The 101,583-nt window shown below is 50.3% G+C and overlaps 2 protein-coding genes and 1 long non-coding RNA gene across 3 annotated transcripts; all 3 read right to left on the minus strand.

Moving 5' to 3' along the window:
- Positions 1-35,849: 35,849 nt before the first annotated feature.
- LOC109313421 lies at positions 35,850-38,034 on the minus strand. The gene is made up of 2 exons (XR_002102044.1): positions 37,408-38,034; positions 35,850-37,286 (listed from the first exon to the last, which is right to left on the minus strand). It is a non-coding gene; the product is annotated as an uncharacterized LOC109313421 (long non-coding RNA).
- Positions 38,035-38,575: 541 nt separating this feature from the next.
- On the minus strand, positions 38,576-62,232 carry CAPN15 (calpain 15). Its single transcript, XM_019539970.1, has 11 exons — positions 58,087-62,232; positions 52,883-53,091; positions 51,351-51,534; positions 48,057-48,280; positions 46,188-46,313; positions 45,007-45,159; positions 43,703-43,864; positions 42,136-42,350; positions 41,121-41,287; positions 39,592-39,770; positions 38,576-39,282 (listed from the first exon to the last, which is right to left on the minus strand). The coding sequence occupies exons 1-11, from the start codon at positions 59,557-59,559 to the stop codon at positions 39,105-39,107; spliced, it is 3,270 nt and encodes a 1,089-aa protein (XP_019395515.1). The 5' UTR covers positions 59,560-62,232; the 3' UTR covers positions 38,576-39,104.
- A 38,657-nt stretch (positions 62,233-100,889) lies between these two features.
- Positions 100,890-101,492, minus strand: LOC109313536 (T-box transcription factor TBX1-like; the record flags this gene model as incomplete). The annotated part of the gene is made up of 2 exons (XM_019540156.1): positions 100,890-101,010; positions 101,313-101,492. Coding segments are annotated over 2 exons (252 nt in total), but the record flags the coding sequence as incomplete, so codon positions are not given.
- Between the last annotated feature and the right edge of the window lie 91 nt (positions 101,493-101,583).

The raw sequence follows: 101,583 nt of genomic DNA on the forward strand, positions 1-101,583 counted from the left end.
CCACAAAAAAAACCCAACTGGGACTCATTTCCTATTTCTGCCACAGACTCCCTGGGTCATGGTGTTGTCAAAGGTGCTCAGCTGCTCTGGATTTCAGTTGGAACTGGAGGTGCTCCGAACCTCCAAAAAATAAGCCTCAGGACCTCATCTGTAAAATGGGCTCCTTAAAGGGTGTGGTGCTAAGGTCAAAGAATGCACCAAAGTGCTGAGGAAACAGAAGCAGGAAAATGTATATGGGAGATTATGATTTTGTCCACAAGCTAGCTAAAGCAGTGATTGGTTTGAGGGAACCCTTACAAAGCCTGGATTTTGGTCTGTTCCAATTATCATATGACTACAATGGTGGAGTTCTGGGAATGCCTTTGCTTATGCTACTGGGGAGTCTAACCCAGAGGTCCTGCACTGGTTTTGGAGGTTTAAAGCAGCTGGGTCATAAGGTCCAGTTTCTGTGAAGGGATGACTGGAAAGCCAGTGAAAGAACTCATACTTCAGCATATTCCAAACACAGGAAGTTTAAAGTGGGCCCAGTGAGGGGGACACTAACAGTACAGCCTGGTGAGTATATGTCCTCAGGCTACTTCTATATCCAGACGCACTGTGCCTTCCACAGGCCAGTGAACCATGGCATAAGACTATAACTGCTCACGGGATGGTGCTCTCTATTGTGTCTCTTCAGGAAGACTTCAGAAAGAGCAAGCCATGCCCCTCTATCCTACATATCATTTCCTGAATTGAGCTGTTTGGGGCTTTTTGTTGGACTTGGGTTTGTTCTGATCAGAATGAAGAGTTCTTGAACATAACGCACGTCTCCTTCCTCCTCTGCATCCCTAAGAAGTCCTGGGTTAGTCTGACTGGAGGAACCCAGACACTGTCCAGGGACCAGCTCTTTCAGGAGCTTGTCTACAGTCCTTTATTTTCAGTCATCCTCAGTCAGATCAAACTCAGCTCACAGTTTCTCAGAATTGTTTCCTACCTACTTCCCATTTCTCTTCACATTAAAGATGGCATGCCAAACATTTAGAGTGAAATGTGAGGCTTCATGTCCCTTTCAGAATTGTTGTTAGCAACAGCTTTTATAACTCTGGATATTTTTGTCCTCAGTGGGCTTGTGTACATGTGCATTTATACCCACTTAAATTTACTGCGCAGTAAGTGGGAATAGGCCGGCGTCTACACATGCAGGCATTCAAGTGCATTAACACTGTGTGAACTGACTTGGGACTAAACTTAGTCCCAAATCAGTCCACACACACAGTGTTACTGCACATTAAGGCTTTTACATGTGCATTACTACACAGTAACTAACTGGGCAAAAATTTGATACCTGCATGATGCAGGTATCAAATTTATGTTCAAGTTGACATAAGTTCCCATATTTACTGGACAGTACAGGTGTACACATGTAGACATGCACCCATACTGTAATACTACACAGTAAATGTGCATATATAGATGTGCCCAGTGTTGTCCAATCCTTTTCTGAATCCATCTTGAATCATTGGCCGTCCCATCAGCAACAGAGAACTGAGTGTTTCTGGAAAGTCACTAAGCACTGAAGGTACCTTTTGTCTACTTCTTGAGGGCTGTCTTAGGAGAAGACATTCCAGTTGGGCTCAGACCAGCAGCTCACACTCTTACCTTCCCATTGATTTACCACCAGAGACCATTCCCTGTGTCCTCAGGAGTTGTCTTCAGGTGCCCTTGTCATTTCCAGGGAGAGTTCTCTCCTTTGGAGAAGTCATCAGTGCAGTCCAGCCTGACTCATTGTGAGAAGGGACAAGAATCCATACATTAACTTCACCCTATGGGTAATGGATTTTTACTGTAAAACCTTAAGTTGCAAGCTGTGGAAAAAAGAAAGCTACAACATTAGTGTTGATGCCCATCTATAATAGACCCTGAGCATGGCCAAGGCCCTAACTAGATGTTGAAGTGAAGCTGCCAGAAGGAAGTCTTGGTCTGACTTGGTCTTCATTTGTTTGCTAAATGAAGGTATTAGAAATTCATGATGGTGAAAAAGGCCAGATTGGCAGCTGTGATACATGCAGTTCTTTGTTTATCTGCAGAACATAGACAGTAACTCCTGGATTGCTCAGAACAAGTCTCCACTTATCCCTGCTCTGCTAAAGGGTCTCAGCTAGGAAATAGCTGATGTGTGTTGTGTTTCAGCCCCAATGGCCTGTTGGGTTCTAATCTCCATGCTGAAGTCACTATCATAAATACCAGTTGGGTTAATGCATTGATATTGTTTTTTTGTCTGTTAACAGTTGCACTGAAGAGCCACCAGCTCATTTTGAGTTACTGCCATCAATCCAAAATGGAAGACAGACTCCATCTCCCATGTGCTGGCCCAAGAGTATTCAAATGCCCTGTTGTACTACATGTTTTTGAAAAGTCCACAAGGATATTCAACTGTAAGTGAAATGGAGAGGCTGCATGCATCTCAGGAAGCCCAAGGCAGAAAGTCTCCACTGCAAACATCCTTCATTTCCTTTGGCCACTCAGCTCCAAGTCATGTCTTTCTCCTCATGCCAAAGCATTTCCAGTTGCAGGAGTCTCCTTACAGCAGGGGCGGGCAAAGTCCAGCCTCTGGGCTGGATTGGGCCCCTGGCAGATTCCATTTTCCAGGAGCCCCAGCCCATATTGCTGCAGCTGATTTTCATGGAGACCCCAGCAGTGGCAGTGCCATGACAGCATGGGGCCAGAGTTTCCATGGCTGCATCTGCCATTTTGCCCATCCCTACTTTAGAGCCACCCAATGTGAGGTATTCCCACCAATACTAGCCACAGTGCTCCTGTGATGAAGGGTTATCCGCTCCATCCTGACCTTTGCTTGGAGAGAAGGGTCTGACCTGACCTGACTTGAACCTCAGCTGCTGCTCAATGGGACAAACCTGGATTTCTGTCTTGGAGTGGTGGATTCTTTAAGCGCCCCTTGGAGCAGTGCAAACCTGCATTGGATTTCTATGGGCTGCCCAGAATGGCCAGTAAGGAATCCCCAGGATAAGGCTACAGATTCTGGGTTTGTTCTTTCCTGCCCCTGCTAGCTCATCTGTCAGTGTCTGAGGAGCAGAGGCTGAGCAGCAGGCAAAGAAAGAGGCAGTCAGACTGCCTGACAAAGCAAACCAGCATGGTGGGTAGCAGTAATTATCATGCAGCACACAGCTGAAGGAGACCATATGGTAAGGCAAAGGAAACTAACTTGTATTTTTCTGCTCCCCCAGGCTCAGCCTTTATGGAGCTTGTCACAGTTGATTTTCACTGCTTGACTGGCATGGTCACACTCGCCTCAGTTTCACTTTGTTCTTGGAATCACACAGTTCTGCAGAGAAGGTGGTGCAGAACCAGAGGGTTGTGTTCTGTACCTGTTACACCTGTAAGAAGGTGGCCCCCCACACACAGCTCCATTAAATCTCTGTCCTTTATCCTGCCCCATCATAAGCACGCTGCCATTATATTCCCCTGTATACCATACTTTACCACATCCACTATGCAGTAGGGGCCAAGTTTTTTTGCAGGCATGTCATTCACAACTTAGAACTGACCAAAAGAGCTAACCCTTTCCTCTCCAGTAGAAAAGATTCCCTGATAGACTTGGAGACTTTAACCTAAATCCCCTTACTGGACAAGGAAGTTGGGGAAGTTTTGACCAAATTTGTCCGTATAAATTGTTTGATGGCTTTGTTCTGGTTGTTTTCTTTAATCCAGTGGTTTTCAAAGTGGGGTATGCATACCCCTGGTAGTACACAGTGGTTTGCCAAGGGGAAGTACCTAAATTTTAATAACAGTGGTGAAGTATCTAACTGGGCAACATGCAGTGAATAATAGTATTGTCACATGTTGACTGAAGGATTGACACTCTTCCTAAGGAATGAACATGCAGAGATATGTAGATTTGTAGGATACAAGGAACAATATTTTTCCAATAGAGAGTCATGTGGCCAACAAAGATTGAAAATCACTGCTTTAATCAGTACACTTCAGAACTTTTTCATATATTTGCCATAGGTCTAAACAGGCTATATTCAAAACTTTGGCCCTCACTGGTGTACAGTCACTGGGTCATAGCAACATCGGTTGACTCTCTGGTCTGGAAGTATCCATAAAAATTAACAGAATTAACACCCTGTATCCAATTCCTAATGCTCCCCTACATTCCTCATCCTATTATAGTATTCAAAACTCCTGCTTTCTTTTATTCCTTTGCTGGTGCTTACAATAGGAAGTCATATTGGAGACTTTATGAACTGGTATTCTGAGTGACTTGTGATGTCACAGATGCTCTGAAAGTGAGGATTATTCTTGCTGGGTGCACTACATGTGCAAATAATTCAGGAGCAGTTTACTCTTGAATAAACTGCTCAAGAGTAAACTCTCCTAGGCACATGTCTACATGTGCAGGGATGCTGGAGCAGATTTGCTGCTCCTGGCAGCAGACTGCTCCTGCTCCCTGTGGCCCTACAAAGTGCCCCTGCAGCAGCCAGGGGGAGGTCTAGGCTATCCCTAGGTGCTAGCCCAGGGGCTAGGAAACAGCTGTCTCTTGGCAGGGGCTGGGATATTGCTACCTGCCCTTGGGAACTGCCTGCTGCCAGGGTGGGCTCTACTACCAGAGTCTGGGTGGGGACAATGCCCCCCTGCCCTGGCAGCAGGGAGCTCCCAGTCCCTGCTCTGCAGTCATAGGGCCTGAGCTGGGAAATCCTTCTTTCCCAGTGCCAGCTTCATGGTCATGGGGCCAGCACTGGGAGATCCTCCTAGATAAGGATCTCCCAGCCTGGACCCCATGACTGTGAGACTTAGGCTGGGAGAGAAGAATCTCCCAGCACTGGTCCCACAACCATGGAGCTGGGACTGGGAAAGAAAGATCTCCCAGCCCAAGCCCCATGACTGTGGGTCTTGAACTGGGAGATAAGAATCTTCCAGCCCCATGACTGTGGAGCAGGAGCTGGGAGCTCTCTGTTGCCAGGGCAGGGGGACGTTGTCCCTGTGGTGGGCCACTAGAGGGTGCTTCTGTGCTGAGCCACTCGCCTGACTGTGCCAGACCAAAAACCATGCTTCAGGTGTCTCTCCTGGGATGCCTATGTCTGGCCAACCCCCTTCCTGAAGCACACCTGCAAGCCTAGGGCAACCTCTGCCACTACCCGGACCCTGGTCTTTGTTAGGGCTCTGTGCAGCCTGGGATACACAGACCCTTTTTACCTTGGGATGCTTAGCCCACCATGGTATTTTGGGATGCTTCTTTTAGCCTGAAGCATTCACAAGTAGCCTCCCGAATAGGAGGAAAGTAAAAAGTCACGCCCACCTTACCCAGCCAAGTGAAGGGGGCTTTAAAGGTTAGTTTCACCCTCATATGCATTTATAACAAGACATGCTATAATAGATAGCTTTACTGATCAAAGAGGGAGAGAGTGAGGAAGGAATACAAAACAACAGAAAATTAAAAGAAAACCTACTTGAGCAAAACAGAATGGGCTTGTTGGCCCCTTTTGATATGTGTCTAGTTCACTTAATCCAAAATTACTGGCTAAATTTCAGGTAAGTTACTCACATGTTCATCCAGAGACCAGTGGAGCTCTGGAGGCTTACTGCTAGTTTCAGGGCCCCAAAGATGACTTCTCCCTCCAAAATGGAGTGACCCTTTATATAACTTTTGTGACCTCATCATCACTAAGTCCCAACCAGAAACAGGCACTATTGGATGAGACCAATTCTTTTAAAAGTCATCAGCATCCTGAGGTAGAGAGACCAAGATCACAAAACTGGTCCAGCAGGTCCCTTGGTGGAAAACCCTGGACAAAGGAATTTATACAGCCCAGTTCACTAGGTGATTAGGCTCAGTTGCCTAAGCAACAAGGCAGTGTGAAGAGGCAACATAGGAGTTGGGCTGTCCCCTTACAGAAGTGAGGCAGACTGAGAATGAATTCGTCACAGTCCCCACCCAGGCTGCAGTGGTGGAGCCTGCCCTGGAAGCAGGCAGCTACTGTGGGCAGGGAGCAATCTCTTGCCTCCTGCAGATGCTGTTTGGAGCAAATCTTCCTCCTTTGGATCAAATTTGCTCCAATATCCCACCCCCATCAGACACTGGCAGAGCAAATTTGCTCCTGGTCAGGTATCTGCATGTATGCTACTATGCAGTAAGTAATCTTGAGTAAACTTGCTACTTGCATTTGCAGGTAGCAAATTTACTTATAATTAGAGCCAGTTATTACACAGTAAGTGCCTGCATGTGTCAACACAGACACTTAATATGTAGTAGTTAGCTCTGCTGTGCAGTAAAGCATTTTGTGTAGACATGCCCATTGAGAGGGAAGATTAATTGTACTCGAACTGTTGTCGTCTCTTTGACACCCTTGAACTCAAGTCCTTGAATGAACAGAATCTCTTTGGTTAAAGAACTGTTAAAATGCAAGGCCATGAGAAAGGAGGGACATAAAAAGTATTAATAAGCTGGAAAATAAGCCTTATGATGTGAGGTTTAAGACACTAAACTTGTTCTGTTTATCGAAGAGAACACCAAGAGGTGACTTGAACACTGGGAATAGGTGTTTGCATGCAGAATAGCTATATGATATTGTCGGGGAGAGCGGGAGCTTTTCAGTCTTACTGAAATGGCATAACAAGATCTATAGGTTAAAAGATGAAACTAGACCCAATCAACTTGGAAATAAGGCATTATTTCCAAACTGTTGAGCTAATTAAATATTGGAAAGCTCTCCAGGGGAGATGGTGGATTTAGCATTGCTCGGGGTCATTTAAACAAAGTGAGTGAGATATCTTTGAGAAAGATGTTTTCATCCAGCTTCTGGAAGAAACTCTATGGCTTGGGTGCACAAGGGTGCCAGGATAGAGAGTTGCAGTAGTTCTATCTGGCCTTGCATTCTGTAAAGCTGAGCTCCCTGCTCACCCCCTTTCTTTGTGGATTGTGGGGACAACAAGGTTGCCTGCAGTGCTTTTGACATGCTCTTAATACGTGCATTAAGACAGTGACTATAATAAATCTCATGATTCAGAGCAGTGTTAGCAGTGTCTGCAGGATCAGGAAGGATTTTTCCTCCCAGTGTATAATTAGCAGGACATATTCTCTTTTGGTTACAGAGATTGGCTACAGTTGGTGAAAAGACACTGGACCGTGCTCAGAAGAGGTAGAGGGGCTTCCTGTTCTAAATGCCTGACTATCAAATGTGTTTCCCCAGATCTGAGGGTAGACAATAATTTCCTCCTAATCAGATTCATGAGGACTTGCAGGTTTTTTGCCTTCTTCAGGGTTAGCACCTACGTGAGTCATCTCCATGGATCTCATGTCATCAATTCAGCCACCACTGCTGGGGCTTTGGGTACTACTGGCACATAATAGTTTAGTCTCATGTGTACTAAAATGCTCTGCTTAACTAAAGTTTGAGGCTTTATAAAGGAAATTTGGGAAAATTAATGGCCTCCACTATACAGGAGGTCAGACTAGATATAATGGTTCATTGTCTCCATAAGGTTTATAACCCTATGAACAGGTCAGTTTACCAGGCCATTCAGCTATAGGCTGAGAGCACTCTTTATGCAAGAGATATTCCAATGCAACTGAGCAGGTTAGACAGGACATTCCTGGAATTTTTGGATAGGCATCAAGCAGGGAGCTCCATTTTGCTCTAAGACACAGGAACTCTCTATGCATAAGGAAAGGTAATAATGACCGAAACTGTTTCCAGGTCACCTGTCAGGTTGTCATTATAGGGCATGTAAGGTTAGCATGTACCTGTTTGCACCTGCCATTCAGGTGTATATATATGTGTGCGTGTGTGTGTGTGCACTTGTGCGGCAACACACAAAGATGGGGAAGGCATAGGGCACACCATTCTGTGAGCAGATCCTGCTATAGATAGAAGTACACAGGGAAAGCTGACGTGTCATTACGCATGGGTGTATGTGTCTAAGCCAGGTGTAGCAGGCACTGCTCTGAGAGTACTCCCAGAGACAGCAACTATGCAAGCAGAGCCTGGCTGTGTGTGTTGGGGTGGGGAGGAGGGAAGGGGAGAAGATTTGCACGCATTACCTGACAGCAGGAATGTACCATGAGTATAGTGTCATAAGTGTCCACAGTGTGTGTGGGATCATCATTTCCCGGCCCCCCAGCATGGATGGGTATCACGTGAATCCCACTTTGTCATGGATACTGTTTCAGCAAGAAACACCTAAACAAGTAGGCCACAGCAGTCCTGACTTGCATCAACCTTTTTGTTACTCAAAGCAGAGCCATCCTCTGGCTAACAGCTCTTCTATGAACTACAGCTCACCTGGTCTCTTTGTGCCTTCCCAAGAGGGAGCACAGGAAAAACTGCAGCCCTAAATAAGAGAGAATCATCTGCCAAAGAAAAAACTGAAGACTTCTGCCCCCAATCATTCAGTGAAGCCCCTGAAGTAGTTCCAACTTGTTCAATCTTCTTTTGCCTTTTTAGAGGTCTTAGCTAAGCCTATGGGAAGTGTTTGTGTATGTTCCTCTGATCCTCAGTCTGTTTTATGTTATGGTCTGGCAATTGGATCTTAGGCAAACAGAACAGTCACAGTGAGTATGTGTTGGACACTATTTTTGAACACTAGGAAGCACCGTCAAAAGTCTGTAAGTTTGAAGACTGAATCCCACAAAATTGAGTTTCACTGCCCATTGGCTTCAGTTACATTTCAGTCCTGCTCAGAGACTAAGTTCACAGTGGTTTGGAGAGTGAAGAACAGTGGCAGACATTTACAGTCTGGGCAGTGGCAAGTTGGAGAAAAGCCTACCCAAGGGCATCCCACCTGCCACAGAGGTTCACGGTGCCTATAGCAAGCTTATCCAACATGTGGCCCGTGGGCCGCCATGCAGCCTGCCAAGTCGTTTTCTGAGGCCTGCAGTGCTGCAATGGGAAACGAAAGTAAACACTGTTTACTTTCGTTCCCACCCCTTGTCCCTTCCCCAGCCCCTCAGCAGCTTCCTAATGGCTGCTGAAGGGCTGGGGAAGGGACAAGGTTCCCACACGCACCGCCCCAGCTTGATGTTGCCGACACTGCGTGTGGGAAGAGGAGTAGCCGTGTGCCACTTGGGACATGAGCCCAGCCAGAGCGGCAGGGACTCAGCTGCACTTTCCTCCTACCTGCGCTGGTCAGTCCTGAGCGGCACACGACTCCGCCGCCGCTTCTGCTGGCTTGTGCTGACCCAGGTGGGTCTGTCCCATCCATAGCAGCATGCGGCTGAAGCCAGCTTCCCACGCGCTGCTGGGGACAGGAGGAGCCTGGCCGGGTCAGCACCAGCCAGCAGATGCAGTGGTGGAGCCGTGTGCTGCTCGGGACTGACCAGCCCAGTTAGGGGGAAAGTGCAGCTGAGCCCCTGCCGCTTCGGCTGGGCTCATACTGAGGTTCATTTAATGTTTGTAAAATGCTTGGAGAGCCCCACATGGATGCACTGCATAGAAATGCAAAATATATTTTGACTTATTTGGTTGGCACGTTGGGCTGAGATTTTCAAAGCTGAGTCAAAAGGCCAACTTCCATTAAAATGAATGGGATTTAGAGGGCTCCAATCTTTTATGACAACTTTGTAACATGCCTATCTAACCCTTTTTGCAAATCTCAGCCATAGTTTGGAAGCTCAGCCAAAGAACATAAGAGCTTCTGAACATAAGAGCATAAAAAGTGCCATGCTTGGTCTAACTCAGTATCCTGTCCTGGACAGTGGCAGAGGTGGATGCTATAGAGGGAGAGTTTTGAACTGGTTAGACCCATTTCATTGTCACTTCCTACAACTTCATTGGTGTCAAAGGTCATGTGACATCACTTCCTGACGTGATACCACTTGCTGTGAGGTCTTTGAATATGGCTTGCCGGCCCACTGGGTGATAAAAAGTTCATGATCCGGCCCCACATTCAAAAAGGTTGGACACCCCTGGCCTATAAGCTAGGCATCTTATCCTGCCCATGACTAGGAGCTGACGTGCACTGGGTGGTGTCCTCACGGTCTCCCAGCAATTTCATATACCCAGGTGAAGCACAATGCTAGACAGCTGCATGGCTCAGGTGCAGTGTGTGCTCACTGGGCACATGCATTATGACATTTCCAGGTTCAGTGTCACAGCCCAAGTGCTCATGGCAGAGGATGGCTCAGTGACTGTCTCAGGATAAGGTGGGTTTACAGCCAGCTGTTGAATATCCTCCTCATTCTGAGGGGGTGTGTGTGTAACAGAATCCCATTTGGTCCCCTTTACAAAGGGAAGGATGCTTTAAGAGAAGTAAGATAGGTCTCACCATTGCAGTAAAGGGAAGACGTGCTCTGGTAGTAGAGGAGAGCAGAGCTCTTGTAAGAGATGGCCAGACCAAGGAAGCTGATGCAGTTGATAACTATGCGGGGAGGCCAGAACAACAGTGAGAAGGATCAGAGATGGACTGCAGGACAAGACTAAAGTGCATCCTTGGGTGGGGCCCAGTCTGGGCTAATCACAGCACAGTGATGTCTTCTGTACATATACTGCAGTAGCTTTGGCAAGGGCTGATGCAGGCTTGGGCTGAGGTATTGGTAGAGGTGGGGACAGCACATGGACAGCATGACATGGGATGCAGGGACATGGGCAGGCCCATCTGGAGCTGTAGAAGTGCTAGCACAGGTTCTGCAGGTTAGGCTGACTGAAGTGCATTAGCAGAGCTGGGCAGAGCCCAGGATTTGGCTTGCAGGTAGTTGAGTATCCTGACAAGAAATCTATGGGAACTGTGGATTGGACTATGGAGAACTTAGGTCCTCAGTGTGCCCCTTTGGCAGTGGGATGCTCTCCCCTTCCAAAGGACCTTGGACCAGGGGTTTCTCCAGCCTCCAACAGCTTGGTGCTGTGAAGGCTAGTGATGTGAACCACTGAGGGATGAGGAGGAAATTATCAGGTATGAGATGGCTTTGTAGTCTTTTAGCAAAGCCATCCCAAGGTCCGGAGGCTGGAAGCTGGAGCCAGGTAAATTCAGGCTATAGCCAGGGTGCAGTGGCTTAAGTGTGAAAATCCTGAACCAGCAGAAGAGCTTTCCTAGGGAAGGATGGATTTGCCATCGGTTGGAGTCTTGGGAAATGCTTGTAAACCCTGGGGTCCAACTCAGACCCCAGCAGTGGGCTCAGGGCAGGGCAGTTTGCAGGCTAGTGGAATGCAGACACTCAGACTAGTGATCAGACCTTTTCCCCTCTGCTGCCATCAAAAATGCTGTGAGCAGCGAAGTGCCTCCACAGTGTCTAGTTCAAGGCTCAATGACCAACATCCAGCATATTTTCTATTCTCCTCTGCCCTTTTCTCCCTGGATGCTGTTAGAGCAGATGCTGTCCCCCACCCCCAGGGTGACAACATAGGGGCAGAAGGAGTGATAGCATTGTGCTGCCATTAGAGACCATTGAATGCCTCCCCACAGGGCAGGCTCCCTCCGCAGGTCCCACCCCTAATGGTACCCTCTACAGGGCATGCCTCTTGCACATATGGCAAGGCTGCCTCAAGACTACTTCACCTTGATAAATTCCTGTCTCTGCTCCTGCCATGCTATGTTTGAGCTTTGGTTCCTGCACAGTCTCATGAATTGGAATATGCATCCTCTATCCACATTGGCACCCTCAGTTGGACCTGCCTGGGTGACACAGGTCATTTTTTTCATGCCCCTTTTGGGGCTCAGTGCCTCTGCAGAAGCTTCAACAGGCTTTGGAGAGGCTCAGTATGAAACGAAGCCATTACCATCCAATGCAAAGTGTTATAGGAGCTGCTTTCTTCATGCAGGGCCAACATATAATCAAACGGACCTCCCAGAGTGCGTTGTCTCTGGCACAGTGATCACTGGGTCAGTTCTCTGCTTATGGGAGAAGCTTTCCAGATTTGAGCCTTCCGATGGCAGGGCATCATGGAAAGTTCAAGTTGGCCCAAGCCTCACCACATGGAATCATTGCTTGCGAATGAAGCTGCTTGGAGGGAAGAGAGGTCAGTGACACCATACAGCAGTTGAAGCCTTGTGTTAAATTCAGGGATGTTGTGCTGACACCTCTGAGTTTATTTCTTATGCCTACTGTGATCCTGTCATGAAATGTCAGGTGGGGGATTGTTCTTCACTGTGACAAGGAGGCTGTCCTACCACTGCTAGTTTGAAGGCCCATTCCTTAGGAGGCAGTCTCTGCCTGAATTTGTGATGTTTTCTCATGGCTTTCCTTGTCCCTCCCCTTTCTGTTGGGGAAAGAACAGGCCCCTTCCATGGCAGTGGTAAGGAAAGCAGAAAGGACTACAAGCTAACACTACATGTCTTAAACTGTTGTATGTTAACCAATGGCATATGGGTAGGCATCTATCTGAATTCATATACTTCAGGATAAAGGCTTCTTCTGTGCTATGTTATGCTGTGAACAGGATCCCCATGCTGTTGAGAGACTTAGCTGAACTTTGTGTGATCTGTAGTTTGTCAAAATATCTTAAAATAAAAATAAATCATTAAAATAAATAAATAAAAAAAAATATCTTTGTCAAAATATCTTAAAACTTGCCTACCTAAGGGGATTGTATTCACCATGGATGATGTTCATGTCCTGTAAACTTGCACTCCTATGTTTCAGACTGTCAGAAAAATGTCAGCCAGAGATAATCTGGTATTCTGGAAGCCTTGTACTTCTGCTTTTAAGATAAGTGAGCAGCTGGGTGTTGGCTAAATTGTGCAAAATGATGTTATAAACGAGTGAGGTACCAACAGGAATGTATAAAATGATAAGCTAAGCTATCTCCATTTCAGTTGCCGCCACTTAACAACAAACAAATGCTGCTGGTAGTTTATAATTCTCTCACTTATTATGGTCTTTACAGCCCTAATTTATCTATGATGTAAGCTTAGTCAGTTTGATCTCTCAAGTTCTTTTTAAGGGAGCAAATAGTTAACCAGACTGAGCTGCTCTGCTGTGGGATGGGTTGTTTGCTGGAGGACTGGAATGGGGATTGTTGCTTGAGTTATCTCATCATTGGTGCAATGGATCCAACTGGTGCAATGGATCCAACAGGACCAAGTGAGAGCAGACTTCATCTCTGGCAAACCAGTCAGGAGGCAGTTATCACTCAATGCACTGTTCTTCTTTGGGGATCACTGCAGGAGTGCAAAGCCTATGCTGGCAGGGTACTTGCTCTTCAGTAGGAGGAAGGGCTTGCATTTCAGGGGTGCTGCTTCTATTTCTCAGAGAAAGGCCAGCCTTGAAGGGCAGTTGCTCACCAAGGGCTCTCTCCCAAATGGCAATCCCCACCCCTCTTTCTGCCCAAATAAATGTAAAGTGCTCCACCTAGGGATGAGCAACCTTGGCATGAACAACCTTGGCTTGGCAGTGCCAAACTGACTAGCACCACAAATGAAAGGGACCTGGGCGTAATAATTGACCATAGTATGAATATGAGCCAGCAGTACGACACTGTTGCAGGCAGAGCAAATAATACTCTGGCATGCATCAACCAATGCATCTCCAGCAAAACCAAGAAAGTGATTCTTCTCCTCTACTCAGCATTGGTGAGACCCCAACTGGAGTACTGCATCCAGTTCTGGGCACTGCACTTTAACAAGGACATGGTAAAAATTGAGAGAGTCCAGAGAGGGGCCACCCATATAATCAGACTTGCACAGCAAGCCATAGGAGGAAAGGCTGAGGGACCTGGTCTTCAGCCTGAAAAAGAGAAGGTTGAGAAGGGACTTGGTAGCAGCTTACCGCTATATCAGGGGAGTACATCAAGGGCTCGGTGAACAACTGTTCCCTTGGGAAAAACCAGGACTAATGGCCACAAACTCCTGGAAGACTGTTTCAGGCTCAACATTAGGAAAAACTTCTTCCACAGTCAGGGTGTCCAGACTGTGGAATATGCTCCCTCCAGAGGTGATGCAATTGCCTACCCTGGAAATCTTGAAGAGGAAACTGGACAGTCACCTTCCTGGGGTCGCCTGACCCCAGCTGTCTTTCCTGCCTGATGCAAGGGGCTGGACCTGATGATCTTCCAAGGTCCCTCCCAGCTTCCTGTAATCTATGAATCTATGAAAGAGATTCTGAGTCATGTGGGAGAGCCTGGGTTGCTGCTGAGACACATTCCTGTGTCACTGAGTCAGATGGTCTAATATGCCTCTTGTGCTTGGGCACAGGCTGGGTAGGAGGAAGATCACATTGGCTGAGAACATGGCAAGACAGGTATGAGCTACTGTGACTGTGCAGGGTTTAGCTAGCTAGCTCAGTGAGGTTTATAAATGGTGGAGGAATGGCTCACTGGCAGCACTGGTCTGGGCTCTGGGGGGTCAGAAGGCCCAAGTTGAATTCCCAGGTCTGCCACTGTCCTGCCATGTGACCTTAAACAAATTATGGTCCCTCAATGTGCCTCAATTTCCCCATGAAACCAGCAATGCTTACCTCCCTCTGTAAGATGCACAGGTGAGAGGCCATATTAAACTATAGTACCTCTGCCATCTACATTGTGAAGACCTAGGGCTTCCACACCTCATCCGGTGAGGTATCAGCCCTTGGCACAGTGACTTTGACTGCTTCTGCAATGTACTGTGCTACAGTTGCCGGCCCCTATACAACTGTCAGATGGGACTGTTTTTCCCCTGTGCTGCCCTCGGGCATCGCCAGGAAGCTATAGCTGGTGGACACTGCTAGCCCTAGGGAATAGTTTATATGAGGACTCCAAAAAATGCCTGGTTTCCCTCATCAATTCTTGATGCCATTCAAGGGTCTAACACTGGATTTGAAAGCTCGACAAGCCTGGGCATTCATCAGCATCACTCTCAAAGTTAGGAGAGTTAGACCTGAGGATCTAGCTCTTTGTGTTCTAGCAACCTCAGAGATGGTCTTTCTCCCCAGCCACCACTGCAAAAGCTGAGCTCAGCTGATGTGTTATTGCATGTGCAGCCCTGAAACTTGACCATGGGGGGCAGAGGAAGGGGTTGTGGGTTTTTTTCAATGGATGCCCATCAATGCTGAAATCTGCTTTCTCCCACTTGGTCTGACAGAGCCAAAATCTGTTGACCTCCAGGGCATGATGCATTGCCCATCTGCTCCATCAGGCTTTTGCCCTGGGGACAGATTGTGGGATATGGTTCTGAACATAGTTTAACTGTAGGGCTGAGTCCATCATCTCTGGTTTGATGCTGGTCAGCACATTGTAGATTGTTTTGAAAGGCTGTAGCTGTGTGACCTGGGGCAGGTGTGATGGTGCACTCTTCACTATCAGCTAATTAACTGATTAATAAAATAAGCAAACAAAGGGAGTCATAGACTGATCCCAGCTAGTGGTAATTATGGCTTCTCCATCACTGTAACCTATAACCATAGTAAGGAAAATACAATCAAACAGCACTTAGAGGCAGTCACTAACTAATGCCCCAAAAGCTCCCTCTGAGGTCCTCTGCTGTTGTTACTCCCATGGTATAGATAGGAAAACTGAGGCAGGGTCAAGTAGTGATGTTTGGACTAGAGTTAGGAGTTGCTTAATCTGTGGGGAAGGCACTGGCCCCCAAACTAGCAGTGGCTGCCTAGGTTTTATAGCTCATGCGCAAGGCCTTTTTATTCCAACGTGCAACAGAGGGAACCAAGGCAATGACAGTCACTAAAGCTTGTACCTCCATGCATCACCCTTACCCTGGAGCAGCTTGAGCTTGTGAGAGCTCTGCATATTCCCACATTTCTGGGAAAACCAGACTTTTGTGAATGAGGTGGGAATCAGTGAAGAGCCAAGCAATGCTATCTAATCAGGAGAGAAAGAGACAGGTGTGAGGTATTGGGCCATCCTCCCTTCATATTCTGCCAGCTGAGGCCACCAGCAGATGCAGGTGAGTCTCCTGGTGACTGTGACCGTAGGGACCCTTCCGAGGCCCACCCCCTCACACCAGTGCTGGCTTCCCTCCGACCAGCAGAGCTGATCCTTATTCTTCTTGCTTCTCTGAGACTGCAATGCATTGTCCCCACAGAGCGCTGCAGCCTGAGGCTTGGGGAAGAGCCTGCCGAGATCCGGGCCAGCCAGCGGGCATTTACAATGTGGCACACTTGGGACAAGTGCTTGGCCCTTTGAGGAAACTCTAGACCCAGTATGGGCTCTGAGAGGCTGTTCCCACTGCCAGCTTCTCCAGAGCAGATGGGGAAAGAGCAGGCCCCCCACACCCCACAGAGGGTGAGAAGGGCGCACACCTGACAGCCCTTCAGAGGCCGTGTTTCACTCCACAGGGCCAATTTGATGCTCTCCTCCTCTCAGTGGATGTACCCATAGTACTAGTCATCTGTGCCCAGAGCACCCACCCAGGTGAATGCAGTCCTGGTTCTTCTCCTCAGCTGAGTGACTTAGCAGAGGGGGGAGCCTTCAGTCTGGTGAGAGCCCCCAGGCCTTTTACAGGGGAGCCTGGGTCTGGATCTCTGATGCCTAAATGAGGTGGAACCTGGGAACGTCCACCCTGTCACCACACATCTCCTCCAACCTCTGGCTTTGACATAGTGCTTAAAGCTGCTAACCAGCACTTGTATTAAAATGATTAATCCAGCTTTTAAAGGCACCTTGAAAAAGCCATCCAGGAATTTATAGGAGGAACGGAGGGATGAGGGGCGAGCAGGGGAGGGAATGCTCCTTTTCAACTGGAAGAGGGAAGTTCTTTGCCTCAGAAGTGTAATTCATTCAGCTGTGGTCCTCTAATTGTCACAGCTGTGTACCGCCAAGCCCTCTGCCTCCCCTCCCCTCCCCCGGCCCCTCCAGTGCTGTTCACCTGCGGGTCCTTTACTAGTAAGCCCCGATTACTGACCTGCTATTTGCCTGTCAAGAGTTTGCTACACAGACAAAACACCCCCTGTCAAATTAGTGAGTCAGAAGACGTAAGAGAGACCACCGCTGCTAATTTGTACATTAACTGGTTCTGACAGAAATATTTCACAAGTGAAAAAACAGAAAATGTGCCTCAAGAAAATGTTCAGCTTCCGTATCGGCAAACTTCTGCTTAACTGTTTAGTGCAGGAATAAAGGGGAACCTCATAAATGCCAAGCAGAGCAAGCCAAATTCACCAGCCCTGTTACCTCTGCCGCTGTTCACGTCTCCCATGACAGAAAATGGGCCACAAGTGCCCACTGGCTCTTCTCAGGGACAATCACACCGGTGAGCCCAGGCTGTACGCTGTGCACTTTCAGAAGCCAGGACTACGGGTAAAGTCAGTTCAAGGTTAAAACTTCCCGGCCTTGGTGGGCTGACTGGGGCTTGGGGAACTCAGCTGAGGGCCCAAGAAGGTAGGGGCCTGATCCCAACTCATAGCTGGCAAGAAGCTCAGCATCAGCCGGGGGCAAGCCCAGCTTTGCCAATGCAAGAGCACCATTGCAAGGATGGGCTGCTGAAGAGAGACTTGGAACAAAGGGCTGATTTGCTCAATGCTGAGGGGAGTATTTCCAAGGACTCTGCACCCACAAATGGGGCCAGCTGTTTTGATGTGCTCTGTCTGCAGCAGCTCCGCATGAGATGCTTATAGCCAGACTTTCCAACTCACCCAGCATCCATCATGCTCTTTGGCAAATCTGGCCCCAAGGCCCCAATTCTACTGTGTTTATATGTGCATAGCTGACTGTAGCTCTGTTGGGGTCAATGGGCCTGCTCCATGCTGGAAGTTATGCATGTGTATAAGGGTTTTCAGGTTTGTATGTCTGGCCAAAAACAAACACTGGCAGCTCCAAACCCTTGAGAGATGTATAAATGCCAGGTCAAAGGTCTTCCTCAGCCCAGCACCATAGTGTGGTTAGGACTTACCAGTTTCCATAGCCAGTGACACACAAGGGAGTGATGTGGCCACTGGCCAGCATCATGTCTGGCACCTTTGACTTCTCAGCCCAAATGACAAGTGCCTGTTTATAGATGGGTTCTCCAGTCCTTAGTATGACTCCAGAGCAGGGCTCAGACTCACATTTCTGGAGTTATAGTTAGGCTCTGTACCCCGCTGCTTCCATACCCAGTGGATGCCAGGCAGGGAGAGGAATTGTGTGGGAGTGTCCATGGGGACTAGTCAAGGAGCAATGGGATGAACCTGAGCAAGGAGGACCTCTGCGCCCCAGTAGATTCCCCTGGGTAGTGGGGAAATGATGGGACACAGTAGTCAACACCATGCTTTGCTGTTCCCACTAACTGTTTCATTTCTTGTGACCACAAGCAACATCAGAAGGTTTTGTTGCCCATGAGCCGGGGTGGGCCCTGCTGCCCCAGAAGGATCCAAAGCTTTCCTGTGGGTGGGCACTCCGACTATGGGGTTTTGGGCAAATCACAGTCTGTCAGCTTCCTGCTGGTAAAACAGGGATATTCTTGTTGCACCTGTTAGGGACAGTGTGCAGACAGCAATCCCCTGTTGCCTGGCAAATGCCCACATGTTCCACTGTGGGCAGCGTAAATAGATGGAAAGGAAAGGGTGGTGCTAGCTGCTCAGGATCAAAGTCAGTGATACTTAGCCAGAATGCTATGGCACCTTGGCATGCTTTGAGATCCTTTCAAAGGTGCTGCAGGGTCCCACATAATGTTACCCCTGTTAAATGTGCGAATATGATTCACAAGATAAATCAAGAGATTTCAAATAAGAATTCACAATGTTAAAGCTGGTGTGACCTGCTGTGGTCTTTCCGAGTTCTTTGTAACAGAAGCATTGCTGTGTTATCTTTCTGTAGTCAAAAACTGAGTGAAAGCTAAGATCTGGCATTGTTCAAGGGGTACCTCAAGTCTATCAGAGGGTATCTCGTGCCTGACAAGATGTGCATTTGAATGTATCGTGGAGTGCCTTGAGTCTAAAAAGGTTGAGAGCCACTGACCTAGGTCTCATAATACAGGCATTAGTTCATGATGAGGAGCTAAGAGGTGAACAGAGAGGTAACAAGGTTGAGGAATGACAAACAACAAGTGTGAGGAACTTCTGCAGGGAGGACAGTGACAAAGCTGCCACCCACTACCATAACAGCAGGTGAAATTTGGTGTAGCAAGGCACTGGAAGTAGTAATTACAACTAGTTATACAGACTGACAAGGTGGGGGGTGTTAGTTCTGTAGAAACCTGTATTCAATCCATGCAGGAGGTCAGAAAACTGAACAATATGTCAGGCTGTATGAAGAGAGAAAAATATTGTGAGTAGAAGCTTATGGTAGGAGTCAGCAGCCCACCCCTTACACAGACCTGGAGTGGTCATTTTTTCTATGTCCATGAACTAATGGGTTACAGTGCAGGGGGGTTACTGGCTGCAACCAAGAGTCAACAGACTTCAAAGAGGAAATGGGCATGAGCCCTAGGAGAGGGGAGGTCAAGGAAGCTCATAGCTAGGCCAGCACAAATGTCTGTAATCATGAATCACACACCCGCTCTGCTCTGCCCTTAGGACAACAGACACAATGGACACCTCCTCTGCACTATCAGAGGGGCACGTGAGAAAGGACAGCAGCCCAATGCCCCCACAGGCAGTAATAGGAATATAGGAATTTGATTGGGACTCATGAGATTTCGGTTCTAGTACTGGATCTGCCACTGGCCTGATCAGTGATCTTTGGCAAGTCACTTTGCTTCCCCATGGTTTGATTTCTCCACCTGCTGCTGCTGCCTTCCTTTGTAAAGTGCTTTGAGATCAAGGGCAAGCAGCCCTGCCTCCTGCACAGGTTAGTAGGGGCAGGAGCAAGGCCAGCCTCCTTAGCACTTTGTAACATTGATCTGTGGCTAGGAAAAGTCTAAATGCATCTATCACTTGCTTTGCTTGCTATTTACCCTGCAGTGTCTGAACTCAGTTCTGGGAGCTTCTGTGGGACAGATGAAAGCAATGGAAAAGCAATCTCCCCACAATACCTGTCAGCAGTTACCTGCTTAGGGCATGGGGTGGGGGTATAGGGTTGGGGACCACAGCTAGAGCTGGATCAGGGGGCATCATTTCATGACTAGCTCCATTCAAGAAGCAGCAAAGTCATCTCCTGACTGGGAGCCTGTCCTTTGCTTTGCATAGTGCTATATCTCTGGGACTCATGCCCAACCCTCAAGAGACGTGCCTGTTGGGAGCTCCTGCAGGAAGTGTGAATATAGAAAAGCTATAAGGACAACCCAGTAGTGTCACACATCAGAAGCCATGGCTCCCAGGATCCCTTGAGGCTCTGTTACTTCTAGTCCCACAGAAAGCAGCAGCAATAAATGGCCAGTGCCTCCTTGCTGGCACGTGCACACACCCAAAGGCAGGAAGGCTGAGATCAAACCGATGGAAGCCATCGCCGCTCCCATCCTGTTGGGCCATGTTCACAGGGGTGGGGAGTTTCAGTATGTGCAAGAACCGGGAAAAACAGCTTCAGCAAACACACAGAGATAAATGGTAGGGGGAGGATAAGGTGGAAAATCCCTTAGGATTCCCCATTATCCTCAAGAGCAGGCCTAGAACCGAGAGCCCTCTGCTCGGAGCAGGCCCCCAGAGATGTGCTGCCTCTGTTCCAAGTGCAGCCGGGAGAGGGCAGCAGTGGATAGTTCCTTTAAATATTTGACCCTGTCATTCTCTGCTTGTAGCAGCCACTGGCTGAGCTGGGAGATGATGGGAGCTCGCTGGGGTAGCTGCCCTGCTCTTCTCTGGCAGGGCCCTGGAGCCTGGGCATACAAGGTACCTGCTCGCAGTAGCTGGAGACCAGGCTTCCCACTCTCTCCAGTGGAGCCCTGGCTCCCTAGGCCTCTACCTAGGCAACACCACTGACTCTTTTATAATGCAGAAGGGGCTTGCAGGGCAGTCAAACTGGCTGGTAGGGCCCTAAGCAAGAAGCTGAGGTGAGCAGCCCCATCTAAGAAGCCATGCTGACAGCAATGCTGTACAATCTGGTAGCAGAGGAGGACTGCAACCAGGACCCAATGAGTACTGAGCAAACATTTGGTGATTTTCCCTCTGCCCAGTGACAGTGATAGCATGTAGGGTGCAGGGCAGGCACTCTGGGGTATGGCTGGTGGCCTGGAGGCATGTTGCTGGGTGGAATCACTGGGTCAATGTGAGCTACTGCTCCTTGGCACTAATGGGTTAATTAGCCTGCAGCATTTCAGTGCTGGCCCTGATCCCAGGCCTGGGAGGAAGGCTACTTGCCCTCTCCAGGAGGCCAGGCCAGCTCAGGCCAGGCCAGGCCGGACCAAGCTGCCCCCTCCCTGGAGGCATGAACAGCTATACAGAACACCATTGTGACAGAGCATTTTGTAAAGCGCTTACCCACCAGCGCATGGGGCTGTGCCGGGCTGCGGCCATCCCTCTCAGGCAGGTGGGAGGCAGGGAGAGACCGTCTGAGTCTGGGTCCTCGGGACAGCAGCATACAGTGCATGATCTGTTGTGGCAGCTTCCCTGCAGCCTGGAGCCAGCCCGGAGCTAGCACTGATGATGGCTTTAATTGCTTTCAGATTCGATAGCCTAGCCCGTGACAGCCTTGGCTGTGCAACTGGAGCAGCTGCAGCTCTGCCAAGTGTCCCCACTTTGGGAGGCATGGGGGCCTGGTTTTCATCTCCTCTCCTGGCTGCTTTTGAAAGAAAGAAACAGAAAAACGCAAGCAAGAAAGTGCCTGGCTTCTTGTACAGACTGGTAAACTCATCACTTAGATCCTGGCACTCTGAGCCCTCAGACCCTTCCACCCAGCCAGACCATCCAGGCCCAGCCCTGCCAGGCCCCCTCATGCCATGAGGACACCCCACCACACCCACTTATCTATTAACACCAGGGCATGTTAATAACAGGACCAATATCAGTTTACTGCCTGCTGCCTTCTGGCTAAGGTTCCCCAAACACTTCACAAACCTCAGCCAAGCCTCATGGCCCTTCTGTGAACAATTTATTAACAGCCAGGAAAACAGCTCCCAATTAGCCCAAGGTGACACTAGTCAGTGGCATAGTGAGGAATAGATGCTCCTGCTCTAGCTACTAGGTAGCCACTAGGTGAGGCTCCTCCCTCTCTATGGGTCACAAGCCCTGGGTCCTGGCCCCCTCTGCTAACCCAGTGACAGCCAAGCAGTTTTGCTCTGTAAGTTTCTTACACACTCCCAATCTAACCAGTTGCTGACTGGGAAGGGGGAGGGAGAGGGGCTTTGCTCTCACGCAACTGCCTGTGGGATTTGCCTTAGTTTCTGAGACTGGGGTGTCTCAGAGTGTGGTTAAGGGAGAAGAAGGGACAATATGAAGCTCATCCAAAGTGAGCCCACAACTCAAGAAACAGCATGTGAGAGAAGCCCTGGGGGTGGGTGAGGAACTGAACTAGTTCACCCAAAGTACAGCAAGCACTGTCCAGAGGCAAGAGCAGGGGCCTCCGGGCCAGGACTCCCGGGTCCATTCCTCCTTTGTGTGACCTCATGCTTGGGGTAAGGACAGGCAGTCAGGAATCTACTTTGCCCATAACTATAGACCATTCCCCTTCTCTGTGCCTCAGTTTCCCCACCTGTCAGCTGGGCATTATTATAATCTCCTCCCTCCTGTTGGATTCTGGAACTTGGCTTGGGACACTGACATTCTCAAATGGGTGGTGCAATGGCTTTATCATGAAGCAGCCCCGGAGCAATGGGATGCAGGTCTTCTAACGGGGCAACCAATATCCCACCCCACCAGCCCTCCAGCCCCACTCAGCAGGGTCCAGCACTTCCTCCTGGTCCCTACCAGCACCTGCACTGAAAGTCATGTGACCAGCACAAGGCGCTAAACAGGAAAACCAGATTGGTTTGAAGCTGCATGCTCAGGCCCCTCAGTCACAATGCTTGACATGTAACCGTACCAGTCCCACCATGGTCACGCCCCAGGACCCATTCAGCAAGACTGCCCAGGGGAACTGTGCTTTTCACCTCCCTGGCTGGGTCATCAGGGCCTTGAACAGAGCTAAAAGCCTAACCCTCGCCAACCAGAGTGAATGCAGCAGCAAACCCATAGGCCTCTGCCTGAAGCCCCTTCATTAGAGGCCACCAAATGCTCTTAGGGTCTCAACCCCACATAGCTGTGAGCCCAGCTGGGGGGTTGGACTTCTGTTGGGCTGTCATATGACCCAGCCATATGCTCTAACCATGGCTCTACCCCATCCTCCCTGCTGCCAGATCAGGCCATGACAGTGCTATAGCCAGGGCTCTGAAACAGGGTATGGCACTTTAAAGGAACATTTCACCTCTCACCTGTGTTGCCCCACATGGGCTCTAGTGACCAGCTATGTAAATGTGACATTAAACTCCACTGCCTTGAAAACAGCTGTTGCCACAAGTGACCGAGTCGACCAGCCCAGCGACTGGACTAGATTGACTGGACTGGAAATTGGGGAGCAGGCTCTGAGGGCAAGCAGGGCTTCATTAAAACACACAAGGCTGTAGATGAAGCACTGCTAGATACTTTCCTTTTTGCTAGGCTGGGGCTGGGCAAGCTGGGGAACAGAGCACCTACCCCAAGCTGTCACTCAGGGAAAGGAGACCTCACCTATTAACACTTGCAGTGTTTTGAGACACAGCTCTGCACAGTGCGAACACCAGCCCACTCAAGAAAGGGTAGAAGGAATGTGGGGGCAAGGGGCAAGTTAAAGTCAGGAGTCCCAGGGTCATCAGAGCATACAGGGTTAGCTCAGAGGATTGGGAGTCTAGCCTCTTGGGCCCTGTACCAGCTCAGACAGGCGGTGCAGTGATTAGAGCAATGGGGACCTGAGCAGCAGGGCTCTCTGATTCTAATCTCAGCCTCAGGAAGTGCCCTGGGGTTCTGGTCCCAGCCCAGGAATATGGGGTCTAATGGTCAGAGCAGGGCAGGAGCATCCAGGTCCCTGTATGCTCTTCTGAGTGTGGGAAGGTGTCTTCTGGTTAGACTCAAGAGCAGAGGGTCAGGACTCGTGGGTCCTTCTTGACTAACCTGCTGGCCTTAGGCAAGTGATTGTCCACTCATCTTATCCCTCCCTCTCAGGTATCTCTGATGTGTCATTCCCTGTAGCACCCTGTAATCTCTCTGAGCCTCAGTAGAGGATGGAGCTAATGGACAGTAACCACTGGGAGGCCTCATTACTGCCCATGAAGAGCTCTGAGCTCCTTATTTGACAGGTACGAGGGGGCCGCAGCGTTAATGGCACCAAGGGATGATTAGGAGAATCCCATTGGGAAGCAGGGACAAGCTTCACTGCAGGGTTCTTGTCATGTCCCACCTACGTATGGGTCTCTGATGCCCGCATGTATGCACACATGTGCACTCAGACACACACACATGGGCTTTTGCACTACAAGCTACCCCTCCCCCCCCAGTGTATGGCTTTGCTCTCTAAGCTGAATGGCAATTTCTTCTTTTAACAAGTCACTTCTCCAAGCGACTCTTGGCAGAAAAGGGCCTCAGGGTGCTGCTGAACCTGAGTCTCTTAATGGGGCTCCTGAGCCATGCTGCACACAGTGTAGTCTGAGCCACCCAAGCAAGGATGTTCTGGGCAGGACAGGCCTGGCCAGGTAAGCAGTGAAGCGTATCAGGTGTGTTGGGGGAGAGGGGGAGAGGAGCCAAAGCCATCACTATTGCCTGGGAGAGAAGGGCATTGACACAGTACTTCCAGTCTGTGGCTGGTTGGATCCGGAGCCATGCCACCCTTTCATGGAGGAGCAGATGAGACTGAGATGCAGAGCGCTGTGGAGAGGGGCAGCCCTGGTGCAGCAGGGACTGTGGGGCAGCGCTGAAGGGCACTGTCAGACCTATATGTGGGTCCCAGGCCTGGAGTAGCAGGAGCTGAAAGTCAGGAATGAGGAGTTTTGGCAGAACTGGGGATAAAGGGGGAAAGCACTGCGATGGCAGAGATGAGGAACAAGGGGCTCCAACAGAGCTGGGGAGAGCTGAGGCTTGGAGTCTTTTCTTCTTAAGTGAAGGAACTGAAGTCTCCCCACCCCTGGCTTATGGCTGGATGCTCAGCTCTGCACCAGGGCTGATGGGAGGCTCCCCACTGCTGGGGAAGGGGCTGGACTTTGTTGAACCAAGTGGTGAGGCCTGAGGGCCAGACCTGGAGTGCTGGAGCCCAGGGGGATGTGCTCCCTCCCTGCTGCTTGCATTCTCACTTCGAACTTCCCCCTCTCCCTAATGGAGCCTCCAGCTCATCAAGACAGCTGCCGGCGATGTGTCTAATGGATCCCGCCCTGCTAAGTGCCCAGGCAGGCTGGAGGGGGAGCATGGGAGACAGCTGGGAGGGAGACAGCCTCTGGGGGCCTCTCCCCAATTTCGGGGGTGTACTTCCCAGCCTGGTGGCTTCTGCTGAGCCCTCCCTGAGTAGACAAAGCAAGACCCTGCAGAAACAGCAACCAAAATGACTGTGACTGTTTCTCAAGGGAGGGAAGGGGCAGTGCCAGGATGTCTGCATTGCCTATGACTCAGCTTGAGAGCTCCACAGGGAGAGAGAGCCTACCTGCTCCACATGAGCTCAAAGGCAGCTCATTTGGGATGCACACATGGAGCACACATACCCCTCTCTGTCCCCCCATCTCCCTCTCTGTCCTGTGACAGTGCTCACATGCCCTGTGAGGCTGCTACAGTTCATATGTTGTTTAATGCTGAGATGGGGGATGGAGGAGACCCCTGAGTAGCCCTGTCGTGGGAGGAGTGGGTGATGCTGTTGGGCAACACCAGGGGGTACCGAGGTAGGTGCTGGACACTGCTGGCACCACCTTCCAGGAGAGAAGTGACATAGTGTGCTCCATGGCTGATCTGGGCACTTGAGACCCAAATCCTGGGCAGTATTGGTGTTCAACCCTGGTGCCAGCAGTGGAAACCTCAGTGATACCCTTGCTTTTCACAGGGCTAGGGAAGGCATGGCTAGGCAGAGGGGCCCCCCCATGGGAAGGGGCCTGCTCCCCTCACTGCAGAGAGTGTCCAGGCAAGGGGTGCCAGGGACAGCCAGGCACAGGGCAGGGCAGGGGGAAGCTGGCTCTTTCCTGTTAGGAGTTGTAGGGGCAGCCTCCCCAGCTGCCCTGTCCTCAGCTGAGGCTGAGGATGTGATTGCTGGTGGCCCCTGACTGCTGGTGGGTGCACCCTGTGTGGGCTGCAGCATTGAGGAAGATGGGCCCCAGCTCATCCAGCCCCAGAGCTGGGGAGGCTGCGTGTGTGCCTGGCTGAGCTTGCAGCCTGCAGCCCCCAGGCAAAGCACTTAGCCTGCTGCACAAGGCCATGCAGCAGGCCAGCTTTGCAGGGAGGGCTGCCTGGGAGAAGCTAAGCCCCCCTGGGGAGTGTTTAACAGCAAAGGGCAAGACCTGCCTGTGGAGACAACTGGCACATGCCTGGGTCACCCTGGCCTGGGCCTGGGTCTGGACCTGGGCTGTGGACAGAGGGAAAGAGGGAGTACACTTCATGGGGCAGGTCTGGAGGACTCTCCCCTATGTGATGGCTCCACTGGGAGTGAAGTGTTGCACAGACCCGAGAAGGACTAAGGTCTATAACAGCCATGACACAGGCCCTGGTCACCTTGCCCGCCCTCCCTGGCTGGTGAGCGCTAGGCTGCCCAGGGACCCCACTATGGTGCCAGGACTCTCCTGGTTGTCGCCTGCTGCCCTGGGCACTGCCTGGGAGCAAGCCTCTGGGCTGGTGCCTACCCCTGCCCACAGTGACCCCACACCTAGAGATAACACAGGGTTGACATGGGCAAGACACAGGGGACTGGCACATGCCATGACAAGGAGGGATCCCATGAGTGTTGCACAGGGCTGTTGGCACAGGGATATCACACGTGGTTTGCACAGGAGCAGCCATTTCAGGGTGCCGAGCTGAGGCCGTGGAGCTGTGGGCAGGGAGGCGATAGGGACTCCTCACAAACCCTCTCTGTTCATGCAGGCACTGATGTGCCCCCTCCCCCTTCTGCGCCCCCACCCCAGGAGCATGTTGGCGTTGTTCTTTTTAAGCCTCCCTCTGTCTCTAGGCGGAGATTTGTGGCGTAAAATGCACAATATGTTCTATCTGCCCTGTGGGAGCCATAAAATATTCACCAGCAACTCCCATTATAGTCAGAGTGAATCAGGGAGGCAGAGAAAGCTACAGGCCTTGCTCAGTGACACTTCCCCATGCTCTCCTTAATGGTGTAAACTGTACATGCTCCCCAGCCATTGCCGAGCATGGCAGGAAGATGCCAGGGCCTGCTTGTTAGAGGAGGGAAACCCAGCAGGCAGTGAGGAAATGGTGCTAGCGACTGACTAGTAGCCAGAGCCTGCCTCTCGCTCAGCCTGTGTATGTGTACATGCACGTGAGCAGGCATGTGTGTGTAAATCTAGACCATCCCTGACAGGCATTGCTCTAACTTCTTCCTAAAAGCTTCTGAAGGTGATTTCAGAGACTCCCCCTCCCCCCCCCACGCCTCTTTCAGGATGCAGCTCCATTTATTTTATTAGTACACTGATCCTTCCATCAGCCAAATCATTCATAAAACTGCTGAGGAGCAAGGGGTCCAGGACAGACCTGTCACACCCCATAAGATCTTTCTTCCCAGTCTGACAGCAAACCACTCTGAAACACTCTCTGAGAGCAGGTTCCTATCAGAAGCCTGCAGTTCCCTAGTTTGCTTATGAGTGTCATGTGGGGCATGTCAAATCTTTATTGAAGTCAGTACCTGGCCAGATAAAGGCATTAGGTTAGTTGGAAATGATTGCTTCTCAGTGATCCATTTGGCTGCTTTACAGATGCCAAGAAATTAGGTGTCTGATCATTTGCTTTAGAATCTTTCCCAGGTATGTTTTGGCTACTAGTGGCTTTCGTCATTGCTTTCCCAGTAGATATCTCAGTAGTCAAGTTCTCCTTTTTCACAACAGCTTGTTCTTTGGATACTATTGTTCATTGCTCAGAAAAGTCTCCTCTACCTCCTCCTCCAGCCCCCAACCATGATATTGCCCTTGTGCTGTCACCCACTTAGCTCCCCGCACAGACATTCATCCAATCCACTCCTCACCTCTTCCTGGACTTTGGAACAAGGACATACATGCTGATGCATCTCTTCCCAGCAATCCTCTTCCACAGGCCACCACCCCTGGTTGAGGAAACCAAAGCCCTGCTGCTGACACCCTGTGTTCAGCTCCAGTATTTGTCTGCTCCTGCCTTAGATATAGATATCATCCCTTAAACTGGATGGCTGAACACAAACACCACTTTTGCCCCCATCACTCCATTGTCCTTGCTTCTGGCACCCTGCAGTCATGGCTGATCTGCTCAAGGCCACACCTGGGAGCATCATTAGTGCCCCCTGAATGGAGAAGTCTGGGGGCTGGATGAGTCTTGACAGTGTTTCCATGATGTCTCAGCTGCACACCTCCCGAGGTAATGGCTCAGGTCAGCAGTCGATGCTCAAAAGGGAATGTCTGACCACAGCCATCACATGTCTTAGAGGACACATCCTACAACTGGCTGCAGTGGCTACTCAGCTTAGACAGGAAGGCACTTGTCTCATTTTAGACAGATTCAGCAAAAGTATGACAACAAATAAATCAAGAGGACACTAAAAAGCAATCCCCCTTTCTAGCTCCAGTGCTGAGCCCCACATAGACCTTGTCATTGCACCTTAGCCCTGACCCAGCACCTCTCATGCTACTCCAGTCCTGGCCTCCTCTCAGCTCTGGCATGGCCCAACAAACTGGTCTCCAGCACTCTTCTATACCAGTCATGGGCTCCTTATGCAGCTCTGCATTTGCCCTTGATCCACCACCCCCTTGCTATCACTGATCTGTATCCTCACAGAGTCCATGTCCCTTGTCCCTCAGCCCTGATGTGAAACTCTCCTGATACTTATACACATGGACCTGTTACCATACCATGTGTGACACAGACCTGCTCTTCAACAATGAGGACTAGGTCAAGCCTGCCAAACACATGCTTACTTGTGAAGACTGGATCCCACAGTTGTAGGGATCCATTAACTTGCCACCCTGACCCCTGGAGGACCTTCCTAGAAGAACTGTGACCCTTTTGTCCCACCATCAGCATCCACAGTTGCTTTAGCTGACAGGCAGGGCACCAGACATTTCTGCCAGGTGCTTTAATTTGAGCACCCAAATCAGTGCCCACTTCTGACTCCAGTGCCTAAGAGTGCCCAGCCACCCAGTCCTTGGCTGTGCCTTCCTTTTTCATAGATTCATAGACATTAGGGCTGGAAGGGACCTCAGGAGATCATCTAGTCCAGCCCCCTGCCCAAAGGCAGTAGCTAGACAGGATGCTCCAGTCGGTTGTCCTACTGTTGCCTTCAATAACTCCCACCTGGCAGGAGTTATTGAACCCGTTGGGATGAGCCTCATTCACACTGATTTGTGCAGCAGCTTCATGTGTTGATCCCTCTCTTGCCATGTCAGGCTTGACATCCTGCTGACCCACTTGGCTCCCATCCCTCTTCCTTTACTCTTTCTAACAATCCTACTGTCCACATCCCTCCCTCCCCTCCTTAAGCTTTATTCCATCAGTGGGTTTCTTGGGGGAAATCAACCCAAAAGAAGTAGCTACCTTTGGCCTTAGCATTCTCCAATGTCAAAAAAACCCATCACCACACCCTCCAAGAGATTATTAGCAGATATAGAGCTGGTTGATTGGATTGAGCTGGTCTTATTCCTTATCAGACAATTCACAGCCCCCAGGCACTCATGAAAATGGTGGTAGGCCCCTAAAGCATGGATCATTTTAACATAACTGAGGAGTAGTGCAACAGCTTATACCAGGTATCATGTTACTCACTCTTTCCTGTGCCTGTGCCATGTATTTTACTTATCCAGTCAGGAAAGCAGTGATCTACCACTAAGCATAGACAACATATATCAATTAAACACTGTGCAAAGGTCTCATAGGCTAGAAATGACAAAGAGAATACAGATTTATTGGCTGAATGCAGGATGAGAGGCACTGTGGTTCTCCTTCTCTCTGTTAATAGCCTGGCTTACAATCAGGAGAAATCCTTGTTGGGGAGACGGCACATGGAGGACCCCCTGCCATCACCTTGTTAAGTCAGTATCATGAAGGAATTAATGACACAATAGAGGACACAGGTCCCAGTGGTGTATTTCAGAATGAGCATTGTAGATGCCCATGGTTGATGCAGCTCAGTGGACAGAAACTGGAGATGGGTGTGCCCTGCTAGTGAGGAGAGCACCTAACTTCAGGAGCTCCAGGGAGAAACTCAAGCTGTCCCTGTTCATGTTATAGCTTTCACCCCCATCACCAATGGCAAACACCAGGTACAGCCACTGCCATCTTGCTAGTGACCTACCCCAGAGCCTCCATCACTGCTTCTTGCTACAGCCACTGCAGACTTCCACCTGCAGTACACAGGGTAGAGGCAAAAAAAGCTCTGCAGTGAGTGAGGGACATTGGCTGTGATGTCTGCAGGAGCCCATTGGTCACTGGGTGGGGAAAGGCTATGCTAGTCATTCTGGGAGACCCACCTGGGATTGTCTGCAACCTGCAGTCTCATGAACGACACCTCATGCTCTGGTTTCACATGCTGGGGAGACAAAGACACAGCACATCATGGGGCAGGAGGATGCAGCGGGGGCGGGCTGCAAGAGAGCAGCTATGGGAGCATGTGAGCAGTCCGGTCTGGTTTCCCCCATGTATTTTCGGCACATGCTCCTGTGGGAGAGGCTGGGAAGTGTAAGGGTTAAATAAGCAAGTCCCTCCATCTCCTTTATTTCCCTTCCTGAAGACAGCCAACCCCTTGCTGAGGAGCTGCTACCCTGAGCCCCCTCCCCCAAAATTAACTCTCCATCTGTTTCTCTTTGGCTGATTGTGATGGCTTGTGACAGGGCTCCTGAATGCAAAGATGTTTCGCCTGGAAAATCTATTACAAGTTGCTCTAAGAAAGACAGAAATTCACTCCTTCTGTCTCCCCGTGCTGGTCTCTCAAGGTGCCCACCCCAGGCAAGAGAGGGCTCTGGGGGCTGGCACACGCGGGCTGCTCCCTCCACTGAGGTGGAAAGCTTGCCTTTGTGAGCTCAAGGGGAGGCCAGGGCCTGGCTGCCCCCTGCCGCCTCCAGGACCTATGGAGACCACATGGTGGTGTGTTGTGTGGGGCTGGGAGCTCTCGCAGCTTTGATGGCAGCCGGTGGATTCTGTGGCAAATCCAGCTTATTTGGGGCTGGAAACGAATGCATAATTGATTGCAAAATAGCCTCAACAGTGCATCTCCCCTCCCCCCCAGCACTGCTAATGCAGCCGAGGCACCCTGGTAACGCCAACACAGGGACATCCCAGCCCTGCTAATGCATCTGCCACCCACCTGCACTGTAGTAGCTGGGACCCTCCACCCAGCAGTACTAACTTACCTGCTGCTTCCTCACCTGCCAGCTAGTTGCATACACTAGCCAGTCCCATTGTCTCTGGCTAAAAGTGTGGGTGCCTACTACCTCTGGAAATAAGGCCCCAAGTAACTCAGGCTGGGTATGCCCACTCGACGGCCTGTTTGACTCCTGTGCCTTATAGCCCTCCCCTCCCCTTGGGTGTGGGCCAAATCCTTTCCAGGAACTCTCTTTCAACCTGAGTCACTCCCACCCATGCCGCCTTCACCCTAGCGTCCATCACTAGTAGAGCCCTGTAGAAGCCAGGTTTGCAGACCCATACACACCAATCACCTACATAATAACCAGAGCCTGGGGGTGGGCATTTATGCTCCATGTGCTAAAGCAGGACAATACTGCAGTATTAGAGGTTAACCTAAGCTAAGTTACACTCTTTTCACAGCCTCCATTTTCCTGTCCCTCCCATGGGGCTAATAGTATTGCCCCCTACCCCCCAGAGTAGCCATGAATGTTGTGTGGTCCATGTGCTGGGCATAGTTGTGTTATCACCAGCACAGTAAGCAGGGATAAACTTCCCATCCTGCCCTGGCCTGTCTGGCATGAGTGGAGGCAGGTGCCTCATTTTGCTGAGTGCTCCCAGCTGCATTGGCATGACCTCTTCTACCTCAGCAGGACCTTAAGCACCAAGGTGTATACCCACAGCAAAGCCCTCTCAGTAAGTCCCAGCCCCACCGCATCTGGGCCGGGACACAGCCACAGGTTCCCTGGTTAGCGTACATTGGAGGCTGAAGGTAACAAGGGGCCAGGTCTCTAAGGTCCTTGTTGCTGCCTGAAAGCAGTGTGTGGCTGGTTCTGCCTGAGGGAAGCTGCTGGAGGTAGGTGGTGTCAGAGCCCAGCCTCTGCAGGAGAGAAACAGAGACCTTCCTAGAAACATGTGATGTCCAAAGGAGTGAGGGATGGAAAAGGTCAACCAGGCCATGGAGTCTAGCTTCATTTTCCCCTCTGATTCCCTGCTTTCCTTTCAGTGTTAAATAGAAAAAAAGAGAATTTTTTTTTTTAAATACTCAAATATTTTCCAAGCCCAAACTGGTCAAGAAATATATTTACCACAACAGAAAATTGCTCTATTTGCAATCCAGGCAATTAAACTAAACCTCAAGTGTCTTTGCAACAAGTTGCCAGCATCCTTCTACCCAGCCCCAGCTTTGCAATGGCTCCCAGCACCCTCAGTGCTAGAGGAGAAATGTGCTCCCTCAGTGTAGCACCAACTCCATTTGCAACTGAAGTGGCCGAAATCAGAAGTGTTGAAGACGCTGGCAGGGGCAGGTACTGAGAGGCCCTGGCTGCAGCGTGGCTCACTTCACATGGCTGGGCTGAGGAGGGGGAGGGATGGTGGCCCTTGTGCCTGGCCTGTTGCGGTAGGCATTGTTCTGGAGATGGATATGAGAATGTTTCAGCCTCTAGATATCAAAGCAGCAAGTCCCCTCCCCCCTTTCCCTGCCCTGAACATGCTGCACTTGGCACCAGATGGCTGCTGAGGTGCTGTTAGGGCCCCAGTTGACAAGCTGACAAATGCAGTGCGGCACTAAGTGAGAACAGCCCTCACCTCCCTGCCCTCCTGCCTGCGGGTCTGTGCCATGCCCCTTCTACACAGGATTGCAGGGTGACTATCCCCAGAGCTTCCTCTGGGCCAAGGCTGGGGAGACAGCAGCAGTTAACCCCAAAGCATCAGGCTGGCAAGCTGCAGCTGTGTCTACTCAGCAGCCAGGGAGGGAGGTCACTGGGGCCTGCCCTAGCTCAGACCTCACTGTGGTGGGGCACCTAAGTGGCAGAGATGCAACAACACACACTCAGGTTAAAGCAGCAACCTGTGCACATCCCCAGCATTGCCCCCACCCAGGCTTATTGCTCCCCAGTTTATTGCTCCCAGGAAGGTCCCAATCACATGGTTGACATGTATGCCCAGACCACAGCACACTGAACCGGGTCACAGCAGCCTCAGCTGGCAGAGGGTGCAGGGGTCAGCCTGCCAGCCCAGGGCTGCTCCAGCTCAGCTCGATGTGCTGCGGAGGGGTTGGCTGGGGCATGAGGGTACTTCCATGTGGGGCTAGCTGGCAGGCAGTCTCTGCACTGAAACATGCTCATACCCCAGCCAGCCCTGTTAGCATCTACATATGCGTTGCTGAGCATGAAAAAACGCTGCAGCAGTCCAAGTCCTACCTTGCTACGGAGTTTTATTTCCTGTGCCCTAATAGCGGTGCACATGTAGGCACCGAGATGCTTACTGTGCAGTTAATAAATCAACTGCACAGTAACATTTCATGTAACCCCCCCACCTAAGGGGGGTTAAAACAGCTCCCAAAACTAAAGAGCAAAGAAACCTCCAAACAGCCGAAGGGGCGCAGAGCCTCCCAGCCTAGTGCAGCAGCACCCCCCAGTGCCAGAGCTGCGCCCTGCAGGCTCATCCCTTGCTGTGTCCAGGGCTACGAACAGCAAGCTACTGGAGGGCAGGCACAACCACCCTGTGGACGCAGACAGAGGGACTGACCTGCTGGCCCAGCTCTCACAGCAGAAGGTGGTGCTCCCAGCTGGGAGCCATCCTGCCTCATCAACCACCCCACATAAGCTTGGGGGATTAGGAGCAAAAAATTATGCCTCTGTCCCTTGCTTTCCCTTGCTCTGTCCCTTGCCAGTTTAGCACAAGGGCTGAGCAGGGGCACTGCAGTGCACTGGCCAGCCACGATGCCACACTGTCTGCAGGAGCAGGGGCATTGGGAGAGGAGCAAGTCCCCCTGCACTGGCAGCTACACCATCATTCTTACCCTAGCCTGCCCCCAAACTGTCCAGTAGTCCCATTTCCATTCCCCAGCACAGCACACAGGGGGATGCTGGCTGGACTGGTAATATCTGCCTGGCTTCAGCCTCTGCAGCATCTGAGCGCTGTGGGACGGGGGCATGTGCCAAGCATCTCTAAGGTCAAAGGTGCAGCTCAAGAGCATGCCAGCAGGCAGGGAAAGGTAAATCAGGCCCAAGCTGGCGCTGGTCTTTGGGGTTTGTTACCCCTGCTGGCTCTCCTTATCCCTGCACACAGCGTGCGAAGCTCTTCGCAAGCAGCCCAGAAGAGGCACAGGTTCAGGGGCTTACTGGTTTTTCCAGGATAAATCTTCCTGGATGCGCTGGATGTCTCCCAGTGACTCAGGGCAGCTACGAATGAAAGACATTCACAGCCGTGGGGGCTTTTATGTACTGGCATTAATGTGTCCCCCCTCCAGCCAGGACTTGGCTACTTAGGAAGAGTTAATCTGTTTTATGAATATACATACATATGTATGCACACATACATGCATGTATACACATGTATACACAGTCATTATCTCTAGAAGAAAAAGGTTACAGTTTTTAATGCACTCTGGGTCCAATTCAGACCTGGATGAACTGAACTACTGCACTATGCCCCCTTGCACTAATGGGGACCCCTGCCAGGCAGAGAAGGTGCCAGGAGCCAGGAGGTGTTGGCTGCAGCTACTTAGCCTCCTCCAAGGTACAAGCTCCTAAGCCAAGAAGTTTGGAAGTACCGGGCCCTGCACAGCGCACCCTTCACAGTGCTTGTCTGTACCCTGGCCATGAACTGCACAGCACATTGCATCCCCTCTGCTGCCAGGACCAGTCCAAACCTCCCTGCTCCTGAGCCAGGAGAAGCATGGTGCAAAGCTGTGACAGACTGCTGTGGAACAACCAGGACCTCTCTGGGATGCATCGTGTTGCCAGCTCCCTCCTTGGACTGATCCTGCTGGCCAAGAGATGGCAAAGAAGGAGGCAGCAGGTCTGCAGTCCTTCAAGGGTTAAAGGAAGCTACTCAGGGCAGTTAGTAGCCAAAGCAAGATGCTGCAGGTTACTGCTGCCCTCCAGTGGGCAGAACTGGCAGCACTGTCCTCATCTCCTGCTGTGCCAGTTGGCAGCTGTTCACTCCTGTGGCAGAGGTCATTGCTTTTGGGCTGGAGGGATCTGAGTGGCTCTGAGACCCTGGAGTCCAGGGCAGTGACAGTACTGCAGAGTATGCACATACCACTTCATCACTAGAAGTGGCAGCTCTTTACAAAGCTGTCGCCACCCTCTGAGCACAGATAAGCGCAGAGAGGGAACAGAATGTGCCTGAAGAGCCCCTACCCAGTCAGGTTTCCCAGGGGGGCCCTGGGGTTGCAAACTAACTTGCAGATCAGAGGGTCTGGAGAAACTGAGCTGGATGAAGCAGTGAGTTGCCAAAGGGAATGAGGCTGAGAGTCTATGTCAGCATCCCATCTCCCAGCTTACAGCCAGGGAGGAGAACGCCTACGTTAGCAAGTGCAGGATAAACTCACCCAAGGAAAGGTCCCTTCTGGTCCCCAGCAGCTACAGGATGACTCATGCCTTGAAGCTCAGAGTCAACAGCGTCTTACGTCATTATTCAACATGCTGTTAGCTCTGGTTGCAGTTCCTCTACAGAACAGCCCAACCCCTGCTCCATTCTTGACCTCAGGGACATCTTGCAGCAGCCAGTTCCCCAGGTCAGTCCCCTCTGAACCTGTATGATTTCACTGCCCTGGTCCCACAGCGCCAAGCTTCTGGGACTTCTTGTCTGATCCAAAGCATTCAACAAAAAAGAGAATTAAGAACTGGGGATTAATTAAAAAACAAAACTTTATTTGGTCCATCAGAACCTGAGTTTGAAAACCATCCATGGATAATTCATATTATACAGGGATTACGGATTTGATTTACAATTGATAAAATATCCTATGTTTCATAAGGGCTGGACAGTATTTACAGGGTTAAAAATATTCACAGCTCAGAAAGAGAATGACAAAACCAGAGAGAAAAAAAGGACAAAAAATATCCAAGTGGGGAAGGGGAGTAGACAGGCTGACAAAGAAAAGTACAAACACAGTTTGGCTCGGCCAGTCTCCGTTTCCTAGGGACCAGCAGGGCCCAAGGGGCAACAGACAGATGTAGGGGGAGGACTCCTCACAGGGCACCCCCAGTCTGAGCCACCCCCATCCCAGTGAGCAGAGGTGAGGGTGAACACAAGAGGACAGGGAGACACGCCCTGTGTTTGCCAAAGAACTGAGGCATCTGGAGGGGAAACACAACACTGAGGGTCCAAAGGAAGGGCAGAATAAAACCTTGGCACTGCCAGTCCCTGCCCATGCCCAGAAGAACATCAGCCTGCCCCCAGCCTGGTCTCCAAAGTAGAGTGATGGAACTGCCATCTCCCAGGGCAAAGCACTGGTTTGGGGGAGACGAATGGGGTGCAAGCAGCCTGGGACCCAATTGTGCAGGCCTCACCCTCTCACACAGCCCTACGGGGAATCCCTTGATGTAAGTCAGGGCCCAGGGCACCTGGCTGCCTGCCTGGAGACTGAGAGCAGGGGCAGGAGCTCAGGACCTCTGCAGAAATCAGGCTGAAGGAAGGAAAGAACAGAAAGCAAAACTGACCTGCCTCTCCTTACAAGGGCTTCCAGCCCTGCCCTGCCCAAGTGACCTCCTACATTTCCCAGGAGCCTGAGTGGAGGTTACAGCAGAGCTTAAATAAAAACTGCAACCCCCCCAAGATTTTAATGCCAAAGGACTTGTGTTATAGGGGAGAGGCATGGCCCCATTTAGCCATGCCCTGTGCACTGCACAGGCACCCTCCCCCCTCTTCCATTCCATGCAAATGGTGAGGGGCTCCCATCCATACCATCCCAGGCAGGAACAGGTCCACCCTGTCACTGACAGCATGTGCATGGGACCCAGCTGGCCAAAGAGGTAACAGCATGGGCCCCCTGGCTGGATACATTTCACCAGCAGACTGCACCCCCAGCAGCCCCTGAGACCCACTCACTTCCATGGGAGCAGGATTTAGCCCACAGGAACTGCCGGCTTTTCTCCAACCCAGTGAATCTCAGCCTCCGCTCCCATTGGACTCACAACGCTCCTGCCTCACAGAGCCCAGGTCCTGCCTGGGCAGATCTGTCTGGCCCTGCCGGCAAGTGCAAGGTTTACCTCAGGGGGGAGGGGGTCTGGGAGGGACTAGATCTGTCAGCAAAGCACTGGCAGATTGAGCTGGATCCTGCTGACTCATAGCTTCATACTTTGTAGGGCTGGAAGGGACCTGAGCAGATCATCAAGTCCGACCCCCTGCCATGGCAGGAAAGAGCGCTGGGGTCAAACACCCCAGCAAGGTCGCTGCTACAAGACTCCTCAAAGCAATTATACAAAACACATCTAGAACAGTGCACAGCAATGTGTTAGACTGGGGCTGAACCCAGGCCCTCAGACCTGGGGAACTGCAACCCCCAACCCTGTGTCTGAGCCCCACATGCTGGCTGGAAACCCTGTACCCGCTACCCTGTACCTGCATCCCTCTGCCCCACACCCACTGACCCAGGCTGGCATCAACAACCCCTGTACTGGGCCTTTGCAACTGGGCTCTCACACTGGCCCCATTCCCAGACTGCTTTTACCTGGCAGGTGAATGCAACTCAGCCACCAGGGAGCAGAGGCCCAGCGGTGCTTGGAAGGGACCCTTATCCATTCTGCCCCGCCCCCCCACACCTGGGGCTGAGGCCAGATATGGAGGAGCCAGAGGAAGCAGGGCATGTGAGTGGGGGCAGTGGTTCCCAAGCTCAGGGCTCATGGCTTCTCTCCTAGTGCTGTGCTTGGTGGCCATAGTTGCATAGTAATGAGTTGAAGTGCCCTTGCTGGCACTGGGCTGGAGGCAAACCACCCCACACTCCAAGAAGAGGCAGGAGCCCCTCGTCTGCCCCATAGCCCACAGCACAACAGAGAAAAGGACTGCTTGATGCAATTTTTGGTACAAGATGCTGTGAAAAGTAATAAGGGGCTGCCTTGAAATGAATCAGTTGCCTTCCCAGCAGTAACAAGCAGCCTCCAACTCCTGCCCACTAGGAAGAAGTTCCCTCCAAGGTACAGATCATGGCTAGGGGACAAGAGAACTACAAGTTCCACAAGCCTTTGAGGCAGAAGGCCCCAGCTGCAGGGCACAGCCGTGTGGGGAAAAAGGAGCTTCCCAGCATCTTCTATCAGACTGGGTGTGTTCAATCCCAGCCTAAGCACTTTGTCCCTGCCCTCAGCCTGCCAGCCCTAGACAGAGGGACTAACATCCTCCTATTCCACGAGCCTGGCTGGGGAGGGCAATACCACACATCCATTCCACACCCTCCCACTTCCCCGTGACCCTGACACAGCTCCAGCCCACACTCCCCAGCCTCTTGGGATGTCCAACAGTCCAGTCAGCTCTGCAGGACCTATTCAGCCTTGGTAACCCTACTTTAGAGTGGCACCCAGCTGATCTCTTGCACAGCAATACCAGCTGGGCACTGGGGTTCACACAGGTGGACAAAAATTGGTCAGAGGTACATTTTTCACAGCCTTAGGGTTCTGACACTAGGGAACAGGGCTGAGTCCTGAGCATGCCATGGGGGAGGGGAGGGACCTGTTCTGCCCACTCCCCTCTCCAAGACTTGCCAAGGTGCCCAGACTTCTTCCTGGTGAGTGGCAGTGATCCTTCCCATGAGAAGGGATGGAGAAGGGGATTGGGAGGGCCTGGACTCCAGTGGGGAGGGCCCAGATCCTGAGATTGCCATGATTCAAGCCACACTGTTGCTCCCGCACTCCTGACGGCTCCTCGTAAAGTGCGTGAGTTGGTGAGGAAGAAGGGGTGTGCAGAGACAGGGAGGATGCCAGGGGGGTCCTGAGTCCTCCTTTGCCCCAGCCCACCCCGTGGAAGTAGAGCAGGCTCACGCTCCTGCCTCCACCCCTGCAGTGGCTCAGTAATGCCAGCTGGGGAAGAGGCCCAAAGCCAAAGGGGCCAGGGACTTGATTAAAGCAAAAAGGCAGAAGCAGAAGAAGGGTGGGGAAGGCTGGGCCCTTTGTCATAGTGGCCGGGGTCCGTGCAGCCCAGCCACCTCAGGGGTAAGCAGTGGGTTGTGGGTCCCTTTTGTAGACATCCAGTCATTAAGAAAGGCTTGGGTGGCTTTGCGGTGCGCCAGGCGGTGGGTGATGGAGAACCCAGCATTGCCTTCCAGCTGGGAGAGGATCACCAGCACTTGCCTGTGAGGAAAGAGGAGTTAATGCCTGGTCTGGCAGGGACACCCCAAACCTGATGCTGCGGGCAAGGGGACACAGTCATGTGGACTCCCTCACCAGGCTCTGCCTCTGTGGGGATTCCTTGGCCAGGGTGTTGGCAGGATGGGGTGGTTTCTCCAGCTAGGCTGGGCCCTGTGGGTTAGCCTCTGGTCAGACCACTGGCACAAGACTCTGGTGCTTCATGGGAGTTTGTGACCCATGGCCCCACCTCTGGCAGTCTCTATGGATTTCTCCACCCCACCCTTGCCCTGCAAGCCCCCCATGCTCTCTCACCGGTGCAGAGGTGGCACACTGTCCTGGGTCTTCAGGCTGCCCCGTGTGGACACGACATTGAAGCTGTCTGTGCAGTCGCACTGGACGTGCAGGTAGGACTTGGGGTGCCGGTTCTCCACCACCACAATGAGCCCTGCCCAGCCGTGCGTCAGGTAGTAGCAGGTCATCCCCTCACGGCCCTGCCAGAGCAAACCTGCAGTCAGGTACACAGGTCCCTTCCCCTCCCCCACTGCATGGCCAGAGCACCACAGCTCAGCTGGCTCGCAGTGCCAGGCTCAGAACCGCCATGGGGAAAGCTGATACCCTTTTTTTCTCCTTTTTAAGGAAATTTTTTTGTGTCCCCAGTCAAATTAGCCAGATCAGGTCCAAATCCATTTGAATGATCCAAGAATCATATGTAGCTCTGCTACCAGCAAGTATCCTCCACCCCAGCTCGGGGCTTCAGATGCATCCAAATCCCTTGGCAGGCATCCTACGTGCAGCCCCAAGCCCAGAGACTTGGGGTTTGGATGCCCCCAAGTTTCACTTTCCTTCAGCCACATGGCCGCAGGAGCAAGCTATGGAGGAAGCTCTTGTAGGCAGTCCTTTCTTCAAGCAGACAAGAGTGAACCCTCCACTACACAAAGCCATTTGTGAGGCACCTACTTGGTCAGGTGCTCTCCCCTGCCACCTTTGTGGTCTTAATGCCTGCTCCAGGGAACTCCTAGCACCCCGGTGGCACCCAAGGCATCAGCCCTGAACTCAGTGCACCAACTCAGGGCCTGACCCTCCTCAGAACACAGGGTCGGACAGATGGGCACTTCTGGGGCCCAGCACTGTCCTGTGCTCTCCATTTCCCATGCTTGCCACTTCCCAAGAATAAGCCCACTCACTTTCCCTGTCACTGCTGTCTGGGTGCCCTGCCCACATCTCCAGAAGCCTGAGCTGCCTCCACCCTAGGGACATATGGCCTCCTGCCAACTGCTACCCCCTGGCTGGGGCACCCTGGGCATACCACTGAGCTGTACCTGCAGAAGACAGAAAATCCACTGCACCATCCTGCTCATGACACCCCAGGCTGAGGCTGAAGCAGGGGGTGAGTTGCACTGCAAAGAACCTTTCAAGGGTTTTGCCTGACATAGAAGGGTCTGGTTTTCCTCAACCAGGGGCAGGCTCCTTAGCTGGAGGGATCAGGGACAGTAGGGGACATGAGTGGTGACTGGGTCATCAAAGACAGGGAGAAGAAGGGGCAAAGCCAGCAGTCTTCAGCTATGCAGGGGCTGCACTCAGTGACCCCACAGGTCTCAGGTTCCTACAGCTCTGGTCTCACACCAGTGACACAGGCTGGTCCATTGGTGCCATCTAGTGGCGCCCTAAGGAGGTGCATGTCTGCCCTGCTGGCAGTATGGCAGGGACAGAGGCATCCAGCCCAGACCAACGGTACACCCCCAGGGCATGGCTTTCCTGCCCCACTGCAAAGTGCTTCTGCAGGGTGCCCTGGCTCAGCTGCAACCCTCTCCCACCCTGGGGCCCAGGCAGGCATTACCTACCTCGTGCCGTTCACCCTTGTTCTCAGTCAGCAGGATGATGGCATCGGCCAGCGTGGTGGGCTGTGCTTCAATCTGCTCCACCATCACCAGGCGGGAGCTGTAGATGGCGAGGATGTAGCTGGAGGAGTCAGCTGTGGTGCGCCCGCTGCTGCTGGTGGGGCTAGAGACTGGGGAGACACAGATGGATTCGGGGGGCGCACTACCAGGTCCCCACTTCCTGGGATCATCTCTGGGATTCCTGTTAACTGCTGCCATACTAATGCCGCCTCCAGATAGTGGGCCTGCTGCACAGGACACCCTGCTCCCCTGGCACTGCACACTCCCTTCTCCAGCTGCTCAGAGGCCTGCAGACACTGATGAGTGACCTCTCTCAGCACCAGAAACAAGGCCTTGCTAACACCACTGCACAAAGGCAGAAACTGAGGCATCACAGGACGACATAACTTGACCCAGGTCACATAGTGAATCAGCAGCAGAACCAAGGATAGAGCCCAGGAATCCTGATGCCCAAATTGTGTCTGTAGTGGCAAACTGGGGGAATGGCAAGGATACCAGCCTAGCTGGCAAACAGCTGTGGGATGGCGGGCCTGGATGTGGGAGAGAGAGCTCTCTGCCCAGAGGGGAGTAGATTGGCAAAGCACAGTGGGCTTCCTACAGGCCTGGCCAACTCCCTCCAGCAAAATCGCAGAGCCACCTCCCCACCTCTAGCACTGGCCACAGACCCAGGGAGTGGGGAGCCTGAGATTCTCTGATCACTGCTTGCCTGAACCCATGTACTGTAGCTTCCCAGGGCAACCCTCAGCCCCACCCGCTGGACTGGAGACAGGTAATAAATTAGGTTGGGCAGAAAGACTCATTGTGGTGGTGGAGAACCGGCACCCCAAGTCCTATCTGCCAGAATAGCCAGAGTTACACCCCCTAGCTCCTTCCCGAATGTGCTGTCTGCTGGTTTCACTCTCCCGACCCCATTCTCCTCCACCCTGAGCCGGCCACTACAACCAGTCATGTGCCTCACCCTGGGCGGAGGCCGTGTTCCAGTGGTTGAAGGCACAACACACAACTGCGTACTCGCCAGGCTCCAGCATGACATCACAGTTCACAAACTTCTTCACTGCCCGCTTGCTGTGCGCCATCAGCCGGCCCAGGCTCAGCTTGTTCCCACTGGTAAACGTGGCCCGGAATACCATGATGCACAGGTCTAGCAAATGGTTGTCCATCATGTCAGAGCGCCTGCAAGGCGGGAACAACTCAGGTGTGGTCCATGCCCTGGCTTCCTCTGCCCTTGCGCAGCAATCAGATGAAATTTAACAAGGACAGGTGCAAGGTCCAGCACTTGGGACACAGTAATTGCATGCACAAAATACAGACTGGGGAGTGAATGGCTAAGCTGCAGTACTGCAGGGAAGGACCTCAGGGTTACAGTAGACCATAAGATAAATATGAGCCGACAGTATGCTCTTATTGCAAAAAAAGTTAACAGCATCCTGGGTTGTATTAACAGTAATGACATTTGCAAATCAAGGGAAGTGATCTGCTCACTCTATTCAGCACTCGTGAGGCCTCACCCAGCTCCTGTGTCCAGTTTTGGACCCCATACTTCAATAAGGATGTGGATTGTTTGGAAAGAATCCAATGCAGCACAACAAAAATTATTAGGGGTTTCAGAGTCAAGACTTATGAAGAAAGGCTGAAAGAGCTAGGGCAATTTAGTCTGAAGAGAAAAGACTGAGGGGGCATCTGATAACAGTCTTCAAATACCAGAAGGGTGACTACAGAGAGAATGGGAATAGGCTTTTCTCTGTGGCTGTAGAAGACAGGACTAAGAGCAATGGCCTCAAGCTGCAGCAGGGGAGATTTAGGTTTGACATTACAATGAACTTTCTGACTATGAGGGTGGTCAACCATTGGAACAAGCTACCTAGAGAAACTGGACTCTCCATCCTTGGAAGGTTTCAAAAGCAAATTACAAAGACACTTGGCTGAGACAGTTTAGTCAGGGATGATCCTACCTTGAGCAAGGGGCCGTGACAAATGACCTGTGAGGTCTCTTCCAGCCCTACTTTCCCATGATCCTATAATTCCATTGTGGTAGGAAAAGAATGGGGCTGCTCTGTGTAAACCATGGGCTTATCCAGGCCCTGCCATCAGGTGGGTTAAGTTCTGCAGAGGCATTTCAGGCCCTGTTGCCATGTGACATTGGAGGTGCTGTAGGCTCAGAGCAGAACTGATTCTCCCACTGCTTCACAAGCCTGTACACCAGATAAGGCCAGCTGAGACTGGTCTCATACCTGGGCTGCTCCAGACACTTGGGAGAGGAATGGCAGCTGTCTGTAACCACCCCTCCTGCAAAAGAATCCCAAAAGTCTTTCTGCCCAAAGAAGCAGGTAAGACTGTAATTCTGTTTGCTGGTGGGGCAACTCAGGCAGAGAGAGGGACAGTGCCTTGCCAAAGGAGCCTGGGAATGAAATCCAGGACTCCTAATTTCTGGCATCCTGCCTTAGCCTGTGGCCCATTCTGCCTGCTGCAGGTGTTTCGCTGATTGTAGGGCAGGCACAAGTGCCAGGCCCTGTTTCCTGGCTCACCTGCTGCCTTCCTGGAAGAGGGCGAACTCCAGTGTGGCACGCTCCAGCACTGTCAGCGAGGTCACTGTGACAGGCCCACTGGCCTTGTTGGGGAAGGTACCCTGTACTCGAACCTCATGCCAATCTGAATGCAGCTTGCAGATGTCCACTGAATCGAAATACCTGTGGGCAGGGGACGGACATTACTGTTGACCCAAACAACAGCACCAGCAGCGCCAAACCCACCTGACAAAATCCCAACCTTGTCCCCACACCGGCCATGCTGGATGCCACTCTCAAAGCAAAGCCCTCAAACAAGCACTTTGGGGACAATGGAGGGTGCCTGGAAGGGGAAGCTCACACCCCTTGTTTCAGTAAAGCTTTGTTTCAGGCTTTGCAGGAGGGTTGGTCAATGGCCAGATATCTCAGGCATGAATGGAAAGACCACTGGGCTCAGCCCGAGGCACCCCTAGAACTAGGTTAAGCCCTTACAGGGCTGCAGAGAGCTGCTGTGGTGTGGAAAGCTGAATTTGCCTCCAGTGGCCTGGCCAGTAAGCACTCAGTGATGACAAAACCCACCTGTGACCAAAATGTTCCAGCACCTCTTGGTGTGGGAAAAACCCAAGGGCTCCAGGTGGAAAGAGTAAGTGTGGAAGAGACTGAGAAAGGGAAAAGGAGGAAAGCAGCACTCAGGTGTGCAGGCAGGGCAATTAAGAGCCATTACCCCAAACCTGTGCAGCCCCTCCTCTTGCCAGGGATCCCCAAAGGATCCCACAGGGGTGGAGAAGGGAGAGGGCTCCTCTTCCTCCAGGCAGCAGTGAGCCAACTGACACTAGGTGGCTCCAGAGCTTAGCATTTAGAGAAGAGCGATCCTGGAGGCACAGCCCAGGGAACCTCTACCAGGTCATACAACAGGAGCCCTCCTCTCCCCCAGCCCTACACAGAGCCCCACTCCACCTGCTTACAGACTGCAACAGACCCAGCAACTGCTGGGAATGACAGTGTTTCCCCACATAATTGGCAACACATGCCCAGGAATTGCCAGCATCACACCTGCCAGAGCCCATCTCTACAAAACTCCTTCCCACATGCTGCCCATCTCCAGTCCTGCTTAAAGCATTAGGTCCAGCTTGGTGATAGCCTGAGGCAACATGGGTGAGCAGTAAGCAGTACAAAGGGCCCATACACTGCCCTGGTGTGGCTCACCATGCTCCCACTTCCCCACAGACTGATCTAAGACAGTGACAGGGACAACAATGCTGAGTCCGGTCAGCTGAAAAAGGCCCAGGTGCCAGCATAAGGGGTGCCTTTCTGCCCTGTGTTACCTGATGAAATCGCTGTACTCCATCCAGAAGACGCCCTCGCTGCTCCCGTGCGGCATCAGATCGTGTCGCAGGTGTGTTGGCCAGTGAGGCCACTCGTCGGACCAGTCACCATTCCAGGAGAACCGGCCCCAAGGGTTACGGAGCCGTAGGAGCCTGGCAGGGCAGAAGCACAGACACGTGGAATTGGGAGGGATGCAGTCGTGCTGGGTGAGGGGCAGCTGTGAGCCCCAGGGCCTGTTCGTCACCCAGGAGATGGAGCCTTGACAACAGGCAGAATCCTGGGAACCACAGGGCCCAAAGCCTGGCCTGGCCCAGTACAGGCAAGGGCTGTGCAACCCTCCCCAAGCCCTTCTGCCAGCACACTAGGATCCCACACTGCACCAGCCCCGGGCTTCCACACACAGTCCAAAATCTCAGCTCTGGAGAGGCCACTGGCCCTAAAGAACCAAGCAGTGGAGTGTTTTGGATGAATGCATCACAGCAAACACTTTAACAGTGGCCCAAGCTGGAGTCACTGAAAGCAAGCCTCTAGGAACAGCACCTGCCACAGTGCCCTTGAATGGTAACAAGGACAATGCATCGGATGTGTCCAGCTCCATCCCCAGGCCTGAACAACCTCAGAGAAAGCATCTGCATTACGCTGCCCCTCAGGGAGGCCATGTGAGAAAACCTACTGTGGGTTCCTTCTCCCCTCACCCTGAAAGATCAAAGGGGCTGGTTTCACTGGATCTGGCCCAGCTAATAGCCAGGGGGGCAGGAGGCTGCCCTGGTGACTCAGCAGTGCACTAAGGTGCAAACAAATTTGTGCAACCCCAAGACATGCAGTAAAACATCTGCTGCCACATGGAGGGGAGACCTAGCGACTGGTTTCCTGGGGTCCCCGGGTGTCCCAGTTAAAAGGGGATGGGACCTCCAGCATCCAGTTCAGCATGGATTCTCCCTTATCTCAGCATCCCACCCACAGCCTCCTGATACCCCTTCTCTTTTCTGCAGGATTCCAGATGGCCTCAACACTGACAGCTTGTTCCCAGCCACAGCCTGGCTCTCTCACGCACCAGGGGCTACTGATGAAGTCTCTAACTCTCCTGTCCCAACAGCAGGCTGACCCTGCCCCGCTTGGGGACTTGGCCCCCACACCCTGAAGCTGCAGAGAGGTTGCTTGAATGTCTCTGATATGTTACCTGAAGCCTTGCACGTCCCGTACATCCAATATGGAGTAAGCGTGCCGCGGGCGAAGGCCCATGCTCTCGTAGGCTGCGTCATCCACTTTCATGTTTCCACCACCACAGGATGCGCCCATTAGAAACCTGCAGTGGGGACCAAGGGAAGAGGAAGGAGAAACAATAGAGATTGGCATCACCTTCTTGGTACCAACGGGACATAGGATGAGCTGGATGTGACCCCTCTACCTGAGCCAGGGTTAGTCAGCCATTCTCAATCCCCTGGTGGAAGTTCCCACTGTTACTGTAACAGATGCCCTGTTGCTGGCCATGATGCAGGCCAGGACTGCTGGAGCCAGCCGCTTCTACTCCACTCTTAGGAGCTTTCACTCTCTGCTCTAACGCCATCCCACCAACCTCTGCCACAGCTTATGGCCTGTGCAGTGAACTGACAAACGTGCCTGAGAGGCAGAGCTCTCTAGCATTTCAACAATGCGCTGTAATTCACTCTGAGGTCAATAAAGACCCTGGAGGTGTGAGCTTCCCCACAACAGCACTCTAACTCTCTTACTTTTTTTAAACTTCAGCATATGAAAGAGAGACCCAGCTCTGCCCCACACATAGCCCTCTACCAGCTCTTCAATCCTAACACTACACAGGCAGAGCAGCATTGAGAGGAGACTCAAAAACAGCAGCCACTGGGAGTGAGGATGGATGCAGCCAAGGCAGCCGGGGAAACCATGTTCTATGTACCACAGAAAAGCCAGGGAAGGCTTTGCCCAGAACCAACAGTCTCAGATAGGTCATTAGAGTTGAACCACAAACACCATCCTGATGCCTTCTCCTCACAGATCCACCCTTGCCTTGAGCTTGCCAGGGTGTAAGGCATTATTCACACTCTAAGCCAGGCTCATCATCCTGGCTCACCTCTTCTCCCTGTCAGAGAAGAGCTGGCTTTGACCCAGCCATTGCCAATATCTGTGGGTTGGGCCACATCAAAGAGGCATGCAGAAGAGGAGGCAGCAACCACCCTAGCTACTTGCCTGGTGATACAGCCTGATGAGACTGCAGGCCCTCACATACAACACTCCTGTCTGCCTGGATTGAGAAACAAACCCAAACCAGGCTGGAGGCTAGCATTATCCTGGGTCACACCATTATAGTCACAGAAAATCAACACATGCTGGGATAGGGAGTCTCCACATACATGCAGTACACACACGATAAAACTGATGGCAGTCAATGCACTGTATTGCACAACATTATGGGTCACGTGGTCTGGTTTAGCCCCTCTGGTTTCAATTCTAATGGAAATAACCCTGTTTTCCATAGCTCAGCAGCATCTCTGACACCTAGCAATCCAATTTCCTTCCCACACCACTCAGCCTGAATCTTCCAAAAATGCTCTTAACTGCAGATCCACATGGGCCCTCTCTCCTCCTAGTCTTGTTTAGCTCTGGACTGACTTCACTCCTAATTGCAGCTTGTTACAGATAGCAGAGCTGTTATAACCCAGTAGGGGAATCTGCAGGGTCAGGCCTGCTGTAACACAGGAGACTGGAAAATAAAACTTGATCAAAGCAAAAACAAAGTTAGGTTAATCATCAGCCATTTAGAAACCCACAAAGAATGACACTAATTATGGATGGGAAACTCATCAGGGTTTTATCTTCAATATGAAAACAAACAAGGGGAAATTAATTTCCTAGCACTACACCCATGGGCCTTCTGGCAGCATCTAAGATGGCTGCCAAGTGTAACAGGTTACAACCTGAGTCAACACTATCCTCTCTTCTCTGAGCAATATGAATGAAAGCTGCCACCCTAGCCTCTCTTCTAGGATCTCAATGCTCCTGACAACTCGCATGAACCCCTCCCGCCTCGTCTTACCCAGCCTCCTTAGAACTCAGCATTTTGGCCCAGATGAGGTCAGTGTCAATGGGCTCCTCGCGAGGGTTAGTGGAGCTGACCTGCAGCATCAGGCTCTCGCAAGGGGCGCCGGTTAGCGTAGCCAGGCCTTCAATAGCACGCCCTGCCTGGAGGGCAAAGTACGAACCATGTAGCTTGGCCAGAGCCTTCTCAATGAGGGCTACCCACAGCTGCTTCCTCTGGGCCTGCGAAAGGGAAAGAGACAGGATACAATTCACATGGCAGCTCCACAAAGAAACAGCAGATAACACCTGAACACAAAACAGGCATGGATCCCCTCAGGCCAGGCAGGATACTTGCACTAAAGCTACCATGGTCTGCTTATCCAGAGTCAGCAAGAAGCCAGCAATGGTGGTAGTCACAGTGAGTTACTTATGGGGCCAAATGAAATCTGTACATGATCTGATCAGCATCTTGTGCCCAGGAAGTGATTTTCCCCTCTCCCGCTCTGGAAATGCATTGGAGCAGAGACAAGAGGCTGCAATTGCTTTACAGCCTGCATGGTGCATTGCACTGCACTGTAAATATATATTTGGACAGTTCTTTCAAATGCAGGCATTATTTCCATGACAGGCTAATGGCCCCATTTCCCAGTAAATCTAGTTTTAGGAATGTCTAATAAGAAAAGGGGATTTCATACACATCCTGAATGCCTGGATTTCAAATGCTCCCCTCCCACCCTCCCTCCTTCCCACCCACAATGGCTCCCTGGATTAGGCAGCTGAGAGAATATTTGGAGATGGAACCAATTACATTTCACACAACGGTGAGGCGAGGCTCTTCAAGGACGAGTGGATGACAGCACGGAGATATTAGAGACACTGAGGCAAACTTTTCTCACCCATGGCATGGGGACAATGTGGAGACTTAATTAGATTTAGCACACTTTACAAATGGAGCTTACCCTTAAGTCATTTTGATATGGTGGTAGGCTGACGCTCTGGCATCGTTATGCTGATTATATGTTCATAAATAAATTCAGGGAATACATTACACTCATGAAAGCAACCAGCCCTTGTTCAAAGATTCCACCAGGAGTGACAGCTAAGCCACGCTGAACAGTCTCTACTGCTGTTGTCTTGGTAGCACCTAGCAGGATGGGGCTCTGGCCTGGGACCGAGGCTCCTACGTGCTACCTCAAATACATCAGCATGTGGCATACAGCTTATGAGATGACTGAAACTCACTGCAGATACATAAGAAAACAAATCCCAGCCCCAAGGGGTTTACAGTCTAAGGAGAGTAAACAGCAGACAAACAATAAGTGAAGGGGTCAAACCAAGAAATGAAGCCGCAGAGGTGCTATTTGGTGCAAGTTTTGTTAGCCTGTATGTTTACACATTTGAAACTGTAACAGAAATCACTACCTGCTGGCAGCCTGGCTTATCTTACAGCATTTTCTGCAGCAGGAATGTACATATTTTGAGATCCACAGGTGAAAAGGAAAGCAACATTCAACTGCTATTTGCCTTGGATGACTTGGGGAGATTAAAAGGTAATATGCCAGAAAGGAGGGGTAAACTGGGGTTGAACCTTTTGGGCTGGAAAAAAAGAGTTGGGAAGGCCAGAAAATGCTTATTGTTTGTTCTGATTTAAAAATTCCTCTTCTCCCATCACCATCGAAACTTCTATTTATTTCTTTTTGAAAATCCATGCAAGTGTGCCCCGAGGTGATACTACTTTAACATTTTGGCTTTTTGTTCATGTTGAGTAACACTTAATGTTGAATAACACTTAACACTCAAATGCTTAAGAAACATTCAGGAAAAAATTCTTTTTCCTAAAAATGTGACACCACATATCTTCAGCCAAAGGCAGACAAAGCTCAGTCTACACACAAGACTTCCAACAACACCTCCAGCAAAAGCAGGAAAGGCAGACTTGACATTTTTGTGACAGAAAGAAGTAGATTTAAAAAAAATCTTATTTTGATAGTAAATACATAAATAAGGCTCTCATCAGCCTTTTCCTATGCATACACCTATGACTGCCATTTGCAGGTTACCTTGAAGCCTATACCCTTAAAACTGCATCAGCATTTTTCCTACACAGCTCTCTGCACATGATCTGAGTTTCAAGGCAAGTCTGCAGAAATCAAGCCTTTCATTTTTGTGCCGTTTTAAAACAAATGTTCGGGATTACAGCACACAGCCAAATCCTACAGCACACAGCCTGCAAAGATCCAGGATGCCTCTTTGCATTCCCAAATTCACTTCCATCTCCAATACAGAGGCCATTCAGTTTGTCTGGAGAATTGCACTGTCTGTCTTTCAATAAAGATGTTTTTAATTGTGTCTCTGCAAATGCTCCCAGCAGCAGCCTCTGAGTGTGTCAGAATGGGCACGGACAGAGTGTACTGATGTCCCAAAGACTTCTTGAAATCACATTTCCCGCTGACCTCGATTGAGCGTGCTTAGAAGTGACTGTACCATGGCTCAGAGCACTTCTGACATCCCACTCGAAGCAGGTAGACCGCAGGTGTCAACAGAAACTGTGTTTCTGGCTCCCATCAAACCTTGGCCCCTGTCTGCAGAGAGCCCTGGCAAAAGTGGGGGATAAGACACTGTCTTACCCCCCACACCTATCGCAGCACAAAATCGGGTCAAAACCCAAATAGCCTTTAAGCAGAGAACGCAGTAAGGAAACTTCCAGCTCCAGAAAATCCAAGGTACATGACACTCAAGGGGCTCTGCAATGAAGCCTGCTTTCCAGCCCTAAAGCAGGCACCATTTTCAGGGTGGGGGCAAAATGCATCTCAGTAGCCAGGGGTGACTGGTGCCTCCTGTGTATGGGGGGGCACAATTTGTGGGCAGGCCTGGGGGCAGGACAAAAGCTCCTATACTTCTGTGCTGTGGCTTAGTGCCCTCCACCAACACACTCCCAGCCTACAGAGCAAAAAAACTGCCCCGTCCTGAGTGGTGCCAAGTCAGGGGGCAATCTCAGTGGGGTACATGCCCCCCTGTGCTCCCACTGCCAGTTGCCTGTGTCAGTAGCACAGCTGAAGACCAGGCTCTACACCTGGGGCAGCTCCTTGCTAACTTATCCCACAGGACGGACTAAGGTCAGTCCCTCAGCCCCATGACTGAGTGGGCTGCTTGAAATTAGCCTGATCTTCCTGCTGTGTTACCATCCTCTGCTCCTGTGAGCTCCACTGCCCTCTCCAGCCCCATGGAGTCAGGGCACTACGTAAGCCCTCTGCTTCCTATAGCAGCTAGCTCAGTGGCCAAGGGCTTTCATATCAGAGCAGGAACTGACCTGGGAGAAGAGGAGGTAGCCGCACTCATCACATGGCAGCATGTCATCCACCAGCACTGTGGTCCACGTGCCGTCCTTGCAGAGTCGCACCTGGTAGGCCCCCTCTGGGCACAGTGCCCGTGTGATCATGACCCTCTCCACCAGCTCGGGGCGCTCTGCTAGCACTGCCAGCGCACTCAGGAACCTGGGGAGACATGAGATGAAGTCCATGCTGGGCATCTGTGCTGGATCACTGCAAAAGGACTCTGAACACTCCTGCCTCAGGCATTGAAGAGAGAAGGGCCCAACCTCCCAAAGCCACAGGGCTGAGGGGCTTAGGGGGAAAAGGAATATTGCCTGTAGGGCTGTCTCCAAAGAACAATTTAATACAACCTGGGCACACCCCACGTAGAGCCAGGGGCTTGTTAAATGCTCCCCACGATACCACTGGGCAACTTAGTTGAGCCCCCTCGACATAACTAGAGAACCTAAAGGAGAAAGGTGCCCAGAGGAAGATTCATGGCTTCTCAGCAGGCTGTGGTGACTCCCCAGCCCAGATCACCTCACAGGAACTGGGCTGGGGACTCTGACAGCAAGCTCAGGACCTAGTTCACATCCAGCCATGAGGTTCCTGAAGCATTCTGCTCACTGGCTCTCATGAATGCCCCAGAGCCTTCCCTACCTTCCTGCTCTAAGAACAGTAGTAGTGAGCAGTGCCCAGGCCAGCTATGAGCATGAACTGCTGGGCACTGCTAGTAGAGGGCACTCAAAGCTAGCAGCCAGCACATAGGAGAAACCCTGCAAAAGGGTGACCAGCCCAGGTGACCAGGGAAAGAGCTGGCTTCCTGTGGTATCTGGGCACCTGCTGCCAAGTTGAGTCTGGGCATTCATGGGGATCACAAGAATAGGCAGAGCTGGCTGCAGTTATGACATGCACCCTGAAAAGGAGGGAAGGGCTCCATTTTGGGGCGTAGGCCAATCAGCAGCTGTTCGAGGAGCTCTCACAAGGGCAGATAATCCTACCCTGCCCTTTGTGGGATTATGCACCTCCCTCGGAAGGACCTCGCCCTGGCCCATGCAGGAGGCAAGGTCTTAGGTAAGCTGGACCTCTGATATGACAGTCCAGTCATTCCCAGACCTGCATCCAACACTGAGGGACAGGAGACCACGAAGAGAATGGGGGTTGGGAGGGGTGAGTTCTCCGGCCCCTTCTAAACTGGTCTCGGAGGTGGCAGGAATGGGAGTCAATTCAATGTGGAAGAGGAAATGAACCTGGAATAGGTGCTGGGTGGGGGGAAAGGGAGCTAGACAGCAGCTGGTGGGGGGGGCAGAGGAGGGGGAGAGGTAATGTGGTGGGATAACAGCTGGTGCCAGAGGAACGAGACTAGGGTCTGTAATGGGGCATGAGCCACAACAGAGGGTAGAACGACATCGGGGGTGGCAGAAGCCTAGCAGGATAAAGATCTGATAGGGGCTAGGTGACAGACAGCAGGCTCTGTGCCTGCAGGAGCAGAGGAGGGGGCTGTGCGGCCCTGCCACGCACTGTCCCTTACCAGCAGTTTCCCAGCAGTCCCTGCAGGATGTCCGAGGGCCGCGGTGTCCGGAACACCGACCACTTGACAGACTGGTCCTTGAAGATGCTGCAGTTGATTTCGTGAGGCCGCAGCCATTGCTTCACTCTCTGTTGGACACTGTCCCCATCTGGGAACCCTACGGATTTGGGCCCAGGGTGGAAACTGTCGTCCACAAAATTCACCTTGTTCTGCAAACACAAATCACATGGGCAATGAAACCAAGCAGTCCATGCTACACAGTGGTCCTGGCCCCCCAATCCCACAGCTTCTCACAGAGGCAAGTCTCAGGTCCAGGTAAGGAGGGCAGCACTGCAAACGCTGTGTTAAGCCAGGCGGCCAGAGTCAGGTCAGTGGCAAGAGCAGAGGGTCATTAGACATTCCCTGCTGCAGTAAGAGTGGGAGTTTCTGAATAAGGCAGGGCTGAGGGTGCAGTGCACAGAGCTGACCTGTGTGGAGGGGCCCATCCTGTGACTGCACATCCCTTAGGGGAAGTTTCAAAACAGACAGAAATCTGCATGGCTCAGACCCTCACAATGGGCTGGAACTAACAGGAGAGACAAGCCCAGAGGCACTTGCTCACGAAGCAACAGCAGTTTTCCCATGAGTCAACAGGGAGCTCAGGAACCAGCCTTTTCACCCCTCCTCTTATACTGACACCAGGGTATACAGCACACCTTGTGCACACACAGTCGCCACAACGATGCTTCGCCATCTGCTACTGCACTCAGGATGCCTGGGCTCAATCCCCAGCTGTGCTAGACTCCCTGCATGTCCTTGGACAAATCACTTAATCTCTCTGGGTCTCAGCCTCCAGCTGCAATGTGGAGATAACCAGCCTTCTTTTGTCTCCCATTTCAACTGTAACTTTTTCAGGGCAGGAAGTGTCTCTCACTAGGTGTTTGCCCATCTCCTGGCACAGCAGGGCCTCAAGAGGCTCATATAAATAACAGCAGCAAACCTTCCAGGCAGCCTTTGCCTGAAAGCATCTGAACTGTCATGACTCCATAGCAGCCAAATGTTCACATGTGGACACTCATGTGTCCATTAGAAATGCTGGCCACACTCTAAATTAACAGCCTGCCTTAACCCAAATTAACTTCCAAGCATAGACAAGTTTTTAGGTTTATAGCATAAAGGCTATCAAGGAAGCCAAAGCTAACTGAGAGGAGAAGCAGTGCTTAAAACAGGGTGATTAAGAACCAGGATATTTTTGTAATTAAAAGAAATCAAACTGTTATGATTAAAATCCAATTTGATATAAATCAGCTTTTAGATACATAAGACTGGTACTTTCTTCTCTTGTTATGGTCTTGAATCATTAAAATGACTGCTTTGTATGTTTTTTTTCTTTAACAACCATCTCCTAATTGTTTAAAGAACCTCGTATTTTACAAAGGGGTTCTTTCTTAAGTGGGAAATTTAACACTTAAAATATTCCTCTAGATCAGAGGTGGCCAACCTGTGGCTCCGGAGCCATGTGAGGTTCTTCAGAAGTTAATATACATCTCCTTAAATCTTTGCACAAGCACACAGTGCCCAGCTTCCAAGTGGAAGGAGATGCATATTAACTTCTGAAGAACTGCATGTTGCTCCTGAGCTGCAGGTTGGCTAACCCTGCTCTAGACCAAAGAAACAGAAGTCCTTGGGACTCATCAATCTTCTCTACTGGGAGAGCAGCACGTCCTCGAGACAGAACTGATGAGGAAATAGCTGGTGCTGGATTTGCAACCAACAACATCTCGCAATATCTGGAACTTGTGCCATTATTTTTGTTATCTGCCCTGTGGTAAGACCCAGTCATGGCCAGGGCCCCATTGTGTCGGGCAGTGAATAAACACAGACGAAAAAGATGGTTCCTGCCCCAAAGACCTTGAACAGCCAAGAATGCTGAAGTGCTTTGGCCAGGTTGTCTTTCACCACAGGGGCTGCAGTGGTGGGCTATCTCTGAAATGAAGTGATGGCAGAGAGGATCCCAGGTGAAATCTTGGCCTCATTCAAGTCCACCTCCAGTGATTTCAATGGGGGCAGAATCCCAGAAGCGGTCCGAGGAAAGCGCACACAGGAGTAGAAGCAAGTGGTGTTAGTCCCAAGAGGCCTGTGTGCACCCTACACACATTGCTGATCCCAGGGGAAAGTCACTACTCCCCTAATGAAACCAATCACTCATTAACATTACCCTCTAGAAGATAAATCATGAGACCCACACCTCCCCTACACCTAGCTTCACCTCACTGGTTTGGCTGTGGCCACAGCCCTGCATGGACCACATTCCCCTGTAAGCAGAACCCTACCAATTCGTTATTCCTCATGTTTAACTCCTAGTCTGTTTCTAACACGTGGCTTGCCCTGTGCTCCACTGGCAGGGTCCTAAAGTCAGCTAAGACCTCCCCATTTGGTGATGCTTTCTCTTGGCACAATACTCTCTCCCAGCTCTGGGTCTCCCTGACGCTGGCCTGGGTAGGGATACTATTTCTTATAGTGCTCCTGTCTGCACCTCTGCCTAGGCACGTGCAGGAGACTTGAACATCCGTATGGCATTAGCTAGTAACATCACCTCCATTCTAGAAACACCCCAAAGCTACTAAGCTCGCTCAGTTATTGATCCACATGTGGTTACTGAGAGGCAGGAGGGATGTGCTGCTATGCTGGAACGGTTCTGGCTGGAATCCCAAAGAGTTAAACACTATGTCAAAGACCGGCTTGAGGCTGCCCATTCCACCCCGGTCATTTATTTATTTGCTTTTCAAAGAGTTGCATAATTAAAGCAATTGTGTGATTAGGAATCAATGACTCACACCTGTGACCTTTATTTTAAGCTGTTAACAGAGCCAAGCCAGAGCCTGGAGCCTGGCTGCACCTGCTCTTGCTGGGGATTGCACAGGGCTGCCTGGGGGCCCTGCTCAGCCTCGACTCTGCTGGTTTTGCCCTTCCAAAGGAATCTGCAGGGCTTGGCCCTCCACACGTAAAGGTGAAGCATGATGTCCCTGACCTCAGAGTTCACTCAGTCCAATGCAGCAAGGCTAAGAATCAGACTCATGACATGGTCTGACTACTGCCTGATAACATTAGGTCTTCTGTAAGACGCTTTCCTCAGAGATCTGAGAAAGATTTACAAAAGGTGACTCAATGTCATGATTCCCATTGGGCAGGGGGAAACTGAGGCATGGAGACCTGGCAGGAAGTTACTCAAAGTCAGTGTCATAGCTGAGAACAGGTTCTCCTTGGCAAAGATAAAAGGGTCCTGGAATCTGAAGGTTCCACATCCCTGACCCTAATTCCAGGGCCTTAAGGGTTTTTCAGTGACCAAGACCAAGGGGATGTCACTGGCTGGGGGAGGAGGACACTTCTGAGAACAAACAGCCAGGTATAGCCCTAGCAGTGAACAGTGTCAAGGGGGAAAGACAGAGAAGGACAGAGATGATAGCTCACAAGACAGAGGAACAAAACCTGAGGGGAGAGACACGTCTATAGGAAGGTGAGAAAAGGCACCACATGGGATGGGAGAAGGAGAAAACCTCCACAGCTTGCCTGGAGCGTGGCAGAGAGACCAGGACGCATGGGTTCAACATCCTATTCAGCCACTGCTTCACTGTACAAAACTCCTGGATATGTCATTTCCCTCTTCCTGCCTCAGTTTCCCTGGGGCACACCAGTGATAAGGAGGCTTGCTCCATGACCAGAACAAGCTCAGAGAGGAGACTGTGAGGGTTAATTAATGGGGCAAATCCTTGAATGTCATCCCCAGACTGACGCCAAAGGAGTCCTATCAATTTGCATCAGCCAGGGACCTGCCCCAAGATTTGTGTAGATGGGGTCACGGTGGTGGCAGGTATTACTGAAAGGAAGGAGAAAGGCAGGACTGCAGGGTGGAGACTGCAGTGGGATGAGAAGGGAGGGCAAGGCACAGACATGGGTTTGAGGAACTGGAAAAATATGCAATAGTTTAGTGCAAAAAGTTGGCAGGGGGAAAATCAGGCTGCTGAGGGGGAGACAAAATCCTGCTCTGCTCTGGAAAAGAGAGGAAGGGCAAAGCTAGACAGGAATAAAGCCAGAGCCCTATTTACTTATGTGCAGAGCCAGGGAGAAACATTTGGAAATGTACAAGAGAAACACGCGAGAATAAAAATGCCATCAGCAGTGAATTCAAGCAGAACTTCTGAGCTCCGCCGGCTGCAAGCATATGGAGCACGCTGCCAGGGGAAAGGCTCAATGCAAACAGCATCAATGGGCTTCAAGAGGTTACTCGATATATTTCAGGCACATGAGGATGCTTAAGGCTAATCCAGGGGGTTGCGGCTACCCCAGAACAAACCAATGCTCTGAGCAATCTGGCATCCTGACTCCAACAGCATAACAAACAGAATATATGGGCGACTTAAGGACTACTGAACACAGCAGCCAACAGAAGGCTTGAACCTCCTTTGAAAAACAGGCATAGGGCAGGAATGATTTCAGACCTTTGGGCTGCTCTGCTCTGAGCTGAGACTGATAATGGGAGGACAGCAGAGACAACAGGACAGTACAAAGGGGTTTCTGAATGAGCAATTCTAGTTCTTTAACTCTCTGAAGTTGTCAGGAACCCACACTACCCTCTGCCGCCAACCTGTGGCAGGAGCTCTAATCAACTGGGTTCATTTGGCTCTACAATCTTGGACGAATGCCTTCCTAGCTACCAAGGAGGAATGCTCATTGCCTGGGCAATGGGGGATGGTAAGCAGCAGTCCAATAGTGTAACGCCTGGGGCCCTGACTCGTGACTTAAAACCTCAGGGTGGGCGATACTAGTGTTCCTGCCATGTATTTGCACCCACTGGCTGTCTATTGCCCTGTGCTTGGACTAAAAGCTTTCTGAGGCAAGGCTTTTTTGTTCATGTGTTTGTACAGTGCCCAGCATAATGATTCATGACTGATGTGCCCAGGTAGTAAATAATAATCATATTATTCTGTGTAACATTAAGTTTCAGAATCAACACCCAGTGAGATAAGCTGGGAAGGACCCATGTCTCAGACCTATTGTTTCAAGTTCCCTGCAGATTCAGGCAAGCAGCACATTGAGCAGAGCTTGCCAGGGAGATGCCAGGCTTGGCAGCCAAGAACCGGCAGGTCTCACCTCCCTCCACATGGGAATCCTGAACAGGACGAGGGAAAGGGGCAGGGGAAGGCTGAAGCTTAAAGACTGCTCACCTCCCGGCAGAAAGTCACGATGTTTTCCCACAGGGCCTTGGCCTCACCCTCATCCGTTTGCCGCCTCTTCTCCACATGCATGCTCTCCCGCCTCTTGAGCGGCTTGGCACCCTTGCGCTGGGTCATGTACTGCTGGGGAGTGTGGCAGGCCACACAATGCTTGGCCTTCAGTTCATTGAGTAGGGTGCAAGCAGGGCACGGCCACTGATTCAGCCTGTCCTGGGTCAAGGGTGGCTGAGAGGGAAAGAGGCGGGCCACCTTGCGGGCCGATGGGGCCTTGCCGCTGCAAGAGGCACAGCTCCCCTTGTCAATGCCACAGTCAGGACACTTGGGGGCTGATTCACTCTGCACTCCATGCTCCTGGAAGCCGTGCAGCTTGGAGGAGCCACAGGCCTTGCACTTCTGCACAAGGGTGGGGTTTTTTAGGGTGCATTTGGAACAGGACCATGTGGTAAAGTCAGGGCTTGAAGGGCTACAGGGGGTGAACCGCACTGAGTCGCCTGCCAGGTCGATTGTGTCACTGCTCTTCTGAGCACTGCAGGCCTCACACTTGCTAGCCCCAGCAGAATTGAGCAGGGAGCAGGTGCTGCACTTCCAGTATGATGGGCTGACTTCCATCTCCTCCTCCAGCACACTCAGACGCTTGGTGCACAACATCTCCTGGAAGCGGGCAACAGGAGGGACCCTGGCCTGGCCTTGTGGAGACCCCTTCTGCCCAGCTGCAGTCTGAGCCGTGGGCTGAGAGGCCTCAGATACCTGTGGCTGCAGCTGGGGTGGCACCTCCCTGCGGCTCCTGGGCACAGGGTTGTTCTGCAGGCCAGGGGAGAAGGGGCTGAAGGTTGGCATCTTCTGAGCATCCTGCTCCATGGCTGTGGAGCCCTGGCTGGCCACAGGGTCACTGTCTGTGATCTCTATAGAGACGCCAGGCTGAGGGGCGGCAGGGGCCATGTGGAACCCAGCAGGGGCGATGACCTCGGGGACCACCAGCGCCTCAGGAGGGATCTTGGGCAGCGAGAGTTTGCGTGGCCCCCCACAGGCTGAGCAGGAGTTGGCCACAGGTGTGTTGTGCAGCGTGCAGCGCTGGCAGGCCCAGCCATTCTCCAGCTCTGTCTCCTCGGGGCTCTTCCCACCTGACTCCTCACTGCTGCTCTCAGCTTTGTGCACATCCTCCTTGGAGATCCCCTTGGGTTCCACCAGCACAGTGGGCTTGGGCAGGACACCGTTGATGATGGGCAGTGGGGAGCCGCTTGGCCCGGGTTCTGGCATGAAACCACATACCTCGCAGGCCTCTTTGCCCAAGAAGTTTCTGAAGGTGCAGCGGGCACAGGCCCATTTCTGCTCCTCCACACTGAGCCTCAGGATGTGGTTGAGGTCTGGCTTCTGGCGGGGAGCCTCACAGATGGAGCACTGCCGCTGTCCCACAGGGTTCAGGAAGGTGCAGCGCGTGCAGGACCACTCCCGCACAGCAGCCATAGAACCAGGAGAGTGGGTGTGACTGCAAGAGAGCAGGAAAGGACACTGTTACGAGCAGGGAACAAGAGGCAGTGAAGCGATGGGGGAAAGAACCACACCAGGCCCTAGCACCATGGGAGAGGGGGCTTCACACAACTACTGACAGGCTCACATTACAGGCCAGACTCTTGGATCTTGTCTGCATGGGCCACGGGAACCAGTCTTGCCCTTGGCAGCAAACAAGTACAGCTGCTGTAGAAAAGCATGAACAGGGTTTCTTTGCCTGGCATAGACTGAACTTTGCTTCCAGGAAGGGAGCAAGCAGGAATCCAGTGTAGCTGTGCTCTTGGGACTGGCTTCTCTGGCACTGACAACCTATTCCTCTGAGTGCACAAGAAGTAAACTGGCATCCTACCAAGTTTCTTAAGGAGTGGCAGCAATCCAACACTGTGCAGCGCCTGCCCCACCCAGACGCACCCCTCCAAGCACCCCTGGCTCCCGGGCCATTTATCAAGGAACAGTAAGGGCGCCCCCTCCTCCCTTCCCCTCCCCTCTAGCTTTACACTCAGCAAATTCCCCATATTAGCAGCACCTTTATGTGTAGTTAATAAATCTCCTGGTTAGTAATCTATGCACCATTACACCATCAAACAGCAACTGCTCTCCCTTAGCTGCAGCATGCCACATCCACATGGCTGGAATACAAAGGAACTGTGGTTAGGTCCAGCCTTGTGGAGAAACACCCAGGTAGCACATATGAGGACAAAGGCAGGGGAAGCACGTTGTTACTGCCACAAGGTGACAGACACACACAAACATACACACAGATGTCTGTCTTATTCCCAGAAAGAGAGTGCTCTTTTAGCTAACAACTCTGCAGTAGCATGTCTGTGCAGGAAGAGAAATTGAGCTTGTAAAAGAAACTTGCCTGGGTGATCAGCAACCCCTTTAGTTTGAAACTGGAGCAAATTTCAACTCTGACATGTTTGTCATGGCATAAGGTAGTGCTGTGGGCACTGGGCCCACAGGTTTATCAGGGCAGTACTGTACTTCTAACACCCCACACAACTCTGGGACTGCCCAGTTTCACTTCAGGTACTGCTGCACAGGGGGCTTTGAATCCTAACATGGAAATTCTCCTTGTCAAAGATAAAAGGGTCCTGGGAGCACCTTCAGTCATCCCAGACTTTGTAAAACCCAGTATGTCTATGGGCAGCTTCCCCAACACTGTGAACACTGAGATGGGTACCACTACCTTACCTTTGCACTACACTTACCTTGTGCATAAACAACAAAAGGAGCATGATATGCACTGGGCTGCACTCTAATCTTATGTTACTTGCTAACATGTACAGGCAATGATCCGTACAAATGGTTGCCTGTGCCCTCGGCCCAGCCCTGAGCCCTGAAGCAGTAGCGAAACTCAGCAGGTTGGGCTCAAAAATGAACTTCTGGCTTCTTTTTTCACTTAGCAAGTGATTGTAATGTTAAAAAAGACACACTACAAAACTCCAGTCACCAAGCACGAGTTTACCTCAAAGGGGATCACAGAATACCAAACTTAAGGCCCTTTCCCTGTGAAAAGAACCATGCTAGAAGACCTTCGGCTCCACTACAACTCTGCAGGTATGATTGTGGGATTGGGCCCTTTCAGAGAAGCCCAGCAGCGACTTAGTTTGCACTGGAAAGGAAGATACCCCCAACCCTCCCTGGACGTTACACCTCACAGCACATCTCATCTGAAAGGAGCAGCTGCGCAGTGTGCTCTGAAGGCTGACAAACTCCAGAAGCTTTGGACCACCCAGCAGGAGCAAACTCCAAATCTGGGGGACCTCACCATGGGACAAGGTCCTGTGACTTCCTCACTGTTACGTTGTACAGGTTTGGGCTTGGGTTCCTCTACAGATCTCAAGCACAGCTGTATTGCCCAGGAAACAAGGCATCTCACCTCTTAAATAAAGGCCCCAGAACCCAGATCTCTTCAGGTGAATACAGACATCTCAAACCCTAACCAAATACCCACCAGCACCCAGAGAGAAGGTGTGATATTCCCTAGTAAGGTGCTATGCTGGTTGACTGTCACCCCAAGTATACATGGTCTTGTGACAACAGAGGCATGTAACAAGGTAGTAAGAATCACAGGGGAGAGGAAAAGGCACTGCCAGCAGGTAGAGGCAAATGGGAATGGTTGTCCTGGCCAGTTCTGAGAGCCAGTGACCCAGCAATAGCCTAACAGTGATCCAACAACACTCCCAACCTATGAACCCACGCGATCCAAGTGCAGGTAAGCCCTTCCTCCTCAAAGACCAGAATAACCTTTGTTCTCTCTTCTGCTTGCTTTACCCACATTACCGACAGGACCCATTTAATAATAAGATAAATATCTTTAAAAGCAAAGCCCATTTCAGAGAATCAAATTAATTCTGAGAGAAGGAGTGAGACAGAGATATTGCAAACTCTTTATGGTATATATAACATTCTTTAATATTTTGTTCTTTACAAGGTATTTATTGGAGTTATTTCAGGAATCTTTCATAACAAAGTGAAATGTAAAAATTGATTTTTCTTCCTTCTGCCTTGAGTTAATAGAGCTGGGAGCCAGCACGAAATCAGCATCAGGAGCCACAGAACTCAGACAAATCTCTAGCTCTATGAAGTTGACACTTATGTTATCTCTTCCCACTTTTCCCATCTGCGTACACAAACACACACACATTTGTATAACTGCTGGTGTGTGTGAGGAGGGTTGTGCTGTGAGCAGTGAACCACTACTTCAATGGGAGGTTTTCAAGACAAATCAAGCGTTGCAGGGAATGAAGTTGACAATTCATCGAGTTATGTCCTTCCAGTATGGACTCAGCACATATCCAACACTCCCATGGAAGGAAGAGGGTGCTGTGCTGCTGTAGGAGCCCTTGCCTAGATGGGATATAAATGCAGGACTCCCAGAACTTCTTGCAAAAATAGCGAGGTCAGCCCTGATATCCAGAATAAACTCCAGTCTGAGTTAACTGTGCTCCTTATGCCTAAAATTCTGCACTGCAGTTGTGACTGGAGGTAGTATCTATCCTTCATGCCCTGCCCTGAGTGACTGCGCTGAGGGGTGCTGAATGGCTACAAAGCTCTACCCCCAGACCTGGCTGCATTTCAATGGTGAATGGAATTAGCCTTTTCTAGAGGTTGACAACATATCATAAACCCTACACTGCTTCCCATCTGAACCACAGTAGACCCAGTCAACCACCTCAGTTAAAAATACAATCCTCTTTATATACTTACTCCCAAATCTGTCGTCTTCTCTCTCAAAAAGCATGGTACAGGTAAGAAGCTCAGATCACAGAAACAAACACTGAATATTGTAATAATGCTTTTTATACTGTGGTGACAGCCTCAGTACATTAAAGGCCAAAAGGTGACATTCACCCATGGTGGTTGACACGAGCCAAGCTAGCAGGGGAATGAAGTCATCAGCATTGTGGAGCCTTGTCTGACTGCCCAAGGACCCTATGTCCAGTGCAGCTATAGGTCTGGTTGAGGTTATGGACCACAAGTGATCCAAAGTGACAACTGCTGCTCCACTAGATCACAGCCAAACAGGAGTTTTTTTCTGTTCAAACTGCATAACTAAGAATGGAAAGCACCAAGGTCATAATTATGTGCCTCTATCCAACCCCACCCCCTCAGTCAGTGGCTCACTTATCTAGCTACTCTGTAACCAACCTTACAAGTTATGTGCAGGGCAGCCTCATTTCCAAGCGCTAGTCTAAAAAAATCAGTGCAGCCCAAATCCTGACTTAGAGGGTGCAAGAGACACAAGGAAGGTAGTGATACAGGTGGGGAACCACTGAGCTAAAGGAGTTCTTGCCTATACCAGAAAAGATGCAACTATGGCAACACACTTCAAGCTGTACAACCCTCATTGGCACAGATGCATTTACATCAGTAGAAAAGTGTTTTGCACCGATATAGTTATTCCTATACACAGGAAGAGGAATACGTCTACTAAGATTACAGACCTCCAGTGCAATAGGTCTGTCAGTTTAAATAAAGTCACCCCTCTCCCCCCACCCCACACAGTTATACATGTACAATTTTCCAGGCGTAGCTTAGATCTAGAAAAATCTTAAAACCCTGCAGTGCTTTGCTTGTCCAGAAGGGACAGCAAGGAGTGTGCCAGGGCAGGCTTTCCCAGGAGCAGATGCAAAAGGAGATGCCCCTAACGAGATGCAGCCCAGACAAAAAACATGGTTACCTTGCAGTAACAATGGCAGATGTGAGCTAGAGAAGTGGCTTCCGGGGCAAAGTCTCCTCAAAGGCTCAAGACAGTAGCCATGGCAGGAAGGAGATTTTTCCTTTTGTATTCAATTTTCAAACATGCAGCTATGCTGGGAAGAGGCCGCAGCTGGAAATATCCATGTGAGCTCCACCCCACCCCCAATGAAAGAGACCCACCACAGTCCTGAGCATTCCCAGATGTACCACGAAACAGAGAGAGAAAGGCAGAGAGAGAACAGGGAGCCCATTACACAGCTATAATTGTTCCTTTCCTTCTTACTGATTTGTAGCAACTTCCTTCAATTAAACGGGGCTGCAATTATTAGGACTAGAGGATGGAGACAGTGAAAGCAACAGCTAGTCACCATTGGAAAACTAGGTTCTCATTCACACTGGTCTCAACTGTGATGAATTTGGGGACTAAGCTGGTGAGGTATATTTGTCCAGAAATGGTTGTAAGAGATCAGAACTGGAGTGAGCAAGGAGGTTGATTGTAAAGGACAACAGGACAGATGGTGCTTGTCTGGAAGGGCAGAAGCAACCACAGGTTATATTGACCTGCACTGGACAAGTTCAGGGGTTAGGACTGGAATAGCAGGGGAAGGTGGAATCCACGTCAAAAGTAAGGGGCAGCTGACTGTAGGAGAAGCTGGTACATCACCTATTTTGAGCCAATGCTACCCATATACCCACCACATACATTCACTTTGTAAAGAGAAAGCAACAACAGATCAGATGGTAAGGGGGACTTGAGTTTTACAATACTGCTCCAGCCAGCCCCATCCATTACTAGTTGTCAACAGGCACTGGCAGACTGGCACAACTCAATAGATCCATTATGGGGACTGCAACAGTTAAGAAAGATGTTTCATTGGGAGGCTGGAGACTTAATTGCAGCAATATTCTAGGACAGTAAGAAGTGAGGGAGAGTCGGTGATTGCTATCCAATAATGTATATACAACTCTGAGATCAGGAGCTGTGTTGGGGCTGCTCTCTGCAGTGAAGCTAAGCATTACACAGCAAATGCATCTCACCCCTGTGCTATGTGATTAATGCATTTCAATCCTACTGTGAGGAGTAAGCAGACTTGGGTGTCAGAGGTAGGCACACGATGACACCATTGCCCCAGTATTAATTAGCCTGGGACTACTCCACCAGCTGGCACAGAATCACCGAGAGGATGTAAGTCAGGAACAGCACCAGGATCAGGCCTTCTCTCTAAATAAAATTCCTTCAAAACAACTAAGGCCCTAAACCTTGTTGTCTCAGTTCTCTAGTTAAAAAAAAAAAAAAAAAAATCAATTGTTCTTGTTAACAAAGTATAAGGGCAGAATTCTCCATTACATGATATATTTCAGCAAAATCCTTCTGCTCGACTACAAAAGAAAAGCACTGAACTTTACAGAAAACGTTTGGCTTCATTTTTCTCAAGCTGCAAATCATTTCCATTCTCCCCAGACCAACCGTTTTCCGGGTACATATATCACAGGTCTCACACATGGCTCCAGAGCAGCAGGGGGAACTGCTGTGTGGTCCATTCATGCTCCAGGGCCAATTCGTGGAACTTCCACACATTAGGTCAGACACTGCTAAATACAGTCCAGTAACAGAAGGGGGAGCTAAAGAGCAGGCAGTGAATGAGCTGCATTCACAAAACTACATGTGCACCCGCCATGTAGTGAGCCTGGGCCCAGCTGGAGAGGATTCAGCCCCAGACCCCTGTTGGAAGTGATGATCAGGGACTAGAGTTACTAGACCGAGTCATCCCCCCAGACCTATGGGAAAAAGGACCTGCCTGCATAAGCCTTTACAGCCATGTCCACACATGTTGTACACATCTGGTTCCCCAGGGACAAGTAGCAGCCATGCACCTAGTGACGCCATTAGTTGTCCCTAGGGAACACCTCTGTGCCATGCCTGCTCTGTGCCATGTGCTCTCTGGTGCATGGCAAGTTACCCCAGGTGGGGTAAGGTAGGCTGGGGCCAGCACTGGCTGGCCCCAGCAGCCTTCCCTGGAGTCCTGGGGGCCTCCCAGGGCTGCAAGTGGCAATTCTGCCATGCAGAACCTAGCTGCAGAGCAGCTCTGGGCAGCCCGGCTCTGCTTTTGAACAGCACGTGCTGCCCATGTGTACGCTGCACTGCTTTTTGCTCTGTGGGTTTTTTTGAGGCCTGGATATTCAGGGATCAAAAACCCCTCCACACTGCTCCCTTGCAGCACAGAGAACTGAACGTGCGGTATGCAGCACCACAGATGTCTGTGGTGCCACAAACTACATGGCTGCACTCATTTGGACACAGCCTACGAGCCCAAAGACAACAGCAAGATGTCTGGGCAAAAACACTGCTATATTGTGCTCCAGTCCTGTTTGAAACCACTCATCTGTATCTGACCTTACTTCTGACTTCAGCTCCCTCTGACTCTGGTGCCTGACTCCAGGTGCCTAACAGTGACCCCAGCTTCTAGACTCTGCCCTCTCCCAGCAGGCACCATCCACATTAAAGTCTCTTACACTAAACTAGAAAAAGAGGTGTTTTAGGTCAGGACTGAGGTGCCCAGGCCAAACTGTTATGGGGGTAAAAGAGCGGACCTGCTGGAGATGCGGCAGGTTACAAACCAACTGTAATGGCACAGCTACAGGAAAGTCAATGACTAGAACAGGAGATACTAGGTTATATACTGAAGAACAGTGCAATACGTATTTGCATGGACTCCTGCATGGGCCCAAAAATGCTGTGAATCTATCTCCAGCTAGGCAGGGGGCATTGAATGGAGATGACCATAGTCATTTAGGATCTAAAACAGAATTAGCACTATGCAGTTAGAGGAGAGTTTATCAGGGTATCTGGCACCCTCTATGCCAACTTCATGCAAACTATGGCAGCTTGTAAGCATTCCAAACCCTGCCTCCCCACCTGCTCCCAAAATAGCCAATTACACAAAAACAAATTGTCTAAATATGAACTGGGTCCCAAAAGGAACTTTCATCACCGTTTGCTGAAGTTACAGCACAGGCAGGGAGGGGCCTGAAGAAGACCTTGGCTTTCCAAGACCTGTCCCAAAAGCCAACCTGCTAATGGTCTTCCAGGTGGGGAAAGAAAACCCCCAAACACATGAGCTTCTCCTTTTTCTTTTCCATGTCCAACTCACCTTCTAACCTATTAATCCAGACAAGATTATGAGTAGGTACCTGAATGCAGCTATTCATAATGTATCAGGGCGGAGTCCAGATGCCTCATTTCTTGAGTGGACCCAATGTTTTAAGTCAGCCCCGAGTTATAACATCATGTTGCTCCATTGTGCAATCACAAGTTCTTCTTAAGTGGGCAATTTAACTACCATTAACCATACAAGTTAATGTCTAACTGCCCTTTGGTTTCATTTTATTCAGCAGGGCTGAATTCAGGAATCTAATCTTCTTAATCCAGGAGCACAAGGGAGCACCACACTTCAGAATTAGGCAGGCAATATCCTGATAAAACTCCGTGAAAAAAGGAGTTGTTTCTCATCCTAAGGTCCATGCCCAGGGTCTACTGCTGCCTCAGCTGAAGCCTGAGCCACCTTCAGAATTATGTAGGGCTCTGTCTTCCTTCAAAGCAGTATTTTGTTCAGGCAAAATGTAATAGAACATAAATCCCCAAGGCATTTTAGCAAAACACAGACTTATGTGCAAGGGTGTGGGAAGTGAGGGCTTAGAGCCAGACACTGGAGAACAGAGTTTCTAGGTTTTGATCCCAACCCTGACATTGATTCCCTGTGTAACCCTGTGCAATTCATTCAAACTGTTTCCCCTTGCAAGATAAGCACAGTGAGATTCTTGTCTCAAAAATGGGCTATGTTGAGCAGTTAAGAGTTTTTTGGATAAAAGTCACTAGTAGAGTACTGGCATATGCTTCAGAGATTGCAAAGAGGTAAATCTGTTTCTAGAGCAGTGATTCTCAACCAGGGTGCCATGAGACTCTCAGGTGCCTTGAGATTCTTTCAAGGATGTTGTACAATATTAGTACTGCTAGGTGTGGAAGCACCTACGCATGATTTGCTAACCTAGAGGCACCCCTTGGAAAATACCTGCTACAGAAGAATAAAAGAGAAAATCTTTGTTACAAAGAACTTAGAAAGATCACAGCAGGTCTGAATGCTTCTGATATGGCAGATTCGTATTTGAAATCTTTGAACTTAACTTGTGAAATCATGTTTACCCACCTAACAATGCTAACATTGTATGGCACCCCACAGCACTCTTAAAAGGATCCTATAGCACGCTGGTTGAGAAACACTGCCCTATCTGCACACTACAGTCCAGCAGTTCACGCTTGCAAGCTAACCTGTAGCCCCAGCCTACTGACCCCAACTCTCCCAGAGCTCTACATAGGGGTGGTGCACCAGTATGCACAAGTACAAGCTCATCCACACGTGTGCTCTGGGCAGGGATAGCAGGGCAAACCAGCAATTAAACACCATGCTGCTGCAAGGTCAGGCAAAACAAACCTGTTTTGTCATAGGTGATGCACAACTGCTGCTAGTGGGGGGGGGTACTACCCTGTGCCAGTGTCTCAGTGTGGGGGCACAACTCTTTGCCACTGCTGCCACTGCCACCATTAGATCTGGCCAGACGGCAGCCCCATGCCCTGCCACTGGCACAGAAACTGTGCCGTTGCCATCACCATCACCCCACTGCTGCCAGGCTCTAATACCACCTAGGCTGTAGCCCCATGCCCCACACCCTGCTGCTGGCACAAAAATCGGGGGGGAGGCATGCTCCCCCATTCCCCACCCCCCCCGTGTTGCCAATGTGTTTTGCGCATCTCCCAGCTCGCTGTAAACTTGAGTTGGTCCTTCAGTTTCCTCACCCTGGTGTGAGAGAACAGGGACAGGGAGAAATTAAAAAAAAATACTCTCTGTATTGCTGTGGTTGATGAAATAAAAGCTCCTTGTTCCTGAAATATTCATTATTGAGCGCTCCACAGCTTTATTATATATTTATACCTGCTCCAATGCTTGCATGCTCTTTGGAGTCAGCCCAGGACAAATCAGCAATTGGTTCCTGGGAAACCAGTTTGGCAGTGGAGAAATACACATGGGTCCAGTCTGCTCACTCTTCATGCCAACCCCACTTCCACCTGGGCCCCTTCCATCCCAGGAGTTCCACGCCTCTGACTTCAGCAGAGTCAGAGCAAAGAACCATTTACTGAAGTAATGTAAGTGCATTTGTGCTGAAAATGGCACTTTTGAGTGGTAATGACTTGCGAATGAGTCGAAGCATGAGAGCCATATTCTCACAGCTTAATAAGGACACAGAGGTAGGAGGGGTATCCAGCAAAGAGACAAATCCAGGTATGCAGCTGGAGCACAGACAAATGCACAGGAGAGGAGGACAAGTTGTGAGTGCCAGGCCTATTCTGAAAGAGCCATTAGCACCCCCTATAACACTTTCAGGCTCACACACCAAATGCACAACCTAGGGTTGACACAAATAGTTGGTCCTTCTAATAGCATATCCCAGTGGCAAAAATGTTTTCAGTCCAGCTGCACCAAACCAGGAACTCATGTTCACTCCTGTGTTGCTTCCATTTAGCACCGTGCTTACCCTGCTAGGGTTAGCTCTTCTAACATTAGCATACTGTGCGCATCAATAAATACTTAGCAGAATTATACCAAGTCTGCTAGGCTGGAGGATGAAAGGCTGGGATGTTTAATGGAAGGTTTCTGGTGAAAATATAAGAACTCAAGTAATGAGAAGCCTGGGCTGGAAACACGGGGAGTTCATTTTACAGGATGCTTCAGTACCAGCAAGCTAAAGCCCAGAACCTGCTTTGAACTGCAGGATTTTCTGCACCAATTTACACTGCATACTGCCTTTCATAAAGCAGTTCCTTCACGTCCAACATGTTTCGCTCTCCAGTTTTCTGATAAGGCAGGAAAGCTGGGGGCTTTGGAAGGCATTTTGCTGCAGTATGCGGGGGGGAGAAGAGGGGCACACAGACTCTTTTAGAAGCATTTACAATGGTCCTGGCTCCTGTTGCTTGGAACAGGAATCTTTCTATTGAATTCAATAGGGGTGGATCAGGCCTCAAGGCAACAGTCTCAGAAGGTGCCTGGTTCTAGTTACACTCAGGTCCTATTACACTAACCAGGCAAAGGAGAAGCAATGTAAATGGCCCTTTAAAAATCCCCCCTTCTCAGGAAGCCTTCCTTGACTAGTTTAAGGGTTTTCTACATGAGCTGTAGACCCCAATGCCAAGCACAGAAAATGGATCTAAGGTGTGGCCACAGAGCAATGCATTGTGTTTGTTCTCCGTTTCCCAGTGCTCATAGAAGGGTCCTGGGAAGCACAGTACAAATTAGAGCTGCTATACCAGGGACTGAATAGTCCCCACCACAGTCCACAGGGGAAAGTAAAGGAAACTTCTTTCCATATCATCTGAAATGCAGTAGCTGAGACTCAGGCTCTACAGGCCAGACTCTAGTCCACCCACTAGATGCATAAGCGGACTTTCTGCAGCCCTGGGGGTCCCAAACCCAGTGTCACACTATGAAATACAATGCTGCGGGACTCCGTAATGCCCCCCCACCCCAAGGCTCCCCTGCACTGCATCGCTGTAACACACTGTACAGCTATAGACCCTCTTAGCCAAAAAATGACACATCAAAGACAGGGACTTGATCATCTTGCCCGTAAAATCATCAAAGCGGGATCTGCATTTTTAAGGTCTGCCTTACGAGAAAAACAGGATGTGCATCGTTAGTTTCTAATAGCTCCTAATATCTCAGGACATTGAAGCAATTACCTTTTGGGAGGAAACCTGTTTGGCTAGCAGTGAACTGTGCAGTTACAGGCATGTCAAGACAATGCAATTTTTAAAGGTTCAGTCACAGATGAAAATGTTCCCCGCGCCTTTGTCTGACGTAACTTGCAGAATCTTTACAGCAACAGAAGAAAGGAAGGACAACAGATTATTTCAAGGAGGTTTGTAAAGACTCCTCCTTGACCTAAAGTTTGGGGTTTGGGTGGAAGATAATCTTGTTAAGCCAAAGGGAAATGCATGTCACACCGAAGTGTCCTCTGGAATCTAACATGATAGGGAGTGCAGAAGAGGTGAGAGAGAAAGGATGGGTCACTTGTCCGGACGCTTGTCCACAATCCTGGGTTCAAGTACCTATTCTGCCAAAGAGAAATGGGCAGGTCACTCAGCATCTCTGCCTGAGTTCCCCATCCATTAGATAAGGCAACAAGAAGCCTCACCCCATCCAGGGGGGAGAACTGCAAGAGAAATGTGTCAGAAAGTAGCGGAATGGGAGCCACTGCTCAGAGCAGTGATTTTGCAGCACTCAGGCCTGTGCAAAGAAGTGTGTGCTGCTTGCTCCTCCCTCTGCCCACCCGTCCCAGAGTCCTAAAAACAAAGACACCAATGGCTGCCCCCTCCTATGCCAGCTGTTCTGAGCGGCACGCTCTTCTGCATATGGGCAGGCAAATATGTGGACACAGAGCTGCACTTTTTAGCCTGGTTCATCCCCCAATTCCTTGCACATTCACAGGGCCAGGTGACTTTGGACCCTGCAGGGCAAGTAAGTTCCCAGAGCAGCTGTGGCAGTGGAGGCTGTGCTTATCCCTCAGGTATGGACTGGTGGCAGGGAGAGGGGTCCCTCTGCACCTACCTGAGGCCTTACATGTTCTATTGCCCTCCACCCTTTCCCTCTGACCTACTAGGGCATGTGCCATGTGTGTGCAGGGGGAAGTTTAGGTGGGGATCACCCCAGGAAAACTAAGGCCAGAAACTGGCCTGCTGGTCATCAGATACCAGTGGTGACTGATGTGTAGAGAGTCCAGGGATAACTCTGGCAGCAAAGGGGAGAGCACCCTGAAGGTGTGACTAATACACTTATATTACATTTTATATTATAATATAATAATGCAATTAATTAATAGCAAATTGATTACAATGTAATGTTTATATTATAGCATTCATTCTATATTTATATCCATTTTAATGGGGTGCCACTAAATTCTGAAAACTTGTGGAGAGGTACCTTGACAACTAAAAAGGTTGAGAACCACTGGCTTAGAGAGACTGAGAAAAGACGCTCAACGCTGAATACTTCTTTCTTGTAACAAGGTGTGACTTTAAGTTCTCCACTGGAACAAAAGAGCTACAAAGATCCTCATAACAAAATTCAGTGCAAGCTCCTACTTAACACCCTCCAGGATCTAGACCCAAAACGAAATGATACTTGTTTGGGAACATCTGCAAACCGGCCCCCTGGAATTACAATATTTCCACTTAGACCTGGGACAGCTGTTTAATCCATCACAGGGACTAAATTGAATTTCACACACTGGGTTGGAGAAGCTGAAAACTCTACAGACACAGCTGCAGCCTTTTCAAGGTAGGCCAATTATGATAAGAATCTGCCATGCTTGGACTCCAACTACTTCATTTCTTAAGATTTTTGCATTTAATATCATTTGTGTTTCTGGGCTTCTGCAGGTGAGGAAGCTAGGGAGAAAGAACAGGAGAAACATGGAGAAAGCTAAGATCTAGCTATGCCTGGCCTGCCACTTTATGGATATGTGTATGAAGATCTTCATACACATGTAGTTAAATAAGTGCGACTCACTGATGGACACACTGAGTGGGTTCAAGAGCAGCTTAAGGCAGTAATGAATTGACTACGCTAAATCAATATATAGATTTAACTTAGTAAATATCTCACTGACTTATCCCAGTTATAATGTGCGTTTTGAACCCATGTAAGACCATGCACACCAGGGAGTTGTAGTAATTTCACTGCATCAGTTTCTGAATCAATCTGGATAAATCAGGGCAATTTTTGTGGACAACGGCTAAAGTCTCAAAAGACTTTCTGGCACTACTAAAATATTTGAAAGATGAACCTTTAAAAAGCATCCCTAAAAGAATTGCTTAAAGATACCTGGGAAAAAAAACCCTACCAAAATCCTAATACATGTGATTTTAAGAGTTTACAATTTAAAAATCCTCATCCCTACCCTGAATAAACTCATCAAAACCTGAATAATCTCAACTGTGATTTTGTGAGGTTCCAAGCTCCCTTAATTCCTCCAAGAGCTGGCAGATCTGGAGATTGCTCATATCCTCACAAGATCAGGCCCTCAAAGAAGGAAGACAGAACAAAAATGTGATTTTTCTCTGCCTTCTCTATGTGCACTACAAGAGCAGGAACTGAAGCCAAAACATGAGATAAAAAACATGCCTGGCTTATTTAGGATGTCTAGTCAAAATTGGTTCAGTTTGTTCTTTTATACATGTAATGTGCACGCACCCCATCTCCCACTCCCTCCCCAATGTTTGGCCTGAGAAGCATAATGGAAAATATCAGCATGAAAAGAATCTGCTTAACAAATGTACAAACAACTGAACTAGGGATTAGGGAGGGCAGAACTCGGTTTCTAGACACACTAGTGACAGGCAGGAAAGAAGTGTCATTAAATAAAATAGCGAAAATGGCTCTTTTAGCTGAGGTTGGAAACTAAGTTCTCAGCTCTAACAATGAAAGCTGACACCACCACGACTTAACAAAAACAAATGCACACAGATTTAGTGCTACTACCAAGACTTGAAAATGAGGGCACAGATTGTCAGCGGGTGTAAATCAATACACATCTGATGGCTTTCAAAGGAGTTCCACTGACTTAAAACCAGCTGAGAATTGGGCCCAGAGTGTCAAAACAAGGAAAGCCATGGTTGTTACAGCAACTAAAACTAGGCTCCTGTCCTATATAGTATATTGTATTGGTGATCACTGAATTGCTGCTTCTATTTAATCTCAGTATGTGTGCACAATATTACCAAGTTATGGTTGTAGCTGGAGCCATCATTTCCTGCATTTAATTTTTAGGAGTTTATTTTTGCTTGGTGTTTTTTTTTTAAATGACCTTAACCACGTTTTCCACATTGCAGCTTTATTGGGGTGCAGGATTGGAGCAAGGGGGACATTCCTTAACAAGATTCTCCATTTGCAGTATCATCAAAGGGAGTGTCTTCCTGCACTGGGGCTGCCAACTCAAGTGTATGATGGGGAGTGTCTACAGGGTCTTGGCATGCCCAACTGTGCATTCAAATGAATACAGGCAGAACATTCAAATAAACATTCCTCAGCTAACATCAGGTAAGTGCCAGACAGTGGGGTCACCACTGACAATACAGTATCTGCCACTCCAAATCTCGGTGAAGTCAACAGTTGGACTCCATTAACTTCAGTGGCCTTCAGACCAAGTCCAAATACCAAAGGAAGTTAGATGAGCACCTTGCCGGGGTCATCTGACCCCGATGCTCTTTCCTGCCAAGGCAGGGGGTCGGACTAGATGATCTACCTAGGTCCCTTCCGACTCTAGCTACTATGAAACTATGAAACCATCTCTTTGGTATGGGAAAGCACCAGTGAGAGCAACAGTTCTGGAGGATGGTGTGCAGAGCTCACTGTACATGTTGTACATGGACAAAATACATCACTCTGACACCACACCCTTCAACACACTAGTAATGTAGGTGGAAAACTGATATAGTTTGGGGGAAAAAGGGGAGGGAGAAGGGAGCAGCATGTAGCGGGGATGATCAGGGTTTAAGAAATTTCCAATTAATTTCTCCTTGCCTGATGAAAAGCCCAAAGAAACTAAGGAGACTTGAACCAAACTCACTGAAGATACCTCTTGTCTGGGAGAGGAGCAGCCCAAAGGTAGATGGTTTGGAGGAACATGGTGGCTTGAAAGGAAGCTTTGGATGATGACACCCTGATCCAAAAGGATTCCTGGCGAAAGCTGCAGTTAAATTGTTAACTCATCGCCCTGTAAATCTTTTCCTCCTAAAATCAGCTAAGGAAGATTTACACGACATGACTAACACCAGATCCAATGAATCAGCAGACATTCTTCACCTGCAAAACCCATGCAAGTGAAGCAGCTACTTGAGGAGAAGATGGGCCAGCACTGAGCAGTCTGCAGCTTGCTAGATGTGTAGTAAAGCAGCTATAGTAAAAGGCACCTACCTGCAACAGTGTGCTCAAGAGATCTCCTGGTCTAGAATGGGATGAGGGTAGAAGTGGGGTAGGTTAGTAGGAAGAAGCAGCCGTAGAGCTGTCAGGAAAGCCTGGGAATGAACTGCTGACTGTGCTGCATGGTAGGGAAAGGCTCGAGAGGTGCTGGCAGCCCAGTGCGGATCATTGTGTAGGAAGCTGCACAACCCTGCCTGAATCAAACTGGCACCACCAGCCCCTAGCTCAGATTCAAAATGCTGCCCCTAGTTTAACAGATTAGATTAAACTCCTTCCTCCCAGGAGGAAATGGAAATGCAAAATCATTTATTGACTTTGAGGCCTGAGAGGCAAACACTGCTGTTGGAGGGAACCACGCTGAGCTCAGTGGAGCAGCCCACCACTGCTGACTCTTCCCCTAGGTAGGCACAAAAGCTTCACAGCTCCTATCACCACATAAAACCTAATTAATACCTCCCTTTTCACTCCCTTCTGCTTGACCTGATGAAGACAGCCATGCCCCCCACCTGTCTCAGCAGGTGTTTGTTCCTCCCTGCTCTAGCTCCAAGCAGTATAGAAACCTTGGATTCCCTGTCCCTCCACTCAGGAGAGCCTGCAACAGAAATGCCTGTCATATCCAGAGTGCCTCCAGGCAGAGGATCGGAAGGCGCCTTTGCCACAGCTAAAAGAACAGGCTTCAAAGGCTTAGAGAATGTGAGCCCCACTGTATAAATGGGGAAACCAGAGGCACAGGTCTAACAAAGTCCGTTCTTCCACCTTTCACACCAGTCTTCATCCTTCACAATCTCTCCTCTCAGGCTCCCACTAGCTTTGGCCTAACAAGGCTGCCAACCTCAGTCTTAATGTGTCTGACAGGCTTGGCAGAGCTGTGGAGCTCTGGGATTAAGTGAAAATGGGACTGGCCCATACGAGTCCACAGCAGAGAAAGGAAACAGCATCCAGATCTCCCAATCCATAGGCCTGGGCCTTTCACCATCAAGTTGCAATCTCAGAAGCCACATTCTGCCTCACCCCCAGCTCAAAACACTTTCCCATGCCCATGCCCATGCCCGACTCATTCTTGCCCCCCTACCCCATGCACAGAACACCCTTGCTTTCATGTCACACACTTAAATTAATGAAGTCATTGATCACGTATTGCTGTTGGTGGGATGAAACTCTGGGGGTCAATGCTTGGTTGTCTTAACTACTGGCTGTATTTTGGGTGACAAACAAGTGGGCCTTTTTGGCTAGCGAAGGTTGGCAGCAAAAGTATTGGGGCTTCTGCTTATGGTAACTGTCAGTGCCTCCCCTCAAGAGGGCCAGCAGCCCTTGAGAGACCTGCAGCAAAGCGTGTGCTCAGGAAACCACCTCTTGATGGTACCAATCCTGCCAACTGCTGGCCTACTGCAAAACTCCCATCTTGGAAGATGTTGGTCAAGAGCTGGAACAGGATGATGACTATGTTGGTATGTGACGTCCTGAGGTTTCCTGGAGTTCAGTTCACCTGGTTTCAGACCAGGGTATGATATATGAATTGACCTCATGGTGGTGGTAGAGGACGATTCCTTTGGGTGACAGACCAGCACTGAGTCAGCGAGACAATTCTCTGCAAGCAGCCAGCTGCCATCAATGCCACCCACTCTGGGCACTGTCGACATGTCCAAGATCTCTAGGGATGTGGCTATTTGAACAACTTGATTCCTTTTGTGGTAAGAGATCCCAGAGCAGATGAGTTCCCCAGAGATGCACCAAGTGCCTATTTTCTATCAGCAGCCACTAAAGATAGGGAGAATGTGACCCCTTCTACGGAACACCAAATGTAGGGCCGGGCTCACGTTTTAAGGAGTATTTCCAAGAAGGTGCTCTCACACTCACACATACATCCCCTTCCCCATCATGCTCCTTCTCCCAAGCCCAGTGCACAGAATACAGCATCACATTCATCACTAGTTGATAGGAAAGAGCTGTGCAGAGAGATCAGCCTAAGCCTGCCAGACAGGAGCCTTGGGCCCCTGTGTCATTCTGACCTACCAACCATGGGGTAATGGTGAACAGAGGCCTTGCTTTGTGTCTGTGTAGAACAGACTGTTGTGGCAGCTGAATCACCCCTCTCCTGTATGGCTCCGCTGGGAGTCAATACTTTGAACAGTAACAAATCCTATTAACCTCACCGCTGCCCCCACCTCGGTTCTCCTGGCTCTTCCTTGCTCCTGACACCTTTCCCTTGAGTTCTCAGGGTGCTTTGGTTCTAGCAGACAAGTGCAACAAAGCACAAAATTAGCTGCTGTATTCCTGACAGCATAGGGAGCACGGCTTGCTGCCATGCTCCAACCCTCCAACTGCCTCTGTCTTCCCACAGGCAGGAAAAGGGGTGTATGGGGTGGGGGTTGCAGCTGTTCCTGGCACTACTCAAACTCAGCACCAATAAAATGGCATTTCTCCACCCACTGGGTGATAAGGAGTGATATAGCATGACAACTGGCTAAGCTCTTCCATTGATTCGGCCCTTCCAGACAAGTCACTGTTGCCAGTTGCACATTCCATAAAGGAGGCAGTCACGACAAATGGGAGGAGGGAGGGTCAGAGCCAGCAGGCCAGATGCTGCTCTGAGGTAAGCAGAGATCAGCTCCACTGATGAGTGGGAATCTCAACCAATACGAACCCTGTAGGCCTCCCCCTTTCCTCCTATCTCATCTCCCCCAAGAGGGAACTGAACCCATGACATCCTTCCACTGATGTCTATCCCAAGCTGTGTGCTGGTTACCAACTCTGCCTCCACCAATGGGCCTAATCCAAGGAAGCAGACAGTTGACAGCCATTATGACAGGAATAGTGAGATCATGCTAGCTAGTCACTGCCATCCCAGTGCTCTCCTCTGGGGCTCCAGGCTGACAGACTACAAATTTAGCAGCCCAAGGTTCAATACAATGGCAATTTTCATCCCCAAACACTGTACTGTTACACACAGAGGAATTCACTTTGTTTTGGAGTAAGTCACTGCCATCATCTAATGATGCAGAGCAACATGGCACAGCAGGTCAGGACTGGGTGGGACAAGTTTCCCAACTAAGTGAACCTACAGCGGGGAGTGTGAAACAGCTGTGTGTAGTCATTCAATTCGGAACTGGAGCAAACTGTCAGGAGTAAATAACTCTAGCTCTTCGGAAAGGGACCATGGGATCTTTAATTACTCCAAGCATTGAGGACACCTGGGTTCAGGTTTCATCCAAAAACAGCTCTGCCCTGCAGCACAGTGTTCAGCCATTGGCTCAGATCCAGGCATTAGCTACCTATGAATCACCTGCATTGCCTGAGTCTCCCATTCAGACACCAATATAGCTGGATCCTGCTTAGCTGGCTCATTTGCTAACCAAGGGGCTATGGAAGCAAAGTAAGTTTGGTACTGCAGAGTTGAATACCCCACACCTTCCCTTGGATAACCTAATGGCCTCTGGCTGCTTTGCCCTGTCTCCCTCACTGCCCATGTGGAGCTCTGATACTGCCCAGACCTCTCCCAAGGTATTTATAAAACCCTATCCCTGTAGCATTCAGATCACCCCAGCATCATAGATTTCATTGACATTAGGGCTGGAAGGGACCTTGGGAGATCATTGAGTCCAGCCCCCTGCCCTGAGGACAGGAAGTCAGCTAGGGAAATCCTCACAGGTAGGTCAGCATCAGCCTCGCACTAGACGGGTGCCAAAGCATACAAAGAACAAATATTTGCCTTGGGTCAAGCACTGAGTCTGACAGCCAGTAGCTGAGCTTAAGTCTCCTGAGTCCCAGTCCAGAGCCTTAGCCACAAAGCCATCCATCACGTTCTCCTAGCAAGGAGGTATCAGCCTCCCCAAATGCAACCAGTGGCCTTCCCTGCCCAACTGTGAATCAGCAGTGGTGAATCATAGAAGTCGGGTCGGAAGGGACCTTGTAGATCTTCAAGCCCAGCCCCCCCATCTAAGCGGGAGAAAAGATTGGACTCAAATGAGTCCAGACAGGTAGACATCAAGCCTCTTCTTAAAGATCCCCAGGGTAGGAGCCAGCACCACTTCCCTAGGAAGTTGGTTCCAGATCCTAGCCACCCTAAATGTGAAGTAGTTCTTGTGGATGTCTAATCTAAATCTACTCTCTAATAACTTGTGTCCATTGTTCCTTGTTATGCCAGGGGGCACTAGGGGAAACAGTGTCTCCCCTAAACCCTTCTGGTCCCCCCTAGTGAGTTTATAGACAGTCACCAGGCCCCCCTCAGCCTTCTCTTGTGAAGGCTGAACAGGTTTAGGTCCCGCAGTCTTTCATCGTAGCCTGCCCTGTTGTCCCCGGATCATGCGGGTGGCCCTCCTCTGGACCCTTTCAATGTTGTCCACATCCCTCCTGAAATGGGGCACACAGAACTGGATGCAGTACTCCAGCTGTGGCCTGACCAGTGTCGCATAGAGGGGGAGGATCACCTCCCTGGCTCTACTTGAGATGCACCTGTGACTGCCTCCTTTATCCTCCTTCATCCACGTGCACTTCTTTCATCCTTCAGGAGACAAAGTTCTCACAGGGCAGGAGGGGGCATGGAGGAACCTGCCAAGCTGTGGCCAAAGCCTCCTCAACTCTGTGCTACAGAGCAAGGGCTGTCAGGCAGAATGACAATCAGAGGCTGGTCCTCTGAGAATATGCCCACCACCATCCCAACCAGCCCATGACCAACCCACCTCACCCCAGCTGAGTACCTCATATGGGGCTCAGGAAGATCAAAGACTTGCAGACTCTTCCCTTGTTCTAGGGAAGCTGCTTTTATGGGCTGTGCTCTTCACCCCTCCGTATATACATGACTCCTTTTATTGCCGATTTTCCACGGGCAGTGAAGTTCCAGATGCTCCTAGGCGGCCTTTTCAACTTATTTATTTTATTTAAATAACACAGGCATATGGTTTATTACAGCAACTAAAGGGGTAGGAAGGGAATTTTAAAAGAACACCACAGTAAATGGTGCCTGTGATGCAATGGGCTGGCACAACCTCCAAGCACTGGACCACGGGACCATGATCTACCAGCACTCATGGAAACCTTCCTTGCTCTTGAACTTCATCTCCCAAAGTTCTCTAGTGCTAACAGGAAGATTTATAGTGTTGTTTGCAGAGCCATCGTTATCTCTTCCTACCTTCAACTACAGCATCAACTCCTCCATGGAGTGTTGTAGACACAGTGTACCCTAAATCAGTGGATCTCAGCCTTTTTAGGCTCAAGGCACCCCTCAGGAAATTTCAGCTTAGTTTTCATTCATTTTTTTTTTTCAATACAGAAAGAGAATAGAGCAATTGTTCTGTTGCAAAGAACTCAGAAAAGCCACAACAGGTCAGAAGCTTTTTAACGTTATAGATTCCTATTTGAAATCTCTGGGTTTATTTTGTGAATCAGTGCAAACACTGCATGGCCCCCTATGGCACTCCTGAAAGGTTCTCCACATAACAAGGCTGCCATAGCACCATGGGGTAAGAATCACTGCCCTAGATGCTGGGAGGGCCAGTGTCAGCATCTCAGAATCAGAGGGGACAGCAGGGACAAATCTAGTTTATGCTGAATGGACCTGGCACCTGTAGCCCCTGACAAGCCCCTGCTGAAAAACAATGGCATGAGCTATGTGGAATGCAAGTCCTAGCACACTGTGTGCTAGCCATGATATAGACAGCCAGTCTGCATTGGGGCATTAACACCATTGACCATGCTCCCTGTTGTCCAGCTTCTTTTGGCCCATAATCTCAGGCCTACCTGAGGGGGAGGCTCAGAGAGAAACTTGCCTCCAAACTCCACACCTCCAACCCATTCCTCTGCGTCCCTAGGCAACCTTCAGTACTAAGTTTCCTTTTCTCAGGGGATACCACATGGCAGAGCAAACTCAGAGCAAGTCAGGCTAGCACAGAACAGAAGTACTGCCCTGTGGCAACAGGGGCACAGCTGTACAGCAAGACCTGAAAGAAGGAAAGCTGGTTCCCTTCATCATCCTAGCTCCACATGTCACTAACAGCTGATGACCCAACAAAACAATGCTCTCCTCTGAGACAAAGGGGCCATACAGGGGCAGCCACTCCAGTGACGTGTGCAACACCCTTATGCAGGCAGCTCCACAACAGCTGCAGCATGGGAAGCCTGCAACCCACAGATACTAGATGCCCTAGGAAAAACGCTGAGGGGGCCTTTAAAATCTACTGCAAGGGGACATAAGCAGGATTTGAACTCAGCCTTGAATCCTGTACTGAAAGGGGATGGGGGAAGTCGATGACAAGCCTGAGGGGTCTGTCCAGAGATATAAGTTAGAGAACAGAGAGCAGGAGCTGAAGTAAACCCATCCCATGTAACCATGTTTTACCAGGGGTAGCTGAAGGGGTGAGTTAACTAGTGGGCAGTTCAAGGAAGGGGAGGCTGTGCTGAGGTCAGAAAGTAGGAGTGGGGAAGAGTCTTTAATGGACACTCAGAGCCCAGCTGTTGCCCCTGCCAGGGAACCTGCACAGCGGCGGCAGCAGCAGCCACCACTGGTGTGCAGGGAGACCATGCCATGCTCTCTCTAAATGGGTACCTGGGGCTAGTATCTCATGGCCAACTGGAGAACTCATTATCATTACCTGACTGGAGAGCTGGTGAAACCAGGACATTGGGAGATGCAAGAATTACTGCTGAGCAGCTCCATGGGGCTGGAGGAGGGATTTTTTCATCAGACTGTTCAGCATTCTAGTGATCGAAAGAACATCGGACCTGCTGTTTCTCTTAAAGGCTTAACGTTCTCAATAAACTTTCTCCAGATCTCCAAGTCCTCCTGTAAAACTGGGAACAACCAGATGTAATGTGCTTGAGATTTTTAAAAGTAAAAAGCAAGTTATAAATGCATCACCACTCATCCTTCCAGGCTTTCTTCATCCCCAAGCAACAAAGTGAGGCGAAAGCTGTCCGTCATTTCCAAAGCTGTCTTGCAGGTCACCTTCCATTCCTGTGCCTGAGTTTCCCCATTGGTAAAACCTACACAATGATGCTCTTCCTAAGTGAGATGGGAGCCACAGGGCTGGATTCTACTGTACTGTCCAGAGCTTTAAGATCCTAGCATGAAGGGTGGATATATGGAGGAAGAGGATGAAAGACTATTCTGCAGCTGCAGGGAACAGCACTAGGAGCTATGGCATCAAATTGCAGCAAAGGAAAAGTAGGCAGGATATAAGGAAGAACTCTCTCACTATGAAGGTAGTTAACCCCTTGGAACACGCTGCCCAGAGAAGTTGAGGAATCTCCACCCTTGGATTTTTTTTTTAAGAGCAGGTTAGATGTACACTCGACTAAGATATTTTAGTCAGAGACCATCCTGCCTTGAACATGGGTTAGTTCTTTTCCTAGTCCTACTTTTCAATGATCCTAAGATGCCAAAGACAGATGAGCAAAGCACAGGCTCAGAAAACTATCTGATCTATCATTTTATGTAGCCCCTCCCCAGCTTTATAAAGGGGTGTTCATGCAACAACCTGAGGAATAAGAGCCCTATAAGAGAAACGGGACTACAACTGAACCCACAGCATACATTTGGGAACCATGGTCATTTTTACACATGCACGTGCCGCAGCACCAGGTGCTTTGGAAAAACACCCAGCACTGTGACACATGCAGTTGTATAAGTGGTGAAAAGCACGTCAGCACGCAGAAAATGGCAGCAGTGTGCTTTTGAAGTAAAACACATCAAAGGTGTTTTAGTTCAAAAGTGCACCGCCACCATTTTCTCCATGCTGACATGCATTTCGCCGCTTATACAACTGCAAGCAACGCAGCATGATGCGCGTCAGCTTGCATGTGAATCAGACTCAATTAATCGAGTCTGCTCCGACTCTAGCACATCGCAGCATGAACAAGTATGTGTATAAATGCCCTATGATTGACAGGAACAGTTACTCCTGCTCCAGAGGCTGCAGGATACTGACTCAGACCCTTGCAGTGGATTTTTCCCACTGGACCGTCACTATTTTGGTAAAGGGAGGAGAAACAGGACATTTCACCTCAATCCTCCAAGCATGACCAGTGGAGGAGGTGTGAGCTCTTCCTCTACAAGTAAAAAAAGGAGCCTATAGGCTCCAGTCCCAGCGTGGCTCTGAGAAAGGCTGCATCTCTGCTATTGTAGCATGTTCTGGCAATGTAACCATGTGTTTTCTATTAAAGAAAGGAGGCAGGACAACTGGATGATCCCACTGGAATGATGTCATCTTTCTTTCACTCAAATGGAGCTATTTCTGATTAGGTATCTGGTCTGAACCCCCATCCCATCCAGCATCAGGGAGTCCCTCACTGTGTCCAAGCAGGCAAGGCTTCACCCATGGAGGACAGTGTCAGACAGGAAATACATCCCAGGCCATTTTTTCAGACAGGGACAGCTTTTCCTGCTCACACAGGACTCCAGTTAAAGGCACCGCATGCTGCACAGATGGAAATAACCACAGGGAAGTGCTGGGACAGGAACCATTTTTACTCCCCAGAGAAACTCCTGTGTGCTTGCAGACCTTCATTCCCAGGGCTGCTTCTGCATGGGAGCAAGGAAGTGGGGGGAGGGAGAAGTTTTACTGGAAGCTTTCTACCCTGATAGCTGCTGGGCTGGAATTTATGTTACAATTTGCAACACTGCTTAATAAAATCAGAAAAGAAAGAGGAGAGGAGGGGGAGAAGTGGGTCAGCTGCAACAGCGCAGCTCCAAAGCTGTCTGCTCCCATCACTCACATTTCCATTTAATAAATCACAAGGCATTTCCAGCTGCTAAGTTCCAGGCTCTTCTGCTTGAGATACTAAAAGCTGGCTTCGTTTCACACAGGCATGCATGCCGGGCACCACACAGAGGAGGGGTGCATTAGCACAGTGGTTCACATCAAGCTGTCACTTTGCGGGGCTCAAGTTTCATAGACTGTAGGGCCAGAAGGGACCTCAGAAGATCATTGGGTCCAGCCCCCTGTACCAACCAGGAAAGACAACTGGGAGTCAGGTGATCCCAGCAAGGTGACCGTCCAGTCTCCTGTTGAAGATTTCCAGGGTAGATGCTTGCACCACCACTGGAGGAAGCTTATTCCATAGTCTCGACACCCTGACTGTGAAGAAGTTTTTCCTAATGCTGAACCTGAATCAATCTTCCAAGAGTTTGTGCCCATTATTCCTGGTTTTCCCCAAGGGTGCCCTGATGAACAGTTGCTCACTGAGCCCTTGATGTACTCCCCTAGTGTAGCAGAAAGCTGCTTCTAGGTCCCCTCTCAGCCTTCTTTTCCTCAGGCTGAAGAGTTCCAGATCCCTCAGCCTTTCCTTGTATGACTTGCCTTTTAAGACTTTGATCATACGGGTAGCTCTTCTCTGGACTCTGTCAAGCTTTACCATGTCCTTGTTAAAGTGCAGTGCCCAAAACTGGATGCAGTACTCCAGCTGTGGTCTCACCAATGCTGAGTAGAGCAGAAGAATCATCTCCTTGGCTATGCTGGAGATGCATCGATTGATACTTGACAAAGTATTATTTGCCCTGTTAGCTACAGCATCACACTTCTGGCTCATAATCATACTGTGGTCTATTATTACCTTCAGGTCCCTTTAGTCATGGACTTGGAGCCCTTTTTTGGATTCCCACTGCCAGCTACCTCCCATCAACCAAGCTGAAATGGGCATCTGGTCACTTGGGCTGGGAACTCAGAGGTGCGATGCTAGACACACTACTAGAGCTGTGTGCATCCCTACCTGGCTACAGAAACTGGGGTCTTTAGTCCCACTCTGGCCTGATGGGCTGCTTGACTGGGGCCAACACAGAACTCCTGCCTGCCTCCACCACTACCACAGTATCAGACTTACGGTTGGTTGGGCAGGGGCTGCGCCCACAAACACTCTTGGGTATTTCAAGCAGTGGTTTTCAAAGGTGCCAAGAGTCATCTGCACCCAGCAAGAGCCACCTAAACATGGCAGCTGATACCACTTGCCAGGCTAAAGGTAAAGATGAGTTAGCCTAGAATCAGTCCTGTCCTGAGAGGCAGCCCAGACATAAAACTGGCCCCATGGAAAACCGATGAAGCAGCTTTTCCAAGAAATGGTTTTTCTCATGACCATGGAGGTCACAAAAGTGGATTTGGCTTCTTGCTAAAGGACAAGTGTTCTCTCACAGCCTCAATCCCAGACACTACCTCAAAGGGATCAATGACCTGACTGACATGCAAACTAAGAACCCAATCCAGAAAGGGGCACATGAGCAGGCCTGGCAAGACTAGATGAAGTTATAATGAATAGGTAACCTTTCTGCAGCAGTGGCTGAAATGACCTGGCTTGGGTCTCAGGAGGGGTAGTGCTAGGATGAAGCCACTTCTGGCACCACCATTTCTCCCTGCTGCCTGGCTGCAGCAAGGTAAAGGCAAGGTAAAACCTCCCACACTACACATGTGGAGGGCAGCCAGGGTGAGCAAAGTCTCCTGCTGCCAAACACTGTCATAGCCCCCTGGATCCTTGAGCTAGGTCCAATGGCTTCATGGGCTGGATCCAGCCCGTGGGCCATAAGTAGCTGTTCCCTGGTCTAAGCACATGCAAGGTACCCAAGGGCCAATTCTACCCAGAACCAAGTGACTAGCGAGCAGCCTCTCCTGGGTAAACATCAACCAAAACTGAGGCAGACAAGGTTCTTTGGGTGAATCTGATATCTTTTATTAGACCAACTTAAATAGTTGGAAACAATTTTTAAGCAAGCTTTTGGGTTCAAAAACCCTTCGTCAGGCTGAGGAAGTTTCAGCAGTTGGTGTGCTCTCTTCCTGGATAGAAGTCATTCGTTGCCACAGACCCACAAAGAGGAACATTCAACATCCAAATCCAAATTTAGTTTAATTTTCAGTTAATCTCTGTGGTCCCCCCTTAAGAGCAGCAGCTATTTGGATGTCTAACTTCTTGGGCACAGAGAGGTGGAATAGAGAGACTACACAGCACCAGAGGGGTCTGCAGGGGCAGCCAACCACCAGAAGGTTGCAGAGATGGACTCAACTGTATGACTGTTTGCAGCAGCTGGACAGGACATAAATCCTGCCTTCTGATTCTCAATCTCTGATGTCAGCATCCAGATGCCCACTGCAAACATGGCCACCTCAGCCTCTCACTGCATCTGTCCAGCAAGGGAAAATCTCAGTCTGCTCAGCTAGGCCTCTGAAAATCTGACCCCTTCAGCAATTCAATTGGAGAGTAATTACCAAGGAAGCACCTACGAGTTATACCGTACCCTGGAGGCCTTTGAACGCCATTTACAGAACCCAAGATACACTTTATTGCCTCATAAAAAGGAAGCATGTTTAAATTAGTGTCTCAAGAGCTAGAATTCAGAGGATGTTCCCTGTTCAGTCATAACCAATTAACCTCTTAATCCCCGGGTGCCGGAGATGGCAGGCCAGGAACTACCAGATTCCCGAAGAGCTTCAGAAATCTCACTCCACTACATCCCTCCCAACACAAGCCTCTCCTCTCCCCAAACACAGATCATCTGCTTTTCCCAGAGGCCAGATCCCACTCTCTCCATTACAGGCAGCTGCAGAGATAGCTGTGTGAGCTGCTGCCTGGCCTGCAACCCCTCTACTCTGATGATCACTGGATTCCCCATCCACCCCCACCCCACTGCTCCAGTTCTCATGCAACAGCACAATCTTCCTCCGCTGCCATTAGAGAGCTGAACATAAATCCACACCCACTCTCATTCTTGGCTTTTTTTTTTTTAAATATTCAGCAATGAAGGGGTTAAGGTGGGCCAAAATCTGATCCGTCTTTATATATACATACCTACCTGCCTTCCCCTCCTCCTCTTTCTGGCCCAAGATGGCACATTCCCTCTCAAAGGAGAGAGGACAAGCTAAGTAACACTTCTTCCCACCCATAGTCACACATGAAGGGGAGCGAGAAGCGGCATCCCGCCCACGAGACACTTAGCACTACACATGACAGATGGGTCCTGTCTGCAGCTGAGCCCTATGGACAGCACTCTCTCAGGCAGCTTTTACAGAGCCAGAGCCAGCCAGCAGCTGTGACTCCCATACCACCCCTCCAAAGGGATGGGAAGCATCAAAAAGTCTGCACTAAAATCCAGCTATGAAGTTTGGCTGTATTGGTAATACAGAGTTTCCCAACACACACAAATAGCCACACAACACGCAGCATCCAAATCCAATGCTGATGGATCCAGCTGTGTGATCCCAAGCTGACGTTAACAATCAAGCATCCTACATGGGTGGGTGAAATCCCCAGGCTCATCAGACATCTTCCTTATGCGCCCAGAAGAATCCTGCGCTTCTAAATCCAGCCCTGAGGAGATGCGCTGAAGCTGTCAGGTGATGCAGCTACAGTATTCTCCATTCAAGCTCCTGACAGGGAAAGTTAAGAAAGCCCTCTTGCTCTAATAAGCAGCTCAAGCATGAGGAGACCCTGCCAATGCTCTGTGGAGCATCTGTGACCCTCTGCACAAGGAGCAGAATAACTGCAGAGAACAGCTGTACTCACATCCTTGATCCCCTTTAATGCTGCCTGAACAGAGATGATTCCTCCTGCTTAGCAAAACCAGGATGAAAAAGCTCCATTTATAGCAGAGCCAAAGCAGGTTCTCTGCAGTCCCTCCCCTAGCACCAAGGGGCTGCTGGAAAGAAGGCTCCCTCTTCACCCAGCTTGGGTCGAGGGAAACATGGTTCCTGCAGGCCTACAACAGCTGCTTGGGGGAAGTATTCCAGAGCAGCAAAGGGCAGTTTGGTGCCTACTTTCAGGTGGGTTTCTAACTGCCATGTATGACTTGGAAAATTTCCCCCATCATCTTCAATATAGAGGCATGGAAGCTACAGGCACCAGCTTAGTGCCCTCTGAGCATGGCACACTGGGACATCCAATGTCCAGGGTCTGAGCTGCTGCACCAAAGGCAAGTGGGGTTGCTCTGACCCACTTTATGTACAGCTTATGCAACGCTCAAGCTTCTGCAGGCTGTCAGCTGAGCTCAGTGGGGCTCTGGCAACACAGGCTCTGGCAGCCATTCCAACAGGTACAGGCAGATGCAGTGTACGACTCCAGCTAAAAGACATGAAAGCTGCATTTTCAGTGCAACTTGAGCCGGCTGCTGCTCTAATAACCTGCAGCCAAGGAGAAATACTCAGGCCTAGCAGAGACCATTTGTAACAGAGGAGCTGCCTCATCAGTCACACCTTGCCACAGTCCCTGACAATGCCTGCCCTCTGAAGGGACACCGGGAGTGCAGCTTGCTAGCACAGATGATACAGTGATCTGAGACCTGGTTCTGTTGTCTTGTCTCACTAACACTACACATTGTGCCTTGCTAGCACACTACATCGTGATCCAGTGGGGGTGGCACAGGGTCCCTGTGCCGCTATATGGTGCTGGCAGGTGCAAACCCTTGGGAACAGTGCCCTCCACCCTGTGACCCAAGAAAGATGAGTGAGAAGCTACACCCTAGAAGACAGACATCTAATAAGGCACAGCAGCTGGGCCTTGCTGGAGTCTGCATAGCAGGAACACAGATGCAGTGTCAAACAGACCAAAGACTTTGCATTCAAATCTTATATTTTTAACCGTCTTGTTGAATTGTCTCACCACCTCTCCAAGTCATTGCCCTCGTCTCCCTGCCAGCCCTGCCTCCTCAGCCAGGGGTCACATGGGTCTTCATATGCACTGGACAAGGCTTCCAGAAACCTTGTTTGCCCACTCCAAGGCACCACAAAGACAACTCCGAAGGCAGCTTCAAGGAGCCTGCAAGCCTCCTTCCAAGAGCTGTGGGGAGGAAGATGGCTGCTTTTTGACCTGTGCAGGAGCTTCCCAGTCACACAATGCCAGACTTGTCACAGAAGGGAACTCCCTGCCTGACCCTGCCCAAATCAGCTTGCCCACAAAAGCACATGATTTAAAAGCCCCTTACTCAGTCTGCCAGAAGGCATGCACATCACAGCAAGAACAAACGAGTTAACACAGCCAGAGGTTTTTCCAGAGGCAACAGGCAGATCTGGCATCTCCCTTTCTACCTCTACCCTACCCTTCAGCCTTTTAATGTGACCCCTAGGGGAGCCTTCTTGTGTCTGCTGCTTCGTTGAGGGGGCTCAGCATGTTCCCCCTTCCTGCTGACATGGTATTCATTCAGCAGTTCCTTCTGGGAGGCGGCCGCGCAGCACAAGCAGCACGCACAATGACTCTCGGCAGTCCCAGCGCTCCTCTGAATGATCTATTATGAACCGCCAGACTGGGCTTCCTCCTCGCAGCAGCAGAGGAGTGAGGCTGAAGCAGGTGTTCAGGGGAGATCATAACAGAGATCTCCCCTTTTAAAGCATTTCCACTGCTTCTTCTGGCTTCTCACAGCCTCCAAGCCCTTTACGTTGGGTGTCCCAGAGCACAGGCATTGCCTATGTGTCAACAGTGGCGTCTCACAACCCCACCCTGCTGCCAGGAGCTGGCTCCAGCCAGGCTACAGCCCTGACCCCTGAAGCTGGCACAGAAACCTAGGGGGCACCACGGGTTGCCTATGCCCCTAAGAACAAACCCCAGTCAACTCCACAGCACTTCCCTTGGGATGGGGTGCTATAGCTTACAGGGGCCGACAGAAGAATCAGTCACCAGGGCAGGACTGAACCACCTCCTTGACAACCAGCCCACAAACTCAGAGAGGACATGGGCCTGAGCATGTTCACAACAAAAGGCCAACCTCCTTCCTGAATCGGGCTGCCCCCACCAAGACAGCAAAGCCAAGCTACTAATGCCCTTGCAGGCCAGTGGAGGATATACCCATGCACACACCACCAGGAATGGAAGCACTTGGATACCACAGGGAGAGGTGGGACAAGAGCCTAGATCAAATCTGATGGAGCCACTGCTCTATTGCGAACAAAACACAAGCATTCGGGGTCTTAATATTAATGCTATCTAAACATCAGGCTGCAGTGCTCTCTGGTAAACTTGCTTTCACTCCTCAGGCTGAGTTTGAACAGTTCCTCTTGAAAAACAGGTCACAGGTTATGAAGCAGCCTTTTTGATTCTTGCCCCAGGCAAGCTCCAAATCCACTTGCAGGCTTTTAGAGAGGGCAACAGGCAAAGGAGTTTACAAATATAGTTCCACTTTGCTGCACTGCCTCCAGGAAAGAGAGGAATGGGCAAGATGCAGTCCAGCAGAAGTGGGAAGTGAATCAACTCTCCTGCCTAGTGGAGGGCATCTAAGGATCTTGAGATGAGTTGGTGGCTTGGGCCAACTTCCCTAAGAACCAATGATGTCCACACCCCAGGACTAGTCCCCACGACCAGACCAGTTAAGGCTTTCATGGGGCAGACAGGCCAGACTCCCATCATGTCCCAGGGCAGAAGGCACATTACCAGAGCGCGGCAAAGGGGGAAATACGTCCATGTGCTGCCAGTGCTATTCCGGTCCATGGACAAGCTGAGCGCCAGTCTCCATCACTGCACTGTCCCCACCCAACAAGCATTTCCTCCCAGTTCTCCACAGCCTCAGAGCAATGTGTTAAAAATAGCAACAATTTAAACAACTAAGAGGCTTTGCAAACCAATGGGCTGCTCGAACTGCCTGTGTGCAAAGCAAGCACGCTTTATCTGAAGCCGTGGGGTTGGCACGATGTCAAAAGCAGCTGGATGCACCTCTTCCACTCTCACTTCTGCCTCCTCTATACTCAACACTAGTTAGGCAGGGTATTAGTACATATACCATTTGCTTCAGAGAGACTAGGCACACAAAGGGTTACAGCCTGGAGGCTCGCATCCAGAGCGTATCCGTGGCAACAAGCAGCATTCTTATGCTACCACATCCCAGCTGAAGTTGAACCCAGTGGTGGATCCCAGGGGGACTGGCAGCCTTACCCACCTCGGTCTGCTCCCACATCTGCAGCCAGCACTAAGGGGGCTCCACAGAGAGAACAGCACAGAGGGAAGCATCAGCAGAAGCACAGCCCTGGGAACACTGACCTCATCAACATGGCCCAAAACAGTCCAGAGTCCCAAGATCTTTGCACCCCCATGGCTGTGGAAATGAAGTCTTTCCTTCCCCCACCCTGCTCTCCACATGGGAAACAGCAGCACTGTTTGCTTTAGCCCAGGTACAGAGTCAAACCAGACTCTGGCCGTCCTCTGTCTTCCCTTTGCAGGGGTTTCTCTGTTCCTCACCTGGGAGCTGTAAAAGCAGTTTCCCAAGGATTGATATGATCTCCAATCACAGGCTGGGTTTTGGCTGGCTTGGCGTAGAAGAAATAGAACCACTCAGACACCCAGACGCTGCTGGGACAGATTCATGGCAACCTTAAGTGAGCATCCCAACTCATACCACTGTCCCTGGCTTGTGCTTTTCAGATTAAATGCATCAAGGAATAAGCAGCAGCAGATGTAGGGGGGAATCATAACTACAATAAAATAAGAGAGCTAAATTTCTGCCTTCAGTGTGTATATGAGTGCAGAGATCCAACCCTAATTTTCAATGATTCTATGAATATGTTTACTCTGGAGTAATTAAGTCTTTATTCTGGGGTAAGAGTTGAGTGGACACTAACACCAGTGTCAGTCACTCCACTCTGACAAAGTTACTACCCTCAGAAAATGAGGTGCAACTATACCCTTGGTGTAAGTTACCCAGGTGGACTGGGTTTCATCCATGTGTAACCCTTTGCCAATGCCTCCTGCCAGCTGCTGCAGCTGGTATAACCTCTGGAGAGCTTGGCTGTGTGTTCATACTAGATACCAGTATAATTTTACTAAAGAGTAAAACCAGAAGTATATTGTTCTGGGGTATGTGCATTCTAAGGCTGCACTTACAATGGAAGTGAAGGAGCTCAAGAGGCAGCTCTAACCTCAAAGAGTAGCAAAATCAGCTCTTTCTGGGCAAAACTTGCTACAGAGAATGCAGGACCTTTAGAAATCTCTACAGGACCTGCCCACCCATCTCAGCAACCCAAGTGCCAGTTATGTTAAAGGTTCCAGTAGACCCTGTTCACACCAAACCAAGAGAAATAACTCCACACCAAGCCCTCATCTTCCCCACCCTGGTCCCACAGATATACAAAAGACTGTTTTGCTGGCCTGCTTGAATAACCCCAAATGTCATTTTGGGTTTCTTACCTGACTCACTGCATCCAGCAGTCCTCTGCATCGAGGCAATATGCTGACACTGCTCCCCACTGCATATAACACCAGAGGATGACAGGGGGACAGATCTGCCAGTCTTCTCCTGGGTCAGTACACATACCACAGATCAGTAAAAAGCTTCCACATGCAAGTTAAGAGATTTGAGGGACTGGTTAAAAGTTTTGTTAACTTGCCCAAGAGTCTCATACACCAGCAGAACAAAAGGACCACAGAACAGAACCTGGAGGAGCCTGCCAGGGAGAACAAACTACCCACTTCCAGCTGCTCCCCATTTGGTAACATGCAGACATCCAAGCTAATCTCAGCTTTTGTCTGGGGTTCACACAAACCATAGTCATGAATACTGCAAGGCTGGCAACAACCCCACAGCTATAGGGGGTAGTGCTGCCCAGGCCACTGACAGAAAGCATACCGCATTATTCCTTCACCTGGATGCCAAGAGCTAAGCCATCTCCTCCACTGAACAGCTGGAGTGGTGGCTGGCTGCAAGGAGAGGCACCTTAGTACTACCACAGGCACCACATGGGGGAAATGAAACAGAGGAATAACAGCAAAGAGCCTTTTTTTTTTTTAAACCCGGCCTCTGACAGACCCATCTGTGGCCTCTGATTAGTTGATTCCCCTCTCTGTGCCTCAGTTTCCCTACCTGAATGGGGCAGAGTACTGCCTCTCTCATCATTCTCTCACGTAGTGACGATCATCACCCTATAAGCACAAACGTTCACTGGAAGTTAGGCAACACGGTTTCCTTCAGTCCCCACAGCAACTGAGAGTTATCAATATTTAATTAAAAACACAGGCTTTTAGTGAAAAATCTGAAGCTGCTGCAGAATTTTGAGGATTTCTAGAGTGCTGGAAAATGTAACTACTGTGTTACAGAACTTAATGCCAGCTGGGCAGAGAGCATATGGGGCCTGAACTGTCCGCCCAACCCTGGAAACAAACTGACTACAGTCAAGGGGACTGGAGGAATCAAAAGTCAGTTAGAGCTATCTCACCACACCTTTCTCAAGAATCCTCCCTATAAGAGGGAGACTGTAGACAGACTGGGCCAACTAGGTATATTCCTCAGCACACCATGAAACTGCAACCACTTCTGGGATATGGCTCAGCAACTGTTCATCAGTGAACAGGAAGTTAGTGCAGTAATCACCATGTCAGTCTGCAACTACATGGGGAAAGTAAGAAGGGCAGAGGGGAAATACACCCAGCTGAGGTTGGCCAAGACAAGAAATAGCCGCTTCCTTCTGCTCATGAAAAAAAATGCCATGAGAAGCAACCAGAATGTCTGTTTGAAATCTCATTCAAAGGGCAGCAGTATGCCCCAAACCATCTTACCTTGCAATGGACGATACAGAACATTCCAGTAAGCAACCTCATCTAGGCTAGGGACAGACGTTGCACATAAATTGTTAAAGTGATCAGAAACTGCCTTAAACCTGTAACAGAGCATAAGGTCAGTGCACATAAACCAGTTTCAAAATCGCTGAAACCGGTTTGAGATAAAAGTGGTTGAATGTAGCATCAGACTTAAGTGACTGAGGTCGAACTAGTTTGTGGAACTTGTGTCCCAGACCCCTTCCTGGTTTAAGTTAAATCAGAGTCCTCCAGCATCCCAGTACGCTCAGCAATCTTGGACTGGGCTGTCTATTCCAGCCAAGCAGGAGCACTATCATTGCTGGAGCTGGCTGAGAAAGGGGTGGGGGTAGGAAACCCTGTTCTGGAGTGCTGCCGGGTCTCCCTGGCAGAGGGGCAGCAGCCCTTGCCAAGCGTCCCCAGCCCCCCTCCCCCCCCACTGCTCCAGTGGCAGGAGTAGGGGTGGGGCCAGACCCTGATAGCCTGAGAGGAAGTGGGAGTTTAATCCCATTATGGGGTGGGGCAGCACAGACACCTACAGGCTACACCTGTGCACTCAGGGCTGCAGCAGCCAGACACCACTAGCCTGAGGGTAAGGGCGGGAGTTTAATCCTCCCATTGCAGGCAGCATGGCAGAGGCACCTACACAAACCCCTGGGCTGAGTCCCTCCGAGGAGTGACCAGCTGACCACGGGGAGGGGATGTGAGGTGCTTCACCTCTGCTCGCTGGGATGCATTTGCTCTGCTGCCACTGCCAGGAGTCAGAGGGGAGCAAGGAGCTACACTGCAGCTGCAGCCCACCTGCAAACCGTGGCCCCCATGCAGGGCTGGAAGCAGCCAGCACTGACGCCCACCCCCTGGGGCCGCCCCAGCCTGGGCTGTGCTGCCACAGCAGGAGGCACCAGTGAGTCAGGCTCCATAACCAGCCTCGGCTGGGCTCAGCTCGGCTCCCCACCCCCTGCCTACAGCCAGGTCACATCCCCGCTCCCTGCCCTCTCCCCAGCAGCTAAATCCACTCAAGGTGCTGTGTTGGTATCCCCACTGCTGCTGCCTGCAATGAGGAGATTAAAGCTACTGGTGTCTGGCTGCTGCAGCCCCAGGTACGTGGCCCCGGGTGCACAAGTGAAGCCTGTTGGTGCCCACGCAGACACCCTCCCCCCCACAAAGTGGGGGTTAAACCCCCACTTCCCTTCAGGCTATCAGGGTCCCCACTCCTACCACCAGCCAGCAAGTGGGGCTGGGGGACTGGGGACCCCTGACAGGGGTTGCTTTCCCCCTTCCACTCCAGACAGACTCAGCTGGGGTCCCTGCAAGCCAGGATGGGGTTTTAAACCCCTTCCCAATCATACTCAGGGATGCCTGGGCTTGGCCATGCCCCTTCCCTCAGCTTAGTTTCCTCTCCAGCCAAGGGCTCACTCTAGCGTCCCCCGGCAGGCATGTGCCTGCACTTCCAGAGTCAAAAGTAAATATCTGTTCACTTGCAAATCGGTTCAATCTACGCAGGTTGGAGTAATCTGCAAAGGTTGAATCAATTCAGGCTCCAGCTTTTTGAACGTCTGTCCCTAGCCCTATATTCTCCATTGAAATCTCTCCCACAAAGACAGACCAATTTTGCCCGTGACCTATGATTTCATCACTCACAAAATAATGCCAAGCCCTTAGGTTTGCCCTTTTGCCTGGGGTTTTCACCAACGGCATATAATCACTTGCTCTAAACAGGGATTTCAATACCAAAGCAATGGTCTCAAACCCAAGGGACTTCCACTCTTCACCATGTACTAAGTCAGCCTCACAAGAGCAGCAGCTTGGTATTTAACATATGGATCCTCACAAACCCCCCAAAAGATAAGAGCAGTGCCACCATCTCAAATTTGCAAATGGAGAATGGAAACAAAGAGCTTAAACAACACGGCCATAGTCACACCAAAAATCTACAGCAAGGCAGAACCTTGGGCCCAGCGGCTCCCACGTCCTAGGTGACCACCTCCGCCATTAGACTTTTCCATGCTCTGCCTGCCTTCAGCCCAAGCAGGGCTTCACCCCAGCCAAAGCACCAATCTCTGAGCACAATGCCTGCCTCATTCCAGACTATAAAATCCAAAAGGGGAAGGGCCTCTTCCTCTCCACACCACCCCCCCCCCGCTGATATCACCTTACAATCAACCCCTCTGAGCATGATCTGCTTTCATTCATAAGGCATAAACTGGCTGCAGAGGGTTTTCCTCTGGGCTGGACTTATCAGCTCAGAAGCCAGCTGGATACAGACAGGAAATCAGCAGGAAAAGTAAAGTCTATCTCAGAACTTCACTCCCACCTCATATTGACTGCACAGCTCTATACTTCCTTCCTGCTCGGCACAGCTCCAGGGACCAGGACATTCAAAGGCAGGTTAACAAGAACCGGCCAGAGCTGATGCTGCCTGCTTCAGCTTGTTTTATTTATTTTCTTAAGGAGTATATTTATCCAGCTCTCCTTGGACACAGACTGGCTGCTTTGTTCAGTGCTGTTGTTTCCCCAGTACTGGGGGGCACTTTGATGTATGCACTGAAAGGCTGTGTAGTTTCACTGGAGCTTCTGAACCCAGCTTCATAATTACCAGCCAAAAATCAAGTTCTTCCCACACAGTAAATCCTTAACAAATCACAACCAAGATCTCTTCCTGCCTCCTAGAGTGACAATGCACTGAGGGGGGATTATTTCTCTTCTCTCTAGCTGGGGAAATGCATCCTTAACAGGACACTGGCTTTATCTGCAGAGACAAGCGCTTCCTCCTCTTGCCCTACATCCTTTCCACCACAAAGGGCGACCCGTTAGGAAACATGTATGGTGGTGTCCCAGGATACAGGTCTTCATGTCCTCCAGACTCTACATCAGGTGTTAGAGCTTGCCAGGTTATTTCAACATGAATAAAACAGATCTGTTCAGTATTGTGCTGACCCAGGAGAAGCAGGCTGGCTCCATCCTGTAAGTCCAAGCCCAGGCTCTGGCTCCCCAGCTCATACCACTCAGAAGTTAGAGTAAGGGAAGGAAAGGTCACAGCTGCAGACATTTTCCCTCTTGGAAGTTTGCAAATCCAATATCAGAGCTCTGATGTGAAGTATAGGTAAGAAAAAAGGACTTACATGAACAGAGAACAATTACTGCACAGACACAAAAGGTCCAGCCCTAGAGACCTATGGACATTATCAGCAGGTCTGCCCTTCAGGTTGGCAGAAAAGCAATAATGGTAGAGATGACATGAAACATCCTTCTTAAAGACCACTTGGGAATTTCCAGCAACCTGGTCACATGACTGAGAGCAGACACAACTGATTGGTTTCACACAGTTACCAACCTGACAGAAAACTCAAGACACAAACTGCCAAGGTGCAAAGCACGACACTTGTCTGCCAGGGAATTTCTCCCCTACTCTATGCTGGCAAGACCCAGATGCTGTGAAGCAGGGAGGAGACTCACTGGGACTTGCAGCAGCAGGCAGAAGACAGAAACGCGACACACATCACACAGTTGCCAGAGCAAATGCTTTCAAAGTGAAGCCATGACAGCTCAGAAGCAAGCTGCTACTCTGAAAAGCTGGGGTCTCCAGACAGAGGCAAGCAAGTCCAGTCACCCTACAAGCTGAGAAGCTATACAAAGCAAGCATAAATCAAAGGCTGAAATATTATTAGCATAGAACACGGCAACCTTCATAGCCAAAGCTCCCAGGGCAGTGCATTGTTACATACTTTTGACATACCTCTCAACCTGCGGGAAACTAAATGCAGGACACCAGCCCTCTAATAGGAAGAAAATTTCCTAACTGTAAGTGGCTGGCAGGGAAGAGATGGAGGATGTACAGCAATTAGCCTGCAGTTAGATTTTGTGATTCACAGCAGCAGGAATGGAGAACTGGTGATGAATAGGCCAAGTTCCCCTTCAAAGCAATGGTCTCTGAAGCCTATATGTTTTTTTGGGGTGAGGTATTTTTGCTTCTTCCCCTTGTTCTTTTTTTTCAAGCCATTAGCTTGAAAATAGCATCTCTCATTCTCCTGAGTTGGCAGACTCTGGTTGCTTATCCCCACCAACCTGAAATCATAATCCTCCATTTGTGATACCATAATCACTTCTATAGCAACCAGTTGGGAGGTCACAAAGAAATGGGGTCATATGGGACCAGAGCAAGGCAGATGCTGAATAGAATGGAAAGCTGTCTAGTGTAGGCAGCTTTACCATTAAATGGAGGGGGGAAATTGGGAGAGCCACACAGATGAGTTGAGTTTTCTCAAGACACAAGCTCCTTGATATAAAGGATAAATCCTGGCTCCACTGATCCCAATGGGAATAAACTTTAGATCTCAAAAGGACCAGGATCTAGCCCTTCAAAAGAGATGGTCCAGCATGGCCCTACGTAATTTAGCCCCTAAGGGGACTGTCCTGTGTTCAGGGCGCAGCTGAGAGGTATGTGATCAGGGTCCTTCCCCTTTCTTACCTTCGTGCCCGGTGATGCAAGTGCTGATGCTGCCGTGTTATAAGGGCACTTTCCCAAACAGGGCCACTGTGGCTACTCCTATACCAGCCTGCAGCCGGGTGGCCCGGGTAGGGCGGGCTAGTGAAGCCATGGTCCGACTCCGTCTCTGCGGCCAGCGACGAGGCAGAGCTCCCCATGGCTCCCCCCTACCCAGGCCCACGCAGAGGCTTATCCTAGGTTAGGTCCGAGCCAGCAGGGCCAACGGCGCAGGCAGTCGGGTGAGGCACTGCGGCATGGACTGGTGTAAAGATCCCAACACTGGAGAAAGGGAGGTCGGTTCTGATCAAAAGAGTGGAAAAAAAACAAAGAAGAGAAAGAAAGAAAAGGAAAAAGGGAAAGAAAAAGAAACAAGGTATGATTTAAGCCAGCAACTCTATGGTTACAGAAGCCTGTTAATGAACTCTCTAGGCAGGACCCAGTTCCAGCATCTACTGACATGGGAAAGGATGTTTTACTAAAGTAGTTCATTGTAGTGTAGGTGTGGGGGATGCAGGAAGGTTTGAGAGAGGCTTCTTCTGGTTAAATACCACATACCAACAGAGCCAAACTTAGGGTATAATTGTCGGTGCCTTCTGCTTCCCATTCACTTCTTCCCAATCTGCCAGTGGAGGAAAGCCAACCACAAGCCTTTATGCTGGGCTCTGCTGCAGGTAAAGTAGGATAAGGGGAAAATATAGAATCCCAGCCACAAAGCCTGAAGCACTAGCACTTGGGAAGCACTAGCACAGAAGGGTTATTCTGAAAGCTCCAGTAGCTAATCAAAAATCTGGCATGCCAATTAAGTCAGCCAGGGAAATATAACTTGCCTGTCCATCTGAAGTGAAAAGGTTTGTTTTTTTCTTTTAAATAGAATAACTTTTGGGGGGCTGAAGGGAGCTGGTCCTTACCATCACTATGGTTAAGAGGGAACTGAGTAGATTTAGTGCTGCCTAGTCAGTTCTTGGGCCATTTTGTACAGTGAAATTAAACAGAAGATACATACTCTCTTACAGCTATCACAGATTTCTAAGAAAGATTCAGCAACATTTTCTTTTCTTCCACTTCCAAAAAAAGACTTTACAATCTGGCTTTGGGTCAGAAAGAAAAGGATCAAGGGAACATTTAACAGAGTGAAAAAGAAGAAACAAGGAGGAAAAAAACTTAGCCCAGCTGAGCTTATTCAATTACCCACCAGGATTTGTTAAAATGAACAAATTGTAGAAAGACTTCGTGAAGAAGCTACTTAGTGCAGTAAAAGCACTGAAACAAAGACTCTAAAATACCATTTTTCAATCCCAGGATTGTTCCAGGGAATCAAGAAAGGCATTGGTAGAAAGCAGAGCCCAGAACACTGAACCTTGTGTGACAGGTGCAGTTTGGATAGGAGCTTAGCACCAGGACTGCCATGCCAGCATTAGTTATTAAACAGACATTGTTAACTACTTTTTAAATGGTTTCTTCTTTAATTCCCTCTGGTCAGTAATGATTGGTTCAGAAGCCTGAGAATAGCATTACTTTCTCCTCCTTGATTGTGCCTCCTTAATTGGCCAACCTGGACTCAGTGTATTAGCACTACCAGAGACAGCACAGCTCTATTCTGCTGCTGCTGCACAGCCAACATGAGGACCTCATTGATTTTTGTGGCTCTGCCAAAAAAAAGCAGTCCCTTGCTTTTTCTCCCCTTTACTGTCATCCAAGTAGCTAATTGGTAAGAAAACAGATTTTCCATGCTAATAGGAGAAACTGGAATTTAAAAAACAAAAGCATATCCATTTACTGGCCAAACACAATCTTATGATTATCATAATTTAAAAGGTAGATCATGTTTCATCTGACCTATTTATAACTAGCAGAACCCTAACTTTCTGTCTCAGTTCTAGATGTCAGTAATTTCCAATGTCAGGCACTATCAGTTTCAAAAGCTCAGCAGGCAAAAGGACTGAAGAAGTGCTTTTCATATGATTTACCAGGCTAGCAGGCTGTACTTCTGTCGCAAGACCCAAACAGCCAAAAAGGAAACCAAGCTCAGAGGGAGCAGACAAGGTGAGTCACCAAATTAGGAGTCAAGTATAGGCTAGAAAAGGGAACTTTGCAACATGAAACACCTTTGCAAGAAGAGCTGAGCAACTGGAAAAAGCAACTCAGCTGCATTGGTGACCATTTTCTCAACTATCCAGCCCAAGATGACAACACAAAGGCCAATCTTCTTCCTCTTTGTACATGAACATCCCAGTTTCATCTCCTGGGCCTTTATTAGGTGACAGAGAAGTGGGCCATTCGCATGACTGTTGGCATCTAACATATGGCCCCTGCCTTGTCCCTTCCCCCAGCCCTCCACGTCTGTACTGCAACAAGAAGTATGATTGATCAGGCACCCTGAATACAAATGTATTTCAGGAACCAGGGAAGAGGGGAATCCTGCTGCTCAGTAAACCTCTGTGGTGGGTGGAGTTGGGTACAGGAAGGGATCTATAAATAGGTGCAGGATAACCTCACTAAGCTGGAGCTGTCTCACACACCACTTGGTCTAACTAGGCTACTTTCCTGTCAGTGCTTTGTGCAATTGGATTGCTCTGGGCAAAGTGTTAAAATCCTTTGGCTTTGAGCTGGCTCCCTCTACACTAGGAAGGGGCCCTGGAAACAATAGCTCAGGGAAACCCATGATTCAAAAGTGTGTGTGTGTGTGGGGGGGAAATCTGTGCACAAGTAAGAGCAGGGCTGCTGGAGGCGTGAGGGTTGCAGCCCTGCGCCCAGCGTGTCTGGCTGCAGCAATGCCGGGTGAGGCACAAACCTGCCCCCTGCCAAGGCTACATGAAACAACTGAGGGAGGGCAGGGTCTAGGGGCTGCTTGCCCACCGTTGCGGGGGGCTGTGGGGACTCATTTACAGCAGGATGCTGCCGGGGATGCAAAGGGCTAAACTGAAGAGCAGGCTGAAGGGGCCGGTCCTCGGAGGGTTGTGAAATTCCTAGAGGAGAGCCGCCACCCTGCCCCGCGGGAAGCAGGGGGCTGAGACCTGGCAGCCAGGGATGGTGCGACTGGCAGGGAAGCCTCCGCACCGGGAAGTCCCTCAGCACTGGCAGCTGCGGGGCCGGAGCTGAGCCCGGTGCACACAGCGCGGGGCTGCTCCCGGCCCCGGCCCCGGCCCCGGGCACTTACCAGTCCTCGGGGTCGCAGTCGCGGAAGCCCTTGGCGAAGGGGTTGCTGGCGATCTTGAGCTGCGTGATCTGCGGGGAGGAGCGGGGGTGAGGGGCACGCCGGGGCGCCCCGGGATGCCCGCGGGGAAGCTCGGCCGGGGGGAGGAGCCCGGGCCGTTCCCCGCCTGGAAGCGGCTGCCGGAGCCTGCGAGCCAGCCCCGCGGGGCAGCGCCGGCCGCGGAGGTCAGGGCGGAGCGGGCGCAGCTGTGCCGAGCCGTCAGGCGGTGCCAGGCGAGGCCCTTAAAGGCGCAGCTCCGGGGCTCGGGCGCCGCGTCCCGGGGGGAGGGGCAGGGCCCGGGGTCCCAGGCAGCCCGCGCACCCGCGGGACTCACGCGGTGGTTCTGGTAGGCGGTGACGGCCGTGAAGCGCGTCTCCTCGAAGACGAAGGTCTTGAAGTTCTCCTCCGCGTACTTCTCGCTGTCCTTGCGCGGGTCTACGTAGACCACGTGGAAGCGGGGCTGGTATCTGTGCATGGAGTTCAAAATGATCTGAATGATAAAACGAGCAAGGAATCAGCACTCAGCCGGGCTCCGCTCCGCTCCGCCGCGCTGGGCGGATCAGCCCACCCGTGTCCGTCGGCCGGCTGCCTGCCTGCCTGCCTGC

Source organism: Crocodylus porosus, unplaced genomic scaffold (genome assembly GCF_001723895.1).
Source record: "Crocodylus porosus isolate Cpor-Errol unplaced genomic scaffold, CroPor_comp1, whole genome shotgun sequence".
In the NCBI taxonomy this organism is placed as follows: domain Eukaryota; kingdom Metazoa; phylum Chordata; order Crocodylia; family Crocodylidae; genus Crocodylus; species Crocodylus porosus.

Coding starts and splice junctions, on each gene's coding strand:
- CAPN15 (XM_019539970.1), bottom strand. CDS start 59,559: ATGGCTGCTGTGCGGGAGTGGTCCTGCACGCGCTGCACCTTCCTGAAC. Junction 48,281..51,350: donor GCTACCTCCTCTTCTCCCAG/GTCAGTTCCTGC, acceptor TCCCTTTCGCAG/GCCCAGAGGAAGCAGCTGTG. Junction 41,288..42,135: donor GAACACGGCCTCCGCCCAGG/GTGAGGCACATG, acceptor GTGTCTCCCCAG/TCTCTAGCCCCACCAGCAGC.